General features: G+C 35.4%; 8 protein-coding genes and 2 long non-coding RNA genes across 14 annotated transcripts in view; 3 read left to right on the forward strand and 7 right to left on the reverse strand.

Moving 5' to 3' along the window:
* Positions 1–5,804: 5,804 nt before the first annotated feature.
* LOC120273512 lies at positions 5,805–15,258 on the forward strand. 2 transcript variants are annotated; one of them, XR_005540554.1, is made up of 6 exons: positions 5,805–7,853; positions 9,843–9,906; positions 10,045–10,208; positions 10,383–10,582; positions 10,701–11,898; positions 14,825–15,258. It is a non-coding gene; the product is annotated as an uncharacterized LOC120273512 (long non-coding RNA). The 2 variants fall into 2 exon arrangements; XR_005540553.1 differs by lacking the exon at positions 5,805–7,853 and having other exon boundaries at positions 7,860–9,906.
* A 4,919-nt stretch (positions 15,259–20,177) lies between these two features.
* Positions 20,178–22,108, forward strand: LOC120274068 (fructose-1,6-bisphosphatase, chloroplastic). The gene is made up of 4 exons (XM_039280820.1): positions 20,178–20,646; positions 20,896–21,120; positions 21,213–21,722; positions 21,834–22,108. Exons 1-4 carry the CDS (start codon positions 20,224–20,226, stop codon positions 21,903–21,905), a joined length of 1,230 nt encoding a protein of 409 aa, XP_039136754.1. The 5' UTR covers positions 20,178–20,223; the 3' UTR covers positions 21,906–22,108.
* A 9,077-nt stretch (positions 22,109–31,185) lies between these two features.
* Positions 31,186–36,562, reverse strand: LOC120273825 (protein VACUOLELESS1-like). Of its 4 annotated transcripts, none has more exons than XM_039280542.1 (12): positions 36,446–36,562; positions 36,309–36,366; positions 35,337–35,377; positions 35,143–35,212; positions 34,918–35,051; positions 34,136–34,209; positions 33,991–34,045; positions 32,666–32,847; positions 32,267–32,396; positions 32,070–32,172; positions 31,732–31,829; positions 31,186–31,496 (listed from the first exon to the last, which is right to left on the reverse strand). In XM_039280542.1, exons 4-12 carry the CDS (start codon positions 35,183–35,185, stop codon positions 31,332–31,334), a joined length of 984 nt encoding a protein of 327 aa, XP_039136476.1. In that variant the 5' UTR covers positions 35,186–35,212; positions 35,337–35,377; positions 36,309–36,366; positions 36,446–36,562; the 3' UTR covers positions 31,186–31,331. The 4 variants fall into 4 exon arrangements, with proteins under 4 accessions (XP_039136476.1, XP_039136478.1, XP_039136477.1 ...); XM_039280544.1 differs by having other exon boundaries at positions 35,138–35,212; XM_039280543.1 differs by lacking the exon at positions 35,337–35,377.
* A 6,705-nt stretch (positions 36,563–43,267) lies between these two features.
* LOC120273338 (mannan endo-1,4-beta-mannosidase 1-like) lies at positions 43,268–48,960 on the reverse strand. The gene is made up of 6 exons (XM_039279961.1): positions 48,711–48,960; positions 46,552–46,835; positions 46,147–46,341; positions 45,862–45,984; positions 45,464–45,666; positions 43,268–43,758 (listed from the first exon to the last, which is right to left on the reverse strand). Exons 1-6 carry the CDS (start codon positions 48,766–48,768, stop codon positions 43,398–43,400), a joined length of 1,224 nt encoding a protein of 407 aa, XP_039135895.1. The 5' UTR covers positions 48,769–48,960; the 3' UTR covers positions 43,268–43,397.
* A 7,433-nt stretch (positions 48,961–56,393) lies between these two features.
* On the reverse strand, positions 56,394–57,515 carry LOC120273564 (germin-like protein 5-1). Its single transcript, XM_039280210.1, has 2 exons — positions 57,210–57,515; positions 56,394–57,083 (listed from the first exon to the last, which is right to left on the reverse strand). Exons 1-2 carry the CDS (start codon positions 57,313–57,315, stop codon positions 56,533–56,535), a joined length of 657 nt encoding a protein of 218 aa, XP_039136144.1. The 5' UTR covers positions 57,316–57,515; the 3' UTR covers positions 56,394–56,532.
* Positions 57,516–58,166: 651 nt separating this feature from the next.
* Positions 58,167–62,056, reverse strand: LOC120273563 (protein LTV1 homolog). Its single transcript, XM_039280209.1, has 5 exons — positions 61,516–62,056; positions 61,019–61,396; positions 59,975–60,559; positions 59,313–59,440; positions 58,167–58,629 (listed from the first exon to the last, which is right to left on the reverse strand). Exons 1-5 carry the CDS (start codon positions 61,987–61,989, stop codon positions 58,626–58,628), a joined length of 1,569 nt encoding a protein of 522 aa, XP_039136143.1. The 5' UTR covers positions 61,990–62,056; the 3' UTR covers positions 58,167–58,625.
* Positions 62,057–78,359: 16,303 nt separating this feature from the next.
* On the forward strand, positions 78,360–82,143 carry LOC120273057 (pectin acetylesterase 10-like). The gene is made up of 12 exons (XM_039279694.1): positions 78,360–78,668; positions 79,526–79,608; positions 79,734–79,863; positions 80,002–80,075; positions 80,250–80,336; positions 80,421–80,545; positions 80,703–80,763; positions 80,919–80,972; positions 81,079–81,156; positions 81,236–81,341; positions 81,433–81,578; positions 81,898–82,143. The coding sequence occupies exons 1-12, from the start codon at positions 78,389–78,391 to the stop codon at positions 82,009–82,011; spliced, it is 1,338 nt and encodes a 445-aa protein (XP_039135628.1). The 5' UTR covers positions 78,360–78,388; the 3' UTR covers positions 82,012–82,143.
* Positions 82,144–86,132: 3,989 nt separating this feature from the next.
* On the reverse strand, positions 86,133–88,277 carry LOC120274088. The gene is made up of 2 exons (XM_039280840.1): positions 87,439–88,277; positions 86,133–86,498 (listed from the first exon to the last, which is right to left on the reverse strand). Exons 1-2 carry the CDS (start codon positions 88,157–88,159, stop codon positions 86,413–86,415), a joined length of 807 nt encoding a protein of 268 aa, XP_039136774.1. The 5' UTR covers positions 88,160–88,277; the 3' UTR covers positions 86,133–86,412.
* A 7,439-nt stretch (positions 88,278–95,716) lies between these two features.
* On the reverse strand, positions 95,717–102,198 carry LOC120274174. The gene is made up of 3 exons (XR_005540712.1): positions 102,102–102,198; positions 100,724–100,880; positions 95,717–95,845 (listed from the first exon to the last, which is right to left on the reverse strand). It is a non-coding gene; the product is annotated as an uncharacterized LOC120274174 (long non-coding RNA).
* Positions 102,199–114,070: 11,872 nt separating this feature from the next.
* LOC120273726 overlaps positions 114,071–114,477 on the reverse strand; it is a 2,438-nt gene continuing 2,031 nt past the window's right edge. Inside the window, exon 3 of the mRNA XM_039280430.1 lies at positions 114,071–114,477. This exon is cut by the window's right edge and continues 201 nt beyond it. Within this exon, the coding sequence (XP_039136364.1) occupies positions 114,071–114,477 (407 nt within the window).

The raw sequence follows: 114,477 nt of genomic DNA on the forward strand, positions 1-114,477 counted from the left end.
ATATATAAATATATATTTTCTTTGTAAGGATTGGTTCATTGTTAACATTGTTCGTCACAATGTGTGTTATTATAATTATTGAGAACTTTCCCTTTGAACAACTCTTGATATCCTCTTTAGCATTTTGAACAATTTGCACTAGATAAGATAGTAATTTTCTGTTAGACCCAATGTGGTGTCTTGTAGTCTTCTCTCATGCATCTAAAATATCATTATTGATCTTTAAATGCATTGTTTGGTTCAAGTTGCACACATTATGCATGCTTGCCCATGCTAACTTTAAATTCCGATCCAATGTTAGCTGACAGTAGACTACATTAAATATTATTTAAAAAATTATATATTGATTGGTTAATGTAAGATTAGAAGCATTAGTATGACACTTAGGATTTAGCCTCTTAGTATGCTCAATATCAAATATATGAGCGCAAGATTTATGGAGTTTTTTATGTAAAAGTTATTATTATTCTACAAACCTTATTGAAGGCCTACCCTTTATTGATTACCAGGTTCATTTTTGATAATATTAAATCTTTGATGTGGTTTTTATTTGTCAATTTATTATACTTCTCATTAGTGTTTACTCATCATAGCTGGTGGTTACTTCTCACTGATTCAAAAAATTCTTTCCTATCAGTGTTATTAAAAGTGAGAAAGGCGCTCAGGCGAGCCGAGGCGAGGCGAGACCTTAGCGCCTCAACACCTTCTGGCCGAGGCGCCTTCAATGAGGCGAGCCTAGGCGAGCACTTTTTGCCTGGCGCCAGGCATTAAAAAGGCGTGCCTATCTTATTTTTCTTGATATAGGCCTTTTATTTAATGCTTTCAATTAGTGTTTATTGGAATTCTAAAAAGGCACATTTATTAATAAAGTATGAAATAAATTTAGGGGAGGAAAATTAGGTGGTTTTAAAAAGGCACGCTTGTTAATAAATAAGGAAATAAATTTAAAGAAGAAAAATTAAGAGGTTTAAATGCGTAGTTGCTATTTTTTAAACTAATGATTAGATTAAGAAATTAACTAATCAATTAGAGATAATTGAAGAGGTGGCAAAATTAGCACTTGCCATAAAAGTCTAAATAAAAAAAAAAGGATAGCATACAACAGCAAAAAAAGGAAAAAAAGATGAAGATGAAGATGAAACAAGGTTGGTGTTTTGATGGAAGCATGTGACTTTAATTATTCTAAAAATTATATATATATGTAATATATATATATATTAACTAGCGCTTTACTTTGTTCGGGCAAGCGCCTTTCGTGGCGCCTCTTGCCTCGGGCAATAAAATATCTTAGCGCCTTAAGAGCGCCTAGCTCTTTTAATTACACTGTTTCCTATGTTGATCACTTGGGTTGTTGTATATCTAATATTGTATATTTGACATGTTGCTTGTTTTGCATGATTATTATAATGTTGTTGGGTTGTTAGCAGTGTTTGTAAGGACATTTCACACAATTGTGGGAACTATATTGTGAAGAACATTTTTGTACTTTCATCAAGTTCTGACGAATAGTGTTGATGTTGGCTTGTCCTGATTGTTTGCTACCTAAGAAAATCAAGAAAGTACAGAAAAAAATGAACATTCCTCCTAGGGCTTGACCAATGAGTCAATGTATTGAAGTTGTTTGATGATATATAATGGAGCTTGATTGATAAAGCTAATGCAAACCTCAACATGAATCAAAGTATTAGAGTGACAACTTGAATTTATCTGTCATATTTGCATGCATATGATATAAAGGTTGTTCTTTAATGGTTAACTTTTTAAAATTTTATAGCTTGAATTTCCTTAGATTTCTATCACGACATTCAATTTATTCCTTATTCACACATGTTGGTGATGAGTGGTGTATGTATCCTACCTATTTACAATTATGCTCATGGCATCATGGATTATCTTGAAAATATCACATGTTCTGTCTTTTATGTTAATATTTCATAATTGATAGTTATGTGTGGCAAAGTTTTGTCTGCTGCATAATGCAGGATTAATTTCTGATCTGCAATCTTTGTAATCTTGAAATGTATATAACAATGAGCATATTAATGAAACATGTATTTCATTTTATTTACGTAGACCAATTTTTAAGGCACATTTTGGTTTTAGTTAATAGAAATTTCGCGTGCATTCAAACACCCAAACCCCTCAATTGTTTTATTTATCACACATATTATTAGCAATCTCATCATGCAATTTTTCTTCAGTCTCAAGTTGATGGTTATTAGTCACAAATTCGATCAAACCTACCGGTATCTATTTTTTAAAAAAAAATTTACCTTCCTAGTATTGGCAAAAGTAGTGGCTATTATTATTTGCTCTATTTATTATTTTTATTTTTATTTTTATGTATTATTTATTTTTCGTGGTTCACTTGGTGGCTACATCAGCCGCTTGGACATTATTATTTTTTTATTTTTAATTTTGTTGCTATTATTTGCAAGGTTCTGTTGAGTTTTAATGTATCATTGCTTTTGAGTTATGTGAAACCTAGCTTTTAGTGCATGTTGCTTGCCTTTTTTATTATTCCAACATAATGATATTGTTTATCTTCCATGTGAAGTTATGCTCACTTGAGTTTGATATTCACCATCTTTTATACTATTCGTTATTAGCGGCACCAGAAATTTACGAGCCTTATGTGTGGGATATGCTCGTAGTTAATTATATGAAATAATGTCTTGAGTTCAAGGTGTAGATTCAATATTTCTTCTTTATGTTATGATTGTCCACTAAATGTGTAGGATTTAAAAATATTCTTCTATGGTCATGTTTATGCTTTTCGTTGAAGTGTCTTTTGATGTAAATGTAGGTCAATGGCTAGGGTGACCCACACAAAAGTAGCAGTTGACCATAGTCTTAGCCTTGATCTAAGGCTTTTTGAGTATCACATGATATTGCATTAAACCTACCCAAAGCGAAGAAGTTCACTTAATATGAGCTCAATTAGTTTTTTATGCTAACATGGTTTTAAAGAACTGTTTGTTGGTTTTATTTATGACCATAAACTAGCTAGTTATTTGTCACATTGTTTGGCCGCATGGTTTTGCCATAATTTTCATGAACTTTATCATTGTTAAGATTTGGTTTGAACTTAAATGGGGGTCATTTGCTCAACCTAAATTTACACGTTTTCAGGGTGTTCTGTCCAATATGTATGTGTGGTTGATCATGCTTTATACACTTGTATGAAAATAGTCATTGGTTATTTCACAACTTTGTGATTGTGGTACATAATTTGAAGAACTTGATTATTTACCCATTACTTTTTGATCATATGTGAGTATTATTATCTCTTTGAATATAAGGTTTATTAAGCATTAATAGTCAATAGTTATTTCTTGGTTTAATAAAGAATTTCATGTTTTTGCTTTCTCATAACATTTTACTTTTCTTTTATTTTGTGGATGAAATATATTGAGGAGATATTTATAAGAAATTTGGTGCAGTTTATTGTCTAAGACTTTACTACTAATATAGATGATTTGTGTTGACTTATTATTCATTGTTTATTATCAATGATAGCTTGATGATATCTTTCCATTGACTTTGTTCATCACATTGGATAAGGGCTGCATGAAACTGCACCTCACATGAGGGATGTATTTCATGCTCTTAAGTTTTTATTTGACAGCTCTTAAATGAATTGCTTTCATCATTTACAACCACCAACTCGAAATTCAATTTTTTTCTGGTCTCCAAGTGGTTATCAGAAATCTATATAAGGAAATATGCCTGGAACTTGTGTTAAAGGTGAGACTTCAGAAGATGAATTTCTTGTTCCTATAAGTAGCTATGATTGTTTAAAAATATTGTAACATATATCTTTCTTCAAGATTTAGAACATGTATGCACAATTGCTTTGTTGATAATTGTCATTCAGACCAACATATTGAATTTTAAAATTTTTGTTCTAGATATTCTAATTTTTTGATGTGATACGATTTCGGGCCTCATTGGATTCCAATTTATGTGTAATGTGAACAAAACAAATATGTGATATTACTTTGATTTCCTAAAACCTTATTGAATATTGAATATAAACCATCAATATTTCTTGTGCACCGTGAGTCTTAGTTGGTATTTGGGCTACGTGGTGTTTTATGGAATTTTATTGTTTCTTTAGTTTGTTGTATGTGTGTCTTGAGTTATTTTTTTAGTTTGTTTTATGTGTGTCTTGAGTTCTGAAACTTAGCTAAAAAAACCTGTTAATTTTCTTTTTAGTCAATCTTTTATGATTGATCAAATTAGACAGCTTCTAGTGCATATATGTTTTGCAATACAATGTAATGTTTCTTTGTTATGTTTGTTGTGTTTGTTATCTTTTTAGCATACTGAGCTTTAATTTTCTTCAAATGCTTGGGCTTTAGGGTGTAGATAGATTTTTGCTTTGATGGTTATTTCCATCTTATTTTTGAAAGATAAGAATTTTGATATATAATGGTTTTGGTATTTTTAGTTCTTTCATAGCTTAATTTATCTATATCATTGAAACTTCACCAAAAATTCAATTTTTTTATTAATGAATTTTAAGTTAATTTGCTTGTTTCCCGTTAAATGTCTCATCTCTCGCAAAGATTGAAATGTTTTTGTCATACTTACAGCATCTTAATAGTTGTCTTATAAATATTAAATCTTTAATGCTACAAATACATTATATTACTGTGAAGGAGATATTTAAAAACAATAGATCTCCATTGAAAAGTAGAAGGATCTCTCTTTTGTAACTATACATAGAACTATTAGAGTAAATTAGATCCTGTTATTTAATGATGCTTAATAGGCTATATAACTCAAGTGTCTGTAATGGTCTAATTTCCATCAAATTTCTCGTCTCCTCACAAAAATTGAAGTGTTTCTATCATATTAGCAGCAGCATAATAGTTGTCATGTAAATATTAAATGTCTTTTAATACTCCAAGTAGTTTACTAACATTATATATTGTGAAAGAGTTTTTTAAAACCAAAAGATCTCTAATGAAAATTAGAAGGATCCTTTTTTCCTTAGCAATATCTAAATTCAAAAGAGTAATTTAGATCCTGTTATTTAATGATTTTCAATAGGCTATTGAGAGCAAGTGTGTCTAAAAAAACCCTAATCATAATTTGGTTGTTGTCTTTCTTATGTGTAACCTGCCTCCTTCTCAAGTGAGTGATGGATGAAGGAAACTAAGATCGACAGAGAAGAAAATCTCAAAGAGGGAGCAACCATTTTAGTTTTGCATTTCACCTCTCTCTCCTCTCTATCCACTAAGGGGTGTAAGGAATCTCACGGTTGCCATTGATTTCTCATTTATCACCAAGTTGGAGTGCATCTTCAAATTTGAAGGTTATACTAGTGGGGGTTTCAGGTTTATGTGTGTGCGAGTGAGAATTTCAGGAAGACACTCGATAATCCCTTCCTTCTTTTTATAATATGGGGTTTTAGAACACTTGGTTTCCACTTCTTTCCGAAATTGCGATTTTAAGTTTATGCTAGTTTAAAGACTAGGATTTTGATTTTTGGTTTTTAGTGTATAATGGTTTAGGGAATAGGGTTTCAGCCTTGGGCCTTAAAGTTATACTGGTTTACGAATTAGGTCAGCCTGACTTTATGGATTTACTGGCTTAAAGATTTGGATTTGGGGGTTGGGTTATATGGTTATACTTGCCTTAAATGCAAGATTTTCTACTGTTCTTTATGTTTTATTTCTTTGGCTTGATTCTTGGGTGGATATGAAAATGTTATGATATTTAGTAATGTGATAATTGATTTATTTCTTAAATGAACGATGTTCTTGTTTTTGGTTTTTCATATTTAGTAATGTGATAATTGATTTATTTCTTAAATGAACGATATTCTTATTTTTGGTTTTTCATAGTTTAAAGTTTGATCTTTTGTTGAAAAGGAATTGGTTTTCTTTTTTTTGACATATGGTCAGTTTAGTGAGGGCTGGTTATTTAACTTTACACATCCTCATGACATTTTCTACGCATCCTTATGACAGTTTCTACCTATAGTTGCATTTTAAATGTTAATTGTATAATCTCCACAACAGTGCTGGTTTAATATGGAGATTCATGTTTTGTGGTTGTAATGCTTTTCAATTGTTAACTAATGACTTCTTGGAGATTGACATATTTTAATCTTTGTTCTAAGCCACATCTTAATGTGTACAACAAACCATATTTTATTTATGTTTTGTACTATAATATTCAATAATTCAATCATCATCCTAATTAGCTTATGCTCCATATATAGATGCAATACTGTGTGTGGAATAAATTGATTACTTAGTCTATTTAAGTACGAGAGTTATTATATTGGATTATTGATGGATCATCTTGTGGTGTAAAGTGTGCCCTCTAAAATGTTTGCAAACCTGTAAGAAGGATCCAAGAGGCTAATTTTGCCTGAATAGATAGGTAAACTTTAATATTTGTTGGTTTTGTTTTATTCAATTCTCAATGCTATTGTTTCAAAAAATTCATTATTGCTGGTATTATGCCTTGTGATCAAATGTGGTTCAAGTTTAACTTGTTTTACTTCAACGGATGCTGTGTTACTAGTTATATCATGCCATTTAATCAAGGCCGATCTCTAAATTGTGTTATGATCTAGTTTAATCTGAGTTCTGAAAACCAATCATCCTATTACCTCTGGCTTCATATTGCATAATATTAAGAATTGGTTTCGTATGCCAATTGAGTTACCTAAATATTTATTGGATTTTTAGTCAATTTTCTTTATTTGTCCTTGAATTGTAGAGTTTCTTACTTGCCATGTTGGTCAAATTTCTATGCTTTGTATGGTAATATAGTTGTGCTTATGATATTCAACAACCTTTTTCTATGCTCTTTTGAATGGTGATGAAATTGCAAGTACTAGTGTTATTCTTAATCAATTATAGGCTCTAACTTGATGTTTCAATAATATTCCCATCCCCTTTTTTTTTCTTTGACATGAACTTAAGAAGCTACTGTTGCCCATTTCCTTACGTATTTCATAATTAACTTCTTTTTTTTTCTCTCATTAGCTAAAATACTTAAATATGTAATTGCTAGTAAATTTTTTTCACCTATTGGTAAATATTTGGGATAACATAATTCTATTATCTACCTATCATATGATAATTTATGTTGTGTGCTTAAAGTTGCTTTTCCTATATATCCATGTTTTGAAATGAAAGGATAGTTTATTCTAATGCTCATTTATGTTTCTATTATCGATTATATTACTGGGATCACATAAGACATGCATGAATTTCTTGTTTTGAATTACATGCTGCAGCAATATCGAATTCCTTCTGCTGTGTGTCTGCTCACTTGCTCGTACATATTTATTCAGCTTGATATTTTTATTATTGTAATTGAAGGTGCATACTCTTTTTGTACCCATTACATGCTTTATTTAAAGTCTTAAATTACAAGATTTGGGTTCAAGTTTGTTGTATTATGCATTATCCTCTGTAATCTTCAATTTCAGAATGTCGTGACATCTTGACAAATCATGTTTCATCATAATCATGCACATGCTTATTATTGGTTCATTATGAATGGATGACCCATTACGCATTTTGTTTGTGAAAATCCAGACCTAGCTATGATTGCCTTCCTCAATATAATATAGTGTGAGTAGGAGTTTCTTCTTGGTGTTGTATTTAAATAAGATGTTATTTTTGTTTTCCGATTGTTTTCTTACAATTCTAGTTGGTTTTTGGATATTTGAAGGGATTTATGGCCTCATGAATATATATATATATATATATATATTTGAAGTTGTTTCTTGTCTGTTGCTCCATTGCTTCTCCAATTGACTAGGTGGAAGTATTGAACCATACAATGGCTACATTGCTCGCACAATAACTGGTACACCATAGGTGCGTCTTTCCCATCCCTCTCATACTAGGGAATGGTCCTCTCAATGCTCTAATTCACGCACTATACCTACTTTTTGGAACAATTGTATTGTTTTTGTTTTGATTCTAATTGTTTTTAAAATTTTTTATTTCCATTACTTGTTCTATTAGCAAGCATGTTGTAATGTGATTAATGTAGACATCTTGGTTTAATGCATCTTCAATTCTAACCTTTGGTTTTTGAATTTAATTCATCTAGTGTAGATATCCTGATTTAGGCATTAGAATTCCGGCCTTGGGTTTTTGATGTTGTACTTGGGTTTCTTAAATGCGAAATTTTCATGGCTTATTCTTTGTGTTTTATTACTTTGTCTTAATTCTTGGGTTGATATGAAAATGTTGTGCTACATGGTAATGTGGTAACTATTTTATTTTATTGGTTTTTCTGAGTTTAAACTTTAGTGTGGTGGTAAGATCATCCACAGAATCAGAATTCAGAGCTATTGCTTAAGGATTGTGTGAGCTACTATAGCTGAAGATTATCTTAGATGACTTGAGTACTATGTCAGAAGGTCTTATGAAGCTCAATGAGTCAGCAATCAATATTGTTCATAATCTTGTACAACACGAAATGACAGCATATTGAAATTGACGGACATTTGGGAGGAAGCATTAGTGTGTATGTCCTATGTTCCATCAGAGTATCAATTAGTGGATGTTCTAAAATAAGGGCTGACTAGTTCAAGTTTATTTGATCTTGTATTCAAGCTGGGAATGGAAAGCATCTGTTCCTCCCTCTGCTTGGAGGGGGTAGTGTCACGGTGTTAATGACCTATAATGGGAAAAAAAAAGGCTAAAATCGTTAGAAGGATCGGCTTGAAATCCCCTGAATAGAAAGATTGAACTAATTCCTGAAATGAAGGGATTCAATTTGAAAGAATTTCAATTTAGGAGTAATTTAGTTTCCTATCATGGGTGAATTAGTTTTTTATTTTTTCTCTTGTAAATACTATATAAGACTATGTCGTATTAATTTATAGCAACTGAAGATTTCAGAATTCTCTTTCCTGTCTCATATTTTTTATTCATTTTATTTTATAAAAGCTACTTTCTGGAACAATCCTATTCATTCTGGTTGGGGTTTTTTTTTACTTGTGTATTCCTGGAACTTGTGCTATTAACAAGCATGCAATGATATGATCAATTTTTTGGTGATACATAGCATGATATTTTTCATGTCATTTATATCTATCGTCTCTATCTTGGGTTAAATAAGCAAAATGTTTAACTTTCTTTGAAAGTAAGTGCATTTTTTTTATTTTGTTCAAGTGTTTATAGTTTGATAAAAGGAATAAGCAATATGATCTGTATCTTTTTCTTTCATCATTTTCTACAGATGGCCATTTTTATTCAAATTCACAAGAAATAAGTTCATTTAGAAATTATACAAGTTTTCTTGGCGTTTTAGTTAATTGAGGTTTGTGTCTTCTGGCAATCACCATTGTAACACTGAAAATCTATATATATATTTCTCTAGTTCGTGTAATTATCACTCTTCCTCTTGACTTCATCTCTGCTACCTTAACTTGATTTATTGCCATTTTAAATTTATATTACTCATATTTTCTAATCTAACTGCATAATATTGGAGAGATATAGATTTATTTTGCATGCATCAACTTTTAGTGAAGTATCAAGCAATGCTGTTAATCATATATGCAAGCACAAAAGCTGACGAATCCCTGTCGTCTGCTTTATAACAAGGAGGTGTGTACCTATGGACCTGATTTCTACCAGAACTCAGATAAGTCTGTAGCTGAGTTCTCAAAATGAAACAGGTGGAAAATAGACCTGTGCAAACTGAAGCTCAATATTTAGCTATGGACAAGTATGGCAGGATCCCTGTGTCTACTTACATGATTAATATAACACTAGCGTTATATATGCTTGCGGAAGTGTTTATTTACCATTTTCCTGTTATTGATGCCATGAAAATCTTTTCTGTTGTAGGTTGTTATATCTAAGTGTTGCCGATATGGATGATGGACTGAATGTAAGGGAGAGAATTTGCTTTGTAAGTGGAAAATTAGTCCTAACAAATCATGTCTATTTAATAACTTTTGCTTTTAAAATCTATGTAATCTTAATACACAATATGTTTAAGTAGAAAGAGTACTGTCATTGCTAATAAATATACTCTCTCCATAACTAGATCCTGGAGGGTCTTCATTTCAATGGGAAATGAATTAATGTGTATGCACTGCTCAGAAAATATCAATGAACAAGGAGATGGAAAAGCTAATACTTTGAAGTAGAGAGAAGGAAGTGATCAAAGTCACACAACTGAGCTGCTAGGTCTTCATGTACTGAAGCCTGGTAATGGAGGCACTTTATTTACCCAAAATGTTCAGCTTCTTTTATCACAGAAGTGTCTGTTATTCTGTTCAGCAGCTATTGAGTGAATGTCCGCTTTGTATGTGTTATTTCTGGATTTATTTTTGTTTGCCAAAGCACCGTTGCTAACAAAGCTTTATGTCTCTATCATTGCAGCTTAACACTATGATGGACTTGGGAAGTGAGGTCCATGATTGTGCTGGTGGGTGGTTTCTTGCTATGCTGGAGAATGAGAGTCTTGTTGATACTTTTGAACAAATGGATGTGGTGACACATCAATCTTTATCAAGGGTGTTATGCAGATCTTACAGACTAGTACATGCACTTCAATGAATCTGGTTTATGTCTTTGACCTGGTGAGCCAATGCATCCTTTGATTTCATTTTTTTTTCTTTGAAAGCTATTTTTGTTACTCATTAGAGGGCTCTAAATAAAATATAGCATACTGTCATGCTAAACTTCATGTTTATGCAGGTCACAGTTGACATTCAGCAGAACAATGGATAAGGATATGAGATGTTTGTTAAAGATGGCTTCTGCAATGAGGCCATGTTTTCAGTTGATCGTCTTCCATATTGAAACACATAAGTGATCCAACTGTTCTTTCTTTTATTCAGAAAAGGGGATAAAACAGATCCGTAATATATATATATATATATATATATATATGAAAGAAACAAGTGCTAACAGATGAAATTTTGACAAATCTAATTTACTAATTAACATGTCATCTTTTGATCAGTCTTCATGTTATACAGAAAGCATAATTATCCATGTGCACTCTGTTGACTTGCACAAATATTAAAGTGCCTTGTATTATCTTTATTCTAGGCTTGAAGTAGCAAAACTTCTTTTTTAAGTATATTTAGAGGATACTATTACTAGTCCTGCTGACAACAAGGCAAATATACCTACGGCTATCTAGCAATAAAGTAGTAACGATAAGTTCATAACTGGAAAACTGTATGGAGGCTGCACACTCACTGCTGAGTTTTCAAGAACATAATAATATGCAAGTGCATAATTTGCCATTTCCATTTCTCAAATGATAATGCTTTCTCCTTTTACAGGATTATGTTGTGCACAATTGCTAGCACTGTAAAGTGTTTTTTTTGTTGTACATCACATGCCAAGTTTCCCATTTTATTTATCTCATCTAAGTTAGTTGTGTGCCATTATCAATTCTTTTTTATTTGTCTGCCCAGATATGATCTATTGTATTTTTCTAATATTTCTTTGAGAACCAGGACAGTTCTTGTTTTATTTTCTTTAACATTTGCTGAGAAGAAGTTGAAAATAAAGATTTTATTAGAATACTTGAAATCAGCAGTTATTATCAGAATTAGATGACCTTGGTGGATGAGCTAGATCAATTTTTAATATATTGGTATGAAGCCAGATGTACATATTTATGATATTAGATATCTAGAAAGAACAGAATACTATGTGCAGGAGTTTGTTGAATCTGAAATAATTGCATCCTTAATGATGTGCAATACCAAGGCTCCCGTTCTCTCCATCATCAATTTCAGGCCGGATGAGGTCTCCCATCCCTTCATCAGCTCAGTCTTTCTTTGCTCCAGCCCTAAAGCAATAAATGTAATACCCCAATCAGATTGGAAGCGGCCCAAAAAGAAAGCGAATTAGGATGGCGCTGTTCCGGCCTTAATAGGTTGGTTTCTCTCTTTCCTTCTTTCTTTCTTTCTATAAGTGTTCTTGTCCCTATGTCTTTCTTCCTTTGAATTATCATAGCTTTCCCTTCTTTTCTTTTTGTGCAAATTTCATAGCTTTCAATGTTAAGCAGTAAACAATTATATGTTAATGCTGTGGTTAACTTGATTTGGTTATTTGATAATTCATATATAGCATTTCAATAGGCCAGTAAAGGAAACTTAGCACATAGCTAGAATGGCTAGAGATTATTTATCACGGTGTCATCACATTCGTTTGAAGTTGATGAGAGGAAGCATTTTTGCAAATGTGGAGCCACATTTTCACCACCTTCCTCTGAAGTTGATGAGAAGAAGCATGTTTGTGTCTGTGAGGGCTTAAGGGTGCATAGGCTACCAGGTTGTTATCTTCTTCTTCTTCTTCTTCTTCTTCTTCTTCTTCTTCTTATGCTTCTTTCTTCTTTAGTTCTCCATTTCTTCTTCTTGTTCCAGTGAATGTTCTTACTCTCCTCTTTCTGCTACTCTTCCTTTTGCTTCATGTTCTTCATTTTTTGTTCATGTTTTTGTTATGCACCGTATGTATGTTCTTCTAAAATTTTGGTTTTTACCCGCTCAACAATTTTTAACTTCTTTTTTCTCTTTTCATTCCCTTTTTGTGCTTGTGTATCAAAATTTACATTTATATAAAAATTATTAAATTTACATTCTCTCATCTTTTTTCTCTTTATTTTCTTCTTTGAAAGGATCATTTCATTTTTAAATTTTTTCTTACAATACATGTTTCTAGAACTATATTGTCTAAAAAATGTCTTTTCTCCTTTTTCAAAAAAAAAAATTCCCTTGTTTGGGTAATTCTTGTAATACAAAAGTTTTACCATTTTAACATTTTTTTTTTTGAATAAGCCCATGCTTATTTTTTTAATGATTTTCTATAATTTAAGTTAATTTATACAAAACAAAAAACTAATCCGGCTTACTTTTTTGTCCCTTTCAAGTATTAGGGCTGTTTGATTTTTTTGAAAAATTCTTTCTTTAATAGTTTGTTCCTAATCTTTCACTTATAAGTCCTGTCATATCTAGTTATTAAAATTATTGATATGGTTTTTTCTAGTTATAACTTATAACTGATTACATATACATATATATATATATATATATATATATATATATATATATATATATATATAGATATATATGTCAAGCTGTAATGTTATTTAATTGGACATATGTAGGTTGTTCTTATAAGTAAATTAGGTAACTATTTTCTTATAGGTAAATTAGGTAACTATGAAGCCTGCCTAAGGTATTTACTTATAAACTAGGTAGTCAAATCGAGATTCGAATCGTGAATCGAAATTCTAAATTTGTGAATCGAGAATCGTGAATCGAATCGTAAGATTCGGTTCAACATTTCAAAATCATATATATATATATATATATATGAGTATATCAAAAAAAAATAAAAAATAAAAATTCTAAGTCATGTATTAAACATGAACTAGTTTGGAAGACTGGGGATACTCTGGCCTGAACCCTCCTGCACCACGACATGCTGAAAATCCACCTGCAGAACATGATCCACAACACCCGCGGCAAGTTCCACAGCCCGCAGACAATTTCGTGTGCATTATGACTGCCCTCAACACCATTTCTGCTGAACAACAAGCACAGAGGCCTATTCTGAATCAACTTCAGCAGCAAACCAACTTGATCTATAAATGGCTAGTCGGGCAAGGCCACTTTTTTCCTTCGTAGTAATCCGATCAGTTCCACCCTCCCCATTTGCTTGCTTTTTATTAACTTCTTAACATTGAGGACAATGCAAAAAGTAGGCCTGGGGGAGTTAGTTTGCCAGTAGAGTAGTTGCTTCCTTTCATGCATCCTTTCATGCACTCTTGCATTTGCATATTTATCTTGAATTTAAAAAAAAAAAAACAATGAAACAAAAACAAAAAGACTCTAGCCATCAGAAATCTTATGATGATTTTTTTAGCATGACACAAAAAAGGGCATGGGATAGTTGTTGTTATCTAATAGTGATTTCACTGTACATCTTGCATTTGCATGAGCTTAACTTTACTAATCTCATTGTTTGTGATCTTGCATTTTAATTTAGTACATACATTTGCAATGGACTCTTTTTGAGATTTTGTGACCCCATAGCATTCTCTTTGCCTAAGTTAAGTTCTCAAATAAGAGGAAAATGATATAGGTGATCTTCTGAATTTGGAATTGAGGTCAATGGCAGCACTCCTCTGTTTTCATGGGCTATTCGCTATCGAAATATGAGTGCGTCTATGTAGGATTGTAACAAGTAGAAGGATGGCTCTTGTGCCTAACCCGCATGTGCACCTTTCAAAAAAAAAAATCACCACGTTCTACGTTAGTCGGACAAAGAATTGAAAATCTGAAAAGAAAAAAAAATAACAATAAAAATAAAAAAATAATGGTGATTGAAGTGTTAATGAAATCCTATTGATCCCTCTAATAAGCAATTTGGCTAATGGATTGTGTATGGGAATTCCATGAGGTCTCTATGATCTATTGCATCTATATAACCTGTCTTAAAATTCAAGGCCACTTGCATGTGAGGTGAATCGATTTCTTTTGCAATGCTTATGTACAGTTTGTACTGTGACAGACGATCAACTACTTTATGACTTTTATGAACTCTCTTTATAATTATGCTTGTGTCCTGTGCAAAATAGTGCCATCATCTGATTTCTGTATTCTCCCTTTGTCATGTTGTTTAATAATAACATTGCTTGAGAGCAAGCAAGAATTCAGGCTTGGGAAAGTTTGTTGTACTTACAAATTGCATTGTTAACCTCATGCATTTAGCTAATAATCATGCATTTTCCCTAGTCTTCATAATGATTTCCCCTCTCTTTTCGTACAAACTACTCTCTTTAGTTGTTTTGATTGTAGAAAGCTGGAATTGACTGAGAAACCCTGGAGACTGTGAAGATACACAACTTGTCTGTGGTCTGCGAGAAGTACTTGTGGTCTGTAAAGTTATCTGGGGCCCAGTTTCTATCTCTGACTATAAAAAAGACCAAGAAAGTGGTTTGAGGGCAAGAAAGGCAGGGAGAAAAGGGACTAGTGGCTGAAAAATAAGAAAGGAAGTTCTGAAGACTTTGAAGGAGGCTAGAAAAGGAAAGGAGAGCCAGGAATTTCAAGAACACATCCTTGTAGACATTATAGGGAGTCCTCTCAGCCTTGTTATGCTGTATTTTGCAGAACTTTTACTCTTTCTATTTTTCTTTGTAATTGAGACAATATGTGTGTAAAACCTTTCTTAGGTTTGGGGTTAGCCCAAGGTGGTGATTGTTTGATGTGTTGATTCTTTTTGTATGGATCCTTCGTGCTTAAAGATAGATTTCTTGAGTTGATTTCTGATTTAAGTTACACAGCTTGTGATTGTGAAAGCATTGCTTACTTATGTTAGAGATCTAAGTTAACTGAAAGGGTAACTTGGGTCTTGGAACCTCTTAAATCATCCTGAATCTACTGAAAGGTAATTCTTGAGGGTTTATCACTTAATCACCGTTCATATTAGAGTTTCGAAAGAGGTTTATCAACCACAAAAGTAGGAGATAACCTTAATCAAAACCAACTTGTTATCTCTTGAAAGAGAGTAACAAGTAGCTTAGGATTAACACCCTTTACAACTAGTCTAGATCCAACACATCATTCCTTTACAACTTGTGGTAAGTTCCCAAACCTAAGTTCATCTAAACCTGAATTATAATCCACAGTCTTGCATCCATGTAGCCGTGATTGCGTTTTATTTCCTGCTACTTGTAGTTCCTACTTTCCACCTTTTTAATTGTCTAGATAACCCATGGTTGCAATAGATTGGTAATCATACTTGGTCTTCGTGGGATCGATACTTTATTACTACTTGGCAAAGCCGTGCGCTTGTGGTTGTGCAACACAAAGGACTCTCTTTGCTGGAATCTCCAAAGGAAGACTTGGACTCTACAAAGACTTCTTTTTTTGTTCCATTGTCTGCAAACTTTGAAAACTATTCAGATTCTTCATGTTTTTCTTTTCCAAATTGTTCTTCTGCTATCAGTTCTATCTCAATGTTGTGGCATAACATATTAGGCCACTTACCTTTTCATAAAATAAAGCAATCATCTTTGCTAAATTTTGGGAATGATATGAATTCAATTACTCTGTGTGAAATATGTCCACAAGCCAAGCAACATAAACTGCCTTTTCCTAGAAGCATTATCCATTCAACTACAATTTTTGATCTAGTCCGCATTAATACATGGGGTCCCTATCATACTTCAACACCAGAAGGGTGTAGATATTTTCTAACCATAGTAGATTTTAGTAGAGCTACTTAGACTTTTCTCCTTACAACTACAAATGATGCTATGTCTATTTTGAGGAATTTTATCTTGATGGTAGAAACACAATTTCAAACTAGAGTCAAGCAAATTAGATCAGATAATGCTATGGAGTTAGGAAGTGGGACATTTCTAAAGTCATTCTTTGCTGAATAAGGAATTATCCATCAAACTACCTGTGTACATACTCCTCAACAAAATGGAGTTGTTGAGAGGAAACATAAGCATCTTTTAGAAACCTTTAGAGCTCTTCTTTTCCAATCTAAGTCGCCTCTAAAATTCTAGGGTGAATGCATTCTAACAGCCACTTACTTGATAAATAGGTTTCCTTCTAAAATTTAAAATAACAAAACCCCTTTTGAAATGCTTTTTGGTAGATAACTTGAGTTACAACACCTAATAACCTTTGGGTGTTTGTGCTTTGTGACTAATGAAAAAAAACATAGAGACAAATTCCAACCCAAAGCATTTCCTTCAGTTTTTCTTGGGTATTCTTTGGCAAAAAAGGGTACAAAGTTCTCATCGTTCATACTCAACAAGTAGTTGTCTCATGCAATGTTATTTTTCATGAGACAATTTTTCCTTTTCATTCCAAATTTCAAACTCTCAACTCATTTTTTCACTTGCCAAGTGTAGTGCAAGAAAACACAAATGCTGAATTTTTGCAGAATCATTCTCTCAATGATCCTTCCATTATTACTCCACCAAATAACATACCCTTTACTAATACAACTAAGGCTTTAATTTCCAGAAAATCAAGTATAGTCCATAAAACTCCTTCCTATCTCAAGCCAAGGCTAGTTCTGAACACAATCATAATTTTCCTTCTTGTTCAGCCAATTGTTCTCATACATTTACAAATTCTTTTCTACTTCCTGAACATGTTAGTTTTTCGAGTCTACAATGCCAAAATCAAAAAATGCTTGCACTACTAACAAATTTACATGAGCCACAAACCTATAAAGAGGCTTCAGTTGATCCAAATTGGCAAGTAGCTATGCAAAAGGAGTTTGAAGCCCTTGAAGCCAATAAAATATGGGAGATTGTTTCTTTGCGTAAAGGAAAGAAACCCATAAGTTACAAATGGGTTTTCAAAATCAAATATAGAACAGATGGGAGTCTTGAGAAACATAGGCTAGGTTGGTAGTAAATGGGTTTACGCAAAAGAAGGGAATTGATTACAATGAAACTTTCTCACCAGTGGTAAAAATGACAACCAATAGGAGTCTTATAGCAGTGGCAGTAAAAAAGAAATGGAGTCTCTTTCAACTGGATCCATGTAGAATTACATGAGGAGATTTATATGAAGACTCTTCCAGGATTGACAGTTGATGATCCAAACCAGGTCTGTAGATTAAAAAAATCACTCTATGGACTAAAACAGGCTTCAAGGCAGTGGTATTCCAAATAAACTGATGCTTTGATATCAAAGGGCTATCAAAACTCAAAGAATGACTATTCCCTATTCTACAAGCAGACAAATGACCAAATTGTATTCCTTGCCATCTATGTAGATGATATTATGATGACTGGTGACAATGAGTCAGAAATGGCTAGTTTGAAAGTTTTCCTTGATCGGCAATTCAAAATCAAAAACCTAGGTTTGTTGCATTACTTTTTATGTGTTGAAGCAATTAAAGAAAGAGATAATCTTATTTTAACTCAAAGGAAATTCACTATGGATTCATTGACAGAATTCAGATGTGATACATTGTCTACAGTTTCAAGTCCTTTAGTAGTTGGACTAAAACTGACTCCTCAAATAGGACAACCACTCAATGATCCCACAGTATTGAATTACCTGACTCACACTCGACCAAATTTGAGTTTTTTTGTTCAACTTTTGAGTTAATTTATGTGAAATCCTCATACTACTCACATGGAGGTTGCTCTACATGTATTGAGATACTTGAAAAATAATCCAAATCAAGGAATTCTTATGAGTTCTAGTGCAAATTATCAAATCCAGGCATTCTATGATTCAGACTAGGCATCCTGCTCTCAAACCAGGCATTCAGTGAGTGGTTTTTACATCACTCTAGGAAGTTCACCAATATCCTGGAAATCCAAAAAACAAGGTATATTTGCTCTATCATCTGCTGAAGTAGAGTATAAGTCAATGCGAAGAGTATGTACAGAATTAGCTTGGCTATTTTTGAGTTCACGGTCCCTTCAATAACACCTGTCCCTCTGAAATGTGACCACCAAGCTACAATTCATATTGCTAAAAATCCTGTATTTCATGAAAGAACAAAACATATCGAATTGGATTGTCATTTTGTTACAGAATAAGTTCAAGGTGGGCAGGTTATCCAAGAACATGTTCCTTCAAAGTTTCAGCTTGCAGACATATTCACTGAGTCCCTTCCTGGTCCACAACATCAATACCTTTTGTCCAAGTTGGGAGTGTCCTAACACACCCTCCAACTTGAGGGAGATGTTGGAGTTCTATGTTTTATTTTAATAAAAAAGTAAGAGAGATTTCATACTTTGCTTTTGAGAAGATGAAAAGAATAAGATGGTTCTCTGTGTTTTCTTTTTTTGGGAAGAGGAGCGGGGCGAACCCACTAGAGACCCCAGGGACGTGCACAAGCCTCGGTGGAACAAGTGGGGACGAGGCCGCGCTCACGTGGGCGCTGGAACCACTCGTACACAACCACTATTCACAACTCCCAGAAATGTGCCCTCAGCCGTGAATCGAACTCTCACCACTCGGTGAGAGCTCTATCGGCGACCCGTATACCAATAGACCCGCAGGTTGTTGGCGGTTCTCTGTGTTTTCTGAAAGTTAGAGGAAGAAGAAGAAGGTGCCATGTCAGCAACCAACTCAGCAGTTAGTTACAATGAGTCTGAAGCCAACTCAGCAGCAAGTGTTTAAGGTGGTTGTTATTACAGTAGGCACGTGTCATTTATTCATTGGATGTATGAGAATTCTGTTATGCCACGTAGGCATTCTATTAAGGTTGTTATCACACGTGAGCAAGGTGTTCTCATACACTACAAAAACAAAGAACATTGTACTGAAAACTCACTTTTGAATTCTCAAAAAAAATTCATCTTTCTCTCAATCTCTCATTCTTTCATTCTCTCATTCTCTGATTTCTTCTTGGATTTCAGTTTGTTTGTAGCTTTTATCTGAAACTAGGATTGAAGATCAAGGCATTGTGGAGTTGCTGATTTGAAGTTGTTTGTCTGGAGTTGATCTGAGTTGCAAATCTCTGGAGGTTGTCAATCTGTGCTGCAAATCTCCAGATATGTGAATTAGAGTGAGTTTTTCTTATCAATCTCACACAGAGAGATGAATTTGGCAGGACCCACAGGATCGAAGATGTGGATCAGCAACTGAGCATCCAGGAAGACTAGCACATATCGCGAACCATTGTGCGGGGAGGGTCACGCCTCCAACCTAGAAGGCAAGGCCGAAGCGGAATTCAGTAGTGTGGTGAGGTCAGAATGAAGAATGGGCTTCCAAGAGTGGATGCATTTGAGGCACGATTAGTTTGGTTGACGGTGGAACTTGTCGTGATCTGATAGTGATGGTTAAGGCCCTTTATTAGTTGCTTTGGGAGACTTGTTGTGGAGCAGGGATGTCAGCGGCCTCTTGCTTCTCTTGTTCTCCTTGTCAGAATAGTCGGAATCAGTGTCCCTGCTCTGGTAAGCGGAACTATTTTCCCATCAAGAAACGTGGAGAGATGAGAGCGGTAGAGCAGAGCAATCGAACGCTGCCTAAGTGAAGACATGCTGTCTTGGATGGGTTGGGCTGAACGTTGCAGTCATGGATTGATTACGATCTGGAATTCAGCCAAAGCCATATAACATGAGGAGGTGGAGATAAGTGGGCCACTGCCAATCCTCAACATCCCGCCAATTCCTTTGCTGAACCACACATTCCTAGTGCAAGCGCGATATAATAAAACATAGATATACTACGGACGACTAGAGCGGCATCTGAATTTTACTGAACCCATGGCCTCTGCCGTAGTGCCTACATCCTTCCAGCTCCTCGTCTCTGGCTCATCGCGCTCTTTCTCTCGTCTGTCACTCTTCCACCAAGCCCTCTTATTTCCAGTCAAGAGAAGTGCCCAGCTGCACGGTGTTCAAAGTAGTGCCGGAGTCCATTGCACAACCGTCAGAACGGCAGCCTCAGAGACGGAGACCAAGAAGAAGAGCAGCTTCGAGCTCCAAACGCTCACCACCTGGTTACTGAAGCAAGAACAGGCTGGGAGCATTGATGCTGAACTCACTATAGTGCTCTCCAGCATATCCATGGCTTGCAAGCAGATCGCATCCCTAGTCCAGAGGGCTGGTATCTCCAACCTCACAGGAGTTCAGGGTGCCGTGAACGTCCAAGGCGAGGATCAGAAGAAGCTCGACGTGGTCTCCAACGAGGTTAGTACAACCAATCCAGGTTCTCCGTCTCCCAGCCCAACGCAGCCCAATCCAATCCAATCCTATTCGATCCAACTATGCCCTTCCATCACCAATTTGCCGCTCATCTATTTGAAAGGCACATAATTAACACAAGTAACAGAATGTGCATACACACATTCTGTGTGTATACACACACGCTAGTATATAGAATCATAAATGGATATCAATTAGTAATATAATTATCCAAATTAACTAAGGGGCATGCAGGTGTTCTCGAATTGCCTGAGGTCCAGCGGAAGGACAGGCATTATCGCATCTGAGGAAGAAGACGTCCCCGTTGCGGTAGAAGAGAGCTACTCGGGGAACTACATAGTGGTCTTCGACCCCCTTGATGGTTCCTCAAACATTGATGCTGCTGTCTCCACGGGCTCCATCTTCGGCATCTACAGCCCCAATGATGAGTGCCTGGCCGATCTCGGTGATGACGCCAATGTTCGTAAATGATATATGTGTACATACATCCACCATAGCTAGTAGCTCATGATAGGAAAAATGATGTCATATATATACATACATGGGCGCAGCTGCTGGATCAAGTGGAACAGAAGTGTGTGGTGAGCGTGTGCCAGCCGGGGAGCAATCTGCTAGCAGCCGGCTACTGCATGTACTCAAGCTCGGTGATATTCGTGTTGACCGTAGGGAATGGTGTGTACGTGTTCACGCTGGACCCCATGTATGGGGAGTTCGTACTGACACAGGAGCAAGTGAAGATACCCAAGGCTGGCAAGATCTACGCCTTCAACGAAGGTAACTACAGGCTGTGGGACGACAAGCTCAAGGCCTATATAGACAGCCTCAAGGACCCCGGGACCAACGGCAAGCCCTACTCGGCACGCTACATTGGGAGTCTTGTGGGTGACTTCCACCGGACCCTGCTCTATGGGGGCATCTATGGCTATCCAAGGGACAAGAAGAGCAAGAATGGCAAACTCCGGTTACTCTACGAGTGCGCGCCCATGAGCTTTATCGTCGAGCAGGCTGGGGGCAAAGGATCTGACGGCCACCAGAGGATCCTCAACATCAAACCCCAAGAGGTACACGTCTATGCATCTCTCTAGTGATTGATTTATGTGTGTATATATGTCCGTGAGATGAGAGCCAATTTTATTATCACTCTGGCCTTAACAAGTTGCTTCATTTCACAGATCCATCAGAGGGTCCCCCTCTTCATTGGCAGTGAGGAGGAGGTGGAGAAACTGGAGAAATTCCTCGCATGAATTTAGTTCCAAGCTTTAATCGATGATTTAAGTTCTTTACTTCAATTCGTAAAGGGCAAGCGCAAATGAAAAACAGGGGCCAGTCCTGCCTAGCTTGTTAAAATACAAATTTGTATGCTTCTTTTCCTCTATCATGCGTTTCCATTGCTTTTTTCCGGCTATCCTCCTCAAATTTAAGTTGGAAAATGAATTATTTGTTTGCATGCCACATTGCTCATAGATGCTCTTAAAATATAGCATCATATCAATGCATGTATGCTAGGACAACAAGATCTCCTAGTAATTGACTACACAGAGCAGACTGCACAGCTCTCGACTGGAGGCTTTCATGCTCAGAGGCTTTAGGTTAGAGCATAAATTTTTTGTTCCTAATTGATTAAGATTTTCATGTTATACCACCTGCATATGCCAAAAGAAGATCGGATTCAAATCAACTTCTCAATTTGATGTGCATTTAAGAAATCTTTAGAAATTTGCCAATAGTTTTTTTTTAAATTTTGAAAATGTATTGAAAAATATGATATATTTGATTTTACGAGGTATTGGGAATTCTAGAATAGCTTGATTCTGAATTGCGGTTAAAATATAGAGCTTAAAATTTGCATTTATAGTCTTTTTTTTTTCAAACACTGATTACTAAAGTTTTTCTAACTTCAACTTTATCAGAACTATTGGATCATACAATTAATATAGCCCCGTTGGATCATGAGATGTTTTTGGGATTGTGGTTTCTCGTTTTAATTTTTCTTCTTGTTGTTGTGCCTTCTAGCCTCTAGGCTTAGATTTGTTTCTTTGCTCCTTTGCTTTTACTTTGGTCAAAATATCAAAAGAACCAAAAATAATGAAAATGTGTAAATATGAAGACCAAAAGGGCAGATCCGTCAATTAGAGAGAGTAAAAAAACAAAAATGTGAAAATACGATGACCAAAAGAGCGGATTTTATATTAGATGGACTAAAAGGGCGGAAAACGCAAAATAGAGGGACCATTTTGATATTTATACCTTGGCCGGCATTTGACCTTACTCGGAACTAGTTTGAAATGCAATGTGTTAATTGAATAGTATGAGAAAGGGCACAGGTCGGCATTTTACCTTACCCGGAACTAGTTTGAACCCTTGAGCTACCACATCAAAGGTCTTAACCAACTGCACTAACATATCTTGATGATTAATTATGGAAATATATATATAATGGTTAGATATCATTTTTAATTCATTATTGACATAAATAAGAACTTCAATGTTCTTAATTGTGGCAAAATAATGAAGACTTGCACTGTATTCTTAATTAGCTGTAAAAAATAATTTTGTGCGTCTTACAGATGTAATATATTGTAAGTAGATATTTAATGTAGGTGGAAACATTCTGGACACAATGAGTTCTTGATTATCGCCATTAAACATTGAAATGCAAGTTTGCTTAGATGATTAAAAATGTGCTCAAGTTTGATAACAAGAAGCAGAAATAAAAAAGTCTTGAAGTTAGTGACTTCTTTACAGACAACATAATGAGTAAAAAACTAACAACCCCTAGGAGTTCAAGAGTGAAGCTAAGGCCTAGGCATACATCAATGGTAACAAATAAGTAAATGAGTGGTAACTTCGATTTAAAGTAAAAGAGCTACACGAACTCTGATTTTCTCACACCCAAGAGAATATATAGGCAATTTAATTTGAATGATAAATGAATTAAGTGCAAGTCTTTCAATTTTTTTTTAAGTTATTTTGAATTGTCTCAATTTTTTATTTATTAAATTTATTTTACATTTTTATTTTTGAAATTAATTTTTTTAAAAAAAAATTGATTTGAGGTTTCTTTTTATTTAATTATTTTTAGAGCCATACAAAAAAAAAGTTGTAGGGTGATTAATTAAAGCATTCAAGGGGTGTTTAAAGTGACCAAAGTTTGATTCTCACACATTAAAGATGAATTTGTAAGGCTATTGGCCTACGATGGAGATATATTTTTCTACTATATATGACAAATGAATATTTGTAACTATTGGAAACATTTGGCTCTAATAAATCTATGATACTATTAACGTTGTTAATAGAAAACCGATGAGATGAATTTGTAAGATTATTGGTTTACGATGGAGGTATATTTTTCCTGCCGTATTTTAAAAAGTTCAATTTATATTTCTGTTGAAACCATAGATCAAACATATATACGTGACACTGGAACCTTATTCAGGAGGACCAGATGGATTCCCAATTTTCTTTTACCAAAAACACTGGAACGTTATTCAGGAGGACCTCATTAACCTGTGTCATGATTTTTATGATGGCTCCATTAATTTTGAACGAATTAATTGGGTTCACATTGCTCTTATTGCCAAATCAAATGCTTCTACTGAGGTCTCCGACTTTAGATCCATCAGTCTTATTAACTCTACTTGTAAAATCATTTCCAAAATTCTTGCTACTAGGCTGAGTTATAAGATGGGGGATCTAATTGACAATTCTCAAAAAAAGAAACTCCTCGGCTTTGCCTTTAAAGTGGACTTTGCTAAAGCTTTTGACTCTCTAGACTGGAATTTTCTTCTTGAGATTCTAAGGGCAAGAGGTTTTGGCAATCGTTGGATCTCTTGGATACACACCATTCTCTCAACTGCTAAAACTCAAATACTAATTAATGGTTCACCTCAAGGTTATATTCGATGCAAAAGAGGGTTAAGACAAGGTGACCCTCTTTCCCCTCTGCTTTTTGCTTTAGCGGCTGATACTCTTAGTGCTATGTTTACCCATGCTATTAATTCTAAAGTATTAGTTGGAGTTCAACTTGATCATTCAAACAGCATCTGTCAACTACAATATGCAGACGATCTTCTGATTTTCTCAGCGGGAGGGCATGAAGACCTTAAAATTATCAAATTAATACTTTATCTCTTCGAAGGTTGTTCCGGTCTTTCAATTAATTATTCTAAAAGCTGCCTGTATTCCACTAACTTTGGTTACCAACCACATTTTTCCTCAGCTAGAATACTTAATTGCAACAGAGATTATCTCCCAATCACATACCTGGGAATACCACTCACAGGTCGAAGACCTAGATGACAAGACTGGATAAAGTTAATCGAATCCATTCGTTCTAGGCTCACTTCATGGAAAGCAAATTATCTTTCCCTTGGGGGTCGTCTTACCCTCATCAACTCTGTTTTATCTTCTCTCCCAGTCTACTGGATGTCTGTTTTCAAATTACCAGCTTGGGTAATCCTTGAAATCGATAAAATTAGGAGAGACTTTCTTTGGAAGGGTCCAGATCTGGGGTCTAAGGGTATAAGGTTGATTGCCTGGAAAAGAATTTGTAGACCCGTTGCATGGGCGGTTGGGGTATCCTTGATCTCCAGATATTCAATAATGCTTTATTAGGAAAGTGGTGGTGGAAGCTCATCACCAAGCCGGTCTCCTGTTGGACAAAAATTGTCTTTGCAAACTATGTGATAAGAGATGCTCCTGATATTCTATATCATCATCCACCAAGAAATAAATCTTTCTTCTGGGCTGGAATTAATACCATTCTACCCTCCTTTCGATTCTGCATATCCAAATCAATTGGAAATGGTAACAAAACTCTATTCTGGTTTGATAAATGGCTTGAAGGTCAATCCCCAAAAGACCGTTGGACATCACTTTTTCTTGACTCGCTCTTATCCTTGGATTACTTTAAGACAATTTATACATATAATTAATTCCGGTTGTAATCCATTCAGGACAACCTCTGTTGATGACTTTACCGTATTAATGAACTCTATTCCAGACTGTACAATTGATCAAGAGGACTCTTATACCTGGTCTCTTGATAATAACGGAACCTTCTCTGTCAAATCTTTCTATAATTTCTTAATTGATGGAGGCATTCGCAGTCAACTTTATTCCAAATTCTGGAAGACAAATACCCCTAGTAAAATAACACTATTTTGTTGGCTTGCCTGGGAAAACAAAATTCTTACTCTAGATAATCTTTTTATTAAAGGTTGCAATCCTAATGCTACTGACACATGTATTCTATGTCATAACAACTCAGAAACAGTAGATCATCTTTTTATTAATTGTTCATTTTTGGAGAGAATTTGGTCCTTCTTCCGAGGTTTGTTAGATGTTGCCACTCTCCCATGCTCTGTTGACAACATCTGGACCACTTGGATTCCCTCCTTAAATTTTGCCTCTAGGACTCTCTCAGATCTTTGCTCTAGAGCCATATTCTGGAACATCTGGCTGGAACGCAACAGTCGTATTTTTAACCAAAAATATTCATCAATTTCTTCTATACTCCATAAGACAGCTAACATGCTTCTTTCTTGGATCACTGCAGACTCGGTGCCTCTTCAGCAGGAACCATCTGATGCTGCTCAGAAGATCAAGCGTTCTCTTAACTTCCTGAGCTCCAGATCCACGGACACTACTGGTGAAATGGCGCACACCACAGACCGGGAGTAATCTGCCTCTCTTTTGTAGCTGGACTGGCCTTCGTCTCCAGATGGTGGACTTCATCAGCCCAGCTCGCTATCTTCCTCCTTTTCCATTTTATTGTTTTTTTTTATCATAGTCCTGTTCACTGATATTCTCATCCCTGGTGAGGATACCAGCTTTTATTTTATTGTCTGTCGGTTTTTTTTTTTGTTGTTTTTTGTTTTTCTTACTTCTGTTTTTTGTTCTTTTGTTCTTTTTGTTCCTTCCTTTTCTTATTAATAAATTTGTGGTTTATCCACTTTATTAAAAACATATATACGTGACAGATGAATTATGGTACAGAATATGTGATACACTTGTACAATTCTAGTCTAATTTGGAGGCCATCTCAAAAGCGGGAACAGCTTTTGAAATGGCTGCAGTTCGGCGTAGCCTAGATACATTTGTATACTAGGACAGCTCAAAAGCGAGGTCCGAGGGTTCCCAAGTTAAGTTAGAGAATTCTTTGGCTGCAGTTCGGCGTAGCCTAGACTTCTTAGGCCCGCGGATGGATGAGACAAGTCGGGTGCTGTCATCTGAGGAGGCGCATGAGCGGGATTCAGGCTAGAGATTTGAGAGACCTTTGAGGAAGCTTCTCTTCTCTTTGTTGGCTTCCTCTTTTTTGGATGTTGGTGTCTTACTTGTACCACAGCTAGTGGTTTATAGTTTTCTGTCTTGTTTTGTTGTCGTCTCACCTTGCTGGTGGGAGCTGCTGTACTTTTGTTATTTTAATAAAAGTGGATAAACCACATTCATTCCAAAGAATCCAGAATAAACAAAATACACCAAATGTCCACTAGCTATGGAACACAAAGACACAACAAAATGGAGGAACAACGGCCTCCTCCTGACCCACAAAGAAAAAAACAAAGAGAGCTACCCCACGACATCATCCAGAGCCTCCTCAGTCGAATGGGCCGCCACAACCCCCTCATACTGAGGTCCCGCGAACTCTAAACTGCGCCGAATGGAGGAAATAGAGTCATCAAGTGTCGATCTCAAGCCATCCGAAGCTGCAGATAACCAAGATAATATGAAATGGTCAGCTTTTATTAAAACAGCAAGCGGGGTCACACATTTATCTGAAAAAATAACATCATTTCTCACAAGCCAAAGAGCCCACACAAAAGCTTTAAACACCTCATCCCCAACCACGCGACATGCAGGCCGCATAGCAGTCCTCTAATCTCCCCACAGTAACGACATCGAACTCAGAAGAGCTGGCAACTAGACGACCCTACTAAGCTGCAACCATACCTCCATGGAGAAACGACATTGTAGAAAAAGATGATCCACAGATTCCACAGCTCTGTGACACGGCACGCACGTATCAGTTGGAAGCTTGTTACACCTTCGCTTAACCAAATTTTCAAGAGTAAGGATTTTATCCTTCCAAACCAACCAGTTGAAGATGTTGACCTTCCTCGGGCAAGGTCCTTTCCAAAAAAACTTAGCAATCGGGCACCGAAGGCCCTCGTCATTCAAGCGGTCATAGAAGGATTTGACCGAGAATGAACCATTGGCAGTCAAACTTCAAAGCCTCATATCCATATCAAGCCCCGAAGGAAAGATCCGGTTGGCAAGGAACAACTCCAAGTCAACATGGTCATCCGAAAAAGGTTGCCGAATAAGAAGATGCCTCAAATCAAACACAGAAGCATTCTGCATCGAAGAAGCCAAAAACTCATTCGGCCAGAGATGCATAGGAGCACGGCCATTGAACCATCGATCTTTCCAAAATAGCACTTCCGTCCCAGAGCGGACTTTAACCGTGACACAGCCAATAAAAGCCGTTAAACCTTTCAAGACCCCCGACCAAAAGAAGGAAACCCTGTCCCTCGGCAGGCAAAACAGGTTCCAAGAAGTCAAATTGTAATTGAATTTAATCATCCTCGCACAACACCAGTTCGAGTCAGTCAAAAATTTCCATCTCCATTTCCCCAGCAAGGCCATATTGAAGTCCGCTCATGCGCCTCCGACAACACCCGACTTGTAACCGTTTATCCACCTTCTCCAAAAAAAAATAAATAAATAAAAAATAAAAAATAATAATAATAATAATAATAATAATAATAATGATGATGATGATGAAGGCCAATTATTAGAAGTTACTTCCGGAAATGTATGTAGGAATGATAGTTTTGATATTTAGTGTTTATAACCAATGCTATTTTAGATTCTAAGAGTAAAAAAGATAGTTTTCAGGATTAATAAATGAGCGATGCTATTTTTAACGAATAGATTTACCGAATAGATTTTCCGAATGATGTGGATGGCCAACTTGTCATCCACATCCTCATCCACATCATTATTTTTTTATATATAAATTTCAAATTTGAACCTTAAAAATTTTTAAATTCTTAAAATTAAAAAAAAATTATAAAACTATATCTAAATCATAAACCCAAATATTACAAAATCTATATCCTAAAAATTTAAAAATTTAAACCCTAAATAATAAATACTAAACCCTAAACCTTAAATCCTAAGCCCTAAACCCTAAATCCTATGCCCGAAACCCTAAACAAGAAATCACAAACCCCCTGCGGGGGTTTGTGATTTCTAGTTTAGGGTTTAGGGAGGGGTTTTCGGTTTATCATTTACATGTTTATTTTTTACGATTAAATATTTAAATTTAGGATTTAGATAATAAAGAGAAATTAATTTTTTCTTAAAAAAAAAAAATAAAGAAAGAATGACGTGGATGCTGACTTGACATCCACATCATTCGGGAAATCTATTCAGGAAATCTATTCGGTAAAAATATCATTACTCTTAATAAATCTCTACATATATCAATTGCGGCTTTCTTCTTTCTTAGTTTTCTCAAAAGAATAATCAAATCTACTACATAAAATTGGTGAATTTTCCGAATTATATATTAATCTTTGTGTGTTTTTTATATTGTTTTTATGCAATTTTCTTTTATTGAATTTTTTTTATTGCTTCAATTTTAATTTTCATGATTGACTCAACAATAATATATCTATTAGGGATGGGCATGGGGTGGGGAGTCCCCGCCCCCCCTTTTGGGGCGGAGAATCCCCGGTTTCTTCCCCGCGGGGAAGGGAGTGGGGGAATAAAATTCTCCGGTCACTGTAGCTGATGGGGGCGGGGAGTGATTTCCCTCCCCACAGAGTCCCCGGCCCGAAATATTTTATATATATATATATATAATAATATATTTGTTGAAATAAAAAAAATAAAAGAATATATAATATAATACAATGTTTGTTATTAGTAATGATTAGTCTTAATTAATATCTAATTTTATGGATTTTTTTCCTTACACTATTGGATTTTTGTAAGAAATATGTTATAATAAAAATTAAAAAATATATAATATAATATCATGTTTGTTACACTATTGAATTTAAACATTAGATTAGTGAATTTTAAAAAAAAAAAAAATGGTGTTGGAAGGCCGAGGCGGGGAGTGGGGGCTTCCTCCTCCCCGATTCCCCAACAGGGGAGGGGACGGGGAATCTCCGCCGGAGATGAGGGAGTGAGTGGGAAGATACTCTCTGTCCCCGTCCCGCCCCATGCCCATCCGTATATCTATATGTGTGTGGGCACGCCTTATTTGCAAAAAATATTTCTTTATCTGACTATTCATAACTTGCATGTTTTAATTGGGGAAAAACTAAATTGCCAGAAGAGAAATATTTAAACTAAAAATATAGTAAACTTATGACTAATACCATATTAACTTTGATGCTAAAGGATTTGAATGATTTCATCAGTCTTAATACGGCCATTTCTTTTATAGTCTCGTTATGGATATGAAGGAGATATGATGCATCGAGAAGCAAGGAAGAAATTCTCTAACATGATTAAGTATTAAAATAGAGTTCTAATCCAAGGAAGCATAGTCTGGTAGCTAAAATACTTTATAGATTGATAGATAGATTGATAAATATATTTATTAAAACCCCTAAAAGTTTAATACTATTTTTTAATACTAACAAGACAACCATCAATATTTTTTACTACAATGCATAGTTTCTATAAACTATTAAACTAGCTCCATCATGAACCATGCATCATGCACTGTGCTTGTTCAGACACATTAGTAACCGACAAATCCTCTGAGCTAGCCAGAACAGATCTTCTCCATGTGCAACTGTTCACCATGACACCATCTTCAATCACAGTCCAACAATATCCTCAACTATCTAGACATTATCTTCAAGCACATATGCTATCACATTTATGGGCTTGACCATTAATATTGTTAGAATCATTTGACTTGTTTCTTGTTACTTTCCCTTATGATGTTGATCATTTGATTTATCTTTCTTCTGTAACATTGAACAACCTTTCAATATATCACCATTTATCTTATATTTAATATGGTTTGACAGCGTGCAGAAAGAAGTGTCAAAGTTGTTGATCAAAGTTTAAAGGTGGCTGGTTAGAGCTAACACTAGAAGAAAAATCCCAAATCGGCACGGTGATATCGGCACGGAAATGAGTTTAAAAACCGTGCCAAATTAATTTTGGCACCGTATTTGGCACCAAAAATTAACTATACCTATAGAATGGTCACAAATAAATTTTGGCACCGTCCTTTTATACCGTGCCAAATTTTGGCACTGTTTTTGGCACCCTTTCTTTACTATTGTGCCAAATATTAACATTGATATTTGGCACGGACTTTGGTTCCATATTTGGCATAGTTTTGGCACGATTTTATAGGTTCAGTATTTGGTACGGTTTTTTGGCACGATTTTATATATTATATTTTTTCACAATAATTGGCACAGTTTTTGGGAAAAAAAATTGTCACGGCTTTTGGCACGCTTTTATTTATTTTATAAAAAATAATTTTTATTTAAATTTTCTTGAATTACACCCATCAGAGAACACAACTGATGGTAAAATCTTCAAGCTGTTTGAACATGCAAGCAATACTCATGATGGGTTGTCAGCGTGAATTATACCAATATATTTTTTGGACGCACAAATGGTCACTAGTAGACTCCTTGGAATGATAATCTGTCTCTGAGACTATCAAAGATTGATGTTGCACCAGCATTCTGTCCTAGAGTTAGCTTCAAACGACCAAAAAATTCACTATCTTTAGCCTGGGATGCAGCATCAGCAGCTTCCTTTGCCATGCCAATTCGTGCATATGCCTGCTCATATTGCAGATCAAGATATCATATGTCAGAATTTTGAGAATTCAAAACCTGTTTGCCTAAAATTATAAAAATCTAGTGGACTCTATTCCGTGATAACTATCACATAACCAAGCCGAGGCTCATTTTTAGGATCATTTCTCATTTTAGCTTGATGAATTCGGTAGGCCAAATAAATTGACCTTCATGATGTGAATTTGAATTGAAGAAGGGTGGGTTTGGTTTGAAGTACCTCTGATCTTTCCCTAGGTTCTGTAAGCTTTGGAATGTACTTCAGAGCCTCAGCTTTCGCATCAGCACCAATGCATGCTTCAACAAAGGGTTTATAACCTGTATAAAACGGAAACAATTGGCAAATAAGCAAATGTTGATTCTGTTATATTTGTGATTGGTAGCCAAAGTGAATTTCAAGGGAGGTTGAAGATGGGTGCAAACAAATACCCTTCAAGAGCTTAAAGTACATATTTGGTCTCTGTCTTTCTCAAAATTTTTAGTTTTATTTTGCAAAGAATCATTTGGTGACATTAAAAACATGCTTGCCAATAAATATTACATAATTAAGCAACTTACCACCAGGTGGTCTCTTCTCTTTGGAAAATTTTTCCAGCGCAGCCCAGTCTCCTCGGGTAGAGAGTGCCAATGCTTTAAGCCAGTACCACCTCTTCTCTGGCACCTGCAGCAGCAAATATTGGCTATGACATGGGAAAATGGAAAGGAAAACAGAGACATGTTATCAATGTGATGAGTCTTAAAACATTGCTACCTACCTTAAATTCAGTTCTGACTTTCATTGCAGCTCGATGATTTCCCGTGCTAATACAAGTGCGAATTGTATCACTGATGCTCGAATCAATGAATATTGCTTGTTTTGTTGAAACCTCTAACTCATGTTGGATTCTGTAAGAATGCCAAATTAAATGAGAGTTTGCTTTTCTAGTAGAACATAGGAAAACAACATGAAGATGCCCTTATACGGGCATTAGATCATCAAAGAATGTTATTTCACACTTCTAACGGTAATTTATCATTCATGGAGAGGTTCCAGGCTTCAAGTTTCTTCCTATATATCATACAGGAGAGCCAAGAAAGACAACAAGGCCATAAATTTCATTTCACTCCATGAAATCCGTTATACATGTACAGTGTCAGCTTTTGTTTCACTTTACCTCAACAACTTTGCATGCTCTTCAGCAGCCTTTGATTCAAATATGTGTTCTTTGGTTTCAGCAAAGAGATTTTGTGCCTTCTCAATAAGTTTTATGCGCGGACCGTGAAGAGGTGTTCCTTTGCTTGCCATGGGATTCTTCTCAATTTCCCATGATTCCTTCAACAAAAGAAAAGCAACATCCTGCAAAACCAACTTTTAGTGCACCAAGTCCAGCAATCCATGTATAAATTAGCATGTAAGTTCTTAAAAAAATACTGATAATCCCAATCCAATAACTCAGTTGATAAGATACTTCGAAAGTTATTCAGTTTTGTCTGCAAGGTGGAGCCTCAAGGCTTCCTATAATTCTATGAAAAATCATCCTCCATAATTGCCAGAAGTTTCTTCTTCCATTGCAATATTCTATTCCAAAAACTGTTGTCTGATTTTTTTCCAAAAAAAGGTATCAATTACATCTTTGTCCCAATAGGTTAACATGCCAAAAAGGGCTTTATTTTTCTCTAATCATCTTAAAATTATCTGAAATAATAACTTCGAAGAATGGCTTCCAATGTTGCTGTGAAAATCTGCAGCTAATTTGGGGGTATGAAGTAAAAATATGATAAATAGTTCATACAGCAAGATATGGTACTCATGTCCTGCACTAAAAAGGTTCAATTGGTGAAGTGATCCGACATTTATTGTGTTGTTTTCTTTCTCACAGACAACTTCTCATATCATCTTTAAACTAAAAGTGTCCCTGGACCATGATGTTTACAACATGAAAAATTATAGGAAAATACAGATAGACGGGCTGAGCTAATACTCTGGTTAATGCCTAGACATAAGACTTAAGAGGAAATAATAACCAGCATCCATCTCATGTATTCACACATTGAGAGATAGGGTTTCAGTTTTTTCCATTAAAGAATTGAAAGATGCATCTTAGAGCAAGTGCGTATTATATTGTGAGGGTTCACATGAGATCATAATAATAAAAAAAAAAATTGTCAAATAAACAGAGGACAGTGGACCAAACTTGAATAAACTACAAACTCTATAAATCCTTGTTAGAATGTGATTCTCCAATGAAATGAGATTGTCAATGTGCATCCTTTCAGATGGAAGTATAATCCAGATAGATTCTAACACAACCACTGAAAAAGTTGAGTCCAAGACCACTGTGGATTGCAATTAACAAGTTATCTCTGAAGTTACCATGTACTAGTATGAGAACAGAATATGGAATATAGGTTTCAATTTGAAGCCATTTAGAAAAAGACAAGCAAGCTAACGAAGTGAAAAAAACTTAATCGTTTATATGGCTTCATAACTTAAACTTACTTGAAGTTGCCCAGTTGACAGAAAGAAGTCCCTCAAAAATTCATGTTTATAACACCTGTCAAAGGGTAAAATAAAAATTTACACAATCAGAATGCTTATTTTATGAAAGAGACAAAATCACTGCATAAGGTACATGGACAACTACCTAACATATTTGATAAATAAATCACGAGCCAAGGGCCTTGCATTGATTGTTCCAAAAAAATCTAAAGGAGGCCTCTGCAATACAAAAATATAAGTTTGAGAAGTAAAAGTTTACTGTTGCATATAGAATGGAGACTTCAATCTACAACAAGAATCTATAGATAATCCAAATTGTGCAAAATACCCAACATCAATACCTTCTGCCATATGTGGAAAAGAACAAGATAGACAAGTTTAATTTCAATTTCAATTTTTTTAAAAAAAAAGATAACACAAATAGGGTTCTATAACCTAAGGCACCATGTTCCACACTATGTTGTGTATCAGACAAAGGGGGTGTCATTGCTGGGTTCAGGACAACTGACCCTAAGTACAAACCTGTTTCATGGACCTTACAATTAAAATCTCGGATAAGAATCACCAACACAAACTGATCATGATGTGAAATTTCTTGCATTAGACAGTGGTAGAAAAATAATTTTTTAAACTGATTATGATCCAGGAGTTTTTTTTTGTGAACAAATAAATACTGCAGATTGCACACGCGCGTACACACACACGGAAAAACAAAATAAAAAAATAAAGGGAATGCATACAATCAGATCAAATTTTAGGTTAATTAAACAAGGAAAGGAAATGGTTTGGCAACTTAAACATGATCAAGGAAATCAGTGCACTGAATGCATATGCACTAATAGTGAAAAAGAATATAATGCCTTTATGAGAATTGTGCATAAGTATAGCAAAGGAAAGGAATGATACAAGTAAATAAATAAATAATACCTCATGTATTCTTCTGAAGTGACAATTGAGGAAATGATAAAGTATTGGAACATAATCATCTCTTTGCCATTGTAGGATCAGAAGAATTGTCATAAAACCAATATACGCATATCCAAATGATTGTCCACCTATAACTGAAGAAGACATAACAATGTTACGTCATATGATTTTATCCTATTTAAGCATACAAGATGATTTCGTTCTCGGAGTTTAAGCATACATTACTTTTAAGGTAGGCACAAATGCACCATCCAATCATCTGCATCATTTCACTTTGCTTTCCTATCCAAGACCCCTGCAAGCACACCGAATCCTTGATACATAATGTCTAAAGGATTTCTAACAGCTAACAATATAAATTAATATATAAATAAACATGCATATAAAAAATGGAATGAATTGGTAATTAGAGAACATACCAAGCCCTTATAGTCATGTGCACAAGGGAAAGTTTTGCAACCTGGAAAACAGAAAATCATGCTAAAAGACAATTCATGACCTTTACCTCAAACAAAAAATTTTGAAAACATTAGAATGAATTGTTGCTGAATAAACTGAAGTGAACTATTGTATGAATAGTTGCTTCATCTTCCTTATCAGCCAGTTGAAGAGATACTAACTTCTACACCGACAACTTTAAGAAGACAAAACTCAAAGTAAACTATATATCCTCTTCTTCATCATTTGGGCCATCAAGAGTGTTGTTGGGGACGAGTGTGGTGCGAGGTCTCTTTCTCGTCGGAGAGTGCTCATCAACATGCGATTAAGTAATCATGAGTCCTTTTCGGGTATGAATTGACAAAACTTCGTCTTAATATTACACAATTGGATGATCATATGGCTCTATTAAGTAATCAGCGGGAAGGCATGCTAAGTAATTAAACATGCCACAGGAGGTAGGACAAGACAACCTACCCCACTAAGATTTAAACAAACAATTGGAGTACTAAGCATCAAGATACGAGCTTTTGCATCATACCATAGCAAATGATGATGAACCAAAGAACCAAACTACTCCTTTGACTTTTTTTTTCTTGAGATTACACCAAAATTTTTAATAAACTAGTTATCTGAATAGACCACTCTAGAATCAACAATTAAAGTCGTCCAAATAAAAAAGAAAACAAGGATTTTTTTTTTTTTACTTGAATAACAAATGTCATGGAATGCAAGGTTGATTTGTCTTGTCCATTAAGCATGTTACTAGGCATGACAGTGAATTCCATTAAGCATTAAAAGATTAAAAAAAAACATGTTCAATGGGTTAATTATAGTAATACGATCTGATCATGCAGATTCAAACTAACACAACCAATTAAAAAAATCATAAACTCATAAAAATCACTAAGGAGATCAAATACCATGAAACTACATCATTTGTCAGGGATTACCTTGTAGAGAATGTGCAATTTCTCCCACTTCTCTTGAACCAATTTATATTGTAGAATTCTGTGAACAAATTAACAGATAATGATATGAGCAATCAGACAAACCAATAGAAACAAATTAACAGATAATGCCGGTCAACCAGAAAAGGACACTCGGAGATGCAAATCATTCGGTGCTGCTCGGGTGTCTTCTCTCTCGCTCGCTAGCCAAATGGAGAGGGATTCGAGGCTTTGAAGAAGAGAGAAGCAAATAGCGAGATCCAGCAGGAAGGAGGCAATGCCAACTGTGAGGAAGCTTCAATGAGGGTTGGGGATTAGGGTTGGTGAGCAAGATAGTTGGGGCCGGGGTCGGGAGCTCGAGGAGCAGCGTCCATGGTGAAGAAGAAGAGGGATTAGGGTTAGGGATTTACAGGGAAAAGAAGAAAAAGAAAAAGAAACTAAGTCCAGTGTTTTCTGGGCTTACCCAAGGTTGTGAACATGTTTTTCTATTAATCTAGCTATCTTCTAGGCTAACGCGGAAGGGCACGATCGTCATTTCGCAGGAGCTACTACCGGTGCACGAGCGCAGCGTGTGTGGTGAAGAAGCGTGTGGAGAGATCGTCGGAGGATCCGACGGTGGTGGTTACGACGTACGAAGGACAGCACACGCATCCGAGCCCTGTGGTGACACGTGGCGCACATCCGAGCCAGTCTCCTTTAGGGTTCTCTACTCCGCCAGTGCACGTTAACGAGCTGCACATCCCTTACATCAACGGCTTCCTCCCGATGGATCTCCGCCAGAGATTCTCCGATCAGACGGCTAGGAATGCTCCGATCATGGACTATGGTGGCCTACTGCAAGACGTGATCCCTCGGATGAACGAGTAGAGAGAGAGAGAGATAGAGAGAGAGTGTGACCAGTGGTACGTTCGTCATTTCGCCTATCGCATCTGGGTCTCTGAAGGCCATTTTTAAAATTATGGTTTTTTTTGGGGTGAAATTATAAATAAAGACTTGAGAGCTTGATCTTATCTGATCCAAATAACGAAATTACAAAAAAAATATATAGTTTTTTTTATTTTGTGAATTTTGATATTATAAATTAACAGAGATGAAAATTGTTTAGTCTTGAGTTTGAAAAGATATTTTAGAGCTTTTTTTTTATTTTGATAATGAAATACAACTGCTTTTATTAATTTTATATATTGCGCTGGTCAACTAAGGGTATGGAAGTAATTTTAATTCATATAAATAGTTTTAATAATTTAGACAAAAATAACCTAAAAAATAAAATAATTAAAATTTTTGAAAAAATAAGTAATTAAACCTGGCGCTAGTGACTAGGGAGTCTTGGAGCTAGTAGGTGAGGACTGAGAAGGTACCAAACAGAAATTGTGTTGGAGTGTAGCTATTGGATGTTCTCCTTGTCTTGTTCACTCTTTGTTTTTATTTTTTATTTTTAAGTTTATTTCCTTAAATTGTTTAGAGTTCTTGCAATTTTTATTAATTTATTTTTGTTGTTATTATTATTATTATTGGTTTTTTTAAAGAACATGGACAAAAAAATCATAATATAATAATTTATTTCCTTAAATTTTTTTAAAGTTTGAAAAAAATATAATAATAAATTAACAAGACTGTGTACTGAAAAAGACCAGGGCACTTCTTTTTCTTATACTTTTTACCACCACCACATGCAATTATTTATGCCATGCTTAGGAAATAATTTGGAGATTAAAGAGATAACAAGGGATTAGTGGAAGGATTAAAGAGGGTTTAGAGTTTGTTTGGTGTGAATTTTGTAAATTATTATATTTATATTTTTTTAGACTCGAATTCTAGACTGTAATATTATATTAATACATTTATGTTTTTTTGACATCGAATTTGATAATCGTAATATTATATTAATATATTTATGTTTTTGGCACCGTATTTGGGACGTTTTTAATATGTTAATATATTTATAATTTTGGCACCGTTTTTGGGACGGTTTTAATATATTAATATATTTATAATTTTGGCACTATATTTGTCACGGTATTAATAATTTACTATATTTATATTTTGGCACCCAGTATTTTAGTGCAGTGTTAATATATTATTATATTTATATTTTTTTAGATCTTGATTTGTAGCGATTTTTAGTATATTATTATATTTTTATATTGTTAGTACTGATTTGAGACCATCATAAGTATATTATTATATATTATATTATTAGCACCAGTATTTTAGACTCAAGTAATATATTATTATATTTGGGATTTTTAGCACGAGTATTTAAAGACGGTAATAATATAATTATATTTTTTTAAAAAAATATGTTTAGCATCTGCATTTTAGCACTCATTATTAAAAAAAGTATTAAATTTATATATTTGGCACTGTATTAGGCACGGAATTAAAAACTATTTTTAAAAAAATTCACATATTTGACACGGTTTCTTAGTTCCGTATCAAATGTTGTAACAAATTTGTCACGATTTTGTTTCCGTGCCAATTTTACCATGCCGATTTGAAATTTTTCTTGTAGTGTAACATAGTTGACTAAGCGGTAGATTGGGCTACAGTAGTACGTATCATGGAAAGCACATGTTGATTGGAGAGTTTTGGCCAAGTGGTGCCGTATGATATGATGTTTACTTTTCTTTGGTTTAATGTTTTGTCTGCTGTCTTATGGCCGGCATCAATGTTTTTAAAACCGGACCGGATAGCGAACCGGTCTCATATTTCGGTCACGGGTTAGTCGGTTCGACCGAATGACCCGTTCTGGTCAGACCGGATGACGTTATAAATAAATAATTATTTTAAATATTATAATATATATATATTATATAATAACAAACTTTATTATATTTTTAATCATAATTATCTTAAATATTTATTTTAATATCATTATGATTTTATCAAAATGGTTGAAGATTCAAATAATTAATCTAGATAAAGCAGCAAATACAACTCCCTAAACCTTTTATTTCTTAATGTATTAATAATGGATGATGATAACTACATAAATTAAATCACTAATTAAATTACTAATTATGTGAGGATGAGACAAAGCATGAAAAAAAAATTCAAAACAAAACTGGAACTAAGTATGATTAATTTAATTCTCATATTTGATCATCATTACCATTAAAATAAAAGTACAAAATAAAATAAGTCCTAAATGATCTATATCTCTCAAACAATTTACAAGTTTTTTTTTTGTTTATTTTCTCATACCTCCAAACTCCAAAGTTCCAAAAATCCAAACAATATTTTCGACAAATCAAGACTCAAAGAGCATCATGAAATCAAAAAAAAAAAAAAGCCAATTCATGCCCTAAGTTCTTTCTTACAAAACAAAACAAAACAAAACAAAACAAAAAAAAAACAAAATAAAACAAAATAAAAAAAAAATTTGAAAACCGGGTTCCATCCGGTTTTGGTCCGACCGGCCGGTTCACCGGGTTTGGCCGGTTCAAAATTTGGTCAACATTAATTCTAAAACCGGACCGGCTATGTGCCGGTTCCCGGTTTTTCCGGTCCAACCGGCCGGTCCGGTTTTCAAACATTGGCCGCCATGCACTTTTATCTTATGCCTTTAAATTCTCATGTTCTATATCACTATTTTTCTTGAGCTAATAATATCTAAGTTAAGCTTCATTGGAATGCAACTACTCGTATGTGAGCTTGAGCACCTTGAATCATTTTATCCTTCCTGCTTTGACAAGAAGGGCCTAAATTAGTTATCAAATTGCGCCTTATCAGCCTACTTGATCTCCATATTTGGTATTTCCCATTCTTTGTTGTTTTTTCTTATTTCTTATTAATCCTTATTAGTATTTCCTGTAAAAATTATGAAAGTGTGTGAAATTGTTGCCAATTATCATTCTTCATTAAATCTTGCATATAAATTATATATATGCCCGATAGTATTGTATAAGTTGCCAATTACTTTCAACAGTAATGTCAAAAAAAAATCTCAAACACTTTGAGAGGAATTTTTACAGTAAATTTTAGTTGGGTACTGAGACTCAATATGAGTTCTTATAAATTGTCATGCCCTGAACCCGACTCGTTAGACCCGGTGTGCCAACAAACGGCCGCACATTAATGGGTTGGAATTCAATAAGCATGTAAGGCCTCAGAACTTTTCTCACAACAAAAATATAACCTCAAAATTATAAATTCAAATACCAAATGAAAATAAAAGGTTCAAATACTAAGAGGTTTTCTAAAACAAAATTTACATACCAACACAAACATAAAGACAACTCAATTAAAAGGAAACACAAGCTCTCACTAGCCAAGTAAGTTCCTCAACGAACTATTTACTCCTTATCTGAATAAAAAAAATTAACAACAGATTATGGGTTTAACAGCCCAATAAACACCCACTAAAAATATAGAGATCATTTACAAAAATCATAATTTATCAAAATCAAAAATTAGAAATCAAATTTATTTCAAATAAACACAGATGTCAAAAGCCGAGCATATAGGTCCCCCAAACAACCATTGCCAAAACAAAATAACATAATTCATATATTTACCCTCGATCGGTAACATGAGCCAGAATTATCAGAGGTCATATTTTTACCCTCAGTGACCCGAGCCAGAATTATCAGAGACCGTTATTCTTCACTGACAAAAAACGGCGGGAAAACTATAGTTTCTATATCAGATACACGGTCAATGTTTAACCCCATTGACAAGCTTAGTGCATAGTTAATTGGGGACTAGTTTCTATGTCAAAATACTTCATGTTCACAAAACAATAAATTATCCAAATTTAAATTGGGCAAAATACGAGTAATTACCCAACAAAATTTTTAGTAGTTGTGTGATCCCATTTTATCATAGCAAAATAAACCAGTTATTTGAATCCAAACATGAACAGATAATTTAAAAAATATTAATAATAATTAATCATAAATTAACTAAAAAAAATCTGAAATTCAGAATTTAAATAATATGTATTTTGATAAACTATCTAACTTTAGAAATTAAATAATTTGAATTTAAATAAATATTTAAACCTTTCAGATAATTCTAATCCAAAACAAAATATTATTAACTCAAAATTTCAAATAATTTAAATTAATAATAAATAAATAATTCAAAATATAAAATCAAAATGATCAGTATTTTTCTCAAAAATTTCAAAATTTCATAAAACTATAATTTTCATATTTATATATGGGATATTTACCTGATTAACGTCCAAAAATTTTGAATCCCAAATCGAACAATTTCTGTAGAATACCCTTTATTTGAGGGTAAATTCTAAAGATATTAAAAATCTTTTTAACACAAGCAAGAAATTAAAAGAAGTGCTAAGTTAACATAACTTCTAAAGTTTGCAACAATATCAGAAGATCGTACATAGCACTGGACTCTTAACCACCTAACTAGGGTGATCATTTCTCCCTACTTGAACTATTATACATTCTGAACATTAACAAAGGTGCTCACTAGAATAGAAATATATATATATATATATAAAGATTAACAAAAGCATGATTCAAATAGGACTCAAGCCGTTGAGAACTGAATCTAGCATAACTTTTTCTATACTTTCCCAAATCACAAAATTCAAGATACTGAAAGAGTAGACACCTAAAAATATGACATATCCAAAATTCACATGGTTTAAAGCACTACTCAAAGAAAGACATTTATTTGAATGTTCAGCTATTCCCGCAGACTTATAATTCAGACATATCTCTTTAAAACATGCATATCTCTAAATATATAACTCCAAAATCAATGATAATTTACCAACCATCAGATAACTTAGTAATAAACAACTTTTTAATTAGCTAATTCAATCTCTATAATCATCAAAAATACCCACCAATCTTGACATTCTGCACAGACATCTCATCCGAGAGAGTTTACTAATAAAATCATATTTCATAAAATATAGCCGTATAAATTCTGAAAATATTCAGGTATGTAGAAAACATCAGCCCATATAACTTTTGTATTTCACTCTTCTCCAAATTCAACTTATAAGACCATAAAATTGTCTAACAAAACTTCATGCTTTCTACAGAAATATCATTTGGATACAAGTATACTAATATGGCTATAACTCAACCATTACAGAGGCAAAAATTATGAAATTTCTCAGATCCATAGATCATGCTGACTTCTACAACTTTACTAAATAATTATATATCTAATTCAAACTCTAAAGTCATGAAAAAAATCAAAAATTCTTCAAGGTCTACATAGAAGTCTTGTCCGAGGCCATTGAATTTAAGGGTTGTAACTTATAGGATACACATCCAAAAAATTTGAAATTTTGCATTAAGCTAGCTAAGATTATGCTCTACAAATTCCAAATTTGATCTCCTCTAAATTCGGTCTTTAGATCTCCTAAAATTAAAGGGGCATCTATGTTATGTTAACAACAAAATTTCTGAATTTTATCCTCAAATAAATCCAATTCTCCATAACTTATGGGCAAGATTTAAATTTGGAAATAGATAACTCATTAGGTTTACATACAAAGGTGATTTAATGTGATCACCAGAATGAAGCCTGAGCAAAAGACTACTCCTATAGCAACAAACTCATTGAGACAATACAACAACATAAAGCATTAACAAAGAGTGCAACAACCTACCTGGACAATTGGCGAGAAGATCTCCTTGACTTTGCCGCCGGTACCACCACATACAAAGTAGAAGAAGGCATGGTTTGGTCTTAAGTTTTTTTTTTTTTTACAACATCAGGCGATCGTGGGCTGTGGGATAAAATCAAATAGCGAAATTTGGTAACTGCTATGGATAAAGGTAAGGATTTTTCTTTTTTTTTAAAAAAAAAACAAAGAGAATATAATAAATAATATAATAATATTATTATTAGATATAAAGGGTGGGATCCACATAAATTATATACTAGTTAATTATTCTATAAGTTTTGCTGATTACTTTCGAAATAATCTCGAACGCTTTGAAAGGAACTTTTACTGTAAATTTCAATAGGGTACCGAGAGTCCATATGAGTTCTTCTCTCATTTCTTCATTATTGACAAATATTTAGTGTTGTTATTGTTGCATATAAAGTATGTTCCCCCGTGGACTTATGAAGAACAGCCTCGGTAGTCCATCCGTATTAATTGTTGAGGGCGGCCATCCGGTGAGACTGTTGAGAAATGATATCCACCGTGGAGGCCGGGCACTCAGAGAAAATGATCTCGTAGCCATCTCTGTTACCGTCCATGCCTTGGGCAAGCAACTGCCAGAAGAGACCACCGGCACCTGGGCCTCTGACTCGGGCCGAAGCATAGATGGAGTCGTAGATGGTTGAGTAAAAGGCATCCCTCTTGCCCACGGTGAAGCCCGATCCCCTTGAGGACTTGCCGAATTCCTCCACAATAAGAGGTTTCTTAAGTATATCGCCAGCATCCTGGATATGAGATTCGAGCCATTTCTCAAGGAAAGCTTGTTGTCCTTCTTCATTTAAGCCTGGAGCCCTGCGCATGATATACATGCATATATATATTATATATATATATATATTTCTATTGTTAACAAAGAAACATTCGTCAACAAGCAGCATATAAAATGGAAGACTGCATTTATATATTCTAAATATATAAAATTATTGTGGTCCATAGCAAAAACATAATTGTATTATCAAGCCAATAACCTTTAGATTTATTGGAATTTAGTCTCCTGCATAAAGTGTTTGTGTTCTTACTGAGTAGGGCGATTCAAATAATCTTAGCTCACACAAGATAAAACACAAGTGTATCAAGGTAGTAACTCCACGTTGTGCACGACTTGTCCATATTTCTTAAAAATATGTATCATTAAAATATATATATATATATATAATTATTTGTGAACATATATAAAGCATAGTATTTTGACATACGTATTTTTTTCCTTATATTTTTATTTTTATTTTTTTAACTTCATCTTCCTTTTATAAGTCCATTCTCTTCTTTCTCTCTTTACATTTTCTTCCACGAAGAAAATATTTCAGGATATGTATGTGTGATTCATCAATTTAAAAAAAAATTAAAAAAAAAAAATACTTCAAGGACTAGGAGAGATCCAAACCACTTTTGTGATAAAAGACTTAGTATTACCAATGTTGAGTAAAATTTTTAACAAAGGACCAAACTATGGTCATTTATTATTTTGGAGTTCAAATTTCAATTTGAATCAAAATGGTTATTCAACTTTAATTTTATTTCATTGGGTGGTCACTCGAGGGAATCAAATCTACTTTTTATGATCTAATGTTGAAAATTTTCTGTCAGCAAATGAGATAGAATTGTCAACTATGCGGACAGTATGTCATGTATATCTTGACAGAGAATTTTCAGCATCTATATCATAAAAGAAAGGTTGAAATCTCTCGAGTAACCATATGGTAAAATAAAATAGAAGTTGAGTAATGATTTTGATTCAAATTGAAGCTTGGACCCCAAAATAAGAAAATACCATAGTTTAGTGCCTTCTCAAAAAATTTACCCTAGCCCAACAACAAAACATGAAAATCCCATGTAGGATGTTGAAATGTCAAATCTCTCCTTATATATGCATGTACCAGTGAATAATTTGAATAGTAACTTGTCTACTTTGTAAAAAAAATTGATATTTTATTTCTATGTCATTAAAGATTTAGATTCTGGTCCTATAATTTATTTAAATTTCTATATATATATATATATATATATATATATATATATATATATAAGAGAAAAAAAAAAAATGGCTCATTTATCTTTTATCTTTTGATTGGAGACATCAAATTAAAGTGGAATAAAAGAAGAGAGGGGGAAGGAATGAGGGACGGTGAGAGATAGATAGGGGAGAGAGATTAAAAATAAAAGTGTTCTAATTATTTATGTATATATACATTTAATTTCAGTACCCATATAAGATATATATGGTATGCATATATATATATATATATTGGCTCTTTCTGGAGCTATAAGTGTAATTATAATTTGCAAGGGGTGCCGTCTATATATAATATTTGGTAAAAGTGGATAAACCACAAATTCGTCTATATAATTTCATAAAGCATATGTGTACGTAAAGGTTCCTGTTATATATATATATATATATAGAGAGAGAGAGAGAGAGAGAGATTTATGCATGTGCCTCTAGCTACCACACGACACTTATTTAATTCAGCCCGCTGGGCAAGAAGCAGTTGTTTACCATTGTTCAGGGTACGCATGAATGGTAGCGAAATCGATATCTGGGACTTGATGGTTAGAGATGAAATCTGAGCCAACCTCGTAACCTGGATTGAATTGCTTTCTTTCAGGTGTAGATTCTCCGTAGAAGCCCTCCATCCCCACATCTAACATATGGCTGCTATCAACAGACTTGGCATAAGCCGCCATCTCGGAGATCCAAGCCTACATACACAAATTTATTACTTTCACGACTAGTCTTTGAAGATGTATGTATTAGCTATTGCTTTACAAGTATGATGGAATTATTACTTAATTCTCTCAGTCTGCATGGCTTACTATTTCCAGAATTTGCGTTTGGGACGCTTTAGCAAACGTAAATTTTTAATAACTTAATTATTGTAGCGTAATAATGCCCACCTGTAGGGTTCTGCCGGAGAGATCACTTTGGCAGCGAGGTTCATTCATGAGTTCCCATGCAAATATTGTTGGATCGTCTTTATACGCCACCCCTGTTATTGTGTTGATCCTAGTAAGAACTTTCTGGGATTAAGAAGAACATTTTAAAAAAGATTAGCAAGCTTGAAAATGATACTAATTAAGGAGTTGCTGCTTAAATTATAGTTATATACATATAGCAGAAGAGAAGGCAGTTGAAGAAATTGCAGCAGCTAATTAGTCATGAAAAATTCAGTCCTCTGTCACCTTGATATGGTTCTTGTAGAAACCCTTGACAACATCATTACTGAAAAAGTCATCCTCAGAATTCACATACTGCCCGGCATTTCTTGCCCACTGAACATATTGGTATTTCCCTCCGTACGCGCTCCAGTTATTAACCAAGCAAAGTATGAGACGGAGCCCATACTTGCTGGCCTCGGATACAACAAAATCTAGAGCCTAAAATGAAATACCACCAAACCGCACAGATCAATAAATTAATTAATTAGCTTAATTTTTGCTTATCTAGTTATCTACCAGACTGAACCAGTTTAATCGGGTCCATGTTGGCAATTAAGTATGAGCATATACGTGAAAGAAAAATAAAATAAAATAAATATGCATCCATGTAAAATAAGTAACCATGCATGCACTTAAGATGGCCTTCACCTTGAACATTTCCTCATTGTAATTCCCGGGAGAGATCTGCAAGGCCCTACCTCCACCATCACTGAAAGCCCACGTCCTAACTATAGTCAGTCCATAACTAGAGGCGTCTTTGAAGGCAGAGGTCACCTTTTCCCTCTCGTAAGGGTCAAATGCCTTGTCCATCAACCAGTATGCATTAAACCCGTTGGCATAGAAAGGAAGTCCGTTGACAAGGAAACTTGTTCCGCTGGGCCTTGCGAAGCTATCTACTTGACAAGAGCTTCCTTGTTCAAAAGCAAGGAGGCCTAAGAAAGCCATGCAGCATAAGAACTCCTTTCCACTCATCTTCTAACCTGATGAAACTTAAAGTGGGTACTGAAGACGAAATATGTATATTGAAATCCATTCCAACAGCTGGAGTTCTGGGCTTATGTAGTGCTCAGTTGAAAGACATGAACTACGAGCTGCGGAGATTAATTTGTTTGTGGTGACCATCAAGCGTGCTAAAATCTGCACTAACTAACTAACGAGCTTAAGAAGGTTTTTAATGATGAAATATGGATAAGTGCACACTCAACAGATTAAAGGATTTTGCTAGGCCTCCAAATGGACAACTGACAACGTATATGGGCGACAAGAAAAATAAAAGTACCGGCATGGGATTATGGGAATTGGGAAAGATGGAATGATGGGCTTCCCCAAACTTATCAAGAGCTCTACGCTACTCTGCTTATCTATCCACAAAAAGATTCATGTTCTTCTTCAATATGCTTCTGCTTTTGTACTTCTCATTCAGTTCTGTAGGTAGATGATTGACTTAAAAGTTTCCAAACAGATTTTCAGTTCTTTTATCCATTAAATTCGGTTATGCAACTTGTTGATGGAACCTTCTGCACTTATGCAACTAAACTACTGGTGCATGTGCCGGTTCCTCCCCAACTTAAGATGCTTCTGTTGTGATCAGCAAGTAGGATTAGCTCTTAATCGAGCTAAGTACTATCTTGGTAAAGGCTAGAAATAGCAGAAATAAAAATAATAAAACTAAATAACAAAAATGTGTAATTCCGACCAACCTAATAAAATTATGGTAAGCTTTATATATATATATATATATATATATATATATATATATATATATATATATATATAGTACTTCTCATTTGAACAAGATGAATAATTTTATCAATTATTTATTTTTTTTAATTTTTAATTTTTGAAAAGATGGATAAACCACATTCAATAATTTTATCACTTTTATTTAATTAAAAATAATAAATTTTTATAAAGCTAATTCTAATTGATAAAAAAAAAAGTAGCCCTGTTGTGCTCCAACTAGTTTTGTTGGTTGCACTTCTTTCTTTAAGCTTGGTGCTTCATTTTTGGTGATCCTGGCTTTTTTTTTTCGTTGTTGTTGTTGTTTTTGTGTACTTTTTTTGGTTTATTTTGCAATGAATTTGTGGTTTATCTATCTAAAAAAAGAGTGGAGGAAATATAACAAAAAGCAAAACGTAACAACTAGAATAATTGGAAAAACAAAATGCAATAAAATGATACATTAATCAGCTATATGTGAAAATGAGGCATCAACACGGCCAACAAATATGGGTGACAATTACCAAATAAAAGAAAGAGAAATTTAGCTTAAAAAAACATGTCATTAGTCGAGTTCATATTGGAAATGTTGGAAAGTAAATATCCCTTGCCCATTCTTAGTAAAAAGGAAAGTATCGTCATGAAGCGAAACATCTTGAGGAGAAAAAAACATTTCGCTCAAAATTATATAATTTTGACCCTTTTCCCATGAATAACCCACAGATAGGTAGATGAACCATACCTACTCCTGTCAAACTTGCCGTTCTGCTTAGGATTGTTGTGATCATAACACAAATATCCAGACACTTTAATTGCTTATATGCGATGGTTTAGTGTGAAATTAAATAAAACATCATGAGCGACTTTTCATGAAGTTTCAGTGGGGTTTTTAATTGTCAAATAAGCCATTGTAAGAATACATTCTCATGAAAATTTAATTGTTAAGGAAAACTGAAAAACAGAGAGCTCTTGCCACCTCTAACTAAGAGATACTTATGCTTGCTTTCCACACTTCCATTTACATTCTCATGAAAATTTAATTGTTAAGGAAAACTGAAAAACAGAGAGCTCTTGTGATACAACCTTACCTCTCCAGCTGGAAGATAACCAACATGTTGAGCCTATAGTAGAAGAGAACACCACCATGAAGCATCACAGGAGGCTTCCACGGAAGAGGTGAACACCGATGAGAGGCGCGTTCAACGCATTCGTAAACCGCCAACTTGGATGCAGGATTTTGTGACCACACAAGTGGCATCAAGACGTCCATAGATTGGGGTTGAGATATCATAGGTAATCATATCACAATAATGAGTTGTCATAGATTGGGTGATGAGATATCATCGGTAAGCACATCACAATGATGAGTTGTAGTAACAATAATATTAGCTGGATTGATAAATTAACAGCTGGATTACTTATTAGGATAAGTTGAGTCTATTTATATGCCATTAGGGTCCTTATGTTGGGGTATGAAAAGTCTTTTAGTCTATCTTGTTCTTACGGAATAATATCTTTCTTTCTTTATCTTTTCTTCTTCTTCTTTGCCTCTCCTTTGACATTGGTCTTAATCGAGGAGTAAGAATCCACTCAAAGCAGGTTCCGTTGGTGCGTCGCAAATCTATTGACGTATCATCTTGCCACCTCTAACTAAGAGATACTTATGCTTGCTTTCCACACTTCCATTCTGTTGTGTGTAACAACATATCAAGTTTTTTTTTTATTTACTGAAGGCGGCAAAGGTCACCCCATACAGAAGTATCAAAAGAACAGGTAAATACAATAGTGCACCAGTTACGATGATTTAATGACCCCCTAAAAATTTACAGTGTGACAAACTAACATGCGGACAATTAGGACTTGTCACATATACCCAAGATAATATCTCAATGACCACAATCCCACAAAATAAATGCTCCCTGTATTGAAGTTGTGGAGAATATAACTCCTCTCAAAGGGGGCCTTATAAATAGTGGATGAACAATACATTATTCCTACAGTATTTTTTCAACATGTTTGCACAATATTACGGCACAAAGAATTCGATCTTGCACCACTCACCCCATTCTTAGTGACTTCCAATAGACTATTTAGTTTCATAAATGATTTCATTATTTCTACAGAATTTTACACATTATCGACAATATCAACTCCAATATGTTTTATAACCTTTCCAAATTATGTTTTAAGTATCCTATAAAGTTTAATACAAATTTACCAGCCTCACCTTTTTCCTCATTAAATAAACTCAGATTCCTTGGCTGTAATCATCCATAATAGTAAAAATGTAAAACGCACCACAATATTAAGATTTAAAAAGCACCACATAATGGTAAAATTTTCGTAAACCATAATGAATTAAATCAAAACAACTATTGGCATTATTATGACTCAATGAAAAATGAAGTAGTCTATTTCGCCCTACTATAAGCATCATAAATATCTTTATGTTCTAATGTAATACTACCAATATCCGGAATTACCAATTCAGTCAAGTCTTCATGCTCCAATAAAAGATCAATGATACCTTGACGAATGTCCCAATCGTTGATGACAACCATCACAACTCACCCTCTCCGATGAAGTTCCGTAAAATACAATCCGATCCTATAGCTCTAATACCATGAAAAAATACGAAGAAAAATGTTGTCTCATTAGTAAGAAAATTGGACGAGTCTACACATGCTGTCAAGAGAAGCCTGGAGTTCACTGATCCAGGTGGGGTAAGCCGTGCCACCCCGGAAGATCGAGTTTAATACGGGCTAAATTCGCGATGTCCCTGATGCCTCCTAGGGAGTTCTCCTTTCCCCCTAAGAGTTTCTGTTTTCTCTTGTATCTGGCTGCTCCACTTCTAGTGGACTATGTTTTTCGCTTGTTTCCGTTTTAGTTGTGTGGTCATTTCAGACCTTGGTGAAATGCGTCGCTATTGACGCTGTTTGTTGTTACCTTGGCATGTAACTGCTTAGACTTTCTAATAAATGTGGTTAATCAACTTTGTAAAAAAAAAAAAAATGCCAATCCTAAACATTAAAAATAAAATAAAACTCTATCTATCAAAAATCTCAATATAATCTTCTCTAGTTAATTAATTAATTATACAACAAATATTCACTTTCCAATATTTCCCATAGTTCACAACACAAGATGGCCATAAACTATCCTAATTTTATGGGATTTAATGGCCATTACTTTGGGACCTTTTGAGGGAGTAATTTTGTTTGTGGAAATTAGTATTTCTACATTTAGTAGATTATATTGTTGATTTTTTAATTAATTTATAATTTATTTATTTATTTATTATTTTATAAGATTAAATAAATGATGCATAAGATAAAGTAAATCATGAATTTATACTAATTAATTCATGAGCAAAAGTTCTTGATTATATTTTAATTAGATTAATCCTCAAAATAGTCTCTCTATTATAATGAGATCATTCTTTTAGTCCCTCTATTATGAAATACGTCCATTTAGTTCCTCTATTTTTTCTGATGGGGAAATGTCAATTCTTACCCTAACGATCGTCAATGTCGCATTTAATATAAAATAAATCAATGTATGATATAAAATCAGATGTAAAAGTCGCATTTCGGATTCAAGTTCCAAAGATCGGAAATCTTTATCACCTCCACCCGGAGCACCGCTAACCTTTTTTTCCCTCCTTAGCTACCGCCACCGGAACTCTCCCATTTGCTGTATGGGCCCCAGCTTCTTTGTCCTCATTCATTTGTAAAAGCCATGAGAGCCCAGGATTCCTGGCCAAAATTATGTAAACTTTTGCATAATTTCATGAAACTTGTCTTAAACTTGTTCTTGTTGCCATCTTGTTATGGACAATGGAGCCTGAGCCTTTAGCATCCTTTCTTCTATCCATTTAGAGAGAGAGAGAGAGAGAGAGAGCTGTGATCTCCTCCGGCGAACTTCCGGCAATCCTCCGATGAACGTCCGATGATGAGTTTGTGGACTCAACCGCATAGATTTCTTTTCCTGATTTTGTCAATCTTCCATGTAATCTCCTAGCCTTTCCTTCTATTTAATTATTAGATGTTGTAGTGCTTGAAAATACTTGGGTGATGATTGTCATGTTGCCTTAGATAATAATGGTATTATTGAATGCATGATCTGCATGTTAAGGCCAAGGTTTTTACATCTATTTGGAGTTTTGATCTCACTCTATCCTTCCATCTTGTGAGTTTGTTGTAGCTGCATATTGATTTCAAATTGTTGACTGCATCCCTCATCCTTCTTTTGAAATTCTTTTTTATTTTTTTTATTTTTATTTATTTTCATATGTTGGATATGTATAAGTAGTTATATACATACCCTTATTCTATAGGTCTAGTTGTACATCATTTGTTAAGTTGGTGGAATGATATTGCAAAGCTAAAAGCAATGTATATTTCTTGTGATTAGTAATAGTGATAGTTTAAGAGTATGAGGGAAGCATTGTAGTGGAATGTGTTTAGATTGGATGGTGGAGATTTCTCATCAAGTTGAAATATTGGTTCAAGACAAATGTCAAATGATTGGAGGTTAAGCATTGGATCACTTTAATTTTAAATCATGTTAATTGGTTAAGCTTTTGAGATGCATTTAATTTCCTAGGTGAGTTCCTGCTAGAATACATGCAAGACACTTATTTTATTTAGTATATTTATTTATTTCTTTTATTTTTGGTTTCTCTCTCTAGAGAATGTAAAAAGAAATATTTGGTTAGTGTTTTTAACTTGTGATTAGAGTGATTTTTGTTCTAACTTTGGTAAATCATTGGGTTTTTAGGATCGTTTTTAGGGAGTGGTCTTGGACCTCATTTTTTGCACTTAGGCAATACCGGTAAGTAATCACCCGAGAACTCATGTTTTTCATTATTTGAAGAATTTCTTTTTCTTGGCAAAAATTATTATCTATTATTTTTATTATGATATTCTTGCTTATTGTATTAATTATAAAATTATCTATTGTCGAATAGGTATTTTCATGTATTTCTGATTTATGGCTTTAATTAGCTATGGACTTAGTATTTATGTTTTGGTATGTTATTTTTTTAGAATGGCTACTACTTATCTTGAAACGTTAATGCATCATTTATATTAGAATATTTGGTTGTAACCGGATCCTTATTATCTATTTGTTCTTATACGATGTGGTTATGATCATATTATGGTATGATGATAAGACCAAAAACTCTTGAGTTAAGGTATAGTGGATGCTTTTTATGTTTTTAAAGGGTGTATGCTAATTATTAATAATCTTGAGTCGATGTACAGATTTGATGGGCATATATGTGTTTAGAGAAAATGTTAATGTAGGTGAGTAGGTGAATGTTAGATGTGAATACATCAAGAGAAATGTGGTACTACAATCCTGTGGCAAGGTTGAGTCTTGAATTTCAGGTTTTAACTTACTATCTAGGGTGGAGATCATAGCCTTTCCTTGATGGTATCCTTACTAAAATTGTGAGGTTAGCACTTGGGAAATAAATTAAATGATTTGGTGGTTTAGAGTCAATATTTCAAGGTTTATTGGGCTGGATTATTACAGATTTGAGACTTCGACATTCTATGTTCATGCATGAAATTGCTAGAATGAATTTTTAAGTTATGATAATGAGTTGAATGGGAATTGGGGCCTAAATTCGGAGGTCATAGAAGCACAATTTCCAGATGGTTAAAATTGAAAAATTGTAATGATTTCTTTGATCTATCTACCTGCCAAATTTCATATTTATTGGATATATATTCTATAAGATATGATCAATTATAGTTGACATGTCTTGGAGGTATTATTGTGTAGACATGCAGATTTAGAGGCCAATTTCCGGATTTAATATGTAAAAATTAGGCAAAAGTGTTCAGTATAGAAAAATATTCCTTATTACCATGACCTTCAATTTGCAAAAATTTCATGTTTATTGGATTTATAGATTATGAGTTATGACCCATTAAAAAAAGACTTGCACATGATGACATCTATATGCAGAATCTTCAGATTTAACATGATCTTTCTCATTCTTGGAGACAAAAAAATTGGGTCAAGTATTAAACAAGGAAAAAGGTTCAGAATTTTTCCTAAGTTACTTACTACAAAAATATCTTTGCATCTGATGTTAAATTCTGGGAGTTATGCATTTTTGAAATGAGACATATTAGAAGTATTGTTATGCAGAGCTTGTGAGATATAAATGTGCATAGTGATTAGTTTTTTTAGTAATGATTTGGGAAATTATTTATTTAATTTTTGTAAGTAATTTCTGTATTTTTCGAGTTATTTTTTTCCTAAATTGGGATTATGAAATTGTGTATTTCTGTTTGTTTGAATATTTGGAAAATTCATGAATATTCTGCATTTCAACCTTGAGTTTTTGTTTGAATGCTTTTGATCTCCAAATGAGCGATATGCAACCACATCGGTGGGGGTTAAACCCACGACCTTGTCGACAAGTAATTTTGGGAAAGTGAGAGCTGCAGTTTCGCACCGTGTCCGATTCGGTGAAATAATCAACGACCACCGGTATTCAATCTCGGGTCACTGAGGGTAAATAAATGATATCTCATTATTTTTGGCTCGGATCATCACGAGGATAAACAAATGACCTTTGGCACTTACGATGAAATTTGGAGACATACTCTTGAATTTGTTATTTTTTTGGGTTTGCCCTTTTTGATTTTTGAATTTCGCAAAAAAACACAAATATTTGTCCCGCTTGAAATTTTACGTATTTTTTTGATATCGTATTTACGGGTTTTGAATTCGATAAATCATATTTGTAAATATTCTTTATTAGAATATTTCACTTTTGTATTTTATTTTTGTTTAAATTATGTTTTGAAGACCTATGCTCATTTCCGGCGAATAATTATTCGCAGATTCGAAACTCCAGTATTCTTTTTGATTTTTAGTTATCTTGAATAAGCGTTACTACTTGAGAACTATACCTCTGTTGAACCATTTATTTTTGTATTTGTTTAAACTATGTTTAAACTTTGAATTATTCTTAATATCCGAAATCGAGATTCAGTAAAAAGTCATTGTTTTAAGACAATTTTCGGATTACTTCTCGGGCTAGTGAGCTCATGGATTTTCTTTAAATCCTTTTCAGATCAAAAGTGATAGATCGGCGTGCATCTTGAGAGATTGTCTGTAGTTGTTGTCTTATCCTATTGTAAATTTTAAGTTCTTGTTATTGTGTATCCCTGTATTTTGTATTTTGGACTTCTATATCCAAGTATTGTATACTTTGTAGAGTTTGTAATCTTGTAACTCAGTTGGGTTATTATAATTTTTGCCTGTCCTGGATCAGATTTTGAGGCCTTGCAGGCCTATGGGGCTCACGCCTTGTGGGTCTGCGGCCGTTTGTCTGCGCACCGGGTCTGGTGAGCCGGGTTCGGGGCGTGACATGCTGCATTGTCGATCCCACAATTAATGATCGCTTAAACATAGGGGGGAGCCAAAGTCAAGCCTTAACTTCATGTAAGGAAATTCAATGTTTTACAATTCAAGTATTGCAGCAGTAATATAGAAATGTTTTTTTTTAGAAAAGTGAATAAACCACTACTCTATTTAGAAATATTTTATATTATATATATATATAAGTAATTTATAATTTAATTAAATCATATTTGTGTCATTCTTAAAATGAACAAAATACATTCTCATGATTTCCCAATATGTATCAAAGAAGTGAATATTAATTTCATATCTATGACAGTGATCCATATCTTTCACATTTCAAGTCATCTGAAACAACTTTGAGATTCAAGAACTCAAGCAAAAACTATTGGACTTCCCCCTCCAATTGTCTTGAATCCTAGGGAAGACAACTTCATTGCAGATAGACTGGCCTCACATGGAAAACTAAACCCTCAACTCTTTTTCTTCTTCCAGGGCAAAGATCGTCCCTCCTGGCTTGAAGACATTTGTAACCAAAGAAACTTATCCTTCTAGCCTTCTTATGGTTTCCTCCCTTTTACTTTTTCTTAAATGTCTGCACTTTTTCTAAAAAAAAAAAGTCATCTGAAACAAGCATACACTATATATATAATAAATCGGAGGTCAGAATTATCGTGTTGTTCGACTCGGGGCCAGTTCAAGGGTAAGGCCCATAAAACAATTGCTTTAGGCCCCAATGTTTTTAATGCCTCATTTTTAAAATTTTTTAATAATAATTTTAATTTTAAAGACTCGTCTTTAGATTTTTTTAATAATAATTTGAAAAACTTAAAATTTTAAATAACTCCCAATAATTATCATAATACAAAAATATTTTAATTTAACATTTAGCCAATGCTATATAATTTTAATTAACTTTTAAAATTTAAAATAACACAGTAAGATATTAAATATTTTTATTTCGATATGTAATCAATCTCATATCTTCTCTAACCAACTTTCTAAAATCATATTTTACTTGTCTCATATATTTATTTCTCCAAAATTAATATAATATTTATTTTTTAATGGTAAATAAGAGTTTTTGTAGTTTTTATGATTTTGTTATATTTTTACTTTTATGATTCTACACACAAAATTTATATATATTTCTTATCTTCATCACGAGTTAGTACTTTGTAACATGGACAAAGACAAATAAACATGTATTTATTAAAATTTATTGTGAAATTTTGTTTTAGACCTCTAGTTACTTTAAGCCACCCCTTGTTTGGCTTACTAAGACTATTTAGAAATGATATTTGGAGGTGGTAGAAGTGAAAATAATAATAATAATAATAATAATTACATCTTACTTTTGGGGCTGAAGAACAATGAGGACATGATCACAAATAATAGTCAGTTATTATTAGCGCACTCCCGATTGTTTTACTTTTCCAAAGACAAATACATAGGAGTACATAATATCGGTATCGATTCAGTCTCAGCGAATCACAAATTAAAGCCCACAGCCATAAGATCTTAAATCACTTTTTTGGGGGTCAGCCTGGACTTGATCTTCTCGATCTCCTTGGTTCCAACCTGGAACGCCTTGGTCAACACAGCGTCCGGCACCGATGGCGTTGATGCGAAGAGCGTGGCACCGATGGACTGCGTCCCAGGTAGCTGGCTGTTGAAGGCAGCGATTACGGCCGCCGGAACTTTGCCATTGTTCTTCTGGAAATGGACGAGCCCCCTGGGAAAGACGAATATATCACCTTTGCTGATGGTCTGGGAAATGAGCTTGTTCGTCGTGGTGATGAAGCCCACGTCGAGGCTGCCATCGAGGACGAAGACCATCTCGGTGGCGCGGGGGTGGGTGTGAGGCGGGTTCAACCCACCGGGGGCGTAGTCGATGCGCGACATTGACACACCGAGCGTATTGAGGCCAGGGATCTTCTCCACGTTGGCCCCAGTGACCAGGGAACCCATCGTATTGTTTGTGGAACCGGGGTTGGCCAGTCCTGCGAAGAAGAAGTCCGTCTCGTTCACGGCAGCCGCGGCCTTGCAAGCGAAACCATTCAGTTTCACCGCTGAACATACAACAATTAATGGATAAATATATATATTATGACTACATATATAGCGTCCGCATGCATAATAATTAGCATTACATGAAACAATAACACAAGATGGAGATGATGGTGCTTATTAATTACTCGAGTTGAGATCGGCGACGCAGAGGTCCTGGAGCAAGTCGGGATCAGCGAAGACTGGGGAAAGGGTGAGGACGAAGGCGAGAAAAGAAAAGATGATCCTCCTCATAGCTGCGACCTTGGGTTATAAATTTGTATTGTGTATGTATTGTTTGTACTTAAGGAGAGTAGACTTAGACTACTCAATCTCAAAATGAATGTGGTAATTAAAAAGGTCGAAGGTGATAGTATATATACAACTACAACGGAGAAGAGAAGGGGTTGCAATCCCCTTCAGAGAAGAGGATGTTTGTGATGTGAAAGTGAAGGCATGGTCAGGGATGCTTAAATATTCAGGCCCTTCTATAATAAGGAATGGAATGGAGAAGGTGGCAGCTACTTCCCAACCGTAAGTTACCCACTGATAGATGGATAAACATATAAGAAAGAAAAAAAAAAAGTGCTAATAATGCCAATGACGAGGAGTTTAAGGGACACCCCAGAGGGTAATGGGACACCCCAGAGGACTATTACCCTTGTCCTCTGCCCTATTTGACCGGGCCATAGATATCACAATCCTTGGGTAACTCCGTGCACTCGACTCAACAAGGGCCATTGATTAATTAGTCAATTAATTAACGTAATAAATATTTTTATTTAACCGTTGCTGCGAAATCAAAAACATTATAATGACCAGGCGCCGTGGCATGTGTGTAAAGCAAAGTCACTGAAAACTTCAGCCAGTCTCAACCACCAGCAAACCACCCCTGACAGGCACCCAGCAACTTCCGTTGGAACCCACGCCATCCACGGTGTCTTCTACTGTTTTTCCCTTGCTTTGTTTCCTTTCTCTTTTCTCATGATAACCGACTAAGTCCCATTTTTCAGTTAAATATTCTAAGCAACCTTCACAAGTTCATAGTTTTATTAATCAATCCCCATAATTGTTCTAGGCAAAAGAAGTAAACCAGGCAGAAAAGATGCACAACATCAAAAGGCATTGACCGTTAGGATGTACAGGCAAACACAATATTCAAACTTTTCGTACCAAAATCACCAGGAATCACATGACAAGCTCTCTGTTTTTTTTTCCCCCGTATTCAAAGCTCTAAATGCTTTGAATAGATCAAGCACCACTTCCAACACTAACACCAAAAAATTAAAGCAGCTCACTAACCATTTTAACGTTCTTGTTCATCACAATCTAGTACTTTTGCTGGCTGAGAAGCTAGAGACAGTTACATAAAAGCCTCATGGAGCTGAAACTACAACAGCAAACACACTAACGCATCTCAAACAATGGAGCACTGAACATGATTCGGACGCAGACCATAACAACTCAGTGGAAAGAACTTCACGAGAAACTCCTTTGGCTAAAACAGGCTAATCCATCAGGTAATATCAGACCACAGTCCTCCAAGGCAAACACAACGAATAAAGTTACCTGCAACAGTGAAAATACAGAAATCATAGGTAATGGTCTAAGTGTATAACCCAAGATATATGACACTTGAGCTACAGAATATGAGGTAATTCAATCTAAAGATTTCCGTGAAATGGTATAAACAGTTGACATCTCTTGTCAATGAAAAATTAATATTCTGTAAAGTCCACAAAGAAGATGGATGAGACACCAAGAAACATATCTATATTTGATTAACCAATAAAATAAGTAAATATGCTAAAATACAGAACAAATATATCTTCTGCAAAGGACATAAAAGTTATGAATGATTAACACATAATCGATAATTTTTTAGCAATTATCATCAATATGATACATTTTTAAGTCATCCACCAAACAATACAAGCGTTGGTACACAATTCACTGCTTAAAAATAAGAAAACAAAATACAAAGTCAAGAGTGAATTAAGTTATTAAAAAGAAATAAGCAACACAATTGCATATTAATCCTTGAGTAGTTAATGTATGTCCATCAGATATTTCATCTCATGAAATGAATAGTGCAACAAGACAAGTGCAAACATGCCTCTGCATGCATCTTATATAGAAAGAATGTTCCATTTTCCATGTCACTATCTTTAAGTTAGAGAAGGACAAGAAAACATTGATATAGAACTAGGAATACCATACAAAGACATAGCTCAAACAAGCAAGACACTCACATAAGATGGATAGAAGATGGACCACTAACAGCAGCAACCTTCTGAGCTTTCTGAGTTTCACATTTGTACAAAACTTTCAAGTCTTTCTTTGCACGACGAGCTTCTTTTTTTTCTTCTTTTAGAGCAGCCTGCACATTGCAGTCACAGAATCCAAATATAAGTATGCATAGTTCAATATGCACTAAAGGTGGAAGCTGATTGAAACCTTATATATAACAACTGGATGGAAAAAATGTGTTAAATGGCTGGAAACTTCCACAGATTAAAAGTGATTAATTAATTTGGAAAAAGAAACTAAGAAGAAAGTTCAGTCAATAAAATTGTGCACATTGATGTTCCAAGACATCCATAAGTAAATACTTCTCCATTCAATCATTGGATTGACGAATTTTGCATAGCTAGTGATCTATACATGATGCTTCAGGAACATATTCTGCCAATTTGTATTTATATATGTAAAATCATTGATTGCTGTGAGAACAATTTGCATTTCAAATAACTGATCATAGATGGACAAATACCAGAGAATTCACACTGATGATACATCAATAACAATAATCTTTAAACTGGTCCTCTTTAACAACAAAAAACAGAGCAAGGAATTACACTTAAGTTGTAAAAATAATATAACACTAAAAAAGTAGTAATGAACATATGATTACCTTGCGCTCTTTCTTTTCCTCTTTTGACTCCGAACAATGTCGTCTACTCCTCGGCTTATTAGCTTCTGCACTCACTGTTCTCTTTGGTTTCTCAACACTTGGCTTGTTGTGTGGCAAAAAGTCCACTGGTAACTTCTCCTTTCCACGGAGAGCAATGATGTTGCTCTTTGATATGCCATCACCAGTTGCTGGAAGCTTCTTTCGGTTTGATGGAGTATGAATCTTCCCAGGGTGATTGTCAAGATTTGAGTATGTGGAAACAATAGTCTCACAGTCCCAAACTTCTGATTCATCGCTGCTTTCAGGTACTAACACCATTTCTTCATCAACATGATTTTCATTGCAGTACATTTGTGCATACTCCACACACTTACGAATTAGCTCAGCAGAATAATCTGGCTGTTTATCTGCACCTGACCCTTGATTCCCATTGACAAAATCACCAGGAGCTTTATAACTGCCTTCAAGCTCTAAATCATCAATTGCAAGCCCTTGAAGGACACAATTAAGTTTATTAGCAAGCGGTTCATCTTCTATAACAGCATTATCACTTTCACTGTCTGTGTCATATTCTCGAAGAGTGAGCTGTAGAACCAAAGGGAAGACTATTGAGTTGAAACTGAGGCATGTAGCTAATTGAAACTTTGACAAAAACCACAACAACCAAAAAGTCTATTTATGAAGGTTATGTAAGAAAACTAGTTAAAAACCAACCAAACAAAACCTCACAAATACATGGGGGATAATAATCCTAGAATCAGAACAAAGTTTTAAGGTGATTATGATTACATAGTCACTTTTATTGGACACATAGCTATGCCTGTATACACCGGATTGAGCTGGTGTCTGAACCATACATTCAAGTGATTTGAGGGGTTGATTGTGATGAAAAGATGGATGTATATTTGCCTGTAGATTATAACTCGTCATTGTTTGTGATAAATAAAGCATGTTGGTGGCTAGTTGTCACTATACGGAAAACAGAAGACAGAGCACTTTGTTTTAACTGAAATACAAGACATTAACAAATGACAAGCAACTTACCAGATCAAACTGTTCATCAAGAAGTCGAGGAGCCCTCGGCTTCTCAACACCTCCGAGTCTATCCTCGTGAATAAATTCATTAGCAAAGCTGACCTCTCCAGATACATTCTTTTGTTTATCACTTAAAAAAGAAAATTGCTCTACCTCTTCTTGGTCCTCTCCTTCTATACAATTGGCCCGGACTACAAAATCCTCCTCCAAGTCCTCCACGTCAGAAACAAACCTAGACAAATCATCATTATCATCATTGAGCAACCTCAAAACATCAGGATCCAACGCTTTCTTCACAGTCACAGCAACTGTCTTTGCCGCAACAGTGTACATACCACTGCTGCTGGCCTCTTCACCACTGACCCGCAGCCTAGAAGCGTCATAAGCCTGGCAAATATATGTGAAAACGCATTACCAAAAGAAATTAACTCACGCGCGAGCGCCCACACATACACATACACATATTGTGAGTTTATAAGATCAATGAAAAAATATAAAATCACAACCTTGACATCTGCCCCGACAAGATCGAGCCTGGCCTTGCTGTTGTGATAATAGGCGTATCCACCACCAGAATTTCTGATTTCCCTCAGGTGATTTAAATAATTATAGCCATCATCAGGAAACCCCAACTCCAAGATTTCTTTTCTCACATGGTCCGGGAGAGCCCCGTTTGATCCTGCACTGGTAGCACAATCGACAATCCATGGGTGAAGAGAACCAACAAAATCTCCAGCGCCTGTGTCATCAGATGCATCAGCGAAGATGGAGTCGGAGTTGCCGCAATCGTGGTAGACATCTTGGCGCTCGACCTCGTCATCCAGAAAGCCGTTAGATAAATAGGAGTTGTTGTCAACCCGAACAAAAACGCGATCAGGTAGAGCCGGCGCGCCACCTTCCGTAGAGACGGTAGACGAATCACGAGCTAGGAGGCGGAAGGTAGCTGAGTTCCTCTTATTGATGAATTTCTTCTTCCCCATCTTAGCCGACAGCGCCGCCCAAAGGTCTGATCTTTGCTTGCCCGCTAGGTGCTAAAGTTACTGAGTTAGGGTTGAATTTATACACTAGAGTTTTATTTAAAAATAATGATGCCAAAATAGTATTATATTACTGTGAATTTCGTAGTGTCACGAGCTGGGTAGTGTGTACATACAGGGCCGGCATACCCTGTCAAGCTCGAGTCTGCCCAGCACAGCCCATAGAAGCCCAACTAAGCACATGGGTAATTATAAAATTTTATTTAAAATCCAAAATTTAAAAAAAAAAAAAACCAAAATTCTAAATAATAAATAAATAAAATCTAGAATGATTTCAAAAATTATCCTAAAATCATCATTTATGTTTGATGCCAATGGTTATGTCCTATACCAGCGTGGTTTTAAACAAGGAGACCCTCTATCCCCATTGTTGTTTATCCTAGTTGTAGATGACATTAGCACAATGTTTTCACATCCGCTCACTGCAAAAGTAATCTTCAATGCACCTCCTGGTAATTATGAGAGTTTATGTCATCTACAATATATGGACAACCTTCTTATTCTATCAACAAGTGGTCGGGAAGACCTCAGGATCATCAAGTTGATCCTTTATCTTTTTTAGGGTATTTAAACTCAACAATCAATTTTTAAAAAAACAATAGCGTTTACTCAACCAAGCTCGGCCTTATTCCTGGACAGGGTGCTCTTAGGATCCTAACTATCCCTAGAGCTCCTACCACTAACTTACCTGGGAGTTCCGATTGCAAGGAGGAAACCTGTGAGGCAAGACTGGAAAAAGCTGATCGCGGGTTTTAAATCAAGACTATCACCCTAGAAGGCCAACTTTTCATCCATTGGTGGGAGGCTCACATTAATTAACTTAGTCATATCCTCCCTTCCCACCTACTAGGATGTTGATCTTCAAGTTGCCCACTTGGGTGGTGAAATCTATTAATCGCATTATGAGAGACTTCCTATGGACTTGTCCTAACATTGATAAGCTCAATGTCAACTAATCAATTAGAAACGACTCAGCCAACCGCATGAGCAAGGAGGATGTGCATTATTAGTCTAATTGATTTCAATAATGCCCTCTTTGGAAAACGGTGGTGGAAACTCACAAATAACAACTCTTAGTGTGGTCCCCAGGTTGTTCACTTTATTTACTTTTGTAGCAACCCGAGTTGGAACCTTTTTATTGGAAAACTCTAGAGAAGCTCCTTCTTCTGGTGTGGCATTCAATGTTCACTACCAATGTTTAAAGAGGTGTGCCCAATCAATTGTGGAGGATGGCACAATGACACAATTTTGGCATGATAATTGGTTGGAGGTTCGAACTCTAAAGAACCTTTGCCCTGAGAAATTTGCCAATTATACAACTCCTATGGGAACTATAAGAGATATCATTGCATCCTTTTCACCAGTTGATTTTTATAACAATCCGTTTTTACAGATAATACTGTAACTAATCAGGTCATCAACATCAGAAAGGAGTGCTAGCCAAAACTGGAAGCTGACACCAATATTTCTCTTTACATTCCTTCTATCGGTTCTTAATAAATAAGGGGCAATGTTGTGGGATAACGCCTAGAATCCTTAGAAGTTTTTTATTATCTTCAACTGACTAGTCTGGGACAATAAAATTCTCACTCTAGCTAACCTCACGGTTAGGGGATGCAATAGGCTTCCAATGACCATGTATGTCCTATGTCATAGCCCAATTGAAACAACAAATCATCTATTTTCCATTGCCACATTGCAACATCTATATGGAACCATTTCATCGGGATCCTAGGGACATCTAGGACACCGACATCCATGGTAGATCTATACGATGGTTGGCATAGGGGTTTTGGACCCTTATGGAGACTATTTTGGTCCTTGCTAATTAGAGCAATTATTTGGTAAATTTGGCTTGGAAGAAATGATCGCACATTTAATTATATTACCTTGTTTATATTTTCATTTATTTTGAAAACAAGCCATATATTTCTCTTATGGATGTTTGCAAATCCTGAAACTAATAGGCAGAAGTTGGAGGATTTCTCCACAACAGTAGGAGTATTCAGTTTTCAGGGCCTTCCATGTGTGATGAGCGTGACCCTAATGACGGTTCCCACATGATCAATGCCTCGCACTTAGTACTAGGTTTTCTGTTCGGCAACTCCTTGGAGAAGATCCTTTCTATCCTTAGGGGATTTATTCTAATTTATTTTATTTTATTTTTTTGTTCTTTTCCTGGTATCCACCCCCAGTGGACTTTATGTACTTTGCCCTTTTGTTTTTTTATCTCCTCTCTCACCTTTCTCTGTACTCTTGTTTTTTGCTTCTATGTATTTTTTTATATTAATGTATTGTGGCTTATCTACTTTATAAAATAATAATAATAATAATAATAAATCATTTATCTAAAATTATTATTTTTATAAGTAATATAAATCTTAAATGGGCAAAATTTTGAGTGTTTGATAATTGTTCTTTTCTTTGTTATAAAAGTGGATAAAATACAATTTATTAAAACAAACATAATTTTTTTTATTAAAGTGGATAAACTACAACTTTATTGAAAAAAAAAAGAGAAGGACAAACACACAAAAGAAAAACAAACAACAAAGAAAAAACAACTAGAGTTCTCTCACCGGCAGTGAGGCACTCAATACAAGAAAAGAAAAGGAAGAGGAAAAGAAAGAAGAAACTGAAAAGGGAAGGGAAGCTGGACCAGCGAAGATTACCAACTGGAATCACAGGCCTGTCCGAGCTGACTAGAGGAGTAGACTACTCCTGAGCTATATTAGGGTCTGAATCGCCGGGAAAGTTCGCTAAAAAAACATGATGATAAAAAAACCCCTAAACCCTAAAACAAACATAATGATAATTGTTTTTCATTTATATATATATATATATATATATTAACATAGTGGAAAAGAAACAATTGGTGATGGACCTCTGTTTTTACTTTGAGTGTTTCCTGTTTTCCCCCTCTTTGGGGTTCTTGTTTGTTTTATCTTCCTTGTTGGTTCTTTGTACTTGTTGTTTTTCTTTTCAATAAATTGTGGTTTATTCACTTTTATAAAAATAATATAAAAAGAAAGGTACTGAGGTGCATTAGAAATAAAAGAACAATAGTGCAACTGAAGATTAGTGAATTATAGCAAATAAGACCTGGGTGATTCAAAGTAAGACGAAAGAAAAGTTTAGCTTGAACCCAGGTTGGAGGTCGAGTTGATAAACAAGATCACACACACATAGAATCGTAGGAACTCAAAACTTCTCTTAGGTAGCGTTTGGTTAGATGTAGTTGAAAATGCAATGGATTTCAAATTACAATGTAGTTGTAATTACTGTATTTAAAAATACGATGAGTGTTAAATCTAGTGTTTAGTTTAATGTAGTTGGAATGCTGGATTATAAAATTTTGTGTTTAGTTGGAGGGATTTATAAATATGGATTTGATATATGCTCACCTAAGATAAGATTACCTTATATTCAATAATCAATAGTATTTAATTATAAAATAAACAGTTATATATATATAATTAAATTTTGGTTGTATTAGTTCAATTTATATAAATATTTCTATAATCAATAAAATAATTTTTAAAAATATCAAACCATAGAGAAATAAGTATCTTTCAGTAAATATATTTCATTTGTCTAATATTTATATAAAATATATTTTGCTTATCCCTCTAATTTAGTTAACCCCTAAAAAATATTTTTAAGCATATATTGTGTAGTTTTATGATATAAATAATATATTAAATTAATAAATATCTTCTTTGGAATAACCCATAACATATTTTCATTTAAAAAATAAAATAATTAAATAATTAAAAATGATAAATTAACTAATTTAGGATAAAAAAACTATATATTTTTTTAATTTAAAATTAAAATAATTGTTTGGATATTATTTGTAGAGGATTTAAATTTAAAATAACACTTTTAAATATATTTAAACTGTTAACAAAATCAGAATATTTGCTACTATATATATTTGATAAGTGGTTATAACGATGATCAAATAACCAACATCTAAATCTCACGTGACAATCATGTGAGACATATTTTATAAATTAAAATCCCGAACATAGAACTATGCTGGACGTAGTTCAAAATCCATCAAATCTTTAGTTCATTGTAGTTCAAACTCTTTTAACTATTTAAAATCCATCTAAACAAACAAAGGATTTTCAATGATTTTGTAATTCTAACTACATGAAATTTCAAATCCGGTGAAACAAACACCACCTTAGTGGTGTTGACAGGCTTCTCAAACTTTTTCATTATTATTATTATTATTATTTTTTGTTATGAGAAGTTGTAAACCCCCATAATAGAGAGCATGTAATTAATATTAATGATAATTAAGTGTTTAGTATCTACTCTAATATCATAAATTCAACAAATTTTCTTTCATAAGAGTTCAAGGCCTATTCAATCAAAGGCTAGAAAAATAAATACAATATTAGGGATTAAACCATGAACTGACCTTGATCCGAGTGGCATTTGATGCTTGGATTCCAAAAGGTTGTCCAAAAAATGTTGTCTTTCACATATATCACCCTTCCCTTGCATATATAAAGGTCTAATTGCAAATTTTGAAAATTGATTTATCTCATTTTCCATATCCCACAATTGGATCAAACACGCCTTTCAGGAGCATAACCAATTAAGTAACAGACAGGAAGTGCCTTTGCCATTTCTTTCCTCTATTCATCTTACCAGTTGAGTAGCGAGAAAAGCACCTTTAGTTGCATGCATCTACTGATAGCGGAATCCATGATTTCATGTAAATTGATATTGATTAATGTTGAAATGAATATCAAGGTCCATCTAGGAAACAATAGATTAAACAAACACAAACTATTTATAAGAAGGCGCCACACAGGTGAACGTACGTACGTAATTAAAACTGCACTCGTGCTCATATATAGGCTAGCTTACATATTTCTAAACATGCATCATGTATAATAATCTTATTGACCATGGTGATTATTTTAACTAATAATGATACTATTAATCACTATATTAACATTCTTGATATGTTTTCAACAGTACTTGATCTATTATGGGAATCTGTTGCTGAGAATAAGATAGGGTTCAATGAGACAAGCAACCGTTGCTTGAAAATGAAGTGCAGAATCTACTCAAGAATGGAAAAAAAAGCAACATGAGCTAATTTAAAAATAAAAAAATAAACCACAATATTTTTCTTTTTTTTTGAAAAAACATGTGGATAAACCACGACTTTATTGAAGCAGAAGGACAGACAAAACAGAAACATGAGATAAAAAATGAGAAGAAGAGATAAACAGTAGTCTTTTACCAGAGGTAAGGCACTCAAAAGACAAAAAGAGAAAAGGATTAGTAAAAACAAATAAAGAAAGAACAACCAAGTTGGTGAAAACCACCATCTGGCAACATAGGCCTGCTCAGGCTGTCAGAAGGAGTAACCTACTCCAGGGCTAAGTTATGATCTAAATCGCAAGTTCATTTCAAGACTCTTGCGCTTATGAAGTTGAAGAAACAGTCAATCCTCTAGGATGCCTCAATGAGTGATTGTTGTTGATTGTCTATAAGTGTTGAAAAAAAAAAGCATATTAGCAATTTTAATAGTTATAGTAGAAGAAGGTAAAGCAACTAATTGAAAGATACGAGTATTTCGTTCCAGCCATATATTCTACATAATGGCTCTTAAACTGAGGTCCCAAAAGTTCCGATTTTGAGAATTTAAAGATGAAAGCCAGGTGATCCAAATCTTAGAAGGGGCCGTTTGGTTCGTGGTAATGATATATTACCACGTAACGAGATTACCATGGTAATATGAGTGGGAATATTATATGGGTGGGAATATTGCGGTAATTTAATATAACCATGTTTGGTTGGGAACTCTTATTACTTTGGTTTTCATAATAATCAATTTGTTAAAATATAAAAAGTTATAAGATTACCACGGTAATCCAAGATACACACCAAATTTGGTGGTAATAGAATTACCACTTTCTTGGTAATATTTATAAGTTGGTAATGTGATATTACTATACAGATTACCACTGATACAATACCAAACGTGGTAATATTTTCATATTACCACATAACACATGGTAATCCTTCTACATTACCACGAACCAAACGACTTTAGATTGAAGATTTAGTTGAAGAATAACCAAATTCGCATCAAGAATTTGCAGTCAAAGAATAGGCATTTCACTATCTCGGAAGCTTTGTGGCAGAGGACACAAAACAACATGAATACCCAGAAATCAGAAAATTTCAAACATTATAATTTTTCAACTGAACAAATATATAAGTCCCCCAAATAACTAATGCTAAAACAAAATATCAGAATTCATTTGTTTAAACTCAGTGACCCGAGTCAGATTTCAGAGCTCATTTGTTTACCTTCGATGGCCCGAGCCAAAATGTCAGAAGCCGTTATTCTTCCCCTACGGAATGGTGTGCAACTATAATTTCTATGTCAAAAGTACGTATAGACATGGTCAATGTTTAACCCATAGTAGCAGGGTTATTGCAAAGTTAATTAGGGACTATAAGTTGTTATATCAAGATATGTCATGCACAAACATTTGTCAAAACAGAATAGAGAAATTTATTGATCCCATTTTTTAATAAAACATAATTCCAATTATTTCCCAAACTAAATATTTATATATAAATTACAAATAATTTTTAAATAAGAAATTTAGAAAAATACCAAAATAAATAATGGCATGTAACAAAAACAAATAAATAAAAGTGTTAATACTAATAATGAAATGATTAGATAACAATTTATAATCATTTAAAAACATAAATCAGTATTTTTCTCAAGCAATTTCATAAGTACAAAAATCCAAGATTTTTCACATATATATAACATGATTTATATGTGGGATACTTATCTATCTAACGCCAATAACTCTGAATTCACACCAATCAAGTTTCCCATAAAAATCCTAAATTTAGGAAGGCACCCTATCAAAATTTCAGACAAAACAGATTCTAAAACCCGAAGGTCTGCAAGAAGCATTTCAAGACACTAATGAAGCTACAAAAGTCAAGTGGCTAATAACAATTCCATTACGACCCTTAATATTGAAAATGGCATAACTTTGCGAATTCCTATCCAAATCAGGAATTTAAACCTTCTAAGAAACCTAGACATCTACAGATACCACATATCAAAATTTCACAATAATTAGAGATCTATAAAAGCCATCAAATTAAGTATACATACTTCTGCAACTCATTAAAGTCAACCATGCCTTTCTAATAACGATAACTCCCAGCATATATCTTCAAATTAGATCAAACTTTAGGAGCATATAATTAACACAAATTATAACAACTTCCTTGTTAAGCATATGTCATGATTTCAACTCTAAGATCATCAATTTCTCTAACCAATCTTCATGCTTACTGCAAAAAATATCACTGAGTATTCTTTTGGTAATATGGCTCTAACTCAAAACATATAGAGAAAAAAATTCTGAAATTTGACAGATCCAAAGCTAGGGTTGAGTTCTACAAGTTTATTATATAAATCTATGTCTAATTCAAATTCAAAAACCATAAAACAAATCAAAAATGCTTAAAGGCCTCCACAGAAATCCTACCGGAGGCACCTGCATTCAAAGGCTATATCTTATAGCATACAACCGCAAAAATTTTAAAATTTTTTAGGTACTTAGCCAACATCAAACTCTACAAGTTTCTTATTCTACTCTCCTCCAAATTTAGCCTCTAAGACCCCTAAAATCAAAGAGGGGTCAAGAAACTAACCTAACCTATCCATCACTAACATCCGACATTAACAAGTTAAGATCTAGAAAATAACAATAACAATTTTACAATTTATTCAAAGATCCGAGGAAGAAGACACTTACCTCAACAATAACAGTGAAACAACCCTTGACGACGAGACCGATCTCCCGTGCTCATCGCCGACACCACACGCAAAAAAGGAGAGTAACATGAGGCTAGGTCTCTCTCTTTTTCCCTAAATGACTATCTAAAACGGAATGAGGCAAAGAGATGGCTAGGGTTTCAAAAACTGCAAAAAAAAAAAAAATAGAATATAAAAAGGGTTTTAACGTAATCACCTAACATTAAAATTTTAAAAAAAATTCTTTGTGGGGCACACATTTCGGGTTTCTCACCCCTCTCTCATTAAACCCCAAAAAATCTAAACTCCTCTTAATTGTTAACCGGCCCCTTCTACTTAAATCTCTTCAACTCAGGAGTTGTAGACACCTACTTAAGGAACAAATAAATAATGCTAATCATAACTGAGGTTACCGAGAGTGATGGGAAATTAAAGATGCGTTCATTCCGCTTTAAGTGATAGTCCATATTATAACTCTAAAAAAACATGTACCCAAATATATTCCCACCCTCTACTATACCTGTAAAATACGAATTAAGTGAAAGCCCTTTATTTTTATTTTTTTATGTTATTGTGAATTATTTTAAATTGCCTCAAAAAAATTTAATTTTTAAGAATTATTTTTAATATTTTGATATTTCAAGGTTTTTTTAGTAGACTTATGAGGTTTAGTCTCCGGGTAATTTTTTTTGGCAAAGCACAAACTATGGTCTTTTTTTTTCATTATGGAGTCCGAACTTTAATTTAAATCATAATGATTACTCAATTTCAATTTTGTTTTATCTGGTGGTTACCTGACAGATTCTGACCTTTTTTTAAATGATATAGATATTAAAAATTCTCTATCAACATATGCATGACACACTATCCGCCCAACTGACAATTTCATCTCACCTGCTGACATAGAATTTCTAACATCATATAATAAAAAATAGACCAAAATCTCTCGGATGACCACCTAGTGAAACAAAATTAAAGTTGGATAATCATTTTGATTTAAAGTGAAGTATGGACCCCCAAAATAAAAACAGGTAATTATAATTTGGTGTCTTATCAAAAAATTTACCCTTTAGTCTCCAAGGCCCAAAAGATCATCAAGGAAGCTAGGATATATGGTGTTTCCAAAAACCTAGCCAAAACTCTCAACTCTCCAAATTTATGCCTGAAGAGACACTAGAAAAGCAAGTGATATAGTGATTCAATGGCTGCATAGCAAAAGATGCAAGTAGCAATCATGAGTCTTCGAAGAGCTCCATTCGCCTTGTTCCACGCACCATCATCTTACTTTTATTTTATCCCAAAAAAGATTTAAAAAAAACTAATAATAAGTTGAATCTTTCACGCTATGCTTACTATGGCCAAATGTACAAGTTCAAGGGTATTCTTTTCAAAGAGACTTTGATAGGTTTGTCCTGGAGTCTTCAAACTAAAGGGGGGAGTCCAGCACTAAAGAATTACTAAAACAGAGAAAGCTCGGTAAAGCGGAAAGCTTCTCGCTGTAAGATATATGTATGTCTATATGTATGTATGTACAGTGACAGTAGGGTATATTTATATCTTTGGCTTCTATATGAAGACCCAAGATCATACTTGTTAATCATGCATTGAATGAGAATATATTCCTCTCTTCTTCATCTTCTATCATGGTATCAGACAAGGTTCGGCTATCCTATTCCGACCACCTATTCCTGTCATCTACTCCGGTCACTTCTCCGACCAACTTCTCCAATCCTCTCTTCGGTACTCTTCTTCCAGCCAACATCCTCCATCTTTCTCTATCTTCTACCTACCTCCTTCCCTCCACTATCAATCTTCATAACATTTATAAAAAAAAAAGACAGAGAGCACACCTTCACTCTTCACTCATCCACCATCTTCACCGCCAGACCACCATCACCATTATCCTCTACGCCACCGGCCACCACCATTCTTCACTGCCTGGACACCATCACCATCATCCTCTACGTCACCAGCCACCACTATTCTTCACCGCTCGGCCACCATCACCATCATTCTCTACGCCATCGGCCACCACCACTCTTTACCAACAACCACCATCACCATCACCATCATCCTTATCGCCAACGGCCACTATCACGATCACCATCATCCTTCTCGCCGCCGGTTACCATCACCATCACCATCATCTTCACCGCCATCATCATCATTCTTACCGGCAACCATCACCCTTCCCGCTGCTGCCCATCATCACCATCACCATCATCCTCACTGCTAACGGCCACCATTATCATCACTGCCCCCATTACAACCAAGTCCGCCTTTATCACCATCACACCACAGTCCCCTCTAGCCACCACCATCATTCTCATCAACCGGTCGGCCACCGCAGCCCTCTCTAACCACCACCGATATCATTATCACCCAGCTGGACACCACCATCAATCCTATCACCCAAGTTCCAAGGCATTCTCACATGTGACATCTTGTCTGGCCAAACAAAAGCCTAGTTATGTTGTTACTATTGACCTGTGAGCTTTTGTCTCCTAAGACCAAAACATTGATGTTGATTTAAAAAAAAAAATGGAATATGATCTCAGTAGAATGTTACCGGAGATGCGTTACCACAATCTTCACCATTCAGATGTGGTGCTTGATGGCACCAACTACATCCCCTGACGACTCACCATCAAGCGGATTCTGGATGGTGTCCGTGTTCTTCGACATGATGACGATACCTGTACTATGCCTGATGGCCCCCTTATCCCTGACACCATCGTCTTCTCAGAGGCCTTTGCTCTTCTTATGGCATTTGAGCAGCAGGTTGGGAAGTGGGTTGCTGATGATTTTACTGCAAAGATAATGATTTGTCAGACAGTCACTCTTGAGATTCATACCCAGATTGCTGATCTTCCCACGCTCGTGAGATGTGGGAATATCTTGAGCGTCGTTACTATGGTTCTAGTCAGGCGCAGCTCTATACCCTATACCAGGCTTTCACTAGTCTCCAGCAGGGCGAGGACACAGTCGATCAGTTCTACAGTCGATATTGTGCCCTCTGGCGTCAGATTGATGCCGTCACTCCTCCATATTATACTATTTATACTGCCAAGATTCTCACTTGTTCAGAGTCTTGCTCTCGTCAACATAGCCACAATGAGAAATGGCGTATGTATGAGTTCATTATGCGTCTTCGCTCCGAGTTTGAGCCGACTCGAGCTCAGTTACTTCATGCTCCATCAGCTTATTCTTTGCATGAGGCCTTCACTTTTGTTCGTGCTGAGGAAACCCGCCTCCGGGCTTCCTCCACAGGGGGGTAGTGCTTTTGTTGTCTCTCGCCTTCTTTTGGTCTCTTCAGCCTCCTCCTTTACTCGACCTCCGGCTTCCTCTACTGCCTCATCTCGGTCCTTTTCTCGGCCGAAACGGACTATGACTTGTCACTATTATGGCATACTTGGTCATCTTGAGCATGATTGCTTGAAGAAGAAGCGTGGCCTTCCACGTACTACTTCCTATGGTACATCTACACCGGTTCCACCTCTTCTTCCACTGCCTCACTCTCCTCAGGCACATTTTCTACACCTTCTCCTACTTCACCATCTCCTGCTCCACTGTCTGTTACTGATTAACAGTTATTGGCGATGTTCAGATAGTTCCAACAGTCCTATTTAGCAGACTCCACTGGCCATGCGCGGTCGGCTTAGGTTCCTTCCTCCGCTTCAGGTACTCCCGTCCTCTCTGGCTTCTCGATTATGGTGCTTCACTTCACATGACTCCTGATGCTACTCATCTTCATCATTCCCGTCCATCATTACATATCACACGTGTTCGCACTGCTAATGGCAGACTACTTCCTATTTTATTTACTGGTCATCTTTCATCCAATTCTTTTTATGTTCTTTCGGTCTCCCATGTTCCTTGTTTATCCATAAACATTACGTCTGTTAGTCAGCTTACTGATTATGATTGTCAGGTTATTTTTTATCATACATCGTGTCGTGTGTACGATCGCAGTGGGACGGTGATTGGAGATGGCCACCGCCATAGTGGAGTTCATGTGTTAGATACTCTTCACCTCCCATCTTCTGCTGGGTCCATTCATCATTGTCATGCTACAATTTCCTCTCATCATATGTGGCATCAATGACTTCGTCATTTATGTCTGTCTCGTTTATCATCTCTTGTTCGTCTTGGTGTTTTAGGAGCTGTCTCTCTTTCCTCTGATGTTGTTTGTGTTGGCTGTAAGCTTGGTAAGCAGCTACAGCGCCCTTATCCTTTGAGTGTATCTAAAACCACTACTCCTTTTGAGCTTATTCATTCTGATATTTGGGGTCCTGCTCCTTTTGTTTCTAAAGGAGGAAACCATTATTAAGTTATCTTTATTGATGATTACACTCACTACACTTGGATCTATTTCATACATCACCATAGTCAGTTGTTGTCAATCTATCGATCATTTATAGCTATGGTCCACACTCAGTTTGCTACCTCAGTCAAGAACTTTGGATCTGACTTTGGTGGCTAATTCACTTCTCAGGATTTTCGTGCCTTTCTGTCCTCTGAGGACACCTTGCCTCAGTTATCTTGTCCTGGTGCTCATCTTCAGAATGGGGTTGCTGAACGCAAGCATTATCATATCTTAGAGACTGCTCATGCTCTTCTTCTTGGTGCTTTTCTCCCTCCTCATTTCTGGGCTGATGTTGTGAGTACAGTTGTCTATCTGATCAACTTTCAACCTTCATCTCATCTTCATGGTTGTAGTCCAGGCGAGTGTCTTCATGGGATACCTCCTCGCAATGATTATCTTCGTGTTTATGGTTGTCATTGCTTTGTCTTTCTCGCACCTTGGGAGCAGACCAAGCTCACCGCCCAGTCTATTTCTTGTGTTTTTCTAGGATATAATCTTGAGCATAAAGGTTATCGTTGCTATGATCCTGTTACCCGTCGTATTCGTATCTCTCGTGATGTCACGTTTAATGAGGCCACCCCCTTTTATGCTTTCCCTTCTTCTACTGAGTCTCCCTCTCTCTCTCGATTCCTCTATCTTTCCTTTTCCCTACCAATTTTCCTGAAAGTACTTCCCTTGTGCCTTCCTCTTTTCCGATCCTCACTCCTCCAGAGCTTCTTAGTCACTCCTCTATTGATCCTCCTTCACCGCTATCTATTGAGTCTCCTATCGTATCTACCCCTTCTCCTTCACTTCCCCCTGTTCACCCACTAGTTCTTTTATTTTACCATCGTCAAGATCCCGTAGTGACTCCACCACGGTAGCACCTCTCTGACTCCTCTCCTGCTACCAATCAAGCTCCTGAGGTATCCTCTCATCTTTACTCTTTACGAGATCGCTCCACTTTACATCCCCTTGTTTGCTATGCTTCTGCCAGCACCAGTGTCTCAGATGTTATTAAGCCAGGTAACTACAAGGAAGCAATTCGATCCTCTGAGTGGCGGACTGCTATGGCTGAGGAGCTTGATGCTTTGTCTCAGACTCACACATGGGATGTAATTCCTCTTCCTGCCCATGCCATTCCCATTACTTGTCGCTGGATATACCAGGTGAAGACCCGTTCTGATGGGTCTCTCGAGCACTATAAAGCGCATCTTGTTACTCGCGGATTTCAGCAGGAGTATGGCCGTGACTATAAGAAGAATTTTGCCCCCATGGCTCACATACATACTGTGCGTACATTAGTTACTGTTGCAGCTGTTCGTAAGTGGGTTCTTTATCAGCTTGATGTGAAGAACTCCTTTTTTCATGGGGACCTAAAGGAGGAGGTCTACATGACTCCTCCTCCTGGCCTTCAGGTGCCTCCAGGATCTGTCTGTCTTCTTCGTCGCGCTCTCTATGGTCTCAAACAGGCTCCACGTGCCTGGTTTGAGAGATTCAACACAGTTGTTGAGGCTGCTAGATTTACTCCGAGCATACATGATCCGGTAGTTTTCATTCATACTTCAACTCGTGGCCAGACCATTCTCTTTCTGTATGTGGATGATATGATTCTTACTAGTGATGATTCTGCTCACATTACTTTTGCGAAGCAGAAAACTATGTGAGACTTTATTGATGACTGATCTCGGTTTTCTTCGTTATTTTCTGGGTATTGAGATCACATTTCATCATGATGCCTATCGACTATCTCAGCAACGTTACACTCTCGATCTTCTAGCTCGCTCTGGCTTGACAGATACTCGTACTGTCGCTACACCGATGGAGTTGCATTTGTAGCTTCGTGCTTCTGATGGGATTCCCTTATCAGATCCTTCTCGCTATTGGCATCTTGTTGGTAGCCTGGTATATCTAGCTGTTACACGTCTGGACATTTTTCATGCTGTGCACATTCTCAGTCAGTTTGTTGTGGCCCTCACCTCTGTCCATTATGGGAATCTTCTCCGGGTGCTGCGATATCTTCATGGCACTGCCTCGCGTGGTCTATTCTACTCACACCAATCCACCCTTCAGCTATAGGCCTATTCTGATGCTACTTGGGCCATCTCTTCTGATGATCGGGTCTCTGTTACTGGCTACTGTATCTTTCTTGGGTCTTCACTTGTTGTTAAGAAGACTAAGAAACAACACACTATTGCTAAGTTCAGTGCTGAGGCTGAGGTTCGTGCTTTAGCTTCTACCGTACAGGAGATGCTTTGGATTCGTTCGATTCTGCAAGATTTTGGTGTACCGATCCGTTCTCCTATTCCTATTCACTGTGACAGTATAGGAGCCCTTCAGATTGTTGCTGATTCGGTCAAACATGAGCTGAACAAATATATTGGTGTGGATGCACAATTCACCCGCTGTCATGTTCATGCCCATACTGTGTCCCTTCATTATCTTCCTACAGAGGACCAGGTTGCTGATTTTTTTACTAAGGCACAGACACGTGATAAGCATCTATTTATGTTATCCAAACTCAAGACACATGATCCGCCTTGAGTTTGAGGGGGTGTTAGATGTATGTATGTCTATATGTATGTATGTACAGTGACAGTATGGTATATTTGTATCTTTGGCTTCTATATGAAGACCCAAGATCATACTTTTTAAACATGCATTGAATGAGAATATATTCCTCTCTTCTTCATCTTCTATCACTCACAACACATGTTCATCAAGTGTCATGCGTTATGCATGGCCGTCGGCAGAGACGGAAATCAGAAAATTTGCTTAAATTTTTTTTTTTTTAATAAAAATGGATAAACACAAATTTATTGAATGAAAGCCATGATGGCATTTTCCTGGCCATAAAAAAATATATATATATATATATATATATATAAACACTGCCAATTCTAGAGGAAGCCATTGTCTGTTTAGTTAAACTGTTAAACTGTTAAACAAAGGTTCGTATTGCTTATATTTGCAGAAGGGCACTAACTCGATCATGAGCTGCTGACCTATTCTTGGGTGATAGACTAGTGGGCATAGAACTGGTGAAGGTGGAATAAAGATCTTATTGGTGGAGGTCGGCTTCTTTCAACATCAAACAACAACAATTAAACACTTCTTCTTTGATGGTGACACGGAATCGTCCGTTCCCCATTGCTTTTCTTATTGGAAACACCCACGCCAACGCTTAGAAGGAAAAGGAATAAAAATATATATATATTTTTTATTTGTTTTTGTTTGTTTCCGTCATAAAACTGAATGAACCGTGATCCGTTAAAGGGAGACTTCTTTTAGGACCTTTGGTCTAATGAGCTCATATTTTCCACAATCTCTACTAGGTCAATGAACGTCTTGCACGGTTTCTAACTTTTTGGCTTTGTTAAATTGCATCCCCTTATTCAAAATTAAAAAAAAAAAAAGTTAAATTGCATCCCCCTCTTCCATACGGCAATGAGGGTCTAGAATTCAGGGACAACAACAACATACACATATATTTTTATTTTAATTCTGCACTTAATAATAACAACAACGACAGGGTTTCATTTAATAATAATAATAATAATAATAATAATAAGCATGTAACCAAGCATGAGTGACATCGTTTAAACAGGATAAGATAAAACAATAGGTAGATTTTAAGATCATGAAGATCTCATGAAATGATTCATTTTCAAATAAAGAGAATATACGACACTTTTTTCATCACTTTTTTTGCATGTACTCCTTCAATTCTTTATACTCACATATAACATGCTCAAATGAGCACTTTTATTTTTAGTGTATTTTACAAGAATATACAGAGTGTGTTCATATGACAGAACTGCATTGTTTTTTTTAAGAGTGATAAATCACATTCATTAAAAAAAAGTTTTATTATTATTATTATTATTATTTTCAATTAAGTTTTTTTACAACAAGCTTCTCCCAGTTGTTCAATGAAACAATGCAACTTGGCAAATGGTGCGGTTTCACTACTCAAAAGAGACAATAAGAAAACCATTTCATGAACGCCGAGTCTGGACACAAGTCCACCCTGTCCTTTTCTATATAAGGAAAGTAAATTCATTGATTTATGAGGATGAATTCAATCCTTAAATGACCAATTAATCTCTTATTGTTACCATAAATAAATGCACAGATCCTACTGTCTATATATACACACACACACACATATGCACATCCATGTAACCCGAGGGGCCAATATTTCTTTGGAGCTGTTTTTCATGCATGGTATGAGCATTTCCATTAGGGGGGAGAACAAGATGAATAAGCTGAACCTTCTCTTTGGATTGGTGGCGTTGTTTTCTGGATTGGCTGTGGGGAGCTGTATCCAAGGCGATAGAACTCCGAGAGCTTCTGAAATATTGGCCAATGTCGGAGAAGACAATGATGAGGCCGGCCTTCTCATGGTACCCCTCACCCTCATCCAATCCGCATCTGGAAAAGGAGCCGGTATGTGCAACACTGTCTGTTTTCCTCAATATCATCATTTTTGAATTACTATCATCATCTTCTTGCTCTTATTTCTTATAATTTTTCCAGTGTTTTTTTTTGGGTCAAGCCAAAAGAAAACTTTTAGTAAGCTCAAAGACAAAAAAAGGAACACAAGTTACACAACCCACTCAAAACACCATCAAAAGATCATCATGACAAACCAAAAAACCATACAAAGAGGAAACACCAGTAAAAATAAAGCACAATATCCATCCATAAATCCAGATCAAGCATATCACCAACAATCCCGTTATTAGTGATGTTGCTTTTCACCCAGATCTGTTTTTTTGACATGGCAACTATGCCACAAAAAACAACAACAACAACAACTGCTACAAATTTGGACCTACATTTTATTTCTTTGTTGTGCATAAGAATGTTTCAAGGAACTTCTCAAGCAGCGTAATGATTGGAAAGAAGCTCCAATTTTACTAGAGAAAACTCAATCAACAGATTATTCATGTTGTTGAATTGTCTCATGATTTTGATGCTCAAGGCTAGAGATTCTGCCAAGCCAACTATTGTCCCTCCTTAAATGCAGAAAGTTGATGACTTGACACAATTTGAATGTTTCTGTTTTATTGGACTTACACAGCATCAAAAAAGAATGTCAAAACATTTTTGTTGCCATAAAATTCATAGAGAATCTAGAATTCTGCAGAAGAATAATTATCTGATAGTCTAGCTTACCATTAACTGAGAATATCCACATGGTTCGATTAAATTTGAGTTTTCTTTATTACGTTTTGACTGAATATAAAGCTTTTCTCATTTCACATAGATGATCATTGAGACCTCTCTGTTCATTGGTACAGTATGTTTAGACGGGAGTTTGCCTGCCTATCACTTTAATCCTGGATTTGGATCAGGAGCAAATAGCTGGCTTGTTAATTTAGAGGTGACATGAATGCTGCAATTCTTTTATTGTTTTTTTTTTATCCAACAGTGGCCAATTACTATTGTTTCATCTGTTGTTAGTCTCTCTGCAACCGCATGATATTTTGGTTTTCGTGAATATTACAGGGTGGTGGCTGGTGCAATGACATTAGAACATGTGTCTACAGAAAGACGTCTCGGCATGGCTCATCAAACTACATGGAAAAGGAAATACCATTTACAGGCATAATGAGCAATGATCCCGCAATGAACCCTGGTCCTTATCACACTAAATTCTCCTGCTATTCAGTCTGACATATATGTATATTTAAATATAGATCTATTCCTGATCTGCTATTGATTAAGAATGAAATTGTCACTACGTTAGTTTTGTTTTAACTGTTGATCCTTGCAGATTTTTACAACTGGAACAGAGTCAAGGTTCGGTACTGTGATGGTGCCTCATTCAAAGGAGAAGGCTATGACAAGGTTCACATATCAATCTTGCCATTTCATTTATTCTTACATTCTTTTGAGGTGTTTTCCCATTGGTGGTTCTTGTTCACCTCGACAAATATGCACAAATGTTGTCTGTGTGAATATATTGTGGCTGTGGGAGGTCCTTCATCTTTTATTGAAGTAGTTGTACCATTTTGTGTTTAGAATGCAAGCTTGCATTTCAGAGGCCAACGCATTTATGACGCTGCCATGGAGGAACTCCTGTCCAAGGGAATGCGTGATGCAGACCAGGTTTTTTTTCTCATCCGAATTTTGTGATGGTCTTGTCTTGACATCATCTCAAGATTCACATTCAGTGAATAATTATGCTTCCAGGCTCTTCTTTCTGGATGCTCTGCAGGTGGTCTTGCAGTGATACAACACTGTGATGAATTTCATGGATTGTTCTCTGCCATTACCAAAGTCAAGTGCCTTGCTGATGCTGGATTGTTTCTTGATGCGTATGTTTTTATTATTTTGAAGAAGAATTCGCTTTATGAAGAAACTGTAGAAATTTAATTGTAGCATAGCATCATTTATGTATGCAGTATGCTTCTGCATTTCTGTAGAACTTGTAAACTCTTGTGGCTTTTGCTTCTCTGTGCATGGGCATCGCAGTGTTGATGTTGCTGGTGGCCGCACCCTGAGAAACTTCTATGAAGGCGTGGTAGATCTCCAGGTATTATGTGTCCGACTCAAATGCTGATTCTGTTAAGACAGATATGATATTATGTTTAATCAATTGATCACGAGTGTAGATTCTGCTTCTATAGTTTGAGTTGTTAATTTCATACCATACCTTGACTGATATGTGCACATTTTTCTCAAATGAAGGGAGCAGTAGTAAATTTACCGAAGAGCTGCACTTCCCAACTGGAAGGAGCACTGGTACTGTAACTCTTCCACTGAAAATTGTTTTCCTGGGAGAACTGAAAAAAGATATGGTCTTCAATTCCAATTTCTGATGAGTCTGTCTTCTGCATTTTAATTGCAGTGCTTCTTTCCACAAAACATATTGAACAATATTCAGACCCCAATTTTCCTTCTGAATACAGGGTATGATGTATGGCAGGTATATCTGAATATCTGTTTGCCATTTGTGTATTTTTGCACTGTATAAATTGATGATTATGATGCCTTTTGATTTACAGATTCAAGAAAGTTTGGCCCCCAAATCAGCAGATCCTACTGGTTATTGGAAATATTGTAAAAAAAACTATACAACTTGTGATGCAAAACAAATTCAATTTTTACAAGGTACAATGTTTCTTTCTTATTAAAATAAGGTACAATCCTTGCTATTTCTAAAACTTGACCTCCATGCATATATTGACCTTCCATTGTGCAGGATTCAGAGATCAAATGCTCAACACTGCAAACTTTATCTCCAGTGCCAAGCAAAATGGTTTATTTATCAACTCTTGTTTTGCTCATTGCCAAACAGAAAGGCAGGACACCTGGTACGGAGATAATTCTCCGCAAATTGGAAACCAGGTATGTTAACATCCACATGTTTTTTATTATCTAAATTTTCTAATGATAGAGCACCACATTAGAGCAGATTGGATTTCTTTAGAGGTCCTCAATGAAGACGACATTTTTCATCTTAGCAGTTAGCACAGAATAATTGAAGTAAGAATTTCTAAGTTAACAATGCAGAATGAAAAGCAAATGTTATTGTAATGAACCAGGTTTCATATTCTCATATTTATAAGATCGTGAATTTCACATATGTAGCCTCAGTTATTAGCAAGTGTGTACTACTTGTTATACCATCATGGTGATAAATTGCTTACTGATTTCTTTCATGCAGACGGTTGCAAAGGCTGTTGGTGATTGGTATTTTGATCGTGAGGAAGTGAAGGCGGTTGACTGTGCATACCCTTGTGACAGCACTTGTCATAATCTCATATTTAGGGGATCCTAGGTTGTAATTTACAAGGCCTCTTGGATTTAGGTCATTCTCTATTATTGATATCCATGGCTATAGAAAACCAAGATGTATAAGTGAATTATTCATATCAAGTGAGAATTAAAAAAAAAAATTATAAGTGGCCAATGTTGGTGTAGCCCAATGCTAAACACGGCTTCCATGGTGAATAAGATAAATAGTAATTTATCTATTTTTTAAAAATAAAAAATTATTTATATGATATAAAGTTCTTCCTAGATTCCACCTTTTAAAAAAAAAAAAGTTTCAAATCCCTTCTCCGGTAGTACTGTTCATACACTGTTTACATGGGGATTTTATACTGTTCATATACTGTACATCCGGGTTCTAGTACTGTTTATATTCATATAAAAAATGTGCTTGTCATCTATTATTAAAAATAAAAAAAAAGAAAAAAAAAAGAAAAGAAAAGGTTCTTCCTGAATCTTATGCAACTCTCTTGGCTAGCCTCACTCAGACACCACCTATATTGTTTGAATGGATCAAGCTAGTGCCATAACTTTCCTTATTTTTGTTGGAAATTGATAACTTCAATATAATTAATAGGAGTATTTATGTAAAGTTTAGAGGCTGTGTTGCAACATGAAAAGATATAGAATGATAAATGATATGTATTAAATGAAGTCATTATTATGGGATATTTGTATGGAATGTAAAAAAGTAAAGCCTATATTTGGCTATTTGTCACGTTTTTTTGTAAATGACTGAGAATAGATGAAAATATTTTTATAATATAATTCTACCTCTTCCTAAAATTACTTTGAACTAGTATCCCTCACCACCGTTATATTTTACCAACATTTTTCTTGTTTATAGTTGTCAAACCCCTTTTAACCACCTGTGGATGCTTTATACTCCTGACTTCCACTCTTAGTTTTTGTTGTTTATCGATTTTTTTTTTTGTTAAGTTTTGTAATTGATGCTTTTTTTATTTTTTTTAATAAAAAGGTGATTTACTTATTTGTAATTCTCAAATCTGCCAAAACTCAAATTCTCATTAATGGTACTACTCAGGGTTACATTCGCTGCAAAAGAGGTCTAAGGCAAGGTGATCCTCTCTCTCCACTTCTCTTTGCCTTAGCGGCTGATACCCTTAGTGCAATGTTCTTTCACGTGATTCATTCCAAAGTACTGATTGGGGTACAACTTGACCAATCTAATAGCATTTGCCATTTACAATATGCTGATGATCTTATCATTTTCTCGGGGGGGTGGACATGAATATCTTAAAATTGTTAAATTAATTCTTTACCACTTTGAAGGTTGCTCCGGTCTCTCAATCAACTTCTCAAAAAGCTGTCTTTACTCCACCTTTTTCGGTTTTCAACCGAATTCCTCCTCCGCAAGAATTCTTAATTGCAATAGAGATTGTCTCCCCATCACTTACCTAGGGGTACCCCTCTCTGGCAGACGCCCTAGAAGAGCTGACTGGGCGATGTTGATTGAATCTGTTCGTACTCGACTCACTCCATGGAAAGCAATTTACCTCTCTTTGGGGGTCGCTTAACTCTTATCAACTCTGTGTTATCTTCCATCCCAGTTTATTGGATGTCAGTTTTCAAACTTCCTACCTGGGTCATACATGATATTGACAAAATCAGGAGAGACTTTCTTTGGAAAGGTCCGGACCTAGGATCTAAGGGGATAAGATTAATTGCTTGGAACAGAATTTGTCGACCCAGAAGCATGGGTAGCTGGGCCGTCCTTAATCTTCAGGAATTCAATAAAGCCTTACTTGGCAAATGGTGGTGGAAATTCATTACTACACCAGATTCATGCTGGTCCATGATCAGTAAAGCCAATTATTTATACAGTGATTCCCCAACCTTTCTTTTCTCACAACCCCCAAGAAATAAATCGTTCTTTTGGGCGGGAATTAACACCATACTTCATTCATTCCATTCCTGCCTAACCAAATCAATTGGCAATGGAGAAAAAACTCTTTTCTGGTTTGATAGATGGCTAGAGGGCAGGTCACCTAGAAACTGTTATGAATCTCTCTTTCTGGACTGTCCTTACCCTTGGATTACCTTAAAACAATTTATTTATATTGCCAACTCCCAGGGTAATCTCTTTAGATCAGCCACTACAAATGATCTTACCAGACTTCTAAATTCTTTACCGGATTGTTCCAATGATCATGATGATTCTTACTCCTGGTCATTAGAAAAGAATGGAACTTTCACAGTCAAATCTTTTTACAATTTTCTAATTGATGGATGACTTCGCAATCAACTTTATCCCAATTTTTGGAAAACTAAGTCTCCTAGCAAAATCACCTTATTCTGTTGGCTTGTCTGGGATAACAAAATTCTAACTCTTGAGAACCTATTCAAAAAAGGGTGCAACCCTTCTGCCACTGACACATGTACCCTTTGCCATAATAACACTGAATCAGTGGACCACCTTTTCTTAAACTGTCTCTATGCTGAGCGAATTTGGTCATTCTTCAAATGTTTATTCGATACCGAAACTCTACCCTCCTCAGTATATAACATTTGGACCAATTGGATTCCCTCTATTTACTCTCCCCTCATAAATATCTGGGACCTCTGTTCCAGAGCCATTTTCTGGAATATCTGGCTGGAACGCAATAACCGTATTTTTAACCAAAAATGTTCACAAACTTCTGTTACAATTTATAATACGGCTAATATGATTCTTTCTTGGATTACTGCAGACTCTGACTCCCACACTTTGAATGACTCGGAGGGTACTCAGAAGATCAAGCGTTCCTTAAACTTCCTCAGTTCCAGATCCTCTGTCTGCACCGGTGATCTGGCGCCCTATCAGATTCAGGAGTAGTCCGTTACCTTCTTCTCTGAGCTAGCCTGTGTCTCCATATGGTTGACTTCGCCGGTTTCAGATTGCTCCTCTTTTATCTTCCTTTTTACTTTTCTTGTTCTCTGTTATTCTCATCTCTGGTAAGGATAGCAGACTTCTGCTTTGCTCCAGTGTTTGTTGTATTTTCATTTGTACTTTGTTGCTTCCAGTTTGCTCCTTTTTAATAAATTTGTGGTTTATCCACTTTACTCAAAAAGTTTTTCTTAGAAACTGAAAGGTTAAATGGATCAAAGCTTCAGACAATCTGAAATTTTTCATTCATCATAATCACGGGTGATGTGTAACATTATAATTGATAAGGCTATAAATGAATCAATGTGTTCGTTAAAAGCTCAGATTTTTGGTTTGTTAAGAGCTCAACTCGGTTTGTCCATTAAGCTAAACAAATGATTTTCAAACCTAATTATTGAACTTGTAAGATAAACTAGCCAAGTCTGAACACCACCAAGTTTGGCTCATAAAGACTTGTGAACAACTCATTTATTGTATTGATAAAAACTCATGTATAGTATCATCTACAAGTTTATTTATAAGAATCATTTATAGAATTATTTGCAAATTAATTATGTTATGTGTGATTTGAATTTTTTTGTGATCTTATTGATATGGACCAATATGATAAATAGTTTATGTTAATGGAAATAAAAAATTATGGATGGTTTATCTCAATATTTATTTTGTTATTATTGTTATTTGTTAACCTGTTTAATGAGGCTTTTAACTACCTTGAACTTGAGCCAAGTCTTAAATGATTCTATAAAAAAACAAATAATTTTTTACTAAAATGATCCTCGACCTCAATTTGAACCAAGCCAAGCTTGATAATAATTTTTAAATGAACATTAAACGACACTTAATAAAAAAGAACAAGCTTTAATCAAGCTAATGAACCAAGCCCAAGCCTCAAATTTTCTTAATGAGCTTGGTTAAAATAGTAATGAACTGAGCTTGCACATGTTAAAACTCAGCTCAGCTCTAATGATTGATCAATCCTCATAATATTCGTAAAAACAATTGTTCCAGCTGATTGATATCATAACTACAGTTGGGTAATTAAGGAAGATTGTGATTCTGTGAACCCAAAACCGAGGGCCACCTCTTTTTTACAGCCTTCATTGGGACAAGCACGTTCTGACATTTAATCAGTATTCTGTGATTTGCTCTGCAATGTAATAATGAAGTGCTGTGGTACATGTACAATGCAACTCATTTGTGGTTACGAGAAAAACGTGTGTTTCACTGAATAGCCCTCAGAATTAAAAAATATATATATATATATATAGACAACCACAACGCCATCTGCTGGGTAGTCCCGAACAAAGATCCAAGTATCTACAGGATGCAGGAAAAATTAAGGAAAGTAGTCACTCACATCAGTCCACCTGCCAAAATGCCAAAAGCTGCAAACATGGCAGGTTGCATAACATGCATAACAAAGTTCAAGAAAAGGTAATTAGGCTGTCACACCAAAAATTCAAAACCGGCAGAATCTATGTACAGATGCAGGGCTATGGCCATAGATGCATGTTTCATTCAGCCGCTGAAGCTGGTTGATGATGCAAGGGCCACTGCATGCGCCCACATCTTCAGCCTCGCTTTCACGTCTTTTGGATCATCACCTGCAGTGGCAAACCAAACAAACTCAGCTAGTATCAGAAACTGAACACACTTGGCTGATTTACTATCACTAAAGCCAGATTAGATCTATGACTACTGCTCTCGTGCATGCTTATGAGTTGGGATTCCCACACTCCCACACTTAATCGATAGGGACAGAAAGAAATGAAACTTTCACACCTTTTAAGTGATAAAGTGCCTAGATTAGGCATTAGACTAGATGACTGGAGGAAGCCTCTTTCCTCAATTATGACCTTAGTTGACTAGTTAAATATATATTAATGTTCACTTGCTCAGTTGTGTATCATCCTATCCGCGTTTTCTGCCATGTATGTGTGTTATATAATTTTTCCTTCAGTGCAAACGCCCAAGTTATGAAAAAAGCAGTATGCCATGCACTTGTCCCCTCTGGTGATTGCAGTACTTTTCCATTCCAATGGCTCCACATAACTGAGAAGTGAGAAGAGACACTTGACTTATTCGATCGGTCACTCCTAAACCAACCGTAGATTGGTGACTATGTATAAAGGTGGCCCATTGCCAAGCATAGGAGTAATTGCGGTAGCAGTGCTAGTAGGTGATTGAATGAAACTGAGTGGTCACCATGATTATTATTGGTACGTCAACCACTCCGCCAATTAAGCTCTTTTGTGACCAGCCCCACGACAGAATAATCTACTGTTACACACAACGCTCGAGATAATTCCTAATGTCATTTTGATGCTAAAAATTTATTCATTGTTGCTTGTAAGTGATCTACCCGTTATATTTAAAATTAGCAGTATGATAAAAATGACACTGAACCAGCTTTTATGGAAAAGCTTAAAACAAAAACTCATTAATGGTCTTCACTAATACTATAACAAAAAGTAGATTACGTGAGGTTAGATTAGATTTAGAATGGATTAGTATAGTAATTGATGTTTAGATTAGATGGATTACCAGGGCTTGAGATCCTCAAGTTGGCGATCGGGGAGTTGCCACCGCTGCTGGTATCAACCGCCGATCCCGAGAAGCCGACCGTCCAATCACACGGCTGGAGCTCGATCCCGAGCTCACGGCAAGCCTTCACCTCGTCAATGTCCATGCAAATGCATCCTGGGCGTCCCTTCCGCCGGACGAGTAGCTGGCACTCCCCTTCGTCCACCGCGATGCCCTGTTCCCTTCTCCTTCTCCTCTCCCACTCCCTCTCCACCCACCAATCCCTCCCCCTCCTCTGTTCCCGTCTCCTCCCTCGTGCTTCTCCGTCGCTACGGTATTCCTTATCCCGACGGCCCCTCCTCCGCCTCGTTGGCGTCCCGGGAAGGGATCCGAACCCAGCAAAATTCAGCGGCGACAAGTCATCTTCATCGTCGTCGTCGTCGTCGTCGTCATGTAACAATTGCTTCGATGGATCCTTGTCCGAGAGCTCCCCGTCGGCAACTTCGCCGTCGGAAGTCTCGATGGAGAGCCTCGACATCCGAATCGTCGGGAGAGCACCATCCTTATCGTCGCGCTGAAAAAGATACCCATCACCGTCTGAAGTCTCGAGGGAGAGCCTCGACATCCCAATCGCCGGAAGAGCATCGTCATCGTCGACGTCGTCGTGCGGAAAGAGATAAGCATCACCGTCGGAATCTTCAGCGGTGGGATGAACGACAGCAGTGATCATCTCGTTAGCCATGTGCTGCTCCTTTTCCGCGAAGAATAATTGTTAAAGAGGAAACGGAACTATTAACAGATATTTCACAAGATTTGAATTGATAATAGTGAATCCCTTGAGAGTTGGGGAGAACCGAGAGAGAAACGGAGACGCTGTTTATAAACTTGGTCTTTGCCCTTGAAATGACTAAAATATCCATCATTTTTTCCATTATTCCAACCTTTGGGATAATTTTATTATAATAAAGAAAGAATAAGATATTAAAAAACAACACACACATAAACACAGAAATACTGTCTAACACCCACGAGTGGCCACATGTTCATCTTGGAAACAGAAGGCAGGATATTAGATAGCTAGATGAGGGCCAATCACAATAGTTGCTTATTTCTTAACGGAATTACTGCTAGATACAAGACAAGATATTGAGGCTGGTCTCTTTAATTAAGATATCCATTTATACCATACAACATTAATATTATCCCTATTCCCTATCCCAACCGGAACCCAGTCACAAGAGAACATCGTTGATTCCCACCATCTCATGATTCATTTGTAAGTTCATTAATTAAAAATGCAATTAAAATTATTCTGTTTTTTTATACACGCACTCTGTGAATCAAATGGTTACCCAGGGTCGATGAAGGTTGAATAGGGGGACATGGGACAAGCACGAAGTGACTTGGATTGTGCAGATGAGGTCCGTCCAACGTGTCCAGTCTCGATCAGCCCCGGCATTGAATCTATCCGTGGTTCCCTTCTTTCCCTTTTACCCCCCCACACAAGGCGACAACCACTCTCCAATAAGAAACACGGGACACCTCGATTTTCACCACCCACCCCCTCTCTTGGAATTGTCATCCGACGCGCGGAATCATCTGATCCGCGCTGTGTAATGCATCCTCGCCCAAACGGACTGCAGATGCGAGGGAGGAACTCGATCAACAGGACAAAATTACAACATTTTTTGGGCCATACGTCGCGATGTGGTGGGACCCAAAAAAAAAAAAGGAACACGTGTACCTGATATCAGGCGAGAACAATGAACAATTCATTCTTATCTCCACTGGGGAGGTGGGGCACTAATTCGTATGGGTCCAACGCCGTATGCAGTGCAGTCATCTTTTCCCCCGATCTCGTCCCTGGAAGCATCACCCGCCGTCGATCTAGGGCCCAGAAAGGAAGCGGGCATCATTAGCTGCTGCCACGTGTGCTGAAGCAGGGAGTAGCTAGATGACGTGCAGTAGAACAACACGTGTCCTGCAGAATCCATGGACCCACACGGAAAAAAGATTACGTGGGGACTTGAGAGTACAATTAAAAATTACTTTAAAAAAAACATTAAATACAACATAAAAACTCTGCCGGAGCGAAATTAGATGATTTTATCTCTTCTATTTGGCGTAATTTAAAGTTCTTTGGACCTCGGTCAGAGAGAGTGGAGAGTGCTCTCACGTCCGAGGTGGCCCAAAATGGTAGTGTGGAGTAGTTTTTCTTTTGTTCTTGGGATCAGGAGACCCATTATTTTATTTTTTTTTGTTTTCTCTTCGTCCTACAGCTAGTAGACTTCTGTTGTATCCTATTTTGTTATTTTTCTTCATGAATGTAATTTATCCACTTAAAAAACTAGTTCCTCTATTTTTCTCTCTCTTCTTTTTTGGTTCCTCTACTCAGAAATGTTCTCAACTAGACCCTCTACTATTGAAAATAACCTCATTTAATCTTTCTGCTCTTAGTCTCTTTCTAACTAGCCCCTATTGAAAATACAGGGACTAGTTGGGTCATTTTTAAACATGGAGGGATTAAGTGGGTTTATTTTTAAAAATAAAAAAACTAATTGTGAGTATTTTTGAGTAGAGAGACTAAAAAAAAATTAGAGGAATTAATTCAGATATTATAAAAAAAACAACACACAAACCGAAGCCCATAGTAAAGGAGACAAATCAACCACAATTGTTTGTATTGTAAATTCGGACAAAATCCCAACTCCAAAGCAAAAGCCAACGGACATGCAACGAGAGACAACTTTGTTTTGGTGGAGGGGGATTTAGCATATAAGAGGCACGTGGTGAAGAGCCAATGGTAAACTGTCATAGTCCAACCTGGTTGTTAAATGAATCCGTGTGAACCCACTCTCTCTTTCTTGGAAAGTCAGTACACATATCTTGATAACCCCGCTCCATACAACTTTTGCCACGTCAATACGTAAGTCAGCCGAACCGAACAAATGGACGGATTAACTTGCTATTATATCAGTGACTGAGAAAGGTTCGTAAATTCTATGATCTATTACAGATATTCAGCACGTTTGGAAGAATTAATTAGTTTGTATAAATAGGAACAATTTTAATAAATGATCATCAAAAGATAAATTAATTTGTTTGTTGAATCTTAAGAGTGAAGCAACAATGACGTTTCCCTAGTCACACACGATATGACAAGTGTGGAGAAGTCTAGAAGTGTGGTTCATTAATAATAGATTGTTGTCATTACACTTACACACACTTTTGCATATTTGACTTAATATTCACCATATCCGCGTTTTCTCCATCGATAATGGCCAATAATTTGACTGATTTGAAGTTTAATTTAATTTATTGAAATTACAAGCTTAAGGCTCTGTCTTTCCCATATGCTTTTGTTCATAATCATAGGATTGAGAAAAAAAAAATAATAAATCAAAAATATAGAAAATAGTCCTTGAAAGTTATAAATATGTAGCTAACTAGAATCCAAGTACAAGAGAGTGAAAAAAAAAGAGTTTGAAGAGCATGATAAACATAGCCCGCTTTAAAAAATCTCTTGTTAAACTCTTTTAGAGAATAGCTCTCTTACTTTTGTATCCTTGCTTATGATCATGTGTTCATATGCATTTTTGAAATTAATAAAAAATTATTATGTTTACTCAGTTATTTCTCATTCACACTTGTTTCTTAATCAAAGGTTCCCATGACATTGTTTGAGGTAATTAATATTAGGGGTTTACCCCTAATAGGAGTCATGAACCAGCAATCATCTGAAATAAAAAAAAAATTAAAATTTGAATTGTGATCTATGCTTTTTATCCGGTCAATCCTAATTAAAGGCTGAGTGAAAAGAAAAGAGCTTACAAAGTCTTGCACGCCTGGTACCGGAAAATTCAATTGGTGGATTAACAAACGGAAATCAAGTTCATTTACATACTGCAAAAGAGAATTTATATGGTAGGATAGAAAGTTTCGTAACTGTTGATTTTTCTTGAGGTGATACGCTTGTGAATAATATGTAGAACCAAAGCAAAAACAAAAATCGAGGTCGCCTGACCCTGAAGGAATGTCGCCATTCCTGTAATATAGAATGAGAAATTATGAAATAATTTATACTTTAAAAAAGGCCGTGAAGGGATTGCAGGCCATTCCGGTCTAAAACGTGGCACTGTGTTACGACTAATGTCGGCCGAGCGGCAGGTAAGACTGGGATAATAATAATTGTCCACGGATGTGGGACCCTTGCCCAATGGGCGGCTAACACGTCGACACTCGTGAGGGTCGGACAACGGATATGCCTTGTTGGAGGTTGCCCGCAAAGGATCTTTCTTGTGGACCCTCTTCATCGTTCCAACTCCAAATTAATATGTAAGTCATGGACCAACACGTACTTTACTTTTACATACTACATAGTGTGGTTGTTGCTGTTGTTTTTGTTCTTGCTGTCATTGTATAGAATGTAATGTTTAAGGGGGGTGCCATATCCATTCTTTGTCAAAAGACTGGGTTGCTATCTCTACGTACGTCAGCGTGGCTCATTTGTTACTTCTGGTGGGCCTACAGGCTCTCTTGGTTTGTTTGCAATCTGGTGCAGTCTCAATGGAAGGCTGGCCATGGAGTACATAAGAATCCAAAGCGAGGAAACAGAATATTTACATTTATTGTTGCTTAATGACAGCAGGGGAAATATCCATTCCGGTTTCCCATAACCTTCATACTTATCAGTGTAGTGATTGCCTTAGAAGCCACCCTCTCAACTCCTCAGGGGTCAGAACCTCCGGGTAAAATTTATTTGTGCTTAATATTGCATTTTATTCTATTTATACAACCATACATTCTCATCTATGTTTAGGGCCTGTTTGGTTAGGAAGTGTATGACCGAAGTGATGGAAGTCTGAAAATACCACTCGAGTGGAAGTGTGGAATCGAGTTGGAGGTCTCTACTTTCATGTGTTTGGTTGAGAGGAAATTGTCGCATCGAGAACCACTTCATGTGTTTGGATGATGGAAGTGAAAAATCTGAAATGTGATTTCAACGGTTCTTTTGTGTTTAGTAATCTTGAAGTGAGGTTATAATCACCAATTCGAGTAGGGGGTGAGGTTAGCCCATATTTGTTAAAGAGGTTATTATAAATGCTTTTAAAGTATAATGTTGTTTTTAAAGTTTTTTTATGTTAATTACTTTTTATTTACCACACATTATATTTTTTTAATAGTTGATCTACATAAATTGGCTTAATTCTAATTTTTACAAGTTTTTAATTGAGTTATTTTTTTGTTTTTATTTTTGCAAAAAAATGAGCCCGTAAGTTACAAATTAATTTTAAATGGTTTATCAATAATTTGATTTAATTCTAATTTCCCAACTTTTAATTGAATTATTTTTTTAGTCTTGTAAAAATCAACCCGTAAATTACAACTTAAATGGTTCACTAATATTTACAATAAATTGGTTTAATTTTAAATTTACAAATTTATTTTATTTATTAAAATTTTTTTGGAAATGATCCTAAGTAACCCACATGACACACCACATGAAGGAAGTCAGTTGCCTCAAATCCCACTTCGGAGATTTTAATCCGGAAGTCAAAGTAGGAAGTGGCTGGTTTTGGAAGTTGTCAAATCACCACTTCGGCCTCCACTTCGGCGAACCAAACACAAGGAAGTGGTCCGGAACTCATCTTTTCAGCCACTTCGGCCTCCACTTCGGCAAACCAAACACGCCCTTAGTGTCGATGGAGATATGTTGCCAAATGGCAGTTATATTTAACATCATATCATTTTTATTTTTTTTTATTTTTTATTTTTTTTAAGTGGATAAACTACAAGCATTAAAAAGAAGAGACGATACAAAAAAGCAAGGTTGTCAGACCCGGCCCGGGCAATGACCCGGTTAAGCCCAGGGGTCAGGGGTCAATGGGTTCGACCGGGTTGAACCGGGGTTGAACCGGGGTCAATAATTAGATATAAAAAATATTATAATAATTAATAATTAGCAAATATAATATTAAACCCATAATTATATTATAAAAACCTACTCAAATTTAAATTGATAAATGATTTTATATACAGTAGAGTTTTCTAATTATGTCATTTATTTTTATATTTTTTAAATATTTATAAATTTAATATATTAATATATAATTATCGAACTTCTCTCGGTGTTATTTATTTATTTATTTGTTTATTGGTTGATTTTGTTAAAATAAATAAGAAATTTAATTCACTAATTCTTATACCTCAATTGAGTTTTTATTTTGTTTTAAATTTTCTTATATTTTTTATTTAATTAGAATACTTTAATTTTATATTTTTATAATAAAATTACACTCATTTATTGTTTTATTTTCTTAATAAATTAAATTTTTAGAAAGTATTTACATAACACATTAATATATTTTATTTTTAAATGTTAATTTTTGTTGGTATGTTTATGATATATATATATATATATATATATTGTAATTCGATTTATTGATTATAAATTATAAATTAATATTAATAAATATACACAATTTTGTGGTTTTTAATGAGAAAATAATAATAAATTATTAAATATTGTAAAAAAAAATTAAACATTGTGACCCGATTGACCCGGCCGGGTCAACCGGTTCCCGGTTGAACCGCCCGGATCACCGGGTTAACACCGGGTTTTTAATACCCGGGTCAATGGGGTATACCCGGGCCGGCCACATGGCCGGTTCCCGATTTTTCCGGTTGAACAGGCCGGGCCGGTCCGGGTCTGACAACCTTGCAAAAAAGAGTAAAGACTCCTACAAAAGATAACCACCAGGGGTGGTTAAGAGAAACAGCAGAAGCAACAAACAAAAAGATAAAAACTAAAGGAAGCGCAATTCCTTTAGGGAAAAACATAACTTACCCTTTTTTTATTTTTTTTTTAAGAAAAGTGGATAAAAACGGTATGTAACAGGCTTACTTCTTCCAAAAAAAAAAGTTCCATTTATATATACATGTTATTTCCCCTCTCTATAAAAAAAAAATCTGCCACTTCTTCATCTTTGCACCAATCTTAACCAAGTTCTCAAATAAGAAAAAAAAAGTACAACTAAATACATTTTCAAATATATACAATTTTTTAAGTTATTTAGCATGAATAAATCATTTTTATTTATATAGAGGTGAAATAATATGTGCGTGTATATATATAACATTTAAAAAAAATTAGATAAATCACAACTTATATTAACAGAAGCCAAGGACAACATGCAAATACAAATATATAAAAGGTAAGACAAAGAAAACTAACAAACACTTAGATTGTGAAAAGTGAACGGGGGCCAAAATAAAACCAAACAAATGGATAGACTTCGGAGAGGTAATCAAATGAAGAATCATGTATTTGTAGCAACACATGTCAGAATAAACTATACGGCAATGCAATTTGATCCATACTTGCTAACATATACGTGTCTAAATCATTAGAGGTATTAATAAAGTCAAAGCTACTCTAGATAGTAAACACAATGGCCCTTTGCTTGTTCCTCTTTAAATTTAGTACCTTAGGGAGGGGATTAAAGCATACAATCAATTTTAATAAGGGTGAAGGGGAGTGTATTAAAGTAGTTATTAAACATATACTGTCTCCATTTCAAAATACATGTCATTTTAAGAAAAAAAAAATCTATTTCAAAATAATTATCAGTTTACAATATCAAATCAATATTTATTCCTTTTTCAATTTTACCCATCTTCAATTTCTTAAGTTACATAAATGAAAAGAGTAATATTTATAGCCTCAAGAAAAATACATGGTTTCAAGAGAGAGATAGTTTAGTAATTTGGTTGTTTTTTATATTAAAGTTTAGATAATTTAGTGTTTCCTAATTAATTTTTGTGCAACATCCTTAAATGACATGTATTTAGGAATGGAGGGAGTAATTGTTTTCCCCTAGCTAAATGATGACTTGAGTGAGGACCATCTAGGAATCCCTAATACAAGGATCAAATTTTAATGACCAACTTTTTTCTTTCTTCTTCTCATTTGCTTCTCATTCGACCAAGCACCTCTTATGGAGAAATTTTTTTTTTTGATAACCTTTCCGACGAATCAAAGTATCCATTCACTTCCTCTCATCCTCTTGAGCTCGGTGAGGCTTCGATCAAAGGTTTTTTTTTTGTATTGTCACGCCCCAAACCCGAAGCGTTGACAAACGGCCGCATACCTACAAGGTTGTGACCAAGTAGGCACGCATGGCTTCAATACCTGTCTCACACTAGATAAAAACAACCTTTAACAAGACATTAACTTTCAAAAGCAACAAAGAGGCACAATGTTCGAAATACAATGAACACAAATAACAAGTGTCTCACATGACATTTAAACATAAGACAAGAAGTTTTAAATCCACAACAAGGAAGTTTATTAACTTGATAAAGAACTAGACGGCGACTTGCTCAACGACCTCGCTAAGCTGTCCACCCCTCTAATTCTACTCCTGATCTGAAAGGAAATGAGAACAACTTAATGAGCTTGGGAGCCCAGTAAGCAACCACTAAAAATATCGGGATCACAAAAAATTCAATAATTTCTAAAAACATACAAAATGTAACATAATGGAATAAATATCAAAATGAAATCCAGAAATCAGAAATAATTCAATACAGATTTAGTTTACCAAAATAACGAGCATATAAGTCCTTCAAACAACTAATGCCGAAACAAAACTTCATAACTCATTTATTTAAACTCGGTAACCTGAGTCAGATTTCAGAACTCATAGGTTTACCCTTGGTGACCCGAGCCAGAATATCAGAAGCCGTTATTCTTCACTGACAGAACAGTGCGAAACTATAGTTTATATGTCAGAAGTACATGTCGACACCGTCAGTGTTTAACCCCCAGTGACAGGGTTATTGCACAATTAATTGGGGGCTACGAGTTTCTATAACAAAATATGTCGGGTCCAAAATCATCGTCAACGCAATAATATGAAAATTTAGTGATAGCGTTTTCTAATAAAAATTAATCCAATTATATCAAATAATCAACAATCAATTAACAGAATATTCCACACAATTTAACAAATTATTATAATCTGGAAATAGCATTAAAACAAATATATCATTTCTCAGCACTTCAAGTAAATGCAAATATTCATGAATTAAACAAATAAAATAATTCAAAAACAATACATCATGAATCCGTATTTTCCTACATGAAACTTTTTAAATAATGGATTAAAATATGACATCAAGAAATTTGCTAAAAATTTAACTAAAAAGAAAAGTTTATAATGATCACATGCTTCTAAAAGTATACATAATTAAACATTAATAACTATTGAATAAACCATATAAATAACCAATACAAAAAAAAAGAAAAAAACTATTAAATAACCATAAATTAAAAAACTAAATAATTAAATAACTAATAAAAAATACCAACTATCAGAAATTAAATAACTATTAAATAAAACTAACTCAATGGAATGACAATTTATCAAGAGTAAAAAATGTGTATGTATATATATATATATATATATATATATATATATATGGGTATTTATATGTGGTTTACTTACCTGGAAAAATCCCCAAGCTATATAATCCACTTGGACACTAAAATCAGAATTCGAGAGAAGGCCCTAAACATAAACATTACACTTTGGCTTAGATTCCAAAGTTAAATTAAAACAATAACCATTGACCAAACCAAGTTGGTCACTTAGACACTGAGTCAAACACACACCATGTACTTAGTCCTTAATCAGTCAAACATAAATAAACAAATTAATAACAACACAACAGAGTTATGGTCTTTAATTATAAGAGGAAAACAAACAATGATGCCTTGCCAAACTAAACCAAAATAAATTATGCACAATCAGTTACCCTATTTTCCAAGAGCACTTGCTAGCTTCAATCCATAACATTCCCATAAGTTAATGCATACTCCTAGAATGCACATAAATTGAATGAAACTATTTACCAGCATTACAACATAAGAGCAAAAATTTAGCAACCCATGATATCAACAGACTAACCCTAAGCTTACCAGAAAACAAAATAACAACTATTACTATTTCCTTAGGAAGCTTAAGCAAATACAATATCTAAAAAAATTTAATTAATTATAATACTCATATATCTAAGTGGAATATAGAACCTGGGTTACATCCATCAAAATTGAGTAGCATCTGCAAATTCTAAATTACTAATAAATAAAAGCAAAACTATGTTTTCTTATAAAAAGCAATACAATTTATCAATATATTAAGAACCTGACTTTGCATGAACACAATCATCCAATCCAATAAATTTAATATATATATATATATATATATATATATATATATATATATTAAATTTGTGAGTGCTAAAGTGGACGCCATCACCACTTAATCCCATATTAATTTTAAAAATAATAATAATTTTTTTTTCAAATCAAGAACAATGTTTTTAACACAAAGAACTTGACCATGAGCAAAGGCAACAACAATTTTGCAAATTAATATAGAAAATTTATTGTTCAATGGCCAATTTTATCACGGGAAAAATCAATCCACTAAGCACACAACATAACCCTAATCAAGATCAATAAACAAAGCCACGACAAGATCTAGGAGATAAAAAAAAAAATCCACCACTTAACCCTAGATCTAGGAAGAGAACGCTTACCTCACAACAATAACGACACAACTCTTGACGAAGAGGTCTATCTCCGTCCTCACCGCCGGCACCACACACCAAAAAGAAAAAGAGAAGAGAAAAGAACCTAAATCTCTCTTTCTTAGTCCAAACGAGAATCTATATCGGAAGAAACAAAGAGGCGGCGGCTAAAGTTTTGAAAACCTAATAAAATATAAAGATTAAAAGAATTTAATAAAAAGGGGTTTTTTTTTCCTTTTCCGTAGCCGCCATGCATGCAAAAATAAATGAAATAAATAAATAATAATAAAATGTTTGGGGCCACATGTATTTTCCTCGTATTTAAATCTTGGAAAACCTAGAATACTTCTTGGTTTGGTTTGATTTTAGGCTCAAATTGTAGCCCTTGATCTTGTGATTCTTTGTGGTGGATTTTTGTAAATAAATTTCTTGTTTAGGTGTTGTTAATCAGGAGAAAACCATTGTTTAAGGGCCGCTTTTACTGTAGTAATTTCTTGGTTACTATAGCAATCCCGAGTGTACCGTAGCACCGAGAAGCTTTCGTTGTTTCTTCAATTTCTTTGGATTAGAGTGAAGCTCTAACCCTTACAAATTCATTGGTAACCTTTAGACCTAGTTTTGAGCCAACCCTAGGATCGATTTAGGGTTGTTTGGTAGAACGAACCTAGGGTTTCTTTGCTTGAATTTTTGTGCTAGTCCTTGATGTTGTTTGTTGTGATTGGCAAGGAGGTAGCCGTTGGCTCGAGGCAAAGAGTTCGTCGAGGATTAGCTTGCAAGGAAGAGGAATCGTCAATTTAGTAAGTGGGACTATTAAGCATGACTCTATTAGAAGATTACCCATATTTATATGTTTATATAATCTTTTGTGCTTAATGAGTTTTGTGGATTATTATGATTGCTTTTGAGAAGTTTTAACCCTAGAAGGAGTTTATTTGCTTGGTGCTTATTTTATGCAATTTGTGTTCAAATGAAAGGATTTCCACATTGTTTCTTGTGTTAAATTTTTGTAAATTGATTTATGTTAAAAGCTTGATAATTTACTTGTGCTTTTATGATTTCCTTATGGAAATGGCTGAGGTATTGTTGTTGTTGGTTTGGTGTTGGCTAATGTACTCCATGTGGAGTTGTGCTTATTGTTGAGTTTGTATGGTGATTCCCTGGTGCAGTAGGCTGACTTCTACAGCCAGCTTTTTGAGGTGGCATGTAGACCAACTGATTACTATAAGGGCCAGTTCAGGTGGGAGTGTACTAGAATCCTGACTGGATATTCATCGAGTAGCCGTTGTCACCATACGGTGAACCGATGGGTCAACGTTAAAGTCATGAGTACTTTGATGGCTTTGATTCTAACCGTGACAGCGGTGAAGGTTTAGGGAGATTTTTAGACCACTTTATGCTGGGTGAGTGTTGGGTGCTGCTTTATACTGGGTTTGAGATTTAATCCCTTTGTGTTTCTTTTGTTGTATCATATTGAATTTGTGGTGAGGGGGCGAAGCCCAGCTGTCACTCTTAGGAGGACAGTCTCTCATAAATTTGATTTGGCACTAGTATTATGTTTACTTATTGTAAAACTCATGTTATTTACTTTGTTATACTTATAACTGGGAACTATTTTGATTTACATGTCTATTATGGAAGCTATGCTTCATGATTAGCTTTTTCATAAATTGGAACTCTATATTCAGTATTTTTCCACTTTGATATTTTAAAACCCTAACTGAGTTAGAATGCCTTCTTATCCTATCTTTCTTGCTATTGTTTTTGTACTAAAGTTTACTATTATATCTATTCATGCGCTAAACTAGTTATTTTATTTGTAAAATATCATATTTGGAGATTTATGTTAATATTGTGGTATATCTTTATTAGAGTTGTGTTAACTGGCCCTCACTGAGTAACATTAGTTACTCACCCCCTTTTTTCTTTTCCCAACCTGTTACAGGTAGTAGGTGCAGCGGTGTGGCAGTGTACTGAGTATTTACTACTGTTCTCTCTGTTGCATTTCCTTTCAGTTCATGTATGTTCATTTGGCTCATGCATATGTTGTTGAGACTTGGGATCCACTAGTATGTAGAAAACCTTATTGGTTGCTTGTAGTATACAACTCTTAAACCCTTGGTGTATCAGTTAACTGACCTAATACAGTAATGTTAGACTTAACCAGATCCCTTTTTGAAATGTGGTTTTTAGGAGAACCTTGAATGAAGCTTCGCTCATTCAAGCTTGGCTTATTAAACATGAGATTTAGGTGGCATGAGATTATGATTTAAGAAAAAGCTAATGCTTATCAAATACTCAAGAAGTCTATTATCAGCGGGATTAACTGACCTAATACAGTAATGTTAGACTTAACCAGACCCCTTTTTGAAATGTGGTTTTTAGGAGAACCTTAAATGAAGCTTCGCTCATTCAAGCTTGGCTTATTAAACATGAGATTCAGGTGGCATGAGATTATGATTTGAGAAAAAGCTAATGCTTATCAAATACTCAAGAAGTCTATTATTAGGTAAATAAAATTTATACAAATAGCATTGTGAGTGCTTGTGTTAAGTAATTCCAATATGAAACATTTCATTTTTTTCTTAGACTTGAACTTCAGTGCTAGACAGTTTCAAATGGAGAATTCCTCTGGTGGAATTGTTGCACAAAGTTCATGTTATGTGTACTACTTTTCATCAGTTAAGTTAAACTTAAGTAACAGATAAAATACCTTTTTCTAACAAAATGCAAGAATCGGGCTGCAAAATAATTTCCAGATCAGAACTTCAGAGTCTTATCAATTAAGTTGATAGTTCCCACAAGTCACACATGGTACCAAGCTTGGCAGGCCCCAACTTCGCTAAAGCAAGCTCCACTTCTTCACTAACCTATTTAAACACAATTTAATAATAAAGAAATATCAGCCAGAAACTAGATGTTCCGAGAAAAAAATAAAAATACATGAACAGATGACATGAGAATAAACTAGCCATCATAGTATACATTTAAGCTTCAGGTCACAATATTATACTATATCATATAATACAACAGAAAACAACCAGAGTAGGAGGAAATAAAAGACAAGGTCAAGAAGAAAAGCATTAGATCATAAAAGAAGTTTTTCTCAAGTTTATAGTGATTGGAAGAAAGTTGAGGCGGTATGAATTTGCACTAAGAAAGGACGAAATGAATTGGATGAATGAAGGATGCCCATCTCTCCAAGAGATATTCATCATGCAAACTCCACTGCCTGTTTAAATAAAAGAAACCAGCATTTCAATCCTTAGTGGACCAAAAGCAACATCTTTGCCAAAGTTGAGTGGTAAAATAGTGTTGTTTTTCATCCTGAAGTGCAATACGTATAACAATAACCACATCAACAAAACAAAGTCTATAAAATCAATAACTTTCTCCTTCTTACTTACGTCTTGCCAAAAATTGAAGACACATAAAAAACATCACCTATCAAGAACTCCATATTGATCTAAACTTCCAAACCCCCTCCCCCTTAATTCACTTAATTCTACGCCTCAAAATTTCTCAAACAAAAAGAAATCACCCCATACTTTCATATGGTTCATTACTTTCACTCTTTCTCATAGGATATCGGTAATTTCATACCCAAGTATGTGATGTTACATAGTACTAAACAAAACACTGAAATCCAAAAGGGAAAAAAAAGGAGCCATTTAGAATCATTTCAACTAATTCTTTTAGAAATGAAAAGGCATTTGGATGAATTGGAGATGGATTCATAACTAGGTTTTAGATCAGATCCACAGCCTAAACATCATGGGAATGCGAAATTTAACAGATTTTCTCATTCTCAAATAGATTATACCAAGAAATTCAACGATTTAACGAAAATTAGGAAATAGATGGCAACTACAACAGGAGAAACACATCAACGATGAAAATTAGGTAGAAAAACCAAATGAAACTGGATTAAATTAGGGATTTAGGATGTTTATAGAGAGGATTAATTGACAAGTTTCATGGAGATACTGCCATCTAATTTGAGTGTGCTTCTCCCCCACCAAGATCTAGGGCACAACAAAGAGGATTTGAAACCAATTCTTCAAAAAGAGGAAAAAGAAGTGGATGAGTACCTGCAAGAAGGTTTAGGGTTTCGAGGAGCATCCGCGGGGAAAAAACCTCGATCCTCCGGCAACAATGAGAAGGGATGAAGATGGGCAAGGAGAAGGGGTGAAGATGGGTTTGTTGATGTTTTAATAACTTTTGTTTTTGTTATATAATAAAATTTATTAAAAAAATATTTATTATTTATATTTTATAAAGTTTTAAGTTTTTATAAAGCTCTCGTATTCATTAAGTATTAATTATTTAAATTTAAATATTATAAAATTAACAATAAACTAATTGATTAATTTTTTATTTTTGTATGAAATACTTACAATTTCATTAATTTATATAATGAACATTATTTGTTATTATACAAGAGGAAGTAAAATAATTATTCATTAAATATTTATTATTTAAGTTTAAATATTAAACAACTACCAATAAACCAATTTAATTTAACATAATAATTAATTTTATATTTTTATATGAAATAATTATAATTCCATTAATTTATATAATAAACATTATCTTTTAATAACATGCGTTTTTTCAATATATATATATATAATATCATAATCTAATGTTAAAAGTAATTTTAAAAATAAATAAAATCAAATATTTATTTACCAAAAAATAAAATATTTTTTTAGTAGTTGCAATAATGAATGCTAATCTTTTAAATATTTATTTCAATAATTATTTATATTAATCAAATAAAAAAATATATAACAAATTAATTTATATAAAATAATAAGTTAATTAATTTTCATAAATTTGTAATTTATATATCCAACCGATATTCATTAGATTGTTATTTTTACTGAATGTGCTTATAATTTATAGTGTAAATTATCATAACATTATTTTTATATTTATTTTATAATGATTAATTTTTTTAATTTAATTATTATTCTCAATATAAATCTCAAATTTAATTCTGATAATATTATTATTAAGCCATGCTCTACTAAACATAAATATAAAAATTAAATAAAATTCAAAACATATAGCTCTACCAACAGAATGATTTCTGTCACTAAATGTCTGATCTATTCTAACACTTTTAAAGATTCATTGGTATAAATAATATATAGCTATTACATTTAACCATTGCTATAGATAAGTATAAGTATAGAGTAGTAGTTATACCAATGGAACAATATCTGTAAGTAAATGTCATATTTATTCTGACAAATTGAATGTTCCGTTGGTATAGATAATCTATAGCTACAAATTTGACTGTTACTATAGATAAAAGTCTACCTATACCAACAGATTAAAATCCGTCAGTAAATATCTTATATATAGTGACAGTTTTAAAGTATCATCAGTAAAAACCAGTCTATAGCTACGGAATTTAACTGTTACTATTGAGAAGTGTCAGTATATGGCAATTTTTTTGTAGTGGTTGTGCGCTGTTGTTGTTGTTGTTTTTGTTGTTGTTGTTGTTGTTGTTGTTGCTTCTGTTTATTGTAATTGCAGTTGCTGCTATTTCCGTTATGTATCAATATAAATATTGTTGGTTTCTAGGTTGTTGGTTAGCCTTGCGGCGCTCCGAGGGTTGAGTGGCGGAGTGTCCCTCCTCGGGATCGTCACGACAGTTGTCGCATTCCGTGGGTCCGCGGGTCGGGGCATGACAAAATCTTCCTAACTGAGGGTTGGTAGTTAGAAAGGATAGGCATATATATGTGAAGGATCGGAAGTTAAACTCAGTGCAATACACACTCACTATTCTATACACTCAACTGACATCATACAAAGAGGAAGAGATGAAATTCACTAAAGCTTAATTGTATTAAATTTATCTTACTAACATTATAGTGGTGCAAATATATAGAAACAGAAAAGTAACTAGTTGACTTAACAACTGACACAAACACACTAAAGTAAAGCAAAAGTGAAAAGCAAAGTAGGCAACAAAACAAGGTTGAAAAGTAAACATCCAATCGCCATTTAGCACTCCATTCATCCATCCAATCCTCAGCCCCTACGACATTCAACATACACACATGGGAATAGTTAATTACTATAGTAGCACAGTAGAGGTTCTGAGTAACCATCTTCAACACACTCTTCTTACTCTAAACCTCTTACTCCCAAAGCATCTTTGAAGCATTCAAACTTCCAATTTGGTGATCCCTTTGTGAAAACATCAACGAGATGGTCATGTGTACTACAATAGATGATGTCAATCATTCCATATTTAACCAGGTCACGAATGAAATGGTATCTCGTGTCTATATGTTTTGTAAGTCCATGAAGAACGGGATTATGGGCAATGAAGATTTTTGATTTATTATCACACATTATGATACTAGAACCTTCCTGTTTTTCGTTCAAATCTTCCAATAAACGACGCAATCAAATGGCTTCACAAGCTACTAAGGTAACAGAGATATACTCTGCCTCAGTGCTTGATAGAGCTGTTATTGGTTGCTTCTTCGAACACCACGCAACTGCACCATATCAGAGAGTGAAAACCCAACCTGTTATGCTACGATAATCGTCTGATGAGCCACCCCAATCGTTGTCAAAGTATCCAGTGAGCTTGAATTCTTCATTGTGCAACATTAGCCGAACCAACATCATCAGCTTCAAGCCAAAAGAATCTATGAGAAGTCATGCAAACCTAAGCGACCTTGGCCTTAGTCTTAGCATTCCTGATGGTGCATTTCCCTCCCGAGAATTCCACTGTGTATCTAGAGTCCATCAACTGCCCCATGCTCAATAAATTGTGCCCTAATTTTGATCCAAATTGTACATTAGTCAAGGTGTTCATTTTCCCATAGCTTGAACGAAGAGTTATAGAGCCAATTCAGCACACTTTCAAAGTTTTTCCAGCCACCAGTATGATAGTTTGATTTGGTACATCTTCTAAGTGTTGGAAAAGAAGCTTGATCCCTAACATGTGGTTGGAACAATCGCTATTTATCAGCCACGTTCCTCCTCCTTTGTTTGCATCTTCACTAAAAGCCATGAGCAAGCCTTCATCGACATCCTTTGCCTCTTCAGTGACGTTTGCTTCCTTGTTCTTATGCCAGCACTGGGATTTTATGTGACCAAATTTCTTGCAGGCATAACACTGGATTCCTCTGAGTTGCTTGTTGCCTTCTGGGGTGCGAGCTTGATCAAGAGTACTCCACCTTTGTGCTCATTCTCGTCCTCTTCCTCTATAATACCCACGGCCACAACCCCTTCCACCGCGACCTCCTTGTTCTCTGAATGAATAACACTTGACATGAAGAGCCCTTTCCTCCTCCTACTCACCTGTAAGATTGAGTAATGATTCAAGACTCTTCAATGAGCTGCTAAACTCATCCACAGAGAGGGTGTTGAGGTTTTGGCTTCCATTATGGAGTGAACGACATGCATGAATCTTGGTGTTAGGCTTCTAAACATCTTAGAGACCACCGTCTTCACAGGAACGTCCTCCTTGAGCATTCGCATCCTGTAGAGGATGTCGATGACCCTACTCATGTAATCCTCGACACTTTCCCCTAGCTTCATCTTCATGACGTCCAACTCACGATGAAGTGAGTGCAACTTCACCGTGATTGTGTTTTCATTCCCTTGATACTAAGTCCTGAGTATTTCCCATGCCTCCATTGCTGTGCTTGCCTCTGAGATTCTGATAAGAGCCCTCTCATCAAGATCTTGTTGTATGAGAAACAAAGCCTTTGCATCTTTCTTCAAGCTATAGTTAAGTATGTTGCCATCTCCTTCTTCTCCAAAGCCCTTCTCCACAATATTCCATAGATCTTTCGATCTAAACATCGTCTTCATCTTCAAACACTAGAGATTGTAGCTTTCTCTCTTGAATAGAGGAACGTTAGCCTCCTTTGAAGACAAAAATCAACCAGACATTGTTGGAATAGAACAAAAAACAAAGATTCAACTCACTGAATTGGCCTTGAAGCTCTTGACCTGCAGAGATTGGAACCCTTGCTACTTGAGTTGAAGCTCCTTCAATGAAGCAAATCTGTAGGAAAACTAGAGATCCACACAAGAACTCCAATTGCTTAATTGAGAGAAAAGAGAAGATGAAGGAGATGAAGGAGAAGAGAAGAAGTTTCCATTGATTTCATGATTTTGGGTAACAATGAAAAGAGAGCTTTATATAGCTTCTCTCTGATTGTACAAAGTCGATGATTCAGTTATAACAACTTGTGCTGATGTGGCATAATGTAACGGTTTAGATGCCCATGTGAGTTGCACGTGGGAATGAAATGAGAAGGCTTTGAAACAGAACAAGATCTCTTCCTTCTTTGCTTCAGTAAAAACTGTGAATTACTTCTTCATTCTTCTCCTCTTTTTATTTGTTTTGAAATAAGCTTAATGTCTTCAACATCATCATCTCCAACAACCCCCCTCAAGTTGGAGGGTTTGTTAATTTAAGACACTCCCAACTTGGACAAAATTTTGTGATGATGAGGGCCACACAAAGCTTTGGTAAATATATCTGCTAACTGTTGTTGACTTGGAACATAATGCAAAGATATTAAACCTGCCTGTAATTGCTCACGAACAAAATGGCAATCCAATTCAATATGTTTAGTTCTTTGATGATATACTGGGTTTTTAGCTATGTGGATTGCAGCTTGACTGTCACATTTCAAAGGAACTGGAGCAATGGAAGAAACAGTCAATTCATTGAGTAATCTTGTGAGCCAAGAGAGTTCTGCACAAACTCTTCTCATTGATCTATATTCAGCTTCTGCTGAAGAGAGTGCTATAGTTGTTTGCTTTTTGGATTTCCAAGATATGGGTGAATCTCCCAACATAACAAAAAACCCACTCACTGAGTGTCTTGTTTGAGGACAGGATGCCCAATCAAAGTCACAAAAGGCTTGAAGCTGAGTAGAAGAAGTAGAATTCATCAAAATACCTTGATCAGGGTTGGACTTCAAATATTGTAATACATGTACTGCTACTTCCATGTGTGCTTTGCACGGTGAAGACATGAACTGGCTTAAATGTTGAACAGAAAAGGCCAAATCTAGTCTAGTATTTGTTAAGTAGTTCAGTTTTCCTATTAGTCTTCTTTATATTGTAGGATCAGATAAAAGGTCTCCCATATTAGGCTTCAATTTCAGTCCTGGAATTAATTGGCTTGAAACTGTTGAAAGAGAAGTGCAATTGAATTCATTAAGCAAGTCTAGAGTAAATTTCCTTTGTGTTAGGATAATATCTTTATCCTTGTAGACTGCTTCTATCCCCAAAAAATAGTGTAGAGCTCCAAGGTCTTTGATTTGGAATTTCAGGTCAAGAAATTGCTTCAAATTGTCCATTTCTTCATCATCATCACCAGTCATGAGAATGTCATCCACATAAACTGCAAGGAAAATTACCTTGCCATTGGCTTTTCTAAGAAACAAAGAGTAATCATTCTTGGAATTTTGGTATCCTCTTGATTTCAGTGCATCAGACAACTTAGAGTGCCATTGCCTTGAAGCTTGCTTAAGACCATAGAGTGATTTCTTCAGTTTACACACTAAATTTTGTGCTTCTGTGTCAAGTCCTGGATGTTAAGATGTGATTTGTCGCATGAGAAGGTTGGCATCACCGGAGTTGGCTGCAGGTGGTGATGTGCAATATGGGGAGGTAGCATGGTTTTGTGTCATGACGTTGTTCACGTACTGTCGTGGTGGGCTTTACTGTGTATGCTCAGTCATTTAACTGAGATGTTTTTGTAATGGGGAGCATTAATAGCAACCCATGTCTTTTTGTGTTTGTGTCCATCCAATGTGGGTGTAGTTTAAGGTTAAGTATTGGCCATTAGTTGATGAGCACTTGCTCATTGGTTGGACTAAGTTTTTTTTTTCAACTCACGGGTCTTTTCTCTTGAGTGTGTGGTCAAGAGATTTCTCTCTGGTTCTATCTCTCCTAGCATTTCCTCAAACACCCACGACTTGGCCGGAGTTCCAGCAAGATACACCAACACTGGAGGCTTTTTCATGTAAACCTCTTCATGTAGATCACCATGTAGAAATGCATTATTTACATCAAGTTGTGAGAGTTTCCATTTCTTTTGACCGCCACTGCTATTAAACTTCTCACTGTGGTCATTTTAACAACTGGTGAGAAAGTTTCTGTATAGTCAATGCCATATTTTTGAGTAAAACCTCTCACAACTAATCGAGCCTTGTATCTCTCCACAGTACCATCTGCTTTGTATTTTATTTTGTAGATCCACTTGCAACTAAATGGTCTTTTTCCCTTTTGGAAGAGGAACTAATTCCCAAGTATTATTTGCATCAAGAGCCTCAAACTCTTTCATCATGGCAGCTTGCCATGCAGGATTGATAACTGCCTCTTTAAATGTTTGTGGCTCATTTGTAGTAGAAAGCAAAGCAAGCATTCTTTGGTGTTCAGGTAATAGAGAAGTAAAACAAATATGTTTGGGAACAAGGTAGGAATTTGTAATGGTATGTTCACAATTAACTAAACAGGAAACAGAATTCTGTGTTGTGTTGGTTCTTGCATTAGTGCAAATATAGTCATTCAAATATGTAGGAGCATTGTGTTGTCGAGTGGACCTTCTGCATGGTAAAGAATAGTTCAAAGGATCAAGTGTTGTGGATTCTAGACTTGAATTGGAAAGAGGAAAATTTTCAGTTGTGGCAGAAGTACAGAAAAGAAATTTGAATTTTGTATTGTGGAGCTAGGAAAATTATCCTGAATTGGGATAGGAAGATGAAAAGAAGAAACAGGAGTATCATTTGTGACTATTGAGTGAAAAGGAAAAATGGTTTCATGAAATATGACATGTCTGGACACAATAATTTGTTGAGTTTCAAGAATTAAGGCTTTGTAGCCTTTTTTACCAAAAGGATAACCAAGAAAAACACATGCTCTTGCTCTGGACTGAAATTTATCTCTTGACTTTTCATTATTAGTTACATAGCACAAGCAACCAAAAGCCTTAAGATGATCATAACTTGGTATTGAACCAAATAAAATTTCAAAAGGTGTTTTGTTCTGTAAAATTCTTGAAGGGAACCTATTAATTAAATGAGTGGCTGTGAGAACACAGTCACCCCAAAATTTAATAGGAAGCTTAGATTGAAAAAGTAAGGCTCGAGAGGTTTCCAATAAGTGTTTGTGCTTTCTTTCCACAACTCCATTTTGTTGTGGAGTATGGCTACATGATGTTTGATGTATAATACCTTTTTCAGCATAGAAAGTCTTAAGTTCAATTGAATTTCCTAGTTCAAAAGCATTGTCTGTTCTGATTTGCTTTATTTTGATTTGAAATTGGGTTTCTACCATTTGAACAAAATTTTTCAGATGAAATGAAGCATCCTTTTTACTCTTCAACAAAAAAGTCCATGTGGCTCTACTAAAATCTTCTACTATTGTTAAAAAATATCTAAAACCATCATATGTTTCAGTATGGTATGGACCCCAAGTATCAACATGAATGAGATAAAAAATGGTTGTAGAATGAATTCTACTTTGAGGAAAAGGTAATCTATGTTGCTTGGCTTGTGGACAGATATTGCAAATAGTCATAGAGTTTGTATTGAGTCTAGCATTTTGCAATGAGAGTAACTTCATTTTATTGAAAGGGAGATGGCCTAATCTATAGTGCCACAAGTCATATTCAGTACAGTTTGGAGAATTATTAAAACTATTTGGAAGAGAAGAACATGATGAGAAGGAACATTGTTTGGGATTACTAAAAACTAAATTTCCAGCTGGAAGTGCTCCTCTACTTTGAGTGTGAAGTAGATACAACCCTTTGCAAGCTTTACCAAGAACCAGTGGCCTCTTCATTGAAGGGGCCTGTAAAATACAGAATTCTGGTGAAAAGGTGACGTTGCAATTAAATTGCTGTATCAATTTGGTAATTGACAAGAGGTTATATTGGAAACTAGGAACAAACAGGACATGTGTGAGTAATAAATTGTCTGCTAATGCAATTGTTCCATATTTGGTGACAGAAATCTCATGTCCTGTGGGAAGGTATATTTGATAAGGTTTGGGTAATTCAAAGAGAGTATTAAAGCTATCAAAGTCATGACACATATGATCAGATGCTCCAGTGTCAATGATCCAGGTTTTTTGAAAACATAAATGCTTGCTACTGCTATTAAAAACATATGAGCCATTAAAATTAGAAAGGAGTTCAGTCTCAATACCTGCCATGGTTGTAGAAGTGGAAGCTAGATTAACATTGCCAACAGTATTTGGATATTCTGAATTTGACTGCAGATTTGCTGTTTTTGGAGATTCATTGAGAAAATCCATTAATTTGTGGAGTTGTGTTGTAGTCAGTTCGGGAATGTAAGCATTATTTGAAGATGAGAGAAAATCCACACTATTTCCATGCACAGGTGCATCAAATTTCTTCTCCTTATTGAATTTGTAGTTAGTCGGTAAACCATGTAACTTGTAGCACCTATCTTTTGTGTGACCAGTCTTTTTGCAGTATTCACAAAATAGCTTCTTGTAATCAGTTTTATTTTTGGAAGATCCAAAACACCCATTCCTATTGAATTGATTTGTTGTATCTCTTGGCATTCCTGCGTTCAGTGAGGCAACATCTGTGGTAAACTGCATCCCAGAAGAAATTTCCCTCTATCTTTCCTCCTGAATTAGCAAAGAGTAAACTTCTCTAACGGTAGGCAAAGGCTTCATCAAAAGAATATGGCTTTTTACAGTAGAATAACTTTCATTCAGACCCATCAGTAGTTGCATCAACCTGTGTTTTTCCTCCAATTTCCTTTGTTCTTGCTTCTGACCACATGTGCAAGGGCATGTGCAATAGGGTAAACCATCAAGAGATTGGATTTCTTCCCAAATCTTCTTAACCCTGTTATAATAGGTGATAATAGAACTAGAACCTTGACTGATCTGGCTCAACTCCTTTTGCATTTGATAAAATTGAGGCCCATTAGATTGACCATATCGTTCCTCCAAATCAAGCCATACATCACTAGCTGTCTTCATATACACCACAGTTTCAGAAATGTCACTTGTTAATGCATTCAATATCCAAGATATCACCATACTGTTGCACTTCTCCCAGCTTTCTAAATCTGGTGAATCAAGCTCTGGTTTCTTACAAGAACCAATCACAAAACCCATTTTACTCTTGGCAGATAAAGCCATCTCCATGGCTCTCTTCCAAGAACCAAATCCATTGCCATCAAAGGGAATGGAAACCAATAGCATTCCAGGACTATCAGATGATTGTAAAGACAAAGCATCTGATGAAGTTCTTCCAAGAGAACTTCCAGCCATAATATCAATCAACAAACATAAATCCAAACAACCACTCAAGAAATGGCAGAAAAAAACTTCAAGAGCACAATATCTTGATGAAATCAATCACAAACCGAAGAGAAATACGAACCATCTCTGATACCATGTTGGAATAGAACAAAAAACAAAGATTCAACTCACTGAATTGGCCTTGAAGCTCTTGACCTGCAGAGATTGGAACCCTTGCTACTTGAGTTGAAGCTTCCTTCAATGAAACAAATCTGCAGGAAAACTAGAGATCCACACAAGAACTCCAATTGCTTAATTGAGAGAAAAGAGAAGACGAAGGAGATGAAGGAGAAGAGAAGAAGTTTCCATTGATTTCATGATTTTGGGTAACAATGAAAAGAGAGCTTTATATAGCTTCTCTCTGATTGTACAAAGCCGATGATTCAGTTATAACAACTTGTGCTGATGTGGCATAATGTAACGGTTTAGATGCCCATGTGAGTTGCACGTGGGAATGAAATGAGAAGGCTTTGAAACAGAACAAGATCTCTTCCTTCTTTGCTTCAGTAAAAACTGTGAATTACTTCTTCATTCTTCTCCTCTTTTTATTTGTTTTGAAATAAGCTTAATGTCTTCAACATCATCATCTCCGACAAACATCAACCAGACATTGTTTTTACTTGTCTTTGATACCACTGTGAACGAATGAAAGTTCAACTCAATGTTATACACACTCACTATTCTATACACTCAGCTCATAGCATGCATGCAAAGAGAAATAGATGAAAGTCACTGAAGCTTAACTGTATTAAACTTATCTTACTATCATTATAATGGTGCAAATGTATAGAAACCGAAAAGTAACTAGTTAACTTAACGACTGACATAAAACACTAAAGTAAAGCAAAAGTGAAAAGCAAAGTAAGCAACAAAATAAGGTTGAAAAGTAAACATCCAATCGTCGTTTAGCACTCCATTCATCCATCTAATATCCGCAACCCCTATGACATTAAATGTACACACATGGGAATAGTCAACTTCTATAGTACCACAGTAGAGTTTCTCAGTAACTATCTTCAACAATATATGTTCAAAATGATTCTATGTTCAAGAAACAATTATAAAAAAAACTACTTAAGCGCATATATATAATTTGTTTAATTCTTTTAGTTTTAATAAACATGTTTTATCAACTCTGTCAAAAAAAAAGTTTGATTGTTTTTGTTTCTTGCTGCTAATGTTTGTCCACTACTTGTGTACTTTGTTGTTGGTAGTATGTTTATTATCTCAGTATTCAATTATTTTTTTTTACAAAGACTTAAAAAAATTCTCATATCATGCAATCCTGGAGCAAAGAAAACGATATCTTTCCATTGCCGACTCAAGAATTCGACCATGTATCTGCCGACTCACCATCTTTATAACATTCTACTACAATAAATAGTGGTTGTTGGTCTGTTGTCATCCCTTAGCTCTTTGTTTTTATTAATGCCTATGGTTTATCTATTATATATATAATAATTTTTCCTAGGAAATTGACAAACAGAATTTGTTTTTTATACGATAAAGTGACCGATGACCATGCAGATTTTTCCACTGCAGATACCGCATCGGCTTTAACTGCAATAGTGACCGTCTCACAGGGAGAGAAAGAGAGAGAGCCAGAGAAAGAGAGAGAGAGCCAGAGTCGGCCATGGCTGCGGAGTGCCGAATCTCGGGAATCCCTCTTTTGGTGTCCTGCGTCTCCATCCCAGGATCGATTCTTTCTCCACTTTTGACTCCCCTATGCGGCTATGCCGAACAGATGATGGAAGCCCACCCTCGCGTTTTTGAAAAAGGTGGATAAACCACATGCATAAAATAAAGTCACAAAAGTACAAGACCCCTTCCACTAGCTGTGGAAACAAAAAGGGAAAGCAACAAAGGAGGAACAACGGGTCTCCTCCTGACCCACAAAACATAAAAGCTACTCCTCACCGCCGCTCAAATCAACCTCTAGAGTGGGGACCGCATCCACCCCCTCAGCACGAGGTCCCGCGAACTCTAAGCTACACCTGATGGAAACGATAGGATTATCAAGCTTCACCCTCAAACCATCAGGAACTGCAGAGAACCAAGATAATAGCAAATGAGCAGTCTTCGTCATGACAGCAATAGGATTATCAAATTTATCAGAAAAAATATAATCATTTCGAAAAAGCCAAATCGACCACACAAAAGCTTTACCAATCCAATCGCTATACACCCGAGTCACAGGGCGTAGGGCAACCCTCCAAACCCCCCATAAAAGCTCCATCGACGTAGGAAGCTCAGGAAGCTGGAGGAATCTATTGAGGTTAAACCACACCTTCCTAGAGAATTGACACTGTAAAAAAAGATGATCCACAGATTCGACATCGGAATGGCAAATCACACAAGTATCAGTCGGAAGCCTGTTACAACGATGCTTGGCAAGATTTTCAAGCGAAAGAATCTTGTTCTTCCAAGCGAGCCAATTGAAGACATTAACCTTCCTAGGGCAAGGACCTTTCCAGAAAGAATTAGCCAAGGGGCACCGTAGACCTCCCTCATTCAAAAGACCGTAGAAAGACTTAACCGAAAAGGACCCGTTAGCCGACAGACTCCATAGCTTCACATCCCTATGGTTGCTCGAGGCCACATACAGGTCAATAATCAGCTGCGCAACACCCGGATCGTTCGCAAACAGTGGCCTCCCAAGCACCGACATCAGCTCCCGAACCGTCCCATGAGGCAAAGACGAGTCCGCAAAGGCTTCGGGCTAGATAAACCTTGGTGCAAGACCATTGAGCCATCTGTCCTTCCAAAAAAGTGCCTCCGTTCCGGATTTGATCTGAACTGAAACACACCCTCTAAACGCTGGAAGGCACTGAGAGATACCCGACCAGAAGAAAGAGACTCTCCCATTCGGGACCCTATACAAATCCCACGCAGGGATATTATAATTGAACCGCAGGATCTTCGCTCCCCCCCAGGGCGAATCATTGAACACCTTCCATCTCCATTTCCCCAACAAGGCCAGATTGAAGGAAGATAAAGCCAAAATACCCCAACCTCCTTGCTCCTTTGCCCGACAGATATTATTCCAAGCCACAAGTCTACAACCAGGATGATCAATGTCAGGACCAGACCACAGAAAATCTCTTCTGATCCTGTCGATGGCTTTTA

The sequence above is a fragment of the Dioscorea cayenensis genome, chromosome 12 (genome assembly GCF_009730915.1).
Source record: "Dioscorea cayenensis subsp. rotundata cultivar TDr96_F1 chromosome 12, TDr96_F1_v2_PseudoChromosome.rev07_lg8_w22 25.fasta, whole genome shotgun sequence".
Lineage (NCBI taxonomy): Eukaryota > Viridiplantae > Streptophyta > Magnoliopsida > Dioscoreales > Dioscoreaceae > Dioscorea > Dioscorea cayenensis.

Bases quoted from the DNA above. Each gene is read 5' to 3' on its own strand.
- LOC120274068 (XM_039280820.1), top strand. From the start codon at position 20,224: ATGGCCTCTGCCGTAGTGCCTACATCCTTCCAGCTCCTCGTCTCTGGC. The intron at 21,121-21,212 runs GTTCGTAAATGA...ACATGGGCGCAG, and splicing joins ATCTCGGTGATGACGCCAAT to CTGCTGGATCAAGTGGAACA. The intron at 21,723-21,833 runs GTACACGTCTAT...TTCATTTCACAG, and splicing joins TCAACATCAAACCCCAAGAG to ATCCATCAGAGGGTCCCCCT.
- LOC120273825 (XM_039280543.1), bottom strand. From the start codon at position 35,185: ATGATGCAGATGATTGGATGGTGCATTTGTGCCTACCTTAAAA. The intron at 35,052-35,142 runs GTAATGTATGCT...TGTCTTCTTCAG, and splicing joins CATTTGTGCCTACCTTAAAA to TTATAGGTGGACAATCATTT. The intron at 31,830-32,069 runs GTAAGTTGCTTA...CGTTTTATACAG, and splicing joins AGAGAAGAGACCACCTGGTG to GTTATAAACCCTTTGTTGAA.
- LOC120273338 (XM_039279961.1), bottom strand. From the start codon at position 48,768: ATGGTGGTGTTCTCTTCTACTATAGGCTCAACATGTTGGTTATCTTCC. The intron at 46,342-46,551 runs GTGAAGGCCATC...ATTTCATTTTAG, and splicing joins ACAATGAGGAAATGTTCAAG to GCTCTAGATTTTGTTGTATC. The intron at 45,667-45,861 runs GTGGGCATTATT...TTGTGTATGTAG, and splicing joins TCTCCGGCAGAACCCTACAG to GCTTGGATCTCCGAGATGGC.
- LOC120273564 (XM_039280210.1), bottom strand. From the start codon at position 57,315: ATGAGGAGGATCATCTTTTCTTTTCTCGCCTTCGTCCTCACCCTTTCC. The intron at 57,084-57,209 runs GTAATTAATAAG...TTGTATGTTCAG, and splicing joins CGTCGCCGATCTCAACTCGA to CGGTGAAACTGAATGGTTTC.
- LOC120273563 (XM_039280209.1), bottom strand. From the start codon at position 61,989: ATGGGGAAGAAGAAATTCATCAATAAGAGGAACTCAGCTACCTTCCGC. The intron at 60,560-61,018 runs GTAAGTTGCTTG...TTGGTTCTACAG, and splicing joins TTGATGAACAGTTTGATCTG to CTCACTCTTCGAGAATATGA. The intron at 59,441-59,974 runs GTAATCATATGT...TGCAATGTGCAG, and splicing joins AGGAAAAGAAAGAGCGCAAG to GCTGCTCTAAAAGAAGAAAA.
- LOC120273057 (XM_039279694.1), top strand. From the start codon at position 78,389: ATGCACATCCATGTAACCCGAGGGGCCAATATTTCTTTGGAGCTGTTT. The intron at 81,157-81,235 runs GTATATCTGAAT...TTTGATTTACAG, and splicing joins CAGGGTATGATGTATGGCAG to ATTCAAGAAAGTTTGGCCCC. The intron at 81,342-81,432 runs GTACAATGTTTC...TCCATTGTGCAG, and splicing joins ACAAATTCAATTTTTACAAG to GATTCAGAGATCAAATGCTC.
- LOC120274088 (XM_039280840.1), bottom strand. From the start codon at position 88,159: ATGGCTAACGAGATGATCACTGCTGTCGTTCATCCCACCGCTGAAGAT. The intron at 86,499-87,438 runs GTAATCCATCTA...TTGCCACTGCAG, and splicing joins CTTGAGGATCTCAAGCCCTG to GTGATGATCCAAAAGACGTG.